At 44.5% G+C, this 137,554-nt stretch overlaps 12 protein-coding genes, 1 long non-coding RNA gene, 1 pseudogene and 3 gene segments (V, D, J or C); 9 read left to right on the plus strand and 8 right to left on the minus strand.

Moving 5' to 3' along the window:
• Window positions 1-10,797: 10,797 nt before the first annotated feature.
• On the minus strand, window positions 10,798-12,631 carry LOC120827015 (Ig kappa-b4 chain C region-like). The segment is given in 3 exon segments: window positions 10,798-11,286; window positions 12,092-12,167; window positions 12,578-12,631. Coding segments are annotated over 3 exon segments (435 nt in total).
• Window positions 12,632-17,261: 4,630 nt separating this feature from the next.
• Window positions 17,262-19,029, minus strand: LOC120827046 (Ig kappa-b4 chain C region-like). The segment is given in 3 exon segments: window positions 17,262-17,748; window positions 18,558-18,633; window positions 18,982-19,029. Coding segments are annotated over 3 exon segments (429 nt in total).
• A 5,556-nt stretch (window positions 19,030-24,585) lies between these two features.
• On the minus strand, window positions 24,586-26,466 carry LOC120826795 (Ig kappa-b4 chain C region-like). The segment is given in 3 exon segments: window positions 24,586-25,074; window positions 25,893-25,968; window positions 26,282-26,466. Coding segments are annotated over 3 exon segments (405 nt in total).
• A 4,683-nt stretch (window positions 26,467-31,149) lies between these two features.
• Window positions 31,150-46,260, plus strand: LOC120826982 (chitin synthase chs-2). The gene is made up of 22 exons (XM_040189633.2): window positions 31,150-31,295; window positions 32,294-32,429; window positions 32,596-32,784; window positions 32,942-33,821; window positions 33,924-34,107; window positions 34,793-34,888; window positions 36,002-36,163; window positions 36,241-36,415; window positions 36,512-36,613; window positions 36,713-36,854; window positions 37,166-37,366; window positions 37,476-37,591; window positions 38,095-38,263; window positions 38,487-38,666; window positions 38,757-39,023; window positions 42,713-42,887; window positions 43,540-43,571; window positions 43,664-43,728; window positions 44,134-44,244; window positions 44,328-44,542; window positions 44,629-44,713; window positions 45,163-46,260. The coding sequence occupies exons 1-22, from the start codon at window positions 31,270-31,272 to the stop codon at window positions 45,247-45,249; spliced, it is 3,795 nt and encodes a 1,264-aa protein (XP_040045567.2). The 5' UTR covers window positions 31,150-31,269; the 3' UTR covers window positions 45,250-46,260.
• An 8,546-nt stretch (window positions 46,261-54,806) lies between these two features.
• On the plus strand, window positions 54,807-66,325 carry LOC120826797 (chitin synthase chs-2). Its single transcript, XM_040189344.2, has 22 exons — window positions 54,807-54,926; window positions 56,507-56,642; window positions 56,809-56,997; window positions 57,155-58,052; window positions 58,143-58,326; window positions 59,014-59,109; window positions 59,627-59,788; window positions 59,868-60,042; window positions 60,139-60,240; window positions 60,340-60,481; window positions 61,558-61,758; window positions 61,880-61,995; window positions 62,540-62,708; window positions 62,930-63,109; window positions 63,198-63,464; window positions 63,642-63,813; window positions 63,979-64,010; window positions 64,103-64,167; window positions 64,574-64,684; window positions 64,768-64,982; window positions 65,069-65,153; window positions 65,619-66,325. Exons 1-22 carry the CDS (start codon window positions 54,901-54,903, stop codon window positions 65,703-65,705), a joined length of 3,810 nt encoding a protein of 1,269 aa, XP_040045278.2. The 5' UTR covers window positions 54,807-54,900; the 3' UTR covers window positions 65,706-66,325.
• A 366-nt stretch (window positions 66,326-66,691) lies between these two features.
• Window positions 66,692-70,708, minus strand: LOC120826997 (formyl peptide receptor 2). Its single transcript, XM_040189657.2, has 3 exons — window positions 70,437-70,708; window positions 68,785-68,946; window positions 66,692-68,659 (listed from the first exon to the last, which is right to left on the minus strand). The coding sequence occupies exons 1-3, from the start codon at window positions 70,455-70,457 to the stop codon at window positions 67,784-67,786; spliced, it is 1,059 nt and encodes a 352-aa protein (XP_040045591.2). The 5' UTR covers window positions 70,458-70,708; the 3' UTR covers window positions 66,692-67,783.
• Window positions 70,709-71,071: 363 nt separating this feature from the next.
• Window positions 71,072-76,582, plus strand: LOC120827000 (Schwann cell myelin protein). 11 transcript variants are annotated; one of them, XM_078081332.1, is made up of 12 exons: window positions 71,072-71,799; window positions 72,056-72,110; window positions 72,246-72,454; window positions 72,837-72,990; window positions 73,529-73,736; window positions 74,158-74,312; window positions 74,835-74,971; window positions 75,086-75,224; window positions 75,334-75,436; window positions 75,532-75,550; window positions 75,915-75,977; window positions 76,246-76,582. In XM_078081332.1, the coding sequence occupies exons 2-6, from the start codon at window positions 72,068-72,070 to the stop codon at window positions 74,171-74,173; spliced, it is 630 nt and encodes a 209-aa protein (XP_077937458.1). In that variant the 5' UTR covers window positions 71,072-71,799; window positions 72,056-72,067; the 3' UTR covers window positions 74,174-74,312; window positions 74,835-74,971; window positions 75,086-75,224; window positions 75,334-75,436; window positions 75,532-75,550; window positions 75,915-75,977; window positions 76,246-76,582. The 11 variants fall into 11 exon arrangements, with proteins under 11 accessions (XP_077937458.1, XP_077937449.1, XP_077937457.1 ...); XM_078081323.1 differs by having other exon boundaries at window positions 73,529-73,687; XM_078081333.1 differs by having other exon boundaries at window positions 71,682-71,799; window positions 72,056-72,141; window positions 73,529-73,687.
• Window positions 76,583-78,377: 1,795 nt separating this feature from the next.
• LOC120827005 (uncharacterized) lies at window positions 78,378-85,745 on the plus strand. Of its 5 annotated transcripts, XM_078081335.1 has the most exons (6): window positions 79,380-80,984; window positions 81,088-81,142; window positions 83,430-83,596; window positions 83,934-84,029; window positions 84,107-84,274; window positions 84,661-85,745. In XM_078081335.1, the coding sequence occupies exons 3-6, from the start codon at window positions 83,432-83,434 to the stop codon at window positions 84,829-84,831; spliced, it is 600 nt and encodes a 199-aa protein (XP_077937461.1). In that variant the 5' UTR covers window positions 79,380-80,984; window positions 81,088-81,142; window positions 83,430-83,431; the 3' UTR covers window positions 84,832-85,745. The 5 variants fall into 5 exon arrangements, with proteins under 5 accessions (XP_077937463.1, XP_077937460.1, XP_077937461.1 ...); XM_078081337.1 differs by lacking the exons at window positions 79,380-80,984; window positions 81,088-81,142 and adding an exon at window positions 78,378-78,512; XM_078081334.1 differs by lacking the exons at window positions 79,380-80,984; window positions 81,088-81,142 and adding an exon at window positions 79,102-79,192.
• On the minus strand, window positions 83,165-84,773 carry LOC120827055 (uncharacterized). Its single transcript, XR_005713328.2, has 2 exons — window positions 84,642-84,773; window positions 83,165-84,292 (listed from the first exon to the last, which is right to left on the minus strand). It is a non-coding gene; the product is annotated as an uncharacterized LOC120827055 (long non-coding RNA).
• Window positions 85,746-87,563: 1,818 nt separating the features above from the next.
• Window positions 87,564-91,498, plus strand: LOC120827049 (serine/threonine-protein kinase SBK2). Of its 6 annotated transcripts, none has more exons than XM_078081316.1 (6): window positions 87,564-87,698; window positions 87,792-87,947; window positions 89,266-89,410; window positions 89,487-89,689; window positions 89,772-89,933; window positions 90,242-91,498. In XM_078081316.1, exons 2-6 carry the CDS (start codon window positions 87,942-87,944, stop codon window positions 90,845-90,847), a joined length of 1,122 nt encoding a protein of 373 aa, XP_077937442.1. In that variant the 5' UTR covers window positions 87,564-87,698; window positions 87,792-87,941; the 3' UTR covers window positions 90,848-91,498. The 6 variants fall into 6 exon arrangements, with proteins under 6 accessions (XP_077937442.1, XP_077937443.1, XP_077937445.1 ...); XM_078081317.1 differs by having other exon boundaries at window positions 87,823-87,947; XM_078081319.1 differs by lacking the exon at window positions 89,772-89,933.
• Window positions 91,499-94,327: 2,829 nt separating this feature from the next.
• LOC120827050 (adaptin ear-binding coat-associated protein 1-like) lies at window positions 94,328-97,925 on the minus strand (annotated as a pseudogene). Its single transcript, XR_013450978.1, has 8 exons — window positions 97,757-97,925; window positions 97,217-97,327; window positions 96,472-96,579; window positions 96,316-96,398; window positions 96,034-96,142; window positions 95,664-95,811; window positions 95,415-95,508; window positions 94,328-95,098 (listed from the first exon to the last, which is right to left on the minus strand). The product of XR_013450978.1 is annotated as an adaptin ear-binding coat-associated protein 1-like (transcript).
• LOC120827004 (uncharacterized) lies at window positions 97,859-108,549 on the plus strand. Of its 10 annotated transcripts, none has more exons than XM_078081311.1 (11): window positions 97,859-98,154; window positions 98,711-98,834; window positions 98,962-99,035; window positions 99,592-99,747; window positions 100,193-100,321; window positions 100,515-100,635; window positions 100,720-100,895; window positions 101,430-102,657; window positions 102,998-103,144; window positions 103,549-103,707; window positions 108,416-108,549. In XM_078081311.1, exons 3-11 carry the CDS (start codon window positions 98,967-98,969, stop codon window positions 108,439-108,441), a joined length of 2,211 nt encoding a protein of 736 aa, XP_077937437.1. In that variant the 5' UTR covers window positions 97,859-98,154; window positions 98,711-98,834; window positions 98,962-98,966; the 3' UTR covers window positions 108,442-108,549. The 10 variants fall into 10 exon arrangements, with proteins under 10 accessions (XP_077937437.1, XP_077937434.1, XP_077937433.1 ...); XM_078081308.1 differs by lacking the exon at window positions 108,416-108,549 and adding an exon at window positions 104,188-105,721 and having other exon boundaries at window positions 97,859-98,438; XM_078081307.1 differs by lacking the exon at window positions 108,416-108,549 and adding an exon at window positions 104,188-105,721.
• Window positions 108,550-108,590: 41 nt separating this feature from the next.
• Window positions 108,591-113,565, plus strand: LOC120826798 (germ cell-specific gene 1-like protein). The gene is made up of 6 exons (XM_078081314.1): window positions 108,591-109,292; window positions 110,168-110,362; window positions 110,762-110,821; window positions 111,192-111,350; window positions 111,484-111,595; window positions 111,772-113,565. Exons 1-6 carry the CDS (start codon window positions 109,097-109,099, stop codon window positions 112,442-112,444), a joined length of 1,395 nt encoding a protein of 464 aa, XP_077937440.1. The 5' UTR covers window positions 108,591-109,096; the 3' UTR covers window positions 112,445-113,565.
• A 709-nt stretch (window positions 113,566-114,274) lies between these two features.
• On the minus strand, window positions 114,275-118,599 carry LOC120827003 (visinin). The gene is made up of 3 exons (XM_040189671.2): window positions 118,074-118,599; window positions 116,080-116,191; window positions 114,275-114,931 (listed from the first exon to the last, which is right to left on the minus strand). Exons 1-3 carry the CDS (start codon window positions 118,452-118,454, stop codon window positions 114,846-114,848), a joined length of 579 nt encoding a protein of 192 aa, XP_040045605.1. The 5' UTR covers window positions 118,455-118,599; the 3' UTR covers window positions 114,275-114,845.
• A 4,648-nt stretch (window positions 118,600-123,247) lies between these two features.
• On the minus strand, window positions 123,248-124,747 carry tmem238a (transmembrane protein 238a). Of its 2 annotated transcripts, none has more exons than XM_040189689.2 (3): window positions 124,614-124,747; window positions 123,872-124,029; window positions 123,248-123,601 (listed from the first exon to the last, which is right to left on the minus strand). In XM_040189689.2, the coding sequence occupies exons 1-3, from the start codon at window positions 124,745-124,747 to the stop codon at window positions 123,438-123,440; spliced, it is 456 nt and encodes a 151-aa protein (XP_040045623.2). In that variant the 3' UTR covers window positions 123,248-123,437. The 2 variants fall into 2 exon arrangements, with proteins under 2 accessions (XP_040045623.2, XP_077937465.1); XM_078081339.1 differs by lacking the exon at window positions 124,614-124,747 and adding an exon at window positions 124,301-124,568.
• Window positions 124,748-124,836: 89 nt separating this feature from the next.
• LOC120826995 (coiled-coil domain-containing protein 106) lies at window positions 124,837-128,740 on the plus strand. Of its 2 annotated transcripts, none has more exons than XM_040189655.2 (7): window positions 124,837-125,083; window positions 125,613-125,780; window positions 125,999-126,190; window positions 127,060-127,206; window positions 127,318-127,524; window positions 127,712-127,872; window positions 127,991-128,740. In XM_040189655.2, the coding sequence occupies exons 1-7, from the start codon at window positions 125,044-125,046 to the stop codon at window positions 128,144-128,146; spliced, it is 1,071 nt and encodes a 356-aa protein (XP_040045589.2). In that variant the 5' UTR covers window positions 124,837-125,043; the 3' UTR covers window positions 128,147-128,740. The 2 variants fall into 2 exon arrangements, with proteins under 2 accessions (XP_040045589.2, XP_040045588.2); XM_040189654.2 differs by having other exon boundaries at window positions 124,894-125,493.
• A 1,855-nt stretch (window positions 128,741-130,595) lies between these two features.
• LOC120826800 (CCR4-NOT transcription complex subunit 3-like) overlaps window positions 130,596-137,554 on the plus strand; it is a 14,895-nt gene continuing 7,936 nt past the window's right edge. The window contains 8 exon segments of the mRNA XM_078081340.1: window positions 130,596-130,770; window positions 132,514-132,576; window positions 135,214-135,281; window positions 136,078-136,152; window positions 136,500-136,589; window positions 137,040-137,121; window positions 137,124-137,167; window positions 137,452-137,547. Coding sequence (XP_077937466.1) covers window positions 132,552-132,576; window positions 135,214-135,281; window positions 136,078-136,152; window positions 136,500-136,589; window positions 137,040-137,121; window positions 137,124-137,167; window positions 137,452-137,547 — 480 coding nt within the window. The 5' untranslated portion in view covers window positions 130,596-130,770; window positions 132,514-132,551.

Genomic DNA, 137,554 nt, shown 5'->3' on the forward strand with positions numbered 1-137,554 from the left:
CTGCTGGTCTCCCAGGGGCAGCGCCTGAACGCCTACTCTACATCCCCAGAGAAAGGAAGTGCCCCATGTTTAGGGGGAATGTGGGTATAGGAGTGGTAGAATGGGTCGAAGAGGTCCGTGCTAGCATGCGGGCCAGGCATTTAACTCTCATAGATCAGGCCTATTTCATTTACGATCATTTGGAGGGGTCTGCCAAAGATGAGATCAAGTATAGGCCCCAGCAAGATCGTGAGGATCCAGAGAAGGTTTTGACTATACTACAGGAAGTGTATGGATGTTCACTGTCTTATGTTGCTTTACAGAAGGATTTCTTCTCCAGAAAACAGCTAGAGGGTGAGTCGTTGCAGGACTACTCTCATGCGTTATTTGAGCTTATGGAAAAAATCATGAGGAATGCTCCTCAGGCTATACCTAACTCTGCCATTCTATTGAGAGATCAGTTTGTGGAACATGTTAATGATTCAGATCTCCGCAGAGCTTTAAAACAAGTTGTACGTGCTAAGCCATTAGTTACCCTCTTGGATGTACGAGGGGAGGCAGTCAGATGGGAGAGGGAAGGTAGACAGCTGGAAAGTAGGCCCCGCAGTTTTTCCGTCCCCTCCATCTGTGCTACCCACCTTTCAAGGGTGTCTGAGCAGACGAGTACCTCATCTCAAAGTGAAATGGCGGAGATAAAAGAGATGCTTAAAGCACAACAAGAACAAATTAACCAGCTTTCCACCCACCTCTTGCAATTACAGAACCCCTCCAAATGGTCTCGGCCTTCGAATACAGGCCCTGTTCTCTGTAGACGCTGCCAGCAGCCAGGGCATTTTGCTCGTAATTGCGATAATGCAAGGGTCCCTTTTCAGCAACAGCGCCCCCAGGCGCATCCTATGCAAAGGGCAACTGCTCAAAATCAGCAGTCGGAAAACTAATGCCCTCTGTTTTGCAGAACCACGATTCAGAAGGGGCCATTACAGGTTCATGTTATCCAGTGGATGAACAGTGTCTCTCTCAACTTGTTAGTCCTTGTCCACATGTTGCAGTGGTCATTGGTGGGGTTGAGGTAGACTGTCTACTGGATACGGGGTCAATGGTCTCCACCATTAAGGAGTCCTTTTTCCACCAGCATTTTGACAACTCTCCCCAGGCATGCCAGTGGCTACAACTTACAGCAGCTAATGGACTTAGCATTCCATATGTGGGGTATGTAGAGCTCGATGTTTCTGTAATGGGTACAGTTATTCCCAAAAGGGGGATCCTAGTGGTTAAGGATCCTCCTGGTTCTTTGCCCGAATCTGACGTTCCTGGTGTCTTAGGCATGAATGTATTACGTGAATGTTATGCAGAGTTGTTCGGGCAACAGGCCTCACCCCTTTTTGATGTCTCACTTGTGAAAGAGGCCCCTGAGGCATGGAAGAAAGCTTTCCAAAAGTGTCACGAGAGCCGGGCCAGACCTGCAACAGGTGCCAGTGGAGTTGCTAGGGTGAGGGGGAAACATCCAGTCTACATACCCGGGGGGACAGTTAAATTGGTGGCCGCGACCTGTCCGCAGAGGTGTCTTCCACCTTTCCAGGCTTTGTTTGAACCTTTTGCCAACCAAGAAGCTCTTCCTGGTGGTTTGTTAGTATCTCTTGCGATGGTCACAGTGCACCATGGTACTGCTTACATCCCAGTTGTGAATGTTGGTGACACTGATGTTAAACTTTACCCCCGCTGTGCCCTAGGGATGCTAAACCAGGCCCAGATAGTGAGTTTACCTACAGGCATCAACGAGGTTCCCAGGAAGCCAGCAGGAATGGGTACCCTGGCGACCATGAGTTCTCAGACGGGGCAGGTGAAAAACATCTCTGATACACTAGCTTCTCTTGATCTTAGCAATGTTCCAGAGACAGAGCAGGCTGGGATACGGTCCATGTTTGAGAAACATCATGCTGTTTTTTCGGCATTTGAAGGGGATCTGGGATGTACTAACCTTATAGAGCATGAAATCCCATTGCTAGATGATGTGCCTGTGCGACAGAGGTTTAGGAGAATCCCCCCCTCAGATTACGATTCTGTTAAAAATCATATCAACCAGCTCTTAGAGACCCAGATAATCCGAGAAAGTTGCAGTCCATACGCGTCCCCAATAGTCCTCGTCAAAAAGAAGGATGGAAGCCTACGGATGTGTGTGGATTATCGTCAACTCAACAGCAAGACACGCAGGGATGCCTTTCCTTTACCTCGGATAGAGGAGTCCCTCGATGCCCTGGCAGGAGCACGTTGGTTCTCAACTATGGATTTGGCAAGCGGCTATAACCAGGTACCGGTCGCAAAGAAAGATAGGGCAAAAACAGCCTTTTGTACACCTTTCGGCTTGTTTGAGTTTAACCGCATGCCCTTCGGCCTCTGTAATGCGCCTGGTACATTTCAAAGGTTAATGGAACGGATCTTTGGTGCACAGCATTTTCAGACACTGTTACTATACCTGGATGACGTGATTGTCTTCTCTTCCACAGTAGATGAGCACTTAAAGCGCCTCGATGCCGTGCTGTCTCGCTTGCAACAGGAGAAACTGAAAGTAAAGTTCGAGAAATGCTGCTTCTTTCGCACGGAGGTAAACTATCTTGGTCATGTGATTACCGAAGATGGCGTGGCCACAGACCCAGGAAAATTATCAGCTGTGGCAAATTGGCCGAGACCAACAAATGCAACGGAGTTAAGGTCATTTTTAGGTTTTTGTAGCTACTATCGACGTTTTGTGGAGGGTTTTGCAAAAATCGCAGCCCCCCTACATCGCCTTGTAGCCAACATGATAGACGCTCGCACAAAAAAAGCATCTCGGAAGATAATTGGGGAGCTTTGGACTGAACAATGTGAGAAGAGCTTCCAGGACCTTAAATCCAGATTAATTAGTGCCCCTGTGTTGGCGTATGCTGATTTTTCTCTGCCTTTCATTCTAGAGGTGGACGCTAGCCTCAGTGGATTAGGGGCAGTGCTTTCTCAGGAGCAGGATGGAAAAGTGAGGCCGGTAGCATATGCCAGCAGAACCCTGACGCCAGCAGAGCGAAACATGCCCAATTACAGCTCCATGAGGCTTGAGTTTTTGGGCCTAAAATGGGCAATGGCTGAAAAATTTCGGGACTATTTGTTGGGTCAAAAATGTGTTGTATGGACTGATAACAACCCACTTAGCCATTTGAGCACTGCAAAGCTGGGGGCAACAGAACAGCGGTGGGCGGCTCAACTAGCAGCTTTTGACTTCTCCATTAGGTATCGCTCGGGTCGCTCTAATGTTAATGCTGACTCCCTTTCCAGGCAGCCTCACCATGGCAATACACCGCCAGATCTGGGGACATTCCTTCCAGGAACCGCCCTCCCAGAATTCCTGATGAACAAGGTTGACCCTTCAGTACAGGTAACCCAGATGTCAGTGTTTGCCCTTCCGTCTCACACCCCAGATTACCTTGCCACCCTCCAGCATGCAGATCCAGTGTTGAGAAGCTTCCTTCAGTTTTGGCGCTGCAAACACCCCCCAGACAAGAAGGAACGCCAGGCTCTTTCGAAACCAGTAAAGGAACTGGTGCGACAGTGGAATAGGATGGTGGAGAGAGATGGGCTCCTATATCGTCGCATTCACCGTCCGGATGGTGGAGAAGAAATTCATCAGCTGCTGCTGCCAGCCTCCCTGCGGGAGGAGGTGCTTCAACAACTGCATCAGGGTCATGGACATCAAGGAGTGGAGAGAACTACTAATCTGGTAAGGCAGCGGTGCTACTGGCCAGGTCTGTATAAGGATGTCAAGGACTGGTGTCAAAAATGTGAACGATGCACCCTGGCCAAACCCGTATACCCTGCTGTGAGAACACCCATGGGCCATCTGGTAGCTTCCCGACCGAATCAAATTTTAGCCATTGACTTTTCTCTGCTGGAACGTGCTCGCGATGGAAGAGAACAAGTTCTCATTATGACCGATGTCTTCTCCAAATTCACTCAAGCTGTCCCGACCCGTGATCAAAGGGCCTCCACTGTGGCAGGGGTACTGGTCCGGGAATGGTTTTATAGGTTTGGGGTGCCAGCCCGAATACATTCGGATCAAGGCCGGAACTTTGAGAGCTTGTTAATCCAGCAGCTGTGCAGTTTCTATGGCATAAAAAAAACACGCACCACGCCATACCACCCCCAGGGGAATGGCCAATGTGAGAGGTTTAATAGGACCTTACATGGCCTATTACAGGCCCTTCCACCTGTCAAGAAGCCAGATTGGCCCAGCTACCTCCCACATGTTACCTTCTCCTACAACACAACCACCCATCAAACCACTGGTGAGTCACCATACCTTCTAATGTTTGGCCAAGAACCCCAACTTCCTGTTGATTTTCTCCTTGGCAAGATTCAGGAACCAATTGGAGGTACTATCGGTGATTGGTTGCAAGAACACCAAATGCGCCTCCAGACTGCCTTTGATGGGGCCAAGGAAAGGATCCAAGCAGCAGCTCGCCTCAGGAAGGAACGACATGACCAGCATGTGGCTGGTGGCAACCTGACAGAGGGTGAAATGGTCTACTTGAAAGACAACAGTGCTCGAGGCAGAGTGAAGATCCAGGACATTTGGGGTCCCCGGAGGTACAAAGTTGTCAAGACCCCTTCTGATGGTGGAGCAGTGTATTCTATCGCACCCCTGGACGACGCAGGAAAAATCAAGCATGTCCATAGAACTCTCCTGCGACCAATCCCACTAACCACCCCTATAAGTGAGCCAGACTCTGGGGAGCAAGGGAGATCACCTACCAATGAAGGAGATTGCGAACCGAATGGTGAATGGTGGATTGTCCCCCAACCAGTGACAGCTACGCTAGAGCCCTTGGTTTCCTGCCCTCAACCACCTGCACCAGCCGAATCTATTGCTGGCACCATATCCCCAGTGGATGTGGGTAATGATGACCCTATGGAAGGACCCAGTACAGTGCCTCTTCGTCGAAGCCAGCGTGAGACAGCAGGGAGACACCCAAACCCCCATAATCTCCCTGTGCCCGCATGGAGAAGCGGGAGAGAGGCTGCAACTTCTCGGGTAACTGGGTCGGGTAATATGCTCTCTGCCACTCCTAGGCTGTGGAAGTAGTTTTCCTTAAAACCGTGTTTTATATTTTTGTTTGCTTGTTGCTTGTTTTTTATTATCGGCGGGTCGCCGACAGAAAATGGGGGGTAGATTGTGATGGGTAGAGCTCTCCCCTCCCCCCCCCCCTGCCTGTTTGGCTACACCACCTTAATTGGTGATGCCTAACAGGTGTGACCAGGTGCTCTTTAAATGGGAGCTTTTGCCCCACTAGAGCTAGAGGGGGGCTTGCTGTAGGTCTCCCACGGCATAGGCACAGCACTCGCCACGTGCGGATGGGTTTGAGCGGAATCTAGAGGTATGTCAGGGGTTTTCTGTTTCATGTTTTAATATGCTTTTTAGCAGTGAAATGTTTATTGGCGTTATTTACCTTTTCTTTCTTTTATACAGGAAATGATCAGGTGGTGCAACACTGAGCCTGGTCACTGCTGTTTTTGCCTTTGATTTAAAATAGATTATGGTTACCCGGTTTATATAGTATCTTTGATTATGAATTGCGAATTTGTTTTCTTTCTGGGTTAGTGTCTTTGTTTTGTCCTACATGAACAACCATTACTGCGCCCTATACTGGGGGTCCCTTTAATGCCAGTGCAGGTGGGCATATAGTAGGCCTACAGGGGGTGGCTCACGAGGTGGAAGGCCCTTTCGGTTTATTTTGTTTGTTTGCTGTGTTTTAATTCCTTTTGATTTGCTGTGTTTTCTTCCCTTTGACCTGGTGGTGGCCCCCTTGTCCCCTTTCACTCCCCCGCCCCGGTGGGCCTCAAGTAGTCACCTTATACTGGTAGGGTACCCCAGTATAGTAATCTTTTTTTAAAGCATAGATTATATCTTGCCATAAAACCGACCAATGTTTCTGGATTGATTATTCCTTTTCTTTTAAATATTAAACCTACTTGTAAATAAAAAAAACATTGTTACAAACTGGAACTTCACCTCTCTGCTCCCCTTTCTTTTTCATTACAACTGATATACTTTGGGTGAGAGCCCCAAAGTGACGTTGTCACCCTTGTGACCAGGCGAACGGCCGCCCCGGTTACATTTGCATCAGCAGCACATGCTCCAGTGCTCTGGGAGACCTTATAGTCCTGAGAGTTGGACCCTGGAGGACAGCTGTCCTTCATCACAGCAGAAGACACAGAGATCCTCCTCATCACAAACATGACTCTGATCTGCGTCCTCGTCTGGACTCTCCTCTGCTTCACAGGTAAAGTCCAGAGGACCAAAGTCCTCTACTCTGTGGACGTGCGTCCCTCTGAAATGAAGGAGACACGACCATGACGCTGCTTTATGTCTTTGTCTCCGTGTCCTCAGAGTCCAGAGGCCAGGTCACAGTGACTCAGCCTGGAGCAGTGAGCTCTGCTGCTGGAGGCTCCGTCTCCATCTCATGTACAACCAGTCAGAGTGTTTATGGCTCTGATCGTTTAGCCTGGTACCAACAGAGAGACGGAGGAGCTCCTAAGCTGCTGATTTATCTTGCTACCAGTCGAGCATCAGGGACTCCAGGTCGTTTTACAGGCAGTGGATCAGGATCTTCCTTCACTCTGAGCATCAGTGGAGTCACAGCTGAAGATGCAGCACATTACTACTGTCAGAGTTATCATTACATCAACAGTCAGCATGTGTTCACACAGTGAAAAAGAGTCGTACAAAAACCTCCTTCAGTCAGAAGGAACAGAAACTGAACTGACTGACGCACTTCACTGGAGACACACACACACACACACACACACACACACACACAATGTACACGTTCATCAAGAGCTTTCAGTGTTTCACTATTATTACTGTAACCACTAATGAACATTTATTACAAAGAGTTCAAGGACAAAAATGATCTTGATGGAATTAAAATGATTCTTTCCCCCATATGTTCCAACTCAGTCTCACAGCAAAATGTGTAATAGGGACGTTGGTCCACAAGAGAAAACGTAGTATTCGAGATAGTAGATAGATTTTGAGAAAAGTAAAGATGAAATCAGTAATATTGACATGATATTCGTCTTTTCTCAATCTTTGAACTGTCTGTAAACCAGATCCAAAAATGGTATCACTCTGCTTTCACTTGATCCTACTGCGTGTTGACCTCCTCTATGCTCATGTAAAATAGTGTGTTTATCACAGATAACAGACCGTCAGTCCGCCATTTTCTTTCTTTAGCTGAGGGTAACTTGATAGTCACGTGACCCAATTGCAAGGAAATGTAAATGAATAGGCCGAATAACACAGTATTGTCACCATTTTGGGGGCAAATGGCAACAATACTACGTTTTCCCTTGTGGACCAACGTAGCTTCTACACATTTTGCTGTGCGACAGCTATGAATGAAGAAGTAGGTGAGACATATTTAAACCACATTACCTGAAACAGAGAGAGAATTATCATGAACGTTCAACGAGGCAAACAGACTTTTATCATCCAGTTGAATGAATAATCTCATTTGATCTGGTCTCTCAGATTAGTGAAGCTGCAGATAAGAGACGATCTGGAGGAATAAGTGTGACCAGGTTGCATTAGTGCGTCTGTCTTTGGGTTCATAGAGAATGAGATGTTAGCGTCATGCTACGTGTTGTGAGCTATGAAAGGACTCGTCAGCGTTCATGCGTCTCTGCAGGCGGCGGCTGTTCTTCTTTCTGTCTCATACTCAGATCACGACTGAAAGAACTTGTGTGAAGGAAACGCAGATGTTTCTCATTCTGGTTCATTACTAGAACGTCTACTTATTGAAATAGATGTTCTCTGTTACTGTGTTTTATCAATGAAACCGGCACCAACACACAAAAGACTGAGTGCGCAGAGAAGTTGAAGCACGAGGTGATTACCTGAAGGCAGCGTTCAATAGGTACGTAGACTGGAAAGCACATGTAGGGAGGGAAGAGCGTTATGGCCGATACTCTAAAAGAGACAGAACAAACCGGCCCAGAGAGAAGAGGACACGAAGAAACACACAATGAAAGGAGGGACACAACCACCAAGAAGCACACGATCACAAAGTGGGGAAACACAAGAGCCGAGTCCACCGAAATAAAACAGGAACTATTAACTGAAACCTGGAGACAAGAAGAAGATCACCTCAGAGGAGAGTTGTGTGTGACACGTGAACCATGAAGAAATGTTGTTCTACAGAATAAAACCAAGCTGAAGATGCTGGTGGAAACTTCTCTTGATTAATGTTTCACTGTTTAATTCACACGAGTAATGATTGTGTTTGTGGAAACTTTAATAAAGCTCAAACTGTTCTTTGGAGGGTTGAAGAAGAGTCTTCAGTTCATGGTCATGTTAACGTGTTTCTTAAGAAGTTACATCACAGGTGATTTAAATAGTGAAACCCGGTCATGTGACGAGGACTCACTGGCTCCGTGTGTTTGCATACGTGTCCTTCCTCTCTGCTCACACGCCTTAAGAGAGCTGATCAGTGGCGGTCCAGGCCTCACGCACACTGGCACGCCGGCAACAAAATGATGATGTCACTGAGTCTACTGCTGACCAGCCTGGGGCTCCTTGTTCACGGTGAGACCCTCTTCTGGAGGCTTTGCTTCTCCACAGGGACGTTCTGCTGTGATGGAGAACCAGTGGAACAAGCAGCGTGGACCTTCTTCACCTGTTCTCCGTGTTGAAGAAATGAGACTCTTCTTTCTGGATGTTGATCATCTTTCTCCAAACTGGATTTGTCTCAATAACCCTTCTGCTCTTCTTCATGTTTTCCAGGTTCATCAGGAGAAATCCAGCTGACTCAGTCTCCTGGATCTCAGTCTGTTCTTCCAGGACAGACTGTCTCCATCAGGTGTAAAGCCAGTTCTGGCATTAGTAACAACCTTCACTGGTACCTACAGAAACCAGAAGAATCTCCCAAACTTTTGATTTATTACGCTACAAGTCGTCAGTCAGGGATCTCAGATCGTTTCAGTGGAAGTGGATCTGGAAGTGACTTCACTCTGACCATCAGAGGAGTTCTGACTGAAGATGCAGGAGATTATTATTGTCAGCAGAGTAACAGCTTCCCGTTCACACAGTGAAACAACGTCATACAAAAACCTCCTCAGCTGGAGAGGAACTGATCCACTCAACAGCTGCACAGGAACACAGACACTTTACATTTGAGTGACACTTCATCGTTTTTAAAGATTCTTGTCAGGAAATATTGTTACAAATGGAATGATGGATAATCTAGTTGAATATGGGAAAAGATCCGTTAATACAATTTACATGATCACTATATATTAATCTCTGAAATACAATATTCACCTCTATATGTTTTCAAGGATCATTTTTGTGATTCGGATTTATTTGTAAAAATGATAGATATAAAAGTTTAATAATAACTATATAATAATATGGTTAGTTATATAGTTATAGGTAGTTATAGTTTATTTTCCAACCAACCTAAATGGATGGTTTGTGTTTTAATGATCTTGTAATCATAGTAGAACACTACAGTTGTGTTTTATTTGGATCCCACTGCTTTTATTACAGTCTTAGTAGTACTGAAACTCAGTGCGGCGTTCAACAAGGTCAAAGGTGACACATTACGAGACGGACTGAGAGTCTGGGTGAGACTCTCTGGCTCAACACGACGCTGGTTTGAATCCTACTTGAAGAACCGCGAGCACTTTGTGTCTGTAGATAATTACACATCACAGCGGATTAAAACACATGAGGTGTTCCCCAAGGTTCCTTCCTGGGGCCTCTCCTGTTCAAAATCTACATGCTTCCACCTGCTCACATTATGCAAAGAAACAAAGTGTGTATTCGTTATTATGCAGACGACACACACATCTACTATGATCCCTACTGTCACCTGAAGATTATATCAAGGTTTAGAGGCTTCAACAGGATTTTAATAACTTGTCACTGAGCGGTTCAGGGCCAAAACACACGCGTGACCTGCTGCCACGTTACGAACCATCCGACCCCCCAGGTCCTCTGGCTCTGCTCTCTGTTCCCAGAGTCACAACCAAACATGGAGAAGCAGCTTCACATCTTCTGCTACACATCTGGAACAAACTGCCACAAAGCTGAAGGTCTGCTGAGACTCTCAGCGGCTTCAAATTAAGACTGCAGCTTTTAATTGAACCAGACAGGGATGTTGATCCATTTACTGCATCTCTGCATATTATTACTGTACCTTACTATTTAGAGTCTAAAACTACACTACACGCTTTAATGTGAAGCCCTTTGAAATGCCTTGTTGTTGAAATGTGCTAACTCAAAAGAACTTTATTAATACTATGATAAAAAATAATGAAGATATCCTACTTTAAAATCCCAATTTACTTAACACATCTCGAACTGTTGTTAAATTAAGATTATTTTGACTATAAACAATGACTGACGGACCCTGTGGTGTAGATTCTGTTAAAGGGATTTTCCTTAATACATTTAAATATCAGCCTTGTTAAAAAAGTATTTTTTTTCCCTTAATGGTGAAACGAAGTATGACAATACTTTGCTCATATCTGGTTCACATTCAGTTAAGCTCATTACACATTTCCAATAAATATGAAATCTCAAGACTCAGTTGAGTTAACTGTTTTTAGATGTATTGCAACCAGAGAAAGACAAACATATGTTTACTTTACAATAAGAAGCCTAATATTTTAGTATTTCTTGCCATTTCCAATAATTATAAAAATTCAAGTTGAGAACTTTTTCTGCATTTATTGGAACTGGAGAAAGAGAAACATCCGTCCACTTTACAATAACATACTGATGACAATGAATTTGATGAAATGTTATTTATTGTGTTGAACAAAATAAAAGAACAGAACTTATTGAATGAAACAGGAACTTAGACAGTGATTAAAACAAGAAATGAACAGAAAATATAGAGTTACAGGCAGACTGAACCAGTATGAGAGTGAAGCAGTATCAGAGCCCCAGTCGCTCAGCTCACTGGGAACACTGGTCTCTCCTCAGCGTCTCTGAGAGCGCAGTCTGGGAGCCCTGGGTGGCCTCACAGGTCACGGAGCCCACCTTGGCCCACTGGTCTGCAGGGAGCCTCAGGGTGCTGCTCCAGCTGTAGAGGGCGCCCCCCCCCAGCACCCCGGGGCTCCTGCTCTCCTCCCAGCTGCTGCTGCTGCCGTCCACCTTCCAGGCCAGACTCCAGTCGGAGGGGAAGCCCTTGTCGGCCAGGCACACCAGCGTGGCCGTCCCCTGCTGCAGCTCCTCCCTGGAGGGGGGCAGCACCGTCAGGGTGGGCCGGACATCACCTAGGAGACACGATCAGCTGTCAATCAAGCACCAGACATGGGACCCCTTCACTGTGAGAGGGCCGATTCAGTCCTTTGAGGAGTTTCTGCCAGATGTTTCTTCTGCTCCAGCAGTCACTCACTCACACCATGTTTCACTTCCCTTCAAGAAGCCTCTCATGCACATCAGCACAGAGACAATCCTCAGACAGGAGGACATGAAACCACAGAAGAAACGTCCACATGAGGATAAATGTTCAAACTGTCCAAAAACGTTGGTCTAAAATAATGACTTCAAGCGTGAATTAATAGAGAAAATAAACCAACAGCAATCAAACTTTCTTCATGTGTACTTCAGGCAAAATTTAAAAATATTCTTTTAAAGTTCAAGACGTTTGAGAGAATGAAGTCGATCGTTAACTCGTCCGTAAACATTTATTCAAATAATCGGATCATTTTTCATTATGAAGAAACAAAAACCAACATTCTGATATTTTTCTCGAGGTTCATGTTTTTTACACGTTATAAGTTGAAAGGAGTTTGTAACAAAATGTTTAGTAGAGCTTCTCTAATATGAATGTGTAAAGGAGGAGAAACTAAGGCATGAAATCAGAAAGAGATTTAAATTAAGAAACAGATATTTTTACTTTGACTTTTCATACAAATAACGTTTTAAAGTTCACTGATGGAAAGTTTCTCTCTGATTGCAAAATATCTGAGAAACATACATAAATATATAAAAGAATCTATTTTCTGTTTTGCCTGTTGAATATAAATATAACACATTATAGTCAGAAACAATGAGATTATTAAAGGTTTGACTTACTTCCAACGCTCAGTCTGGTTCCTCCACCAAACGTGTACCACAGTGACACGAAGGCATCGAACCGCCGTACAAAAACCTGTGAGAGTAGAGACACACGACTCTGTGACAGACACACAAACACACTACACACATTCAGTGTGTACAAGACCTCGACCCATCAAACTGATCAACACAAAGTAAATGTGTATTCAACCGGTTATTTGATGAACGTTTGACATCTGTGAGTGATATTTAATTAATAAAAAACAAATAAATGATTACTAAAGAACATTTTACAAAAATGTATATTAATATTTTAGTGTTTCTTTACACATTTCCAATATCCAAAAAAGTCAAAATGACCATAAATATATATTTATTGTGCGCTGAATGAAAAAATATCCATTTTGATGAATTTTGTTCATCAAAAATCATAAATTTTATTAAACATTCCAGAAGAAAAGTTTTCCATCAAACGGCATCAAACACTCGTTAACGAGCACTGACACATTCCTGATCAATGGAGCGATCAGCTGATTGATCCATTGATCACCAGCGTCATCAGAGGAGTCAGGCACAGCATTTCCATAGAGACACTTTGCATCAGCAGCACATGCTCCAGTGCTCTGGGAGACCTTATAGTCCTGAGAGTTGGACCCTGGAGGACAGCTGTCCTTCATCACAGCAGAAGACACAGAGATCCTCCTCATCACAAACATGACTCTGATCTGCGTCCTCGTCTGGACTCTCCTCTGCTTCACAGGTAAAGTCCAGAAGACCAAAGTCCTCTCCTCTGTGGACGTGCGTCCCTCTGAAATGAAGGAGACACGACCATGACGCTGCTTTATGTCTTTGTCTCCGTGTCCTCAGAGTCCAGAGGCCAGGTCACAGTGACTCAGCTTGGAGCAATGAGCTCTGCTGCTGGAGGCTCCGTCTCCATCTCATGTACAACCAGTCAGAGTGTTTATGGCTCTAATCGTTTAGCCTGGTACCAACAGAGAGACGGAGGAGCTCCTAAGCTGCTGATTCATTCTGCTACCACTCGAGCATCAGAGACTCCAGGTCGTTTTACAGGCAGTGGATCAGGATCTTCCTTCACTCTGAGCATCAGTGGAGTCACAGCTGAAGATGCAGCACATTACTACTGTCAGAGTTATCATTACATCAACAGTCAGTGGGTGTTCACACAGTGAAAAAGAGTCGTACAAAAACCTCCTTCAGTAGGAAGGAACAGAAACCGAATTGACAGCTGAGTCACTTCACTGGAGACACACACACACACACACACACACACACACACAATGTACACGTTCATCAAGAGCTTTTAGTGTTTCACTATTATTACTGTAACCACTAATGACCATTTATTACAAAGGGTTCAAGGACAAAAATGATCTTGATGGAATTCAAATGAGTCTTTCCACCATATGTTCACATCCCTTTACAGCCTTTTGTTCTGATCTGATCTACCAAAGAATGATGAAACAAGACTATTTCCTTCTTATAGCTGCATGTTCATAAAGCGCATACAAAAACACATTTCTCCCTCATACACCTAAAAATGTAGAACCATTCATTGACATTAATAATTCCTTCTTCACTTAAACCAGTGAAACAAAGTGTTGAATGAAACACTTGATTCCAGCAGAAAGGACACGTCTCAGGGACAAACAGTCAACTTTCAGGATCAGCGCTGAGACAGAGAGCTAACGCTACGTTAGCATGACATCAAAGTGAACAACATGGAGTCGACATCGTTGTAAAGTTTGCTTGGGTACACGACTAACACGCTATCCGTCACACCACGGCAACAACTATTACCACAAGATCTTCACAAAGAAACGCCGGCTGTGGGCCTGAGACGACGAGCGAGCTGGTGGAGGATGTGAGGGATCCTCAAGGAGGGCATCAGGGCTCAGAGGGGCAGCGCTACTCACTCCTTCCAGTTTGAGTGTTCAGGTCTCCAGCCGGTGTTCCATCCAGGTCACTAAGAACACACATTCATGAGTATCACCTGAGATGTTAGCGTCATGCTACGTGTTGTGAGCTATGAAAGGACTCGTCAGCGTTCATGCGTCTCTGCAGGCGGCGGCTGTTCTTCTTTCTGTCTCATACTCAGATCACGACTGAAAGAACTTGTGTGAAGGAAACGCAGATGTTTCTCATTCTGGTTCATTACTGGAACGTCTAATTATTGAAATAGATGTTCTCTGTTACTGTGTTTTATCAATGAAACCGGCACCAACACACAAAAGACTGAGTGCGCAGAGAAGTTGAAGCACGAGGTGATTACCTGAAGGCAGCGTTCAATAGGTACGTAGACTGGAAAGCACATGTAGGGAGGGAAGAGCGTTATGGCCGATACTCTAAAAGAGACAGAACAAACCGGCCCAGAGAGAAGAGGACACGAAGAAACACACAATGAAAGGAGGGACACAACCACCAAGAAGCACACGATCACAAAGTGGGGAAACACAAGAGCCGAGTCCACCGAAATAAAACAGGAAATATTAACTGAAACCTGGAGACAAGAAGAAAATCACCTCAGAGGAGAGTTGTGTGTGACACGTGAACCATGAAGAAATGTTGTTCTACAGAATAAAACCAAGCTGAAGATGCTGGTGGAAACTTCTCTTGATTAATGTTTCACTGTTTAATTCACACGAGTGATGATTGTGTTTGTGGAAACTTTAATAAAGCTCAAACTGTTCTTTGGAGGGTTGAAGAAGAGTCTTCAGTTCATGGTCATGTTAACGTGTTTCTTAAGAAGTTACATCACAGGTGATTTAAATAGTGAAACCCGGTCATGTGACGAGGACTCACTGGCTCCGTGTGTTTGCATACGTGTCCTTCCTCTCTGCTCACACGCCTTAAGAGAGCGGATCAGTGGCGGTCCAGGCCTCACGCACACTGGCACGCCGGCAGCACAATGATGATGTCACTGAGTCTACTGCTGACCAGCCTGGGGCTCCTTGTTCACGGTGAGACCCTCTTCTGGAGGCTATGCTTCTCCACAGTGACATTCTGATGTGATGGAGAACCAGTGGAACAAGCAGCGTGGACCTTCTTCACCTCTTCTCCGTGTTGAAGAAATGAGACGCTTCTGTTTGGATCCAAACTGGATTTGTCTCAATAACCCTTCTGCTCTTCTTCATGTTTCCCAGGTTCATCAGGAGAAATCCAGCTGACTCAGTCTCCTGGATCTCAGTCTGTTGTTCCAGGACAGACTGTCTCCATCAGGTGTAAAGCCAGTTCTGGCATTAGTACCTACCTTCACTGGTACCTACAGAAACCAGAAGAATCTCCCAAACTTTTGATTTATCGCGCTACAAGTCGTCAGTCAGGGATCTCAGATCGTTTCAGTGGAAGTGGATCTGGAAGTGACTTCGCTCTGACCATCAGAGGAGTTCTGACTGAAGATGCAGGAGATTATTATTGTTCACAGAGTGGCTACAGCTTCCCGTTCACACAGTGAAACAACGTCGTACAAAAACCTCCTCAGCTGGAGAGGAACTGATCCACTCAACAGCTGCACAGGAACACAGACACTTTATGTTTGAGTGACACTTCATCCTTTTTAAAGATGTTAGGAAATATTGTTACGAATAGAATGAATGATAACCTAGTTGAATATGGGTTGCGTTAATACAATTTACATGATCACTATATATTAATCTCTGAAATACAATATTCACCTCTATATGTTTTCAAGAATCATTTTTGTGATTCAGATTTATTTGTAAATTTGATAGATATAAAAGTTTAATAATAACTATATAATAATATGGTTAGTTATATAGTTATAGTTTATTTTCCAACCAACCTAAATGGATGGTTTGTGTTTTAATGATCTTGTAATCATAGTAGAACACTACAGTTGTGTTTTAGTTGGATCGTACTGCTTTTATTAGAGTCTTAGTATTACTGGAACTCAGTGCGGCGTTCAACGAGGTCAAAGGTGACACATTACGAGACGGACTGAGAGTCTGGGTGAGACTCTCTGGCTCAACACAACGCTGGTTTGAATCCTACTTGAAGAACCGCGAGCACTTTGTGTCTGTAGATAATTACACATCACAGCGGATTAAAACACATGAGGTGTTCCCCATGGTTCCTTCCTGGGGCCTCTCCGGTTCAATATCTACATGCTTCCACCTGCTCACATTATGCAAAGAAACAAAGTGTGTATTCGTTATTATGCAGACGACACACACATCTACCATGATCCCTAATATCACCTGAAGAATATATCAAGGATTAGAGGCTTCAACAGGATTTTAATAACTTGTCACTGAGCGGTTCAGGGCCAAAACACACGCCTGACCTGCTGCCACGTTACGAACCATCCCGACCCCCCAGGTCCTCTGGCTCTGCTCTCTGTTCCCAGAGGCACAACCAACGATGGAGAAACAGCTTCACTTCTTCTGCTCCACATCTGGAACAAACCCCCAGAAAGCTGCAGGTCTGCTGAGACTCTCAGCGGCTTCAAATTAAGACTGAAGACGTTTCTGTTGGCTGCAGCTTTTAATTGAACCAGACAGGGATGTTGATCCATTTACTGCATCTCTGCATATTCTTACTATATTTCACTATTTAGAGTCTCAAACTACACTGTAATGTTTATTCAGATTAAAGCTTGTTTATTGTTTTAGTAATAAATGTTCAAATCAATGTTCTTCACTCATGATGCTTTTAATGCTTTAATGTGAAGCTCTTTGAATAACCTTGTTGTTGAAATGTGCTGTAAGAATAAACTTATATTTATTAATACTATGGTGATATAAAATGCTGAAGATATCCTACTTCACTATTCCAATTTGATTAAAACTTCTCAGACTTTGTAGTTCAATTAAGATTCATTTGAATAGATACTACAACCGACAGACCTTATTAGTGATGTAGATACTGTTAATGGGATTTTCCTATAAACACAGCATTATTAAAATATTTTTTTTTCAGTTAATGATGTCACAAAAGCATCATGAAAACTACTCTGATCATATCTGGGTCAAATTCAGTTACATTGATTCTTATCAGAGAGTTTGTTCATCAAACGCCAAGAATGTCTAATGATATTTAAGATTTCTTTATACTTATTAAATAATTTTAAAATCTCAAGACTAGATTTATTGGAACTAGAGAGAGAGAAACATCTGTTTACTCTACAATGAATATACTGAATGACAAAGAATTTAATGAAAAGTTTTTATTGTGTTGAAATAATAAAAGTGAACAGAACTTAATAAATGAAACAGGAACTTGGACAGTGATTGAAGAAAAGATATGAACAGGAATGTGTTACAAGTCATACTGAACCAGTATGAGAGTGAACCAGTATCAGAGCCCCAGTGGCTCAGCTCACTGGGAACACTGGTCTCTCCTCAGCGTCTCTGAGAGCGCAGTCTGGGAGCCCTGGGTGGCCTCACAGGTCACGGAGCCCACCTTGGCCCACTGGTTTGCAGGGAGCCTCAGGGTGCTGCTCCAGCTGTAGAGGGCGCCCCCCCCCAGCACCCCGGGGCTCCTGCTCTCCTCCCAGCTGCTGCTGCTGCCGTCCACCTTCCAGGCCAGACTCCAGTCGGAGGGGAAGCCCTTGTCGGCCAGGCACACCAGCGTGGCCGTCCCCTGCTGCAGCTCCTCCCTGGAGGGGGGCAGCACCGTCAGGGTGGGCCGGACATCACCTAGGAGACACGATCAGCTGTCAATCAAGCACCAGACATGGGACCCCTTCACTGTGAGAGGGCCGATTCAGTCCTTTGAGGAGTTTCTGCCAGATGTTTCTTCTGCTCCAGCAGTCACTCACTCACACCATGTTTCACTTCCCTTCAAGAAGCCTCTCATGCACATCAGCACAGAGACAGTCCTCAGACAGGAGGACATGAAACCACAGAAGAAACGTCCACATGAGGACAAATGTTCAAACTGTCCAAAAACGTTGGTCTAAAATAATGACTTCAAGCGTGAATTAATAGAGAAAATAAACCAACAGCAATCAAACTTTCTTCATGTGGATTTCAGGCAAATTTTAAAAATATGGTTTTAAAGTTCAAGACGTTTGAGAGAATGAAGTCGATCGTTAACTCGTCCGTAAACATTTATTCCAATAATCGGATCATTTTTCATTATGAAAAAACAAAAACCAACATTCTGATATTTTTCTTGAGGTTCATGTTTTTTACACGTTATAAGTTGAAAGGAGTTTGTAACAAAATGTTTAGTAGAGCTTCTCTAATATAAATGTATAAAGGAGGAGAAACTAAGGCATGAAATCAGAAAGAGCTTTAAATAAAGAAACAGATATTTTTACTTTGACTTTTCATACAAATGACGTTTTAAAGTTCACTGATGGAAAGTTTCTCTCTGATTGCAAAATATTTGAGAAACATACATAAATATATAAAAGCATCTATTTTCTGTTTTGCCTGTTGAATATAAATATAAATATAACATTATAGTCACAAACAATGAGATTATTAAAGGTTTGACTTACTTCCAACGCTCAGTCTGGTTCCTCCACCAAACGTCCACCACAGTGACACGAAGGCATCGAACCGCCGTACAAAAACCTGTGAGAGTAGAGACACACGACTCTGTGACAGACACACAAACACACTACACACATTCAGTGTGTACAAGACCTCGACCCATCAAACTGATCAACACAAAGTAGATGTGTATTCAACCGGTTATTTGATGAATGTTTAACATCTGTTAGTGATATTTAATTAATAAAAACAAATAAATGATTACTAAAGAACATTTTACAAAAATGTCTATTAATATTTTAGTGTTTCTTTACACATTTCCAATATCCAAAAAAGTGAAAATGATCATAAATGTATATTTATTGTGCGCTATAAGAATGAAAAAATATCCATTTTGATGAATTTTGTCTCATTGTGATGTTAATTTACATTGTAGTAAATTTTGGAGATCTTATAAAACATTCGGGAAGAAAAGTTTTCCATCAAACTGCATCAAACACTCGTTAACGAGCACTGACACGTTCCTGATCAATGGAGCGATCAGCTGATTGATCCATTGATCACCAGCGTCATCAGAGGAGTCAGGCACAGCATTTCCATAGAGACACTTTGCATCAGCAGCACATGCTCCAGTGCTCTGGGAGACCTTATAGTCCTGAGAGTTGGACCCTGGAGGACAGCTGTCCTTCATCACAGCAGAAGACACAGAGATCCTCCTCATCACAAACATGACTCTGATCTGCGTCCTCGTCTGGACTCTCCTCTGCTTCACAGGTAAAGTCCAGAGGACCAAAGTCCTCTCCTCTGTGGACGTGCGTCCCTCTGAAATGAAGGAGACACGACCATGACGCTGCTTTATGTCTTTGTCTCCGTGTCCTCAGAGTCCAGAGGCCAGGTCACAGTGACTCAGCCTGGAGCAGTGAGCTCTGCTGCTGGAGGCTCCGTCTCCATCTCATGTACAACCAGTCAGAGTGTTTATAACTCTAATCGTTTAGCCTGGTACCAACAGAGAGACGGAGGAGCTCCTAAGCGGCTGATTTATCTTGCTACCAGTCGAGCATCAGGGACTCCAGGTCGTTTTACAGGCAGTGGATCAGGATCTTCCTTCACTCTGAGCATCAGTGGAGTCACAGCTGAAGATGCAGCACATTACTACTGTCAGAGTCTTCACTCCATCAACAGTCAGTGGGTGTTCACACAGTGAAAAAGAGTCGTACAAAAACCTCCTTCAGTCAGAAGGAACAGAAACTGAACTGACTGCTGACGCACTTCACTGGAGACACACACACACACACACACACACACACACACACACACACACCAGTAGCTCACCTTATCTGTGGATCAGTGTTGATGACTAATACAAATATAGTAATAAAGATTTGTTTTGAAGGGACTACTTGTTTCTTCAGCACTCTCAGTATTTAGCATTAGTAGGAGTCCTTCAGTGTCTCAGGTATCTGGCGTAGAAGAGGACACTAGCTTCGATCCCGTGATAAAAATGTGAAGAAGGGTTCTGCTGATGTCAAAGGACCTTAGTTTCCTCAAGAAGAAGAGTTTGGACTGAGCCTTTTTGAATACGGCATCAGGGTTGAACTTAGTACCCAGGTAGATCCCGACATATTTCTGTGACTGGACAATGCCTGCTGACCCTCGATTGTCATTGGGAGACCTGCTCCACCACCCTCCTGAAATCAGTGATCAGCTCTCTGGTCTTTCCGACATTTAGTTTTAGGATGTTTTCATCACAGCAGCAGACAAAAGATTCAACCTCCTGTTTAGATCCAGCTCTTTGGCTTGGGTAGGAGACCGTTTGTCTTTAGTCAGGAGGATGGAATGAGAAGAAGAAGGGAGAGGAACGCGTTCTCTGGGGTGCTCCTTCTCTTGTGGAGATCTCGGACATGTCTTCGTCAAACCGGACAAACTGCGCTTCGACACAAATAAAATTCTATGATACGAGTAATAGTTGTAATGTACGGTTTAAAGTTAAATATATTTTTTTAGGATATTCGGTACCAAATAAATATAGAATACCACTAAATATCTATTATATGTGAAAAAATATCCTGTGTATTATGATTTAAAATCATACTGGAACTCAAATTTCCGTTCAAACTGATTGATGGAGTCTGGATCCTAAGAGGCTTCCTCTCCCTTGTGAGATGATTTAAATAGTGAAACCCGGTCATGTGACGAGGACTCACTGGCTCCGTGTGTTTGCATACGTGTCCTTCCTCTCTGCTCACACGCCTTAAGAGAGCTGATCAGTGGCGGTCCAGGCCTCACGCACACTGGCACGCCGGCAGCACAATGATGATGTCACTGAGTCTACTGCTGAACGTGTACATACACAATGTACACGTTCATCAAGAGCTTTTAGTGTTTCACTATTATTACTGTAACCACTAATGAACATTTATTACAAAGAGTTCAAGGACAAAAATGATCTTGATGGAATTCAAATGATTCTTTCCCCCATATGTTCCAACTCAGTCTCACAGCAAAATGTGTAACAGGGACGTTGGTCCACAAAGAAAAACGTAGTATTCGAGATAGTAGATAGTTTTTGAGAAAAGTAAAGATGAAATCAGTAATATTGACATGATATTCGTCTTTTCTCAATCTTTAAACTGTCTGTAAACCAGATCCCAAAATGGTATCACTCTGCTTTTACTTGATCCTACTGCGTGTTGACCTCCTCTATGCTCATGTAAAATAGTGTGTTTATCACAGATAACAGACCGACAGTCCGCCATTTTCTTTTTTTAGCTGAGGGTAACTTGATAGTCACGTGACCCAATTGCAAGGAAATGTAAATGAATAGGCCGAAAAAAACAGAGTATTGTCACAATTTTGGGGGCAAATGGCGACAATACTACGTTGTCCCTTGTGGACCAACGTAGCTTTTACACATTTTGCTGTGAGACAGCTATGAATGAAGAAGTAGGTGAGACTTATTTAAACCACATTACCTGAAACAGAGAGAGAATTATCATGAACGTTCAACGAGGCAAACAGACTTTTATCATCCAGTTGAATGAATGATCTCATTTGATCTGGTCTCTCAGATCAGTGAAGCTGCAGATAAGAGACGATCTGGAGGAATAAGTGCGACCAGGTTGCATTAGTGCGTCTGTCTTTGGGTTCATACAGAATGAGATGTTAGCGTCATGCTACGTGTTGTGAGCTATGAAAGGACTCGTCAGCGTTCATGCGTCTCTGCAGGCGGCGGCTGTTCTTCTTTCTGTCTCATACTCAGATCACGACTGAAAGAACTTGTGTGAAGGAAACGCAGATGTTTCTCATTCTGGTTCATTACTGGAACGTCTACTTATTGAAATAGATGTTCTCTGTTACTGTGTTTTATCAATGAAACCGGCACCAACATACAAAAGACTGAATGCGCAGAGAAGTTGAAGCACGAGGTGATTACCTGAAGGCAGCGTTCAATAGGTACGTAGACTGGAAAGCACATGTAGGGAGGGAAGAGCGTTATGGCCGATACTCTAAAAGAGACAGAAGAAACCGGCCCAGAGAGAAGAGGACACGAAGAAACACACAATGAAAGGAGGGACACAACCACCAAGAAGCACACGATCACAAAGTGGGGAAACACAAGAGCCGAGTCCACCGAAATAAAACAGGAACTATTAACTGAAAACTGGAGACAAGAAGAAAATCACCTCAGAGGAGAGTTGTGTGTGACACGTGAACCATGAAGAAATGTTGTTCTACAGAATAAAACCAAGCTGAAGATCCTGGTGGAAACTTCTCTTGATTACTGTTTCACTGTTTAATTCACACGAGTGATGATTGTGTTTGTGGAAACTTTAATAAAGCTCAAACTGTTCTTTGGAGGGTTGAAGAAGAGTCTTCAGTTCATGGTCATGTTAACGTGTTTCTTAAGAAGTTACATCACAGGCGATTTAAATAGTGAAACCCGGTCATGTGTGTTTGCATACGTGTCCTTCCTCTCTGCTCACACGCCTTAAGAGAGCTGATCAGTGGCGGTCCAGGCCTCACGCACACTGGCACGCCGGCAGCACAATGATGATGTCACTGAGTCTACTGCTGACCAGCCTGGGGCTCCTTGTTCACGGTGAGACCCTCTTCTGGAGGCTTTGTGTTCTGCTGTGAGGGAGAACGGTGGAACAAGCAGTGTGGACCTTCTACACCTGTTCTCCGTGTTGAAGAAATGAGACTCTTCTGTTTGGATCTTGATCATCTTTCTCCAAACTGGATTTGTCTCAATAACCCTTCTTCATGTTTTCCAGGTTCATCAGGAGAAATCCAGGTGACTCAGTCTCCTGGATCTCAGTCTGTTGTTCCAGGACAGACTGTCTCCATCAGGTGTAAAGCCAGTTCTGGCATTGGTACCTACCTTCACTGGTACCTACAGAAACCAGAAGAATCTCCCAAACTTTTGATTTATTACGCTACAAGTCGTCAGTCTGGGATCTCAGATCGTTTCAGTGGAAGTGGATCTGGAAGTGACTTCACTCTGACCATCAGAGGAGTTCTGACTGAAGATGCAGGAGATTATTATTGTCAGCAAGGTTCAAGCCCCCCGTTCACACAGTGAAACAACGTCGTACAAAAACCTCCTCAGCTGGAGAGGAACTGATCCACTCAACAGCTGCACAGGAACACTTTACGTTTGAGTGACACTTCATCGTTTTGTCAGGAAATATTGTTTTAATATGCAGGAGGCTGCGTAGATTTTGAGAAAAATCTAGAAAAATGCGTCGACGCACGCAAGGACGTGTGAAAAGACACGCAAGGGACACGCAAGTGGCTCTTGCGTCTGCGTGTCCTTGCGTCTCTCTGAAAACACAGAAGCATAAACTAGGCTTAAGAGTCACACGAAACTGGTTTGAATCCTACTTGAAGAACCGTGAGCCCTTTGTGTCTGTAGCTAATTACACATCACAGCGGATTAAAACACATGAGGTGTTCCCCAAGGTTCCTTCCTGGGGCCTCTCCTGTTCAACATCTACATGCTTCCACCTGCTCACATTATGCAAAGAAACAAAGTGTGTATTCGTTATTATGCAGACGACACACACATCTACTATGATCCCTACTGTCACTTGAAGAATATATCAAGGATTAGAGGCTTCAACAGGATTTTAATAACTTGTCACTGAACGGTTCAGGGCCAAAACACACACGTGACCTGCTGCCACGTTACGAACCATCCCGACCCCCCAGGTCCTCTGGCTCTGCTCTCTGTTCCCAGAGTCACAACCAAACATGGAGAAGCAGCTTCACATCTTCTGCTACACATCTGGAACAAACTGCCAGAAAGCTGAAGGTCTGCTGAGACTCTCAGCGGCTTCAAATTAAGACTGAAGACGTTTCTGTTGGCTGCAGCTTTTAATTGAACCAGACGGGGATGTTGATCGATTTACTGCATCTCTGCATATTATTACTGTATTTTACTATTTAGAGTCTAAAACTACACTACACGCTTTAATGTAAAGCCCTTTGAATTACATTGTTGTTGAAATGTGCTAACTCAAAAGAACTTTATTAATACTATGATAAAAAATAATGAAGATATCCTACTTTACAATCCCAATTTACTTAACACATCTCGAACTGTTGTTAAATTAAGATTATTTTGACTATAAACAATGACTGACGGACCCTGTGGTGTAGATTCTGTTAAAGGGGTTTTCCTTAATACATTTAAAAATCAGACTTGTTAAAAAAGTATTTTTTTTTCCCTTAATGGTGAAACAAAGTATGACAATACGTTGGTCATATCTGGCTCACATTCAGTTAAGCTCATTACACATTTCCAATAAATATGAAATCTCAAGACTCAGTTGAGTTAACTGTTTCTAGATGTATTGCAACCAAAGAAAGACAAACCTATGTTTACTTTACAATAACAATCCTAATATTTTAGTATTTCTTGCCATTTCCAATAATTATAAAAATTCAAGTTGAGAACTTTTTCTGCATTTATTGGAACTAGAGAAAGAGAAACATCCGTCTACTTTAAAATAACATACTGATAACAATGAATTTGATGAAATGTTATTTATTATGTTGAACAAAATAAAAGAACAGAACTTATTGAATGAAACAGCAACTTAGACAATGATTAAAACAAGAAATGAACAGAAAATGTTGAGTTACAGGCAGACTGAACCAGTATGAGAGTGAACCAATATCAGAGCCCCAGTGGCTCAGCTCACTGGGAACACTGGTCTCTCCTCAGCGTCTCTGAGAGCGCAGTCTGGGAGCCCTGGGTGGCCTCACAGGTCACGGAGCCCACCTTGGCCCACTGGTCTGCAGAGAGCCTCAGGGTGCTGCTCCAGCTGTAGAGGGCGCCCCCCCCCAGCACCCCGGGGCTCCTGCTCTCCTCCCAGCTGCTGCTGCTGCCGTCCACCTTCCAGGCCAGACTCCAGTCGGAGGGGAAGCCCTTGTCGGCCAGGCACACCAGCGTGGCCGTCCCCTTCTGCAGCTCCTCCCTGGAGGGGGGCAGCACCGTCAGGGTGGGCCGGACATCACCTAGGAGACACGATCAGCTGTCAATCAAGCACCAGACATGGGACCCCTTCACTGTGAGAGGGCCGATTCAGTCCTTTGAGGAGTTTCTGCCAGATGTTTCTTCTGCTCCAGCAGTCACTCACTCACACCATGTTTCACTTCCCTTCAAGAAGCCTCTCATGCACATCAGCACAGAGACAATCCTCAGACAGGAGGACATGAAACCACAGAAGAAACGTCCACATGAGGACAAATGTTCAAACTGTCCAAAAACGTTGGTCTAAAATAATGACTTCAAGCGTGAATTAATAGAGAAAATAAACCAACAGCAATCAAACTTTCTTCATGTGGATTTCAGGCAAAGTTTAAAAAATATGGTTTTAAAGTTCAAGACGTTTGAGAGAATGAAGTCGATCGTTAACTCGTCCGTAAACATTTATTCAAATAATCGGATCATTTTTCATTATGAAGAAAACAAAAACCAACATTCTGATATTTTTCTTGAGGTTCATGTTTTTTACACGTTATAAGTAGAAAGGAGTTTGTAACAAAATGTTTAGTAGAGCTTCTCTAATATAAATGTATAAAGGAGGAGAAACTAAGGCATGAAATCAGAAAGAGCTTTAAATAAAGAAACAGATATTTTTACTTTGACTTTTCATAAAAATAATGTTTTAAAGTTCACTGATGGAAAGTTTTTCTCGGATTGCAAAAAATCAGCCCTGAATTACATGCATAAATATATAAAAGCATCTATTTTCTGTTTTGCCTGTTGAATACAAATATAAATATAACACATTATAGTCAGAAACAATGAGATTATTAAAGGTTTGACTTACTTCCAACGCTCAGTCTGGTTCCTCCACCAAACGTGATCCACAGTGACACGAAGGCATCGAACCGCCGTACAAAAACCTGTGAGAGTAGAGACACACGACTCTGTGACAGACACACAAACACACTACACACATTCAGTGTGTACAAGACCTCGACCCATCAAACTGATCAACACAAAGTAAATGTGTATTCAACCGGTTATTTGATGAATGTTTGACATCTGTGAGTGATATTTAATTAATAAAAAACAAATAAATGATTACTAAAGAACATTTTACAAAAATGTATATTAATATTTTAGTGTTTCTTTACACATTTCCAATATCCAAAAAAGTCAAAATGATCATAAATGTATATTTATTGTAACACACACACACACACACACACACACACGAAACATGCATCGTCATGGCTACAACACACGCTGTTGTCGTCGCCTGTTGGTGAGCAGAGCAGCGTGTTGGTCCATCGGTGCCCTCTGGTGGTGCGTCCGGGATTGAACACAAGTGACGGATGAAGACAATGACCCTTAATGTTAAATTTGACTTTCCGATAATTTTAAAATATGCCGACCCACCGCAGAGAGAGAGATTCTTATAGATTCAGCAGAGGTGGCTTCAAGTTTCACTTTCCTCTCTGAATCCTGTAACCACGGCAACAGACAGGCATCACCGCCCAACCGTGACAGCAGACAGGTTTCAGTACTGAAATAAATCTGTCGTCTCATCCAAGCTTTCTGAGTTTCATGGATCAGGCATCTTACAGTAAAGGATGCAGATTGAGAGGCTTTTACTGTGTTAACTGGCTTTAAGTTTTTCATGTTTGAAGCCAAAACCTCAAACAAGATGATCTGCGCTTGTTCTCGTCATGTGAACAAGAATCATCGCTGAATGGTTCAACTTAAGTAATGACATGTTCAAATAAGTATGGGTAAAAATAACTCTCTTGAATAGCAACTAATTCATTACTATTATACGTTTTGATCACCAGCGTCATCAGAGGAGTCAGGCACAGCATTTCCATAGAGACACTTTGCATCAGCAGCACATGCTCCAGTGCTCTGGGAGACCTTATAGTCCTGAGAGTTGGACCCTGGAGGACAGCTGTCCTTCATCACAGCAGAAGACACAGAGATCCTCCTCATCACAAACATGACTCTGATCTGCGTCCTCGTCTGGACTCTCCTCTGCTTCACAGGTAAAGTCCAGAGGACCAAAGTCCTCTCCTCTGTGGACGTGCGTCCCTCTGAAATGAAGGAGACACGACCATGACGCTGCTTTATGTCTTTGTCTCCGTGTCCTCAGAGTCCAGAGGCCAGGTCACAGTGACTCAGCCTGGAGCAGTGAGCTCTGCTGCTGGAGGCTCCGTCGCCATCTCATGTACAACCAGTCAGGATGTTCATGGCTCTAATCGTTTAGCCTGGTACCAACAGAGAGACGGAGGAGCTCCTAAGCTGCTGATTTATCTTGCTACCAGTCGAGCATCAGGAACTTCAGGTCGTTTTACAGGCAGTGGATCAGGATCTTCCTTCACTCTGAGCATCAGTGGAGTCACAGCTGAAGATGCAGCACATTACTACTGTCAGAGTGCTCATGTAATCAACAGTCAGTGGGTGTTCACACAGTGAAAAAGAGTCGTACAAAAACCTCCTTCAGTCAGAAGGAACAGAAACCGAACTGACTGACGCACTTCACTGGAGACACACACACACACACACATTCATGATTACATTACAACCGTCCGCCACACTCCCGTCGGAGGGGAAGCCCTTGTTTGCCAGGCACACAAGCGTGGCCTTCCCCTGCTGCAGCTCCTCGCTGGAGGGGGGCAGCACGGTCAGGGTGGGGGCGACCCGCCCCACTGCAGCGAGAGACAGCCATGAAGTGTGTGTGAGGCTGCAGCAGAGGAGGACACTAGTTCTGTTTTAGGCATTCTTCAGATCGGAGGAAACTGATCTTAAACTGATGTTAAACTAATGTAAGACGTTCCCTCTTTGAGCTCCGTGACCACGGCAACACCCAGGCATCAGCGCTGAACCATGACGGCAGGCAGGTTTCACTACTAAAGATAAAACATATATTTACCACTGAAACATCTGTGAGTTTCATAGTTAAAACAATGATTCACCTTTTGAGACTTTTAATAGATTAACTTTCTTCAGTTTTATCCCGAAACCTTATTTTATCGTTACCGCCAAATATTTAAAAAAAGTCCCAGCCATCTTCTCCTGAAAGAGGTGAATCATTTCACACTTGAAGATTGTCCACTACTGAAATATTTTCTCAATGAATAGCTATAAAATCATGTCTAGAAGAAATACCTCATAATAATTCAATTTAAACATTGAACAAAAGAAAATTAATTAATAAAAGTCTTTATCCAAAATATTATTGTATGTTTTAGTAAGTTAAAAATACTGACGCATTCAAGAATTGTTACAGATATGTTCAATTTTAAATATCAGATCAATTACAATATTAACCTCTCTATCTATATATTGAAATCGAATACAAAGTCAATGACATTAATGTCTAAAAACAATTTTGGTCGAAAAATCTCATGGAGAAAAAAAAGGAAGACATTTTAGAAATGCCAAAAATTTTAGATTGAAAAATGTTTTAGGTGGATTAATATAATTGGGTCATAAATATGTTGGGTCGATAAATGTCATGTAAAAAGAGTGAAAAAATATAAGGTTGAATTATGTTATGTTTTTTAAGTCAAAATATGTTAGACAGAAAATAATTAAGGAAAAATACTTTAAAAAGATAAATGCATCAAAAATGTTTTGAAAAAAAGTCCAAATATCAAAAATGTCAATGTTGGTTGAAAACATTTAAAAAACAAGTTAAAAATGTAAGGTCGAAAATTTTGGGATGCAATATGTTGTATTTTGTTGCGGCAGTACTTTTTTTATTAAAATTAAGATGTTATCATTGTTGTCTTAATAGCATAATGGCAGGAGAGGCTACATCAGTGTTCTTAAAGTGAGTTTCTTGGTTTTATTCAGAATTGATCATTTCTGATGATACAGCTTCAATATCACGTTGTTAAAAAATATTCGCGAATATTCCAGTTTTCTTTTCGTTGTGTAAGCTTTTCACGGGGCGGAGTTGTCCGCTAGTCTTTGTTTGAAAGTGTTGTAGTTTTTCACTTTTAATTTAAAGATGTCAATGGCTGTTGTATGTTTCTGACCCTTAGTGGCAAATAATCAGTATCCTGTGACACATTCAGCCCTCACTCACAGTTCCCACAGCAAATATATATACAATTTCACTATTTTCCATTTATATATATATATATATATATATATATATATATATAAAAATATGTATATATATATATAAATATGTATATATATATATATATGTATCTGATGGTGGTTCTGTCTGATGGTGGTTCTATCTGATGACGGTTCTATGTTAAGGTGGTTCTATGTGATGGTGGTTCTTTGTGATGGTGGTTCTGTCTGATGGTGGTTCTATCTGATGATGGTTCTATGTGATGGTGGTTCTATGTGATGGTGGTTCTGTCTGATGGTGGTTCTATGTGATGGTGGTTCTATGTGATGGTGGTTCTTTGTGATGGTGGTTCTGTCTGATGGTGGTTCTATCTGATGATGGTTCTATGTGATGGTGGTTCTATGTGATGGTGGTTCTGTCTGATGGTGGTTCTATCTGATGATGGTTCTATGTGATGGTGGTTCTTTGTGATGGTGGTTCTGTCTGATGGTGGTTCTATCTGATGATGGTTCTATGTGATGGTGGTTCTTTGTGATGGTGGTCCTGTCTGATGGTGGTTCTATGTGATGGTGGTCCTGTCTGATGGTGGTTCTGTCTGATGGTGGTTCTATGTGATGGTGGTTCTATGTTATGGTGGTTCTATGTGATGGTGGTTCTCCCTGCAGTGGTCCTGTTGTACACCTCCTTATACTCGCTGTTATTTGAATCATTTCTGTCATCAATTGAATGTATTGTTCATATTTTACATTGTTCATTGTGTGCTCATGACATCATTGTAGTCTGTCCATCAGGAGACGGATCCTCCTCTGACGTTCTCACTGAAGTTTCTTCCCTTTTTGGGGAGTTTTTCCTGTGCCGTGAGGGTTTTGGGACAGAGGATGTCGCATGTATACAGACTGTTCAAAAGTTTAGCAAAAAGTTCCTTCACATAAAACAATGTTACCTTGCACGGGCATCCTGACAAACCTGCTAAACCACTGATACAGTCACGTATAAAGGCCGTGCCCCGTTTATATCTGCGGTGCACAATGTGAACGATGATTAATGCATTTCAGTTATTTGTCGTTGACGTTAACAAACCTTACACAACAAACCTACACTGCTTCATAAAAATATGAGAACGATTTGTGACGAATGCAAATTGTATGAAGCAACCTTGATTTATTCTTAAGCATATATTTATATATACCTAAACTAGTAATGTAAACTAGTAAGTAATGTGTGTAATTAGGGGTTTTATTTTGTCTTAGTTTGATAATATATATATTTTTTTGTTTTTAAATGTTTTAAAGTACGTAAAACCCTAAAATATACTGCGTATTACTCCGTTCCTTTTTAGGCGTATCACGTTCAGTACCTCTATAAATATTAGTGGGATCATCTACAGAGGGTTTGGTGTCCTACGTCGTGAGTCTCTGAGGTGATCTCAGGAGATTCCTACACAATACAAGTAGGTCGACCTGAAGCTGCGCTTTAAACTGGTGGTTGACGCTGGAACCAAAATACCCAATTCCCAGGTTAGCTTACACAACTTATTCAGGTTGCAAAGGATCATATTTGGGGGGAAGTAAGTCTATTTGTTCCGTGTGTAGGTAATGTACATTACATAAGCTAGTTTACGCACGAATGGGACACGAACAGCAGCTTTCTGGGTGAAAGTCCTCCGTTTGTTATTTGGCAAGATCCCACATACAAAGTTCTGCAGCCTGAAAAAAACCCACTTTAAAAGGTGGATTCACTCAACAAAAGCTACATCAAAAGAGACAAGAATACAAATGATAACAACAGGAGAAGAAGGAAGGGAGGTCAGGGGACGTTTTCAACCTTGATATTGAATTTGGCAGATCTTCTGTAACTATTTAAAGTCACATCTGCTTGGGGCCTTTCCTTTGCTTACCCTCCCTGTATAAAACATGTAATTATATTGTGACTCAGCCATGGAGCTTAATCCTTCCACGTTAAACAAAGCCTGAAGTTCAGGACTGTCTGTTATTCATCACGTTCTGAATGCGAGATAACCGGAAGCTCTGCCTCCAGCTGTGATGTCATGGTTTACCGGTGTGGTGATTGAACACCGTGTTTTTCAAAGGTTGTCATAAAACAACTCTCAAGCGGAGGCTTCACATTCGTCAGAAGCATGGAGGACAAAAGGACTTCATCCAAGTGAGTAAAGACTCTTTAATGAAAACTTTTGAATTCATTTGATTGGTAATATTTTATTTGCTTACTTGTTTGAAATATGAAAAGTCAACTAGATAATTTGAGAACAATTCTGAACTGACTGCATGAAAATTTGGGGGAAACGCTTTATTTATTGGATTTTCTTAATATCATTTTCTTCTATAATTCAAAAGGAGATTGTGAAATTTGTATTCATACAAAACATATTCACGATTCAAACTGTTATTTTAGAGGCTTTTTTTGTTTTTGTACTTTGTGGTACTAATACCGCAGGGAATAATCGTCCCAACCAATATTTAATTCTCAAATGATCAAAACTTTATTTTTCACTTCTCAGAGGACACTGATATGTGGGAAATGTTTTGACCATGATTTGAAATCCATCTGAAACACATTGTTTACAGGATTAGGTTCCTTATGCGTATCTAAAATAGTTAAGGACCCAAAAGAGGGAAGAGTGCATCACTACTCCGTGACCCAACAGGTGTGACATTGTATAAAAGAAGTTGATCTACAGCGGAATAAATACCTGAAGGCAATACAGAAAACACAGGAGCACTACTGGCGCTTCAGTTTATCCAGAATGGAGGAAAGTTTAAAGGTATTTTAAAAGAATTTGGAATCAACACCTCCAGACCCCTTTGTTTTATACTTGTGGTAAAACCAAACAGCGATTGTGAGTAAATTAGGTAACGTCAAAGCTCCATTTCATGGTTTTTGGGGGTTTGATGCAGTCGATTGATCATTTTATTCTGTTACATTTGTGCTTCTAAAATGTATCACTTTGAACTTAATGCAACAACGTAGTTTTTGTCATCCAGGTTTGAACATTAAATTTAAAAAAAAACGATGTGTAATTAATTTAATTAAAATGTACTACATTTTTACCTGGAGATAGAAAAAAAACGATCTCCCGCAAACACGCAGAACCAAGCGTTTAGTTCAACGTTCAAAGTTTCCCTCCGGCTTTGTTTGTTCAGGAGGTCGTGGGACGCCTGCCGAGAGGTCCCCCCCCTGGAGGATGAGCGGACGCCATGGAAGATGCTCAAGCTGCTGAAGGTCCTCTCCCTCTGTGTGGTGGCCGTGTTGGTGTTCGGACTGGCTCTGTGTAGCAAGGTTCGTTCCACACAACTTGTTACAAGAATGAATCTGCTGAGCTCGAGGAATCGGAGCGGAATTGTAATGTGAATGCGTTTAAACTGCAAAAATTGTTCCCTTTGTAAAAAGAGCTCACTTATAACTTCTCATCTTTGAGCTTTGACTTTCGATCTCTCTGTTCCAGACGTCGTTCCTCCTCCTCGTCACTTTGTCTAACGAGGGCACCAAGACTCTCCCCGATGGACAGAAACCCGTCGCCCTGCTCTGCATCGGCTGCGTTCTCATCGCCTCCAGCTTGCTTCTCCTGCTGAAGAGCGTCTGGAAGGCGTGTCACAAATCCTCAAAGATGCCGGACAAAAGAACTGTGGCTTTGGTGAGAAGCATGCACATTCTGCACGTGTCAGGGACAATTCAATACAAGATGTTTCGGCCGTGTCAAAGCTAAACGGATGCTAATAATGTCGGATTTATAGCCGAAACCCTCCTTTAAAAAAGAAAATGTGCAACAATTAATTGTTCTGCTTCTTCAGGTTCTGTTCTTTGAGTTCCTGGTGGCTATGGGTGCAGCGATTCTCACCATTGTGGCAATGCCCCACCTGGACATAGTGACCAACGTGACGATACTGAACGGCGTAGCCGTGCTCTCCACGCTCCTGCAGGTGATCACGCAGTGCACCGCCAAGCAAAGGAACCGCTTCCTGGTGCCGTCCATCACCGCCTTCCTCCTCATTTTGCTCGGCTACGTGCTGTTCCTCCTCTTGTACATCACAAAGGATCCCACTGACACCCGGAGGAACATCTGGGCGGGTCTGGCAGTTGGAGCGTCCTTCTTAGTGTCCTTCAACTGGTGGGAGAACTACTTCAAGCTGATCAGCGAGAACAGCCGCTCCGACTTCCTCACAGCGTTGAGCAGAGACGTGAAAGAGTGCCAGAACGTTCTGCACATCCTCTCCAGCTTGGTCAGGATCGCGGTGACCGCCGGCGTGCTCGGAGCCTACGTCCCTCTGGACAAAATGGACTGGGCCATCGTCACCTCCATCCCGAGCCGTGAGACAAGGATTATAGGCATCATCATCGGAGTCCAGCTGATCTCCTCCGCACTCTGCCACTGGTTTTCCTTGGTGGCCTGCAAGATGCACGCCATGCGACGATGCTTCATCCTGCCTTTGTACCTGGCGTCTCTGGCCGCCATGGTCCTCTTCGTCGTCCCCGTTATCGTTTTCCATCAAAACTACAGAAACAGTTTGAACGGGACTCAAAGTTCCAACTTCAGAGGCTACTGCAACGACGTTGTGGATGCAAGAAACCAAAGTCTGAGCGGCAACGTGTTCCCAGATCTGGTTTGGGACGTCACTCACACTCTGTGCTTCCTGGACTTGTCCAGGATATATGACATCGGCCTGCTGACAGGTAATAATCTAGAGATGCACCATCTGTTCAGGCAGCATTTTTATGTATATATTGTTTGACAAGTTGTACCGATTCCACTTCAATTCTTTTCCCGCTCCTCAGGCTCGGCGGCGTGCTGGTGCATCGGCCTGGTTTTGGCCACTCTGCACCTCTGGTTCCTCAGTCTGTTTCGCATCCAGAGGACTCAGGACCTGTTCGTCAGGAGGCTCTACGAGGGAGCATTCATAGAGCAGTCCCTGCTTCTGAACACTCGATTTGACATCCAGACGACGGAAAAGCAAAAGCAGTAAGTGTGTGTGTTTGTGATGTCAGGGGGCCTGGGGGCCTTTAAGGGTTTAGAAGGTGTGATAAGGGTTCTTGTGGCTAGTTTGAGACAGGAATTGTTGTGGATGATCTACTCCTCCCGTTTCCTTTAATAAACGTTCGGTTCTTTAAGTCCAAACATTCCTTTCTGCTGCGCAACACATTATCCTAAAATAAAATAGCGTGAAAAACAAAAGGTTAGTCAGTTGTTTTGTCTTTCTCCTCTAGGTCCTCATCTTTTATTTGAAATCTATAATCACATATTTGAGGGCCAATTATTTCATAGGAGTGGCCCGGGCCTTCACACAAAGGCTAAAGCAAAAGAAGCTGCGTAATTACTGTTTATCCCACAATCAACCAATGAGCATGACAATCCTAAGAATGAATTAGTAGACAATTAAAAGGTGACAAACAACGTGTCAAAACTGGATTCACATTGTCTAACAAGGACAACTTCTGCACATCAACATGTTGTTTCAAACAAGACGAGGATGTTACACAATAGAATCATTTCCATTTCATTTCTGAACAAAGAAGATCTCTGGAAACATTCACAATGCAAACGAATCCAGTTGACCGCATCTTCTTCTATAAAACAGAAACCCAGAGACGTGTGAAGGACGAAAGGGACAGAATTAATGCCAGTAATGCAAATCTTGTCCTTTCAGATTCAAATCACTAGACCCGGTAAAAGTCTTCCTCTGCGCGACCATGTGGCACGAAACGCCCGACGAGATGATGAATATCCTCATTTCCATATTTCGGTAAGTTTTACATGGGTTAAACACGCTGGTGTTTAAGCGTTCACCTCCTTATGTTCAGTTTTCCATCTTAAACCGCTCAATACTTGGCACTAGAATAATTATCTGAATCTGAGCAAAGTCGTTTCTTTGAAATTTGCATGTTTTTCATCACCTGTATGTTTCACTTTTGAAGCATAAGGGAACCCACGGATGGTTGTTGTGTTTGAAGAAGCAAGAGAATGTCCTATCTTCTATCAAACCACTTTTTAAAATTGTCAGGGAGTTGCGTGGGGACAAAGGCAGGACTCAAACGCAACTTTTTTCAAGCAACAAAAAGGGACTTTAATAGTCAAAAAAGGTTTTCAAAATCAAAAGGCGAAAAAGTAGGCATGAGGCAAAAACAGGACTTCCAAACAGTTAAGAATGGCACAAAAAGTGAAACACGGCTTAAATACACTAGGGAGGTGCAGGAGATTGGACACAGGTGGAAACTATGAGACAATCACAGGGGATGACAGGAAGTGAAGTTACCCAGGGATACGAGTGGCAGAAAACTACAAAATAAGACAGGACGTGAACCCAAACCGTGACAGAACCCCCCCTCAAGGGCCAAATTCCAGATGGCCCTAAACCGGCAGAAAGCAGACATGGGGCGGGAGGTGGGGAAACCAGAGGCGAGGGATGGTCCGCCTGGGAAACTCTGGCAGGCAGCCCGGTGGGCGGCCAGACGGCCGGGGAAACTATGCGCTGCGGCCCAGCGGCGTTGGGAAGTCGCTGCGGCCCAGCGCGGGATTTGGTGCATTCAGCAAGATGTCTCTACAACGTCATAATAAAAACACTGACAAATTATAGCACTTGAATTTGACTTATAATGGCTCTTATCTATAACAAGTTGTAAATTGGCATATTTAATGAAATTGCAAATTTCTTGTTCCTTTGAATTTGTCTTATGGTTGAAATTCACTTATTGTAAGTCGCTTTGGATAAAAGCTTCAGCTCAATGACATGTGATGTAATGTGATGTCATGTAATGACATGTCATTCCAAATGGATCAAGTCAGCGTTCCTGCTGATTCTTTTACCTCAACAACAACATGGTACCGGGAGCTTAACGTGGTTCCTGTTCCTCCACAGACTGGACAAGTACAGGCCAAAGAAGGAAGGAGAAGCTGGCGATGTCACCTTTGAAGGCCACATCTTCTTCGACGACGCCTTCACAGATGTTGCCGGTAGCCGGGGGGCCCACGTCAACCAGTACGCTGAGATGCTTGTGAACATTATCGCAGAAGTTTACAGGTAAAAGTTTGATTTAAAGAAAAAGAAAGAGATTCTGACGAGAAGTGAAGATGAACCATGTTTTCTTCTGTCGTCAGCATCTTCTTGAACATCAATAACGACCTCTTCACAAAGAAGCAGCAGATCCCGGATCAGACGATTGTGACAACGCCGTATGGAGGACGTCTGGTAGTCACCATGCCACATGGGAACACCTTAACAGTTCACTACAAGAACAAGAAGCTCATCCGCCACAAGAAGAGATGGTCCCAGGTGATCAAATCCCTCCCGTCATGTAGTAGTTCATTATTCGGTGACAGGGTTGCTCTGTCAGAGTGAGTTTACTGAACTGCATGTGGTATTCTCCAGGTCATGTACTTGTACTATCTCCTGGGATGGAAAGTTTCAACCAAGTATTTCAAAAGGTGGGGGAAAGGGGAGGAGGAAGTTGAGGTGGAAAATGAGTTTGAGGTAAGACGAGAGAAAACAAACGGCCATAAAACAATGAATATATTTCCAAATCTGTGTATATGAAATGTGTGACGGAGCAAACTGCGTCTGTTCCTCCAGAGGGAGAAGAAGAACACCTACATCCTGGCTCTGGATGGGGACACAGACTTCACGCCGGCCGCCGTGATGCTGCTCATCGATCGCCTGAAACTGTACCCGCAGGTCGGGGCGGCCTGCGGCCGGATTCACCCCACCGGCTCAGGTGGGTCGTAAGGGATTAGAGGACAGCTGGACACAACGAGACCGATGACTGATCATCAATGAAGTCAATGCAAACTCATGTCAGACCAGTCAGAAAAACAGACAAGAATAAAATGTATATTTAGTTCAAAAGAAGCTAAACTAACAAGCCAGAATCTGGATGGATTTAATGGTTGATGATGGATGGCAAAACATATAAAGGGAAACAAAACCAGAATAATAGATCAAATGAAAAGTTAACACCACTATATACGTACTGTATATGTGAGTACCCTGTACCACGTAGTAACCAGCTGTGTATTCCTCTGGCAGGGCCCGTCGTTTGGTACCAGAAGTTTGAATACGCCGTCGGACACTGGCTTCACAAGACGGCCGAGCACGTGTTCGGCTGCGTGCTCTGCAGCCCCGGCTGCTTCAGCCTGTTCAGAGCCGAGGCGCTGATGGACGACAACGTGATGAAGAAATACACCGTCATGTCGTCGAAGGCGCAACACTACATCCAGTACGACCAAGGTACGTCTCCGGAGCGCCCGGCTGGCTTCCTTATTTCGCACCAACTACGGATGGAAGTCACAAAACCCAGCGGATGTGGTGGAAGATTTGACTCTGACGGTCTCTGCAGGAGAGGACCGCTGGCTGTGCACTCTGCTGCTGAAGCAGGGTTGGAGGGTGGAGTACAACGCGGCCTCGGACGCCCACACCAACGCCCCGGAGGACTTCAAAGAGTTTTACAACCAGGTGATTCCAGGGGACTCAAAACCCGACGCAGCACAATTTAGATTGGCTCTCAGCGTGCGGCGGCAGCTCCTCGGCCCGCAGGGCGAGCGGGCCCTCCGGCACAAGAGTAAGGGCGGGAATGGAAGGCAATTGGTCAAACAAGCACAGGACTCTCCATCAGGAGGCTGTTAAACAATGATCAGTCCCAGTTGCCGACATGTGAAGGCAAATTCAAGGACCCTTCAAGGAGAGAATTGCTGACGTTTTTGTTGCACAAGAAAAAAACTATATGAAATCCTTCCTGTTGCACCATGTTATTGTTATTAAATGTTAAATATGTATTTAAATGTTTCTGGCAACACTCTTGGCAAGGACCAGATCCAGCTTGAGTTTAATTATAATTATCCATGACACATCTTAACCTAATTGTTTATACACTCAGCTACAACAAGCTGCATGAATAATGGTCACCATTTCTAACAGTGATAATTGGTGCTAATGTTTGGTTTTTCTGCCGTTGTCAGCGTCGCCGCTGGGGGCCGTCGACCATGGCCAACATGGTGGACCTGCTGGGCTGTGCCACTGTGATCTCCAAGAAGAACACGTCTATTTCAAAGGTCTACATGCTGTACCAGCTCATCAGCCTGGCGGCGTCCATTCTGGCACCTTCCACCGTCATCCTTATGATCGCAGGTCTGGCTGTTTTTTTCTTATTTTTCAGCCAGTAAAAAAAAGCTTAGCTGGACCAAAATAAGTTTTTTTGTAATTTTTTTTATTGTTTTCATGTGTATTTTCATCTGAAGTGCGTAGAATCTGAATAGATACTTTTGAGTTTGAGTTTAGGAGAGAAGATCACGCGCTCATCTATCATCTGTCCGTTAAACCAGCTCTTCTTTGCTTCCTGACGGCCTTCCAGGTAGTTTGACTGTGCTGCTCGATGTTCACCCGAGCGTTTCTCTGGTCCTGGCTGTGATACCTCCAGCTATCTTCCTCGGCGCCAGCTTCAGAATCAAGGCGGACACTCAGATCCTCGTCGCTGCGATCCTGAGCATCCTGTACGCGTTCCTCATGATGGTATCGGCAATCACCATAATAGGTACACACTCAACACCAAACCGGTGCTGTTCACATGGTTCATGGTTTGCGGCAACTTCATGTCCTCCTCCATCTCCTCCTCCTCCGTCAGGGAACATAGTGAAGGACCAAACCATCCTGACTCCCAGCAGTCTCTTCCTCATCTTCCTCGCCCTCTTCTACGTCATCACTGCATTGCTCCACCCTCAGGAGATTGGCCTGGTGTTCTACGGCTTTATTTACATCATCTGCATCCCCAGCGCCTACCTGCTGCTCTCCATCTACTCCATGGTCAACATGAACAACGTGTCCTGGGGCACCAGGGAGACGGCGCCTGCCGCCAGAGACGAGGCCGCCTCGCCAACCAAAGCCGAGAAAGGTACGGCGCGCTGCAGGTTACTGCCGTGGAGCAATGCGCACTCTTTGGGGGTGATTAAGTATTACAGGCACTCATATTCCAAACATGAAACTATTGCATATTAAATAGTAAATAGTAGTAAATAACAGGTGTGACTCGAGTCATGTGACTTGGACTCGCATCAGACTCGAGTCATGAATTTGATGACTTCTGACTCGACAAAATGTACAAAGACTTGCAACTCGACTTGGACTTTAACATCAATGACTCGTGACTTCACTTGGACTTGCGCCTTTTGACTCGAGAAGACTTGCTACTTCCATGAAAATCATTTTCACACGGCGCGCCGCTCTCAGTTTATCTGCATCTGTGAAACAATGTGCACCTTCTATATGCGTGCAGAGAGCGCGCACGCTGCCTGCCAAATGATACCGAGGGTTGTCTCGTCTGCCTATAAAAATTACGAGGTGGTGAACAAAAAACGTGTTGCAATTTGCAAAATTTGCGGGAAGAAGATAACAGACTGAGCTGCCACAACATCCAACTTTGTTTGACACCTCAAGTTACACAAAGAGGTAAGTTTTGAACGAATGCTAAGCACCTTACTGGGTGTACCGGAACTTACTAGCTAGCTGCTGCATATTTACTGTATCAAAGAGACAGCTTGTTCACGGTTACAAAAATAGGGATTTTTAAACCCGGATTATACGAGGTACATGACTGTAGCACACTCAGATGGAAAACCTCGCCAACATCATGTCAACGTCCGTTTTAAAGTACCATAACAGTCACAGTAGATGCACCATTAGCCTTCCCTTTTCATATCATGCCCAAACAGAAAGCAGCGCATGGACACATGGAGTGCTACGTAGTCTAGGTCTGTGAGGCAGCGCACTACTGGGATATATACAGTATATAATAAAATAATAACGATTATAGTAGTAATGTTCAGAGATGCAATAGATTATTATAGTGCAGTTCCTAACTAATGGGAATATTTAGCTTATTTTTGGTTTCGTTTGGTTTACTTTAGTGAAAAAGTAGTTTCAAATACGACATGTGTGGCTATAAGGGATTTTCGGACATTTGTTTCATATTATTCTCTGTTACAGGTATGAAGAATATCAGATGAACAAAAGCATCGTAGATGAATCACAACAGCCAATCTCACAATTCCTGGACACTCATGTAGGGGGTTACAGCATGAGCCACCCACAGCAGAAGGCCATCTCCAATTCGATACTGTCTGACTTGACTATTGATTGCAATTTTCCTCTGTCTATTGTGGAAAATAAGAGCTTTCGTCACTTTCTGGCTGTGCTGGACAGCAAGTATACCCCAGTCTGTCGCCGAACGCCGACCACAAAAACAGAGCCTTGCTGAGGAGAGACGTTCAAAGTTAAAGACTCAATTGAGCAACACTGACCATGTTTCAGTCACTGTGGACATTTGGTCTGATCGAAAGATGAGGGGATTCCTTGGTGTCACTGTGCACTGGATGGAGAGAGATGCAGAGAGGATACAGCTAAAGACTAATCTCTTGGCCGCTTCAAAGGCTCACACAGCAGAGCGCATCTGTGACCAATTTGAGGCAATATGTGATGAATACAACATCAAAGCTAAATTGGACTATATCATTAGTGACAATGCTGCTAACATGCGCAAGGCATTTACGGTCTGCTTCCCCAGCGAACGATGATGCTGGAGATAATCTGGATGATCCTGAGCTATGGCATGACTTAACCCTAGAAGAGCAGCAAACCGTCAATGCTGCTATGGCAAAGAAACAGCGCCTGCAGTGTTTTGCACACACACATTGCAGCTGGTTGTGGGAGACTGTTTGAAAGAAACAAAAGCGGCATGTCCTTCTCTCTCTCTCTCCAAGTTATCAAGACTTAGCTCCCTGCTCCACACAAGCACAACGTTTAAAGACATCTTCGATGGTGAATTTGGGGAGCACAGAGGCATCCCTGCAGCAGGTGAAAGCAGTCCTTCGTTGTGATCAGCAACAATAATCAATTTTCAGTCTTTCATAGTATCAACATCCGTAATGGTAATAAGGGCCCTTTTGTTTCTGCTGTTGTGACACGTTTTTTTTAGAATTGATCCTGCAAGATGCTGCAGAGACAGAGCAACCTGTCAGGAATCAGGAAACATTTATTGCCAAAATATGTCAAACATACAAGGAATTTGTCTTGGCGGTTGGTTCATGACAGACAGTGTAACAATAGACAACAGGACAGCAGTGCACAAGTAATAAAATAAAGTAAAATGAAATGCTAATGCAATGGGTTAGTAAAAAAAAAAAGAAAAAGGAATAAGGCTATGGGTTAGTATAAAACAAGGGAATAAAGTTACAAATTTAAAATATTAAGAAAGTTTAAATATTAAGCATAAAGTGCACTAGCGAACAAGTAACAAAGTGACGAGTGACGACAAAGTGATGAATTACAGTTAAAGTGGCATGTGCAGTGTGAAGGGGAGTGACCGGTGGAGTGTTATAGTCAGTCAGTGGGGGACCGGCTCTGTTGATGAGCCCGACTGTCGACGGGAAGAAACTGTTGGTGTGGCGGGAGGTCTTAGTCCTGATGGACCTCAGCCTCCTGCCAGATGGAAGAGACACAAACAGGTTTTGTCCGGGGTGAGAGGGGTCGGCCACAATCTTTTTAGCTCGCTTCAGAGACCTGGAAGCGAACAAGTCCTGCAGGGACGGCAGATTGCAGCCGATCACCCTCTCTGCAGAGCGGATGACGCGCTGCAGCCTGCCCTTGTCCTTGGCTGTGGCTGCAGCGTACCAGACGGGGATGGAAGAGCAGAGGATGGACTCGATGATGGCCGTGGAGAAGTGGACCATCATTGTCTTTGGCAGGTTGAATTTCTTCAGCTGCCTGTGCCTGCTGAAGAACTAGAGGACATGGAAGGAGAAGGGCTGTTTGCTGCATACCATAAGAGGCAGAAAAGGGATGTTGGGACCCCACCAGCAGTACAGCTAAGTCACTACATTGACATGGCAGAAGGACTGAATGCCCTTGTGTTCTGGGCACTGAACAGTAAGACGCTTCCTTCACTCTTTCAAGTAGCCATCCGGATCTTCTAGTGCTCCAGTGGAGAGAGTTATCAGCCACGGTGGAATCATTCTGCGTCCCCATCGTGCACAAATGACTGACAGACTTTTGGCCAATTTTATCTTTTGCAAATGCAATGCAGTATAGGGGCCTCCCTCCACCGGTCTCTCTGCTCATCACCTGTCCACACAGCTCTCACTCACTCACTCATACCAGATTGAAATTATACTATCAGGTTGGTCCAGTTTTTCAGAAGTTATCATGTTGAGGAGTGATGATTCTATTGATGACATGTTTAAGAAAGTTTAGGCTAAAAAGGACCCATGTTGATTTGAAAGTTAAACTGTTTGTGATAATTACATGTTCTCTTCACTGTATTTGGTCAATGTCTGTTTAAATAAATACAAATCTCACAGACAAACATGATTTGTATGAATTTTATTTCGGTGGTAAGAGGACTTGAAATGACTCAAAACTAAAATGGTAAGACTCTACTTGAGACTTGTCTGACTTTTGACTCGACACTTGCCTCATCTTTGACTCGACTCTCGAGGGCAAAGACTTGAGACTTCCATAACAATGACTGTCCCACCTCTGGTAAATAATCAGTTGGACAATGAAAGTTATGCTTTCCTTCTCGTTCAGGAGCAGTCAGGAGCACCATCGCGCGGTTCTCGCGGTCCAGGTGCTGCAGGAGACTTTGTCTGACGGACGCAACAGACGAGCGAATCCTCAGCCGGGACGTCCCGAGCGAGGAGCCGGAGCCTCGACCCCAGAACAGCATCGTGGAGGAGGCGGGGCAGCCTGGGGAGCAGCCAAGGTAACAAAACGATTGACTGTATCAATGGATAAGTGTGTAAGGGTTACAGGTATTGGAACCCAAAAGCACAACTCCGAGGCAGAATCCAATCAAAAGTTCTTTACTTATACAGGCAGGGTCAAACCGGGATAGAAGTCCAATGGTTAAACAAATCCATAAACGGGGAGAGGCAGGGTTCAGAAACAGGATGGCAATCCAACAGGCAAACAAATCCAAAAAGGGGCAGGCGAAGAGTTCATAGTAATGAGAAGGCAGGCTAGGTCAGGATATCGGTAATCGGAAAAACGCTGGAAACCTTGGCATGCACACAAGACAATCTGACAGAGGACAAGTGGAAGTGTGGGTACCTATATAGTGAGGGGCTAATGAGGGAATGGGTTGCAGGTAGGAAGGGCATGAGGACCAGGTGAAGAGAATGAGGTGATTTCTTGTTGATGACAGGATCTGGAATGACAATGAGTATAGTTAATTGACAAGAACGCAGGCAGGAAAAAACTAATAAGATGGAGAATTCATGACAACGTGTGTGTTTCAGTATTTTATCCATTCACACGGCCAATTGATGATTTGCACCATAACGTGTGTATTTTATTAACTTCACACAACGACCACAACACACTGTTTTTAATTGTTGTCTGTGATTTTGTTTCAGGCGAAGCACCACTTTAGCCCCCCCTCACCAAAGTAGGTACACAAATGGTAAAAGGTAGAAAGAATGTGCTTATTTCAACACACTCACGTTGTGTAATTTTCTGTTATCTTGCTCTTTTCTTCAGACTGGGTCGCACAGCTGCAGAGTTTATCCAATGACATGAATCTTAGCGAGGACAAACTGGACGAGGTGCACAATCTTTATTTTTGTGTGTCCCTATTGTCGTCTAAAGATTACGCGTGAAGGCGAATGTTGTTAATCCAATCGTGTGGAATTCATCACAGCATACAGGCCAATTGTGTTTTCTTCTGTAATAGTTTTAGGAAATGAAAAATATAAAATTCTAAAAGGTCTATTTCTTTAACCAAAAAAGGAAGTCAAGAGTTCTGGTATGTATATTTTTCCATGTACCCTTAAATGTGCTTTGTGCTCAAAGGAATTGTTATATTTATAGGAGTATTTCAGCCTCACGCCTTTAATCACGTGTTTATTTTAAAAAAACAGTTGGTTTCCATGTGCGACGGGTGTGCGACATGTGACTTTTCCAGCGCGATAAACCAATGAAGTAAATCGTTTATTGAAATGTGTCTGCAGGAGGAGGGGAAGTTCTTCAGAGAGCTCACCAGCAAATACCTGCAGCCCGTTCCCGAGGACAAAGGGAAACAGGAAATAATGATTAATAAACTCAGGGAGTTGAGAAACAAGGTAACATGTCTCTGACTGGTGAACTTAATCACATGACGATGAACACAAACTGATCCTTTTTCTTTCCGTCCTCATTTGAACAGATGACCTTCGTTTACTTCATAATCAACGCCTTCTGGCTCGTGGTGACCTTCACTCTCCAGTTATTAGACTCGAGCGTCTTCATCAGGGTGCCAAAAATCAACTTTGACCTTGAGTTTACCGGAGAGTACATCGACATCGACCCCGTGGGCTTCATGTTCATCCTGTCCTTCGCCCTACTGGTGGTGATCCAGTTCTTCGGCATGTTGTACCACAGGTAACCGATCCCTTGTGAGTTATATTCATGTATATATGTATCATGCTGTTACATGCAAGTTAATTCTTCTGTGGTTTTCTTTCCAGAATGAGCACCCTGATCCATTATGTGGCCTTCCTGAGTACAGAGCCCATGTCTACCAAGCAAAACCATCATCAGCCAATTAAAAAGGTAGATATATTATTACTACTTCGGTAATATTTCTACCACTACCACATCTGCTAATACAGCTACGGCTGTCTTAATTGTTGCTGGTACTACAAATTTTCCATGATGAAATACACTTAACTCAAGTATAATTATAATCGTACAAAGACATTCAGTGACTAACAGTCACACAAGTGTTACGCTGTACCAATCCTACAGAATGTACAGTATTTGTGTGGCCTTCTTTTTTACGAGCACAATTGGGGAGAGCACCGCTTTTCACAAAGGGGCAATTAAAGTGTCAAAAGTAGAACAGAAGTGTCAATCACGCTCCAGGTGGTGCGTGGCGGTCCACACCTCGCCCGTCCTCCGCCAACTCAGAACAAAGAAAGCGTCCCCAAGCCTGTTGTCCTGACGTTGCGTTCGGGGTGCGGTGTAATTGCTGGCTGTCTCAGTACCTGCATTTCTTACAGATCGTTGACGGAGAAAGCGAGGACTTCGATGACCTCAGCTTTCAAGGTGACTTTCGCCGGCGCTTCAACACTGGAACTTTGGTGTGACCGATGAGCCCAAACAACCGAGCAGAAAAGAGCACTTTAGGGGTCTTATTCCAATTTGTGATTAGTTATCTTCTTATTTTATAACGACAAAAGAAACAGACAAATTAACAGCTGACTGTCTGACTGCTGAAGAGCTCGCTTTGTTGATTGAAAGTGGTTTGACGAAAACCTTTTGGACACGTTGTGTCAAAAACTGAAACTGAAATTAATGAGGCTTTCTGGCGTCTAAGTTTGCGGCCGTGGCTTTCGTTGTGATGCTTCTGCAGTGGCCGTTCAACTCGATGTGGATTTTAATCATGAAGGTGAAGATGAAGGCTGTGAAGAGCAAAAACTGGCAGCGTCTTTTATCTTGGTGTGTAGTTTATGTCGTTTATGTTGTTAATCGTTGTCATCCGCATCCACTTTGTAATCAATGCCTTTGAGAGTATGTAACACTGGTGTCTGAAAAACATTAAAAATGTTTTATATCCGTGCAATATAATTACTAATTGAAGAAAAGTGAGTGCATGAATCACGGGTTCTTGTATTGTGTGTGTGCTCTTGGGCATTACAATGCTGAAGGCCACTCCTGCTAGGAACCCAAGAACAAAAAGAGGATTAGCCGCACCTACAATACACTATTTATACCAATAAATCCACTATACTTCATATTCTCTGACTCTCTTTCAATGTTTCCTCCTGATTTGACCACACCCGTAGTTATCTCCATTGTTTTAATTGGAGCATTTAAAATGCCAGTATACTGTGAACTATTTGAACTACTTTAAACGTCAGAAATATTTAGGATCATAAAATCATTAGAGTAGGTTTGTCTAGAAAGCTTTTAATAGATTCATAATACATGTGTTTCTAAAGCAGAAGGTCAGTGAACATGAACCATGTTGTTTTATCTCAAATGTTCACCGCTTCTGATCAGGTAGGGCTAAAAAAAAATTAAAAAAACGCTGTGAGAGCTTTTCATTGCAGCTTTTTGGCACCTTGTTTTGCACAAAATAAAACATTCCCACAACATTGAAAAGTTTTTATTTTCATTGCATTTCCGCTATAATCATATTCACAAAATTTACAAAAATCCACAACAACAGCACAGGTAGAAGCAACAAATGAAAGCGTAACATTGCAAGTTTCACAACATCCACCGGGTCTCTGCTGCTGCTGCAAGAATAGAATCTAATTCAATTCAATTAATTTTATTTTGTATAGCCCAAAATCGCAAGTTACAAATTTGCCTCAGAGGGCTTTACAGTCTGTACACATACGACATCCTCTGTACCGAAACCCACACATCAGCACAGGAAAAACTCCCCAAAAAACGAAAAAAAAATCCTTCCAAGAGGGAAAAAAAGGGAAGAAATCTTAGGGAGAACGTCAGAGGAGGAATCCCACTCCCGGGATGGACAGACTACAATGGATGCCATGTGTACAGAATGAACAATGTATTATACATTCAATTCCGATGACAGAAATGATTCAAGTAATTGTGAGTAGTAAGCCAGGCGCACAGCAGGACCACTGCAGGGACCACCACCATCACATAGAACCACCATCACATAGAACCACCATCAGATAGAACCACCATCACATAGAACCACCATGCACAGAAGCCTGTGGGGAGGGAGAGCACAGAGACTTTAGGAGAGAGTAATGTTGGTTTAATATTACAGTATTATGATTAATATTTCAAATAATACCTTTTTTTTTAAGGATAAATACCTTAAAATCTATTCTTGATTTAACAGGGAGCCAGTGCAGAGAAGTTAACACAGGAGTAATATGATCCCTTTTCTTAGTTCTTGTTAATACATGTGCTGCAGCATTCTGAATCAACTTAATAGCAGCCTGATAACAAAGAATTACAGTATTCCAGTCTGGAAGTGACAAATGCATGAATACATTTTTCTCCATCACTTTTTGATTTTTGATATGTTACGTAGATGAAAGAAGGCAGTCCTTGAAGTCTTCTTTATATGCGAGTTGAAGGTCATATCCTGGTCGAAGAGAACTCTAAGATTCCTGACGGTGCTGCTGGGTACCAGAGCAATTCCATCCATAAAAACTGTATCACGTGACAGCTGGCTTCGAAGGCGCTCTGGGCCAGGATCAGGATAACTTCTGTTTTTTCTGAGTTTAGCATCAGGAAGTTGCCAGTCATCCAAGTTTTGATGTCTCCAAGACTTGAAGTCTAACTAGCTGGTCCGTCTCTTCTGGTTTGATCGACAGATACAGTTGAATATTGTCTGCATAACAATGGAAGTTTATGCAGTGTTTCCTGATAAGATCGCCCAGAGGAAGCAAATAGAGGGTAAATAAAATCGGTCCAAGTACAGAACCTTGTGGGACTCCGTGACCAACATTGGTGGTCTTCGAGGATTCACCGTTTACAAGCACAAACTGGGATCGATCCGATAAGTAGGATTTAAACCAGCTGAGTGCAGTTCCTTTGATACCAATCAAATGTTCTAGTCTCTGCATCAGTGTTAATTTTGGCAGCTATTTTTGATTTAGTCTTAGTCTTAGTCTGGGGGCCCTGTACACTATTACAAATGAGGAGACTTTAGGACAAACAGGCCGTAGCTACGCAGGTGTTTCCCGGCAACGAGTGAGTTAGTACAGCTCGGTTTAAGAGCCCGTTGCTAAGGACCGATTTCCACTGGGATGGTCTAACAGCCTCCATGCTTTGTTTTATTGTCATTTATATGCACGTCTGTCCTGTAAAAGGCATAAACGCACTTCAGTCCTGAGCTCATTGGGACATCCTACAAGTTCTTTTACTCATCTCTGGCCGTAGAAAATAAAAATATGTATTTAAAAACAAAAGCAGCAAAACCCCCAACCAGAAGACAGCCCCTAAGTTATTACTGGCTTTTAATAGTCTCGCTTTTGTAGCAGTTTGGGGAGGAAATAATAATTTAAGTTATCTAAACAACAACCACATGTTTCATGTTGAGTGTCTCCTTACTCAGTAGTTAGTCATGTGACTCGTTAGTACCGTTACTGTCTTTCCCAAATAGTTTGTTAATAGCTTTTATTTAAGGGAAATTAGGGTTGAAATAGGTTTTTAAGATGAAATAGGTACAACGTTCCAGTAGGTCTGAAAAGTAAAGTCAAAGCCCTACGTCTTAAAGTTGCATTCTCTCTATTAACCACCAGTGGGCGGCTCTTCTCGTCCCATAGAATTCTATGACAAAACTTAAGTAGGATGTAGTTGAGGCCTTTTGTATTACAGTTTTTTACAGTCGCTAGGACACATTTCTCAATACTTAGGTCACCTTTGCAAAACTCTTCACACAGTTCTCCTAACCAACTTTCAGCTCGCCACAGCAGTTCATTTCACATTCAAAATGCACTAAACTACTTTGGTAAAACTACCAAAACACTTCATTCATGTCTCAAATCAACTCATTCTTCCAGAACACTAGCAAAGGTTGACAGCCAACAAACACACTTTGTCACCCACAAAACAACCACCTAAAAAACACTAACAACATGTAGCATTATACAATGTTTTCTTGTGTAAAACAAGGACACATCTCTGTTTATAATTCACTGTAATATATGTTACTGGAATTAATCAGACATGATGCAGAATGCTTCAATATATTTCATGTCCTTTATTCATTTTTAATTTTTTTGCACTGACTACTTCCAAAATACAAGAATTTGTATACACACCATCCACTGATACATATAATATTGCTAATCTACTCGGTCTTCTCTATTTGGCCACAGGTTCTCATTCACATGACATCTCATGTCATCTAGAGCAATACACCTAGGAAAGAACCTTCTGGCATGCCTGCTCCATGCCTGGCAATCTCCTGCTGATATGTCCAGGCATCCAGCATTCATTGCGTCCAGAAGAGACATTTGATGATGTGGATGGTGGTGATGAACCTTCCACCTCCATGAGGAAAAGAATTCCTCTTTGGGGTTGAGGAATGGAGAGTAAGGTGGGAGGGAAAGTGACACCATTCTGGGCTGCAAACCACTCTGTGACTGCACGGGATGGTGAAATGCCACATTGTCACACATGATCCACTAGAGAGCAGCAACGTCACGCAACGTCACACAAGTCTCCCGTTTGGCTTCCTCACGGTGTCTGGAAGTCCTTTGAAGGCTACAGAGTGGAGCTCACACCGACTTTTGGTCCTTTGTTTCCTTCGATACGACAATATGTTTTTTATTGAAACCTTTCCCTATTTCTAAAGTTCCCACTGGTTTCCAACGTGCATTTTCTGTGGATTACATCCTTCTAATGTCTCGTTTCCCTAGATAACATATTTCTAATGGGAGGTACTATGTCACTGTCTTCTGTGCAAAACCTGTGAGGTCATCTGAGATGAGTCCGTTTACACTTATCATTGAGGATTAGAATAAAAATGTTAGAGAAGCTTTTCATTTTTCCTCTCTGAAACGGTCTAACGTCTGCTTTGTATATCACAGCTATATATTTTGATTAGATTTCATCCCTTGTTTGCATTTCATGGACTTGTTTTGTACTTTAATGTTTTAAATTGATGTGACGCGTCTCTTGAAACAAAATCCAATCTTACTGCATTAAAGTACAACAAAGAAACAACCTCTTCAGAGTCGTTGAGAACCACTCACATTAATCTGTCATATCTGTTGGATAGAAAATCTCTGAAAGGTTCTAATCAATTAAAACATTTGCAATTTCTGTAATAAAAATATAATTTCTGTTAAACCAACCAGATTATTTGGGTTTAATATATAATACTTTAAAGTAAACCTTTAATTGTCAGATGTTTTGTTAGATCTTATCTTAAAGAGCTTGTAACACCGTGTTGCCCTACAAGGCAGCTGCGCTCCATAGATGCTGCTTACTTGTTGTTCATAGGGTTTTAAAAAGAAGGATGGGAGCCAGAGCCTTCAGGTATCAAGCTCCTCTTTTGTGAAACCAGGTTCCACTTTCAGTCCGGGGGAAGATTCGGTCGGCTCTTTTAAGATAAAGCTTAAAACTTTCCTCTTTGATTCTGCCTGTAGTTAGGGCTGGCTCAGGTTAGCCCAGACCAGCCCTTAGTTAAGCTGCTATAGGCTTAGACTGCCGGGGGACGTCATAGAACACACAGAGCTCCTCTCTCACTCTCTCATTCTACAATAATCCACGTTTTATTAATGCACATCACTAATTCAGCTTCTTCTCTGGAGTTTTTTGAGCGTTCTCCCCCCAGAAGGTCTCCGTAGATCGTAGTTCCTTCTGGACCCTGGCCCTAACACCTGCTGCTGCCATCATCATCATCATTATTATTTTAAATATTAATCCTATTATTGTCATCATAAACTAACATTACCCTCTCCTAAAGTCTTTGCACTTTCCCTCCCCACAGGCTTCTGTGGATGGTGGTTCTATCTGATGGTGGTTCTCTGTGATGGTGGTTCTATCTGATGGTGGTTCTATTTCATGGTGGTTTTCTGTGATGGTGGTTCTGTCTGATAGTGGTTCTATATGATGGTGGTTCTATCTGATGGTGGTTCTATTTGACGGTGATGGTGGTTCTATCTGATGGTGGTTCTATCTGATGGTGGTTGTCCCTGCAGTGGTCCTGCCGTACATCTGGTTTACTACTCACAATTATCTTGAGAATCATCTCTGTCATATGAATTGAATGTATTGTACATCTTTTACATTGTTCATTTTGTGCACATTGTAGTCCGTCCATCAGGAGACGGATCCTCCTCTGACGTTCTCACTAAGGTTTCTTCCCTTTTTGGACGGGTTTTTCATTGTTTGGGGAGTGTTTCCTGTGCCCACGTGCAACCCAGTCTCACAGCAAAACGTTGTGGAACGTGGTATTGTCACGCTTTTGGGGAGAAAGCGTGACAATACAACGTTTTCGTTGCAACGATCGATCTATTATCTGTGAAAAACACAATATTTTAAGAAAGCATAAGCATTTATATGCATTTCGATAGCATTTCTAGCGAGAAGTATGCGTTACATTTTCATAATCTTCTATCAGAGAATGTAGAAGACCTTCCGTTTATTAGTTTCTAGGGACATAGTTGCAAGGCGACATAAATGAATGGGCTGAAATAAAACGTAATATTGTCACGATTTTGGGGATAAAGTGTGAGAATACCACGTTCCACAACGTAGCTATTACATGTTTTGCTGTGAGACTGGGTTTCCACGTGAGGGTTTCGGGACAGAGGATGCCACATGTGTACAGACTGGAAAGCCTTCTGAGGCAAATTTTTCAAAGGTTTAGCAAAACGTTCCTTCAAATAACACAATTGCTACCTTGCACGGCATTCCGCCAAACCTGCGAAACCTCTGACACATTCACTTATAATTACCCTAAAAGTCTGTAAAGGCTGTGCCCCGCCAGCATAACCTCTGTGTATACCTGCGGTGCACAATGTTCACAATGTGAACGATGATGATTGCATGTCAGCTATTTGTCGTTGACGTTAACACAAACCTTACATAACAAACCTAAATACTTCATAAAAATAAGAAAAAGATTTACCAGACGAATGGGAATCGTATGAAGCAACCTTCATTTATTCTTAAGTACTGTATATATTAAAACTAAACTAGTAATGTAAACTAGTAAGTAATGTGTGTAATTTGGGGATTATTTTTGTCATAGTTGGATAAAAAAATGTTTTCCTTGTTTTTAATGTTTTAAAGTACATACCCTAAAATATACTGTGTATTACTCCTTTCCTTTCTAGGCGTATCACGTAGCCTCCGTCATCTTTTTAGATACACATTCACATTTTTCAAGGATGCCACAACAAGATGCAACTGAATTATCTCAGAAACCTGCTTAATCTTCATGATGCCACTAATAAAAAAGTCATTTTGCCGTGACAACGTGGAATGTGAGGCTGCGCTTTAAACTGGTGGTTGACGCTGGAACCAAGATACCCGATTCCCAGGTTAGCTTACACAACTTATTCAGGTTGCAAAGGATCATATTTGGGGGGAAGTAAGTCTATTTGTTCCGTGTGTAGGTAAAGTACATTACATTACATCACATGTCATTTAGCGGACGCTTTTATCCAAAGCGACGTACAATAAGTGCATTCAACCACAGGGTACAAACTCAGGAGAACAAGAAACAAGAAAGTGCAATTTCCTCAAATAAGCCAATTTACAATTTGCTATAGATGAGTGACGTTACAAGTATAATTTAAGTGCTACAATTTGTTAGTCTTTAGTCGAGGTAGAGTCTGAAGAGGTGTGTCTTTAGTACATTACATAAGCTAGTTTACGCACAAATGGGACACGAACAGCAGTTTTCTCGGTGAAAGTCCTACTTTGTTTTTTTGCTCAATCCCACATACAAAGTTCAGCAGCCTGAAAAAAAAAACTTTAAAGGTGGATTCTCTCAACAAAAGCCACATATACGATGATATATATATATATATATATATATATATATATATATACTGATTAATTCCAGTAACATATATTACAGTGAATTATAAACAGAGATGTGTCCTTGTTTTACACAAGAAAACATTGTATAATGCTACATGTTGTTAGTGTTTTTTAGGTAGTTGTTTTGTGGGTGACAAAGTGTGTTTGTTGGCTGTCAACCTTTGCTAGTGTTCTTTGAGACATGAATGAAGTGTTTTGGTAGTTTTAGTGCATTTTGAATGTGAAATGAACTGCTGTGGCGAGCTGAAACTTGGTTCGGAGAACTGTGTGAAGAGTTTTGAAAAAGTGACCTAAGTATTGAGAAATGTGTCCTAGCGACTGTAAAAAAAACTGTAGTCAGTCATGATGCAGAAAGCTTCAATATATTTCATGTCCTTTATTCATTTTTTATGAATGCACTGAGTGAATAGTTCAGCTATTGGCAAGTAAATGGCAAGTCATTATTATGAAAACATAGATTGCAAGATAAACTGCATCATATAACTGGAAACAAAAATATATTATGTTTTATAGCCATTACTGCTGCTCTCTTTATAAATGAAGGTATTTTGTGTGGAAATCAGACTTTTTAATGTAACCACCAAATATCCTTTATAATGACCACATGTCTGATATTTGTAACAAATATTAAGCTACCACAGGGACATTTTAATCCTCTACCAACTACTCCTCAGACTCCTCTTCCTCTCCAAGCTCCTCAAGCTCAGAGAATGGAAAGAAGAAGAAGAAGATGAAGAGGTCAAAGAAGAACATAAAGAAGAAGAAGAAGGAAACAGGAAGCAAAAAGATCAGACGGAGCCGTGTTTCAAGGGTTAATTTATGTAAATGAAAACTAAGATTTAGAAGATAGTTACTGGCTGTTTATTTTTAGGTGTGTGACTTGATGTCGTCAGTTTCAATGAAGAGGAGTGAACTTGCAGGTAAAAGGTGAAAGTAACACTTGTGTAGTCCACCTTTGTGCAAGAAAGCCACTGTTGTGTTGTAGACTATGCCTACTGAATGATGTTAGTGTTGCATAGTTAGTAAACTTCAGGAATGGTTTAAGGTTATTGAATGGAAGATCTCTTTCTTCTTCACCATCAGCACGTGGTCCGGATGAGGTAATTACACGTTACTGGAAAGTGTTTAAAGAGTTTAAAGATCAGCATACAACAAAGCACAAGCTCTCTAGGGTTTTGCTGATTTGTGACTGTCCAGATATTGGTGACACAGTTCGGGCACTGAAGAAATCAGGGAAACTATTGCCTGTTGGAAAAGGGCAATTTTGAATTGATGTTGTGCTGATGGACCATGTTTTAAAAAAAAGTTAAACCGTTAAATGTTCAGAGGGATAAAAAAAAAATAATAATAATAATCTACCTTAGTTTTATCATGCGCTTTAAGGTAATTTCAATGTTTGTGATAATATGCCTTGATTTTTACAGATCCTGACATTTGTAGTCCACATCAATAAATAAAGCATATTTGGCCTTCACAGTTGAAACACTTGTATTATGCTTTTTTCCCTTCCCATTATATCAGCCTTGACCACATTTTAGATGTGGAGGTTGTGAAAATCATTAACCAGTAATTAACACGTAATAAAATATTTATTAGCCTTAATAAGGATTGTTCTCGCTTTAGATCCGGTAGCTGAAAAAAGCATAGTTAACTGTTAACAAGTGCATATAACAGGATTAATAAAGTCATAATAATGCGTAATAAATGATTTATTAGCCTCAATAAGGCTTGTTCTCGCTTTAGATCCGGTAGCTGCTAAAAGCATAGTTAACTGTTAACAAGTGCATAGTTAACGCATAATAGATATTTAGTATTACAATAGTAGTAGTAGTAGTAGTACAATAAAGTATATTTTAATATCAATAAGCAAACCAAAAAATATTAATAATGTCTTAGCAAAGATGCTTATAAATGTGTTGTAGCCTGCTAATAATTGTATTATAATGCCATTATTAACACTTATATAGGCATCTTGTAAGGACTTACAAGGGCCTTATTACCTTACCTTATTAATTAATTGTTATTACAAGGACCTTAATATAAAGCGTCACCTAAAAAACTGTGAACACAGCCTGAAGTTCAGGACTGTCTGCAATCCATCACGTTCTGAAAGCGAGATAAGCGGAAGCTCTGCCTCCAGCTGTGATGTCATGATTTACCGGTGTGGTGATTGAACACCGTGTTTTTCAAAAGTTGTTATAAAACAACTCTCAAGCGGAGGCTTCACATTCGTCAGAAGCATGGAGGACGAAAGGAACTTAACCAAGTGAGTGGAGACTCTTTAATGAAAACTTTTGAATTAATTTGATTCATTTTATTTGATTACTTGCTTGAAATATGAAAAGTCAACCAGTTAATTCTGAACTGACTGCATGAACATTTTGGCGGAAACGCTTTATTTATTAGATTTTCTTAATATAATTTTCTTCTATATTGAAAAGGAGATTGTGAAATAAAAATTGTAACTATTTTTGTAAAGAATTTTAATCTTTTCCATATTCACGATTCAAACAGTTATTTTTTAGGCTTTTTTTGTTTTTGTACTTTGTGGTACTACCGCAGGGAATAATCGTCCCTACAAATATTTATTATCTAAAACAGCGATTCCCAAAGTGTGGGCGGCGGCCCCCTGGTGGGCCGCGAAGGTACTGCAGGTGGGCCGCGAGAGGTCATTTACAATAAATAAATAAAATGTTTTTAATTTTCAATTTTTAAAAGTTTGAAATTAATATCAAAATATTTATGATGCGGCACATTAGTTATGTGAAACATTAGTTGATGAAGCACAAACAATTTAAACGGACAGATTAATAAAACAATAAGGCTCTCGCTCGAAACGGCTGCTCTTGTCCGCCTGTCGTTGTTCAACAAACGCGGCGCCCTCTTGTAGTATTAAAGTAAATATACCGCATTTTCCGCACTCCAAGGCGCACTTGAGCGGCGCTCAAGCGCGTGAGATGTGGAGCTGCTTTCAGGGCGCGTCGGAAAAACGAAGCTGTCGTTCTCGCCAAGCACTTCATGAGATTAAAGAGCGAGAGACGGCGTCCTTTTCTCTACAGTAGCTGAACCATCTTAACGGGGAAAATAAGTAGTTCTAAAAGGGGCCCTTGGCGTTGGCTGGAGAGCAGCCGAAGGAGACGAGAATCTGCACCGTGCGGCCATGTCGCGGCCCGACGGCCCCCGCCAAGGTGAGGCGGGCCGAGCTGGAGCCGAAGCGGAGACTGTAGTATCTTATGGGCATTATAATCCGATGCGCGCTATATATGAAAAATGTTCTTAAATAGGTCATTCATTGAAGGTGCGCCTTATTGTGCGGAAAACAGTGCATCACTACTCCGTGACCCAACAGGTGTGACATTGTATAAAAGAAGTTGATCTACAGCGGAATAAATATCTGAAGGCAATACAGAAAACACGGGAGCACTACTGGCGCTTCAGTTTATCCAGAATGAAGCAAAGTTTAAAGGTATTTTAAAAGAATTTGGAATCAACACCTCCAGACCCCTTTGTTTTATACTTGTGGTAAAACCAAACAGCGATTGTGAGTAAATTAGGTAACGTCAAAGCTCCATTTCATGGATTTTTGGGGTTTGATGCAGTCGATTGATCGTTTTATTCTGTTACATTTGTGCTTCTAAAATGTATCACTTTGAACTTAATGCAACAACGTAGTTTTTGTCATCCAGGTTTGAACATTAAATAAAATAAAAAAAAGATGTGTAATTAATTTAATTAAAATGTACTACATTTTTACCTGGAGATAGAAAAAAAACGATCTCCCGCAAACACGCAGAACCAAGCGTTTAGTTCAACGTTCAAAGTTTCCCTCCGGCTGTGTTTGTTCAGGAGGTCGTGGGACGCCTGCCGAGAGGTCCCCCCCCTGGAGGATGAGCGGACGCCATGGAAGATGCTCAAGCTGCTGAAGGTCCTCTCCCTCTGTGTGGTGGCCGTGTTGGTGTTCGGACTGGCTCTGTGTAGCAAGGTTCGTTCCACACAACTTGTTACAAGAATGAATCTGCTGAGCTCGAGGAATCGGAGCGGAATTGTAATGTGAATGCGTTTAAACTGCAAAAATTGTTCCCTTTGTAAAAAGAGCTCACTTATAACTTCTCATCTTTGAGCTTTGACTTTCGATCTCTCTGTTCCAGACGTCGTTCCTCCTCCTCGTCACTTTGTCTAACGAGGGCACCAAGACTCTCCCCGATGGACAGAAACCCGTCGCCCTGCTCTGCATCGGCTGCGTTCTCATCGCCTCCAGCTTGCTTCTCCTGCTGAAGAGCGTCTGGAAGGCGTGTCACAAATCCTCAAAGATGCCGGACAAAAGAACTGTGGCTTTGGTGAGAAGCATGCACATTCTGCACGTGTCAGCGACAATTCAATACAAGATGTTTCGGCCGTGTCAAAGCTAAACGGATGCTAATAATGTCGGATTTATAGCCGAAACCCTCCTTTAAAAAAGAAAATGTGCAACAATTAATTGTTCTGCTTCTTCAGGTTCTGTTCTTTGAGTTCCTGGTGGCTATGGGTGCAGCGATTCTCACCATCGTGGCAATGCCCCACCTGGACATAGTGACCAACGTGACGATACTGAACGGCGTAGCCGTGCTCTCCACGCTCCTGCAGGTGATCACGCAGTGCACCGCCAAGCAAAGGAACCGCTTCCTGGTGCCGTCCATCACCGCCTTCCTCCTCATTTTGCTCGGCTACGTGCTGTTCCTCCTCTTGTACATCACAAAGGATCCCACTGACACCCGGAGGATCATCTGGGCGGGTCTGGCAGTCGGAGGGTCCTTCTTGATGTCTTTTAACTGGTGGGAGAACTACTTCAAGCTGATCAGCGAGAACCGGCAGACCAGCGAGAAAAGCAACCCTGGCTTCCTTGAAGTCTTGTGTATAGACGTGAAAGAGTGCCAGAACGTTCTGCACATCCTCTCCAGCTTGCTCAGGATCGCGGTGACCGCCGGCGTGCTCGGAGCCTACGTCCCTCTGGACAAAATGGACTGGGCCATCGTCACCTCCATCCCGAGCCGTGAGACAAGGATTATAGGCATCATCATCGGAGTCCAGCTGATCTCCTCCGCACTCTGCCACTGGTTTTCCTTGGTGGCCTGCAAGATGCACGCCATGCGGCAATGCTTCATCCTGCCTTTGTACCTGGCGTCTCTGGCCGTCATGGTCCTCTTCGTCGTCCCAGTTATTGTTTTCCATCAAAACTACAGAAACAGTTTGAACGGGACTCAAAGTTCCAACTTCAGAGGCTACTGCAACGACGTTGTGGATGCAAGAAACCAAAGTCTGAGCGGCAACGTGTTCCCAGATCTGGTTCGGGACGTCACTCACACTCTGTGCTTCCTGGACTTGTCCAGGATATATGACATCGGCCTGCTGACAGGTAATAATCTAGAGATGCACCATATATTCAGACAGGCATTTTTAAGTTGTACCGTTTCCACTTCAATTCGTTTCTTTTCCCGCTCCTCAGGCTCGGCGGCGTGCTGGTGCATCGGCCTGGTTTTGGCCACTCTGCACCTCTGGTTCCTCAGTCTGTTTCGCATCCAGAGGACTCAGGACCTGTTCGTCAGGAGGCTGTACGAGGGAGCATTCATAGAGCAGTCCCTGCTTCTGAACACTCGATTTGACATCCAGACGACGGAAAAGCAAAAGCAGTAAGTGTGTGTGTTTGTGATGTCAGGGGGCCTGGGGGCCTTTAAGGGTTTAGAAGGTGTGATAAGGGTTCTTGTGGCTAGTTTGAGACAGGAATTGTTGTGGATGATCTACTCCTCCCCTTTCCTTTAATAAACGTTGTTCAAGTCCAAACATTCCTTTCTGCTGCGCAACACATTATCCTAAAATAAAATAGCGTGAAAAACAAAAGGTTAGTCAGTTGTTTTGTTTTTCTCTTCTAGGTCCTCATCTTTTATTTGAAATCTATTATCACATATTTGAGGGCCAATTATTTCATAGGAGTGGCCCGGGCCTTCACACAAAGGCTAAAGCAAAAGAAGCTGCGTAATTACTGTTTATCCCACAATCAACCAATGAGCATGACAATCATAAGAATGAATTTGTAGACATTTAAAAGGTGACAAACAACGTGTCAAAACTGGATTCACATTGTCTAACAAGGACAACTTTTGCACATCAACATGTTGTTTCAAACAAAATGAGGATGTTACACAATAGAATCATTTCCATTTCATTTCTGAACAAAGAAGAAGAAGAATCTCTGGAAACATTCACAATGAAAACGAATCCAGTTGACCGCATCTTCTTTTATAAAACAGAAACCCAGAGACGTGTGAAGGACGAAAGAGACAGAATTAATGCCAGTAATGCAAATCTTGTCCTTTCAGATTCAAATCACTAGACCCGGTGAAAGTCTTCCTCTGCGCGACCATGTGGCACGAAACGCCCGACGAGATGATGAATATCCTCATTTCCATATTTCGGTAAGTTTTACATGGGTTAAACACGCTGGTGTTTAAGCGTTCACCTCCTTATGTTCAGTTTTCCATCTTAAACCGCTCAATACTTGGCACTAGAATAATTATCTGAATCTACACTGAGCCAGGTCGTTTCTTTACAATGTGCATGTTTTTCATCACCTGTATGTTTCACTTTTGAAGCATAAGGGAACCCACGGACTTTAAAATGCATTCAGCAAGATGTCTCTACAACGTTATAATAAAAACACTGACAAATTATAGCACTTCAATTTTACTTATAATGGCTTTCATCTATAACAAGTTGTAAATTGGCCTATGTGATGAAATTGCACTTGTTTGTTGCTCTTCTGGGTTTGTATCCTTATGGTTGAAATGCACTTATTGTAAGTTGCTTTGGACAAAAGCGTCAGCTCAATGACATGTGATGTAATGTTATGTGATGTTATGTAATGTTGAAATAACTTCAACTTCAACAACAACATGGTACCGGGAGCTTAACGTGGTTCCTGTTCCTCCACAGACTGGACAAGTACAGGCCAAAGAAGGAAGGAGAAGCTGGCGATGTCACGTTTGAAGGCCACATCTTCTTCGACGACGCCTTCACAGATGTTGCCGGTAGCCGGGGGGCCCACGTCAACCAGTACGCTGAGATGCTTGTGAACATTATCGCAGAAGTTTACAGGTAAATGTTTGATTTAAAGAAAAAGAAAGAGATTCTGACGAGAAGTGAAGATGAACCATGTTTTCTTCTCCGTCGTCAGCATCTTCTTGAACATCAATAACGACCTCTTCACAAAGAAGCAGCAGATCCCGGATCAGACGATCGTGACCACGCCGTACGGAGGACGTCTGGTGGTCACCATGCCACATGGGAACACCTTAACGGTTCACTACAAGAACAAGAAGCTCATCCGCCACAAGAAGAGATGGTCCCAGGTGATCAGATCCCTCCCGTCATGTAGTAGTTCATTATTCGGTGACAGGGTTGCTCTGTCAGAGTGAGTTTACTGAACTGCATGTGGTATTCTCCAGGTCATGTACTTGTACTATCTCCTGGGATGGAAAGTTTCAACCAAGTATTTCAAAAGGTGGGGGAAAGGGGAGGAGGATGTTGAGGTGAAAAATGAGTTTGAGGTAAGACGAGAGAAAACAAACGGCCATAAAACAATGAATATATTTCCAAATCTGTGTATATGAAATGTGTGACGGAGCAAACTGCGTCTGTTCCTCCAGAGGGAGAAGAAGAACACCTACATCCTGGCTCTGGATGGGGACACAGACTTCACGCCGGCCGCCGTGATGCTGCTCATCGATCGCCTGAAACTGTACCCGCAGGTCGGGGCGGCCTGCGGCCGGATTCACCCCACCGGCTCAGGTGGGTCGTAAGGGATTAGAGGACAGCTGGACACAACGAGACCGATGACTGATCATCAATGAAGTCAATGCAAACTCATGTCAGACCAGTCAGAAAAACAGACAAGAATAAAATGTATATTTAGTTCAGAAGAAGCTAAACTAACGAGCCAGAATCTGGATGGATTTAATGGTTGATGATGGATGGCAAAACATATAAAAGGAAACAAAACCAGAACAATAGATACAATAAAAAGTAAACTATATATATCAGGAATCAGGAACATTTATTACCAAAATATGCCAAACATACAAGGAATTTGTCTTGGCGGTTGGTGCGCGACAATAGACAGACAAGACAGCAGTGCACAAGTAATAATATAAAGTAAAATGAAATTCTAATGCAATGGGTAAGTAGAATAAGGCTATGGGTTAGTATAAAACAAGGGAATAAAGTTAAAAATTTTAAATTCTAAATAAGTACTAACCCTAACCCTATTAAAAAAAATATTAAGCATAAAGTGCACTAACGAACAAGTAACAAAGTGACGAGTGACGACAAAGTGATGAATAACAGTTAAAGTGACGTGTGCAGTGTGAAGGGGAGTGACCGGTGGAGCGTTATAGTCAGGCAGTGGGAGACCGGCTCTGTTGATGAGCCCGACTGTCGACGGGAAGAAACTGTTGGTGTGGCGGGAGGTCTTAGTCCTGATGGACCTCAGCCTCCTGCCAGATGGAAGAGACACAAACAGGTTTTGTCGGGGTGAGAGGGGTCGGCCGCGATCTTTTTAGCTCGCTTCAGAGTCCTGGAAGCGAACAAGTCCTGCAGGGACGGCAGATTGCAGCCAATCACCCTCTCTGCAGAGCGGATGACGCGCTGCAGCCTGCCCTTGTCCTTGGCTGTGGCTGCAGCGTACCAGACGGTGATAGAGGAGCAGAGGATGGACTCCATGATGGCCGTGTAGAACATATGCACTGTGTATGTTCTGTTATTTTGTGTTAAAAGGATGAATGTTGCTCAGGAATGTTTTTAACACCCGTCTGAGCCGGGCGCTTAGTGTGTACCATGTAGTAACCAGCTGTGTATTCCTCTGGCAGGGCCCGTCGTTTGGTACCAGAAGTTTGAATACGCCGTTGGACACTGGCTTCACAAGACGGCCGAGCACGTGTTCGGCTGCGTGTTCTGCAGCCCCGGCTGCTTCAGCCTGTTCAGAGCCGAGGCGCTGATGGACGACAACGTGATGAAGAAATACACCGCCGTGTCCTCTCAGGCGCAACACTACATCCAGTACGACCAAGGTACGTCTCCGGAGCGCCCGGCTGGCCTCCGCATTTCGCACCAATTACGGATGGAAGTCACAAAACCCAGCGGATGTGGTGGGAAGCGGTGGAAGATTTGACTCTGTGACGGTCTCTGCAGGAGAGGACCGCTGGCTGTGCACTCTGCTGCTGAAGCAGGGTTGGAGGGTGGAGTACAACGCGGCCTCGGACGCCCACACCAACGCCCCGGAGGACTTCAAAGAGTTTTACAACCAGGTGATTCCATGGGACTCAAAACCCGACGTGGCACAATTTAGATTGGCTCTCAGCCAATCTAAATTGGGCAGGGCGAGCGGGCCCTCCGGCAAACTGAGGTTCACAGCCCTAAAGTGTCGTTGAGGCATGTCGGGGATGTTAAACAATGATCAGTCCCAGTTGCCGACATGTGAATGCAAATTCTAATTCCAGTCGAGAGAATGAAGAAGTTTTTGTTGCGCAAGAAAAAAAAAATTGAAATCCTTCCTGTTGCACCTTGTTGAATGCACTTATTGTACGTCGCTTTGGATAAAAGCGTCCGCTAAATGACATGTAATGTAATGTAATGTAATGTTATTGTTATTAAATGCTAAATACGGTATTTAAATGTTTCTGGCAACACTCTTGGCAAGGACCAGATCCATCTTGAGTTTAATTATAATTATCCATGACACATCTTAACCTAATTGTTTATACACTCAGCTACAACAAGCTGCATGAATAATGGTCACCATTTCTAACAGTGATAATTGGTGCTAATGTTTGGTTTTTCTGCCGTTGTCAGCGTCGCCGCTGGGGGCCGTCGACCATGGCCAACATGGTGGACCTGCTGGGCTGTGCCACTGTGATCTCCAAGAAGAACACGTCCATTTCAAAGGTCTACATGCTGTACCAGCTCATCAGCCTGGTGGCGTCCATTCTGGCACCTTCCACCGTCATCCTTATGATCGCAGGTCAGGCTGTTTTTTTCTTATTTTTCAGCCATTAAAAAAAAGCTTAGCTGGACCAAAATAAGTTTTTTTAACTTTTTTAATTGTTTTCATGTATATTTTCATTTGAAGTGCGTAGAATCTGAATAGATACTTTTGAGTTTTAGTTTAGGAGAGAAGATCACGCGCTCATCTATCATCTGTCCGTTAAACCAGCTCTTCTTTGCTTCCTGACGGCCTTCCAGGTAGTTTGACTGTGCTGCTCGATGTTCACCAGAACGTTTCTCTGGTCCTGGCTGTGATACCTCCAGCTATCTTCCTCGGCGCCAGCTTCAGAATCAAGGCAGACACTCAGATCCTCGTCGCTGCGATCCTGAGCATCCTGTACGCGTTCCTCATGATGGTATCGGCAATCACCATAATAGGTACACACTCAAAACCAAACCGGTGCTGTTCACTCAGAAAGGTTTGCGGCAACTTCATGTCCTCCTCCATCTCCTCCTCCTCCGTCAGGGACCATGGTGAAGGACCAAACCATCCTGACTCCCAGCAGTCTCTTCCTCATCTTCCTCGCCCTCTTCTACGTCATCACTGCATTGCTGCACCCTCAGGAGATTGGCCTGGTGTTCTACGGCTTTATTTACATCATCTGCATCCCCAGCGCCTACCTGCTGCTCTCCATCTACTCCATGGTCAACATGAACAACGTGTCCTGGGGCACCAGGGAGACGGCGCCTGCCGCCAGAGACCAGGCCGCCTCGCAAACCAAAGCCGAGAAAGGTACGGCGCGCTGCAGGTTACTGCCGTGGAGCAATGCGCACTCTTTGGGGGCGATGAAGTATTACAGGAACTCTTTCACACATATTCCAAACATGAAACTACTGCGTATTAAATGGTAAATAATCAGTTAGACAATGAGAGTTATAATAATACTACTACTTTCCTTCTCGTTCGCAGTCCGGAGCACCATCGCGCGGTTCTTCTCGCGGTCCAAGTGCTGCAGGAGACTGTGTCTGACGGACGCAGCAGACGAGCGAATCCTCAGCCGGGACGTCCCGAGCGAGGAGCCCGAGCCTCGACCCCAGAACACCATCGTGGAGGAGGCGGGGCGGCCTGAGGAGCAGCCGAGGTAACCAAACGATTGACTGTCTCGTCAATGGATACGTGTGTGTTTCAGTATTTTATCCATTCACACGGCCAATTGATGATTTGCACCATAACGTGTGTATTTTATTAACTTCACACAACGACCACAACACACTGTTTTTAATTGTTGTCTGTGATTTTGTTTCAGGCGAAGCACCACTTTAGCCCCCGCTCACCAAAGTAGGTACACAAATGGTAAAAGGTACAAAGAAAGCGCTTATTTCAACACACTCACGTTGTGTAATTTTCTGTTATCTTGCTCTTTTCTTCAGACTGGGTCGCACAGCTGCAGAGTTTATCCAATGACATGAATCTTAACGAGGACAAACTGGACGAGGTGCACAATCTTTATTTTTGTGTGTCTCTATTGTCGTCTAAAGATTACACGTGAAGGCGAATGTTGTTAATCCAATCGTGTGGAATTCATCACAGCAAACAGGCCAATTGTGTTTTCTTCTGTATTAGTTTAGTAGAAATGAAAAATATCAAATTCTAAAAGGTCTATTTCTTTAACCAAAAAAGGAAGTCAAGAGTTCTGGTATGTATATTTTTCCATGTACCCTTAAATGTGCTTTGTGCTCAAAGGAATTGTTATATTTATAGGAGTATTTCAGCCTCACGCCTTTAATCACGTGTTTATTTAAAAAAAACAGTTGGTTTCCATGTGCGACGGGTGTGCGACATGTGACTTTTCCAGCGCGATAAACCAATGAAGTAAATCGTTTATTGAAATGTGTCTGCAGGAGGAGGGGAAGTTCTTCAGAGAGCTCACCAGCAAATACCTGCAGCCCGTTCCCGAGGACAAAGGGAAACAGGAAATAATGATTAATAAACTCAGGGAGTTGAGAAACAAGGTAACATGTCTCTGACTGGTGAACTTAATCACATGACGATGAACACAAACTGATCCTTTTTCTTTCCGTCCTCATTTGAACAGATGACCTTCGTTTACTTCATAATCAACGCCTTCTGGCTCGTGGTGACCTTCACTCTCCAGTTATTAGACTCGAGCGTCTTCATCAGGGTGCCAAAAATCAACTTTGACCTTGAGTATACGGGAGAGTACATCTTCATCGACCCCGTGGGCTTCATGTTCATCCTGTCCTTCGCCCTACTGGTGGTGATCCAGTTCTTCGGCATGTTGTACCACAGGTAACCGATCCCTTGTGAGTTATATTCATGTATATATGTATCATGCTGTTACATGCAAGTTAATTCTTCTGTGGTTTTCTTTCCAGAATGAGCACCCTGATCCATTATGTGGCCTTCCTGAGTACAGAGCCCATGTCTACCAGGCAAAAACATCATCAGCCAATTAAAAAGGTACATATACAACTGATATATTATTACTACTTCGGTAATATTTCTACCACTACCACATCTGCTAATACAGCTACGGCTGTCTTAATTGTTACTGGTACTACAAATTTTCTATGATGAAAATGAAATGAAACTCATAAAGTATAATTATAATCGTACAAAGACATTCAGTGACTAACAGTCACACAAGTGTTACGCTGTACCAATCCTACAGAATGTACAGTATTTGTGTGGCCTTCTTTTTTACGAGCACAATTGGGGAGAGCACCGCTTTTCACAAAGGGGCAATTAAAGTGTCAAAAGTAGAACAGAAGTGTCGATCACGCTCCAGGTGGTGCGTGGCGGTCCACACCTCGCCCGTCCTCCGCCAACTCAGAACAAAGAAAGCGTCCCCAAGCCTGTTGTCCTGACGTTGCGTTCGGGGTGCGGTGTAATTGCTGGCTGTCTCAGTACCTGCATTTCTTACAGATCGTTGACGGAGAAAGCGAGGACTTCGATGACCTCAGCTCTCAAGGTGACTTTCGCCGGCGCTTCAACACTGGAACTTTGGTGTGACCGATGAGCCCAAACAACCGAGCAGAAAAGAGCACTTTAGGGGTCTTATTCCAATTTGTGATTAGTTATCTTCTTATTTTATAACGACAAAAGAAACAGACAAATTAACAGCAGAACCTCAACGTGTGTGTGTGTGTGTTTGTGTGTCAACGGCTACTGTAACGGCATAGCAGCGAATCCAATGCCTTGTCTGTCTGACTGCTGAAGAGCTCGCTTTGTTGATTGAGGTTTTGAATGTTAAAAGCAGCTCAAAGAGAAAGTGGTTTGACGAAAACCTTTTGGACACGTTGTGTCAAAAACTGAAACTGAAATTAATGAGGCTTTCTGGCGTCTAAGTTTGCGGCCGTGGCTTTCGTTGTGATGCTTCTGCAGTGGCCGTTCAACTCGATGTGGATTTTAATCATGAAGGTGAAGATGAAGGCTGTGAAGAGCAAAAACTGGCAGCGTCTTTTATCTTGGTGTGTAGTTTATGTCGTCAATCGTTGTCATCCGGACTTTCTAATCAATGCCTTTGAGAGTATGTAACACTGGTGTCTGAAAAACAATAAAATTGTTTCATATCTGTGCAATATAATTACTAATTGAAGAAATGTGATCGCCAATAAATCCACTGTACTTCATATTCTCTGGCTCTCTTTCAATGTTTCCTCCTGATTTGACCACACCCGTACTTATCTCCATTGTTTTAATTGGAGCATTTAAAATGCCAGACTGTCAGTTTCATTGGAATACTGTGAACTACTTTAAACGTCAGAAATATTTAGGATCATAAAATCATTAGCGTAGGTTTCTCTAGAAAGCTCTTAATAGATTCATAATACATGTGTTTCTAAAGCAGAAGGTCAGTGAACTTGAACCATGTTGTTTTATCTCAAATGTTCACCGCTTCTGATCAGGTAGGGCTAAAAAAAAATTAAAAAAACGCTGTGAGAGCTTTTCATTGCAGCTTTTTGGCACCTTGTTTTGCACAAAATAAAACATTCCCACAACATTGAAAAGTTTTTATTTTCATTGCATTTCCGCTATAATCATATTAACAAAAATCCACAACAACAGCACAGGTAGAAGCAACAAATGAAAGCGTAACATTGCGAGTTTCACAACATCCACCGGGTCTCTGCTGCTGCTGCAAGAATAGAAGCTAATGAGGAGACTTTAGGACAAACAGGCCGAAGGCACGCAGGTGTTTCCCGGCAACGAGTGAGTTAGTACAGCTCGGTTTAAGAGCCCGTTGCTAAGGACCGACTTCCACTGGGATGGTCTCACAGCCTCCATGCTTTGTTTTATTGTCATTTATATGCACGTCTGTCCTGTAAAATTAACCATTAACGCACTTCAGTCCTGAGCTCACTGGGACATTCTACAAGTTATTTTACTCATCTCTGGCCGTAGAAAATAAAACTATGCATTTAAAAACAAAAGCAGCGAAACCCCCAACCAGAAGACAGCCCCTAAGTTATTACTGGCTTTCCTTTTAATAGTCTCGCTTTTGCAGCAGTTTGGGGAGGAAATAATATTTTAAGTTATGTATCTAAACAACAACCACATGTTTCACTTGCAGTGATGCCGCTGATGAGCAGAAGCTGTTTCTCTATAAGCAACTAGAACTAAAAGTAAACATTTTTATTTGACTTATTTGTCAATTATACGTCAATCATTACGTTTTGTCACATTTTTCTTGAGTGTCTCCTCTATCAGTTAGTTCGTCAGTCGTTAGTACCGTTACTGTCTTTCCCAAATAGTTTGTTAATAGCTTTTAATTAAGGAAAATTTGGGTTAAAATAGGTTTTTAACATGAAATAGGTACAACGTTCCAGCAGGTCTGAAAAGTAAAGTCAAAGCTTCACGTCTTAAAGCTGCATTCTCTCTATTGACCACCAGGGGCCGGCTCTTCTCGTCCCATAGAAGTCTATGAGAAAACTATTTGAGGTTTATTGTATTAATTTAGCATTTGTAACGTCTCCTTAATCCACGGAAACCTCTAAATCATCCAATTATATGTGAGTGATTTCATTTCAATTGCAGGCCGCTAAAGACGATCTCACTGCACCTAAAGGTCTCCCGTGTGTTCCACCAACTCAAACTTTAGCCACGTCCACCATCGTCTGACTCCGGCCTGGCGCGACCAAAGACGTGTGTTTGGACACGCCGCTGTCATCCAGCTCGTTGGACTGGGTCGCCTGCCCCTCCACGCCGTCCACCAGGGCCCTCTTGTACACCCCCGCCAGGCTCTGCCTGAAGCGCCCCCTCACGTCCAGCCCCATGCAGAAGTACAACAGCGGGTTCACGCAGCTTTTGAAGTAGGCCACGCCCTTTGCCACAGGGTGCCAGATCTTCACCACCGCGTTCTTGCTGTCCACCATCTTCACCAGCTGGAGGCAGTGGTACGGCGCCCAGCACAGGAAGAAGGCCGCGACCAACAGGGCCAGGATGCGCAGGGGGCGGGACTTCCCGACCAGCCGGGTGCGCTGGATGCCGACTCCGGCCAGGGTGTAACAGACCACGATGACCACGAAGGGCAGCATGAAGCCGCACAGGAAGCGGATGGAGTAGAGCACCAGTTTGGCGGCGCTGTCGGTCTCCTTCACCTCCAGCGAGCACTTGGTCAGGTTGTTCTTCTGGTAGACCTGGCGGTAGAAGAAGTACGGCGCGCTGAAGACGGTGGCGGCGCTCCACACGCAGACGGCGACCACTCTGGCGGCCAACAGGGAGCGGTGCCGCTTGGTGAAGACGGGCCGCCAGACGCAGAGCACCCGGTCCAGGCTGATCACCGCCAACAGGAAGACGGAGCAGAACATGTTGGCGTATTTGAAGAAGCCGTTGAACTTGCAGACGAAGACGCCAAAGGGCCATTCGTCAAAGAAGAGCTTCTTGGCGAGGGAGAAGGCTCGCGTCACGCAGAAGATGAGGTCCGCCACCGCCAAATTCACCAACCACACGTTGGTGACCTTTGGCTGCGGTGGAGGAAGAGAAGAAGAAAGAAGGGAAGGGGAATCTAAACACATTTTAAACAAAACGCCAACAGGACAAAGAGCTTCCCGGGTTATTTTTCCTCTTTCTAACCGGCCCGTAAACCCACCTTGAGCTTGAATCCAGCCACCCAGATGACCAGGGAGTTCCCCGAGACGCCCAGCGTGACGATCAGACTGTAGAGGACGATGGAGAAGTTGTCCATGATGGCGTCCACGTCCACCGCTGAAGGCTTGAGCAGCGGGAGGGAGGCGTTGAGAGGCATCGTCGGCTGAAAGGCAGGAAATTAAGAACGTAACGTGGTCGTGTGACCGTACGCTGTGGGTGAGAGTGACCTAAATCCATGCTTCAGAATATATTTGCGTAATTGTGAGTCTGGAATTGAACTTTGTGTATAAAGATGGGTTTGGTGGGAGGAAATGTGGAGGTTTATTTGCAACCACATGTGACAGATGAGGCCAAAAAAGGGATCTGATGTCGACAACGGGTAGCCGGGCTTAATTTGGGGGAAATGTTTTATCATCCAAATTTATTTTAAATGAAGACATGAAAAACTGCGATATATTTCTGTCTATGTAAATGTCACATGTCATCAAAAAAGAGTTTGAAGAGGCCGCTTCAGTTACGTTGGAATTCAAATTGATGATTTGTCCAGCTTTGAAACAATATTTAAGTAAATAAAATAGATTAGACAGTTTTTTTTTCAACCAGCTACTGAGTAAAGATGTATTCATTATAAACCACACAATGTGGTTTGTGGAAGAATCTGTTTTGTCGTTGAAGTGTTCTGCAGCGTTTAAGCCACAAAGCTTCCTGGAGTGAGTCACCAGGTTGGACACTTCATTAGAAAACCTCTTCTACGCAGGTCCAACTTATACAAAGCAGTATATATATAAATAAATATGTCTGAGTAGGAAAAAAAGATGTGACACAGTGACACACGGAGAACTCTGATTCACCGCTCATGTACCCAAGAAAAGTCCCTGTGTCATCAAACTTAAAGCAATGTTAATTACAAGCCACTCCATGACCTAGTTTTGGCGTGCGCGTGTGCTTATCTGCAGGAAGATCAAAGAATGTCGCAATGAACTTCTAACAAAGGTCATTTGCATATCAGTGGAAGAAGAAGGTGCAGCTCAGAACAATAAACCGTTGTGTGACAGCTGGCTGCTTCAGTTTAATTCCTTTTGGGTGTGTCACTCGTGTTCAGCCTCAAAAGGCCGCGGCGGTGATTCCTTCTCCCCGATTAAGGTCAAAGCTCGACATCGTTAATGAAGCGAGAACATTCGTGAAATCATTCAGGTCGCGATCCGTCTAATCGTGAAAGGGAAACAACAACAAAGAAGGAAGTTCTTTTGTTTTGGTGGAAAGAAGAAATGACCTCGACTCAACGGAGAGTTTCATGTTCGGAGCCTTTTGGCTTTTTTAACAGCGACCACAATGGCAATTAAACAAAGTCACCCTTAAACTACACACACACACACACACACACACAGAAGATACAAAGATTAGGCGATAAACAAAAGCAAATAAATAATCTTTAGATTAAATGCACAAAAAAGTGATCCAGTATTTTCCTGCCTCGCCGTGACATCATCATCCGTTTGCACATTGCCCCTTTTAAGTGATCGCACACTATCATCGCAAACACACATTTCTCTCCAAGCGTCTGTCTTCACTGCGGAGCTAAATCGCCACGATCGGTCCAGAGTCGACGACAACCTCACAATGTCAAATTCAGAAAATGTCCTCATTTCTTACCCGCAGATGTTCAACGGACATGCAGATGTGACAGCAACGAGGTCTCAGTGGTCAGAGACCAAAGTGGGGACGTATTTTGAGCTGTGTGTGTCTGTGTGTGTGTGTGTGTGTGCGTGTGTGCGTGCGTGTGTATGTGTGTTTGTGCAGTGAAGTTCCTCTGTATCTCTGTTACTTTATTGCCAAAACACACACACACACACAGACACACACACACACACACACAGACCCTTCCTCTTTCTCTCTCTCTCTCTCGTTCTATGTCATATGTGTCTGCCTGCATCTTCCTGCCTGAAAGCTTCTTGTTTCCTTCTCAAAGTCGCTGTAATGAACACGCACACACAGACGCACACGCACACACACACACAGACGGAGAGGACGACCGCCGTGTGTCCGTCGGATGGACAAACAGCCAATCAGGTTCCTCGGAGCCGGGCCGACGACCTTCTGTGCAAACGATAATCTTCACAACTCCTCAAGGAAAACTAAAACATCCACTATACAAACATTGATTTTCCAAGTTTATTCCAACTGTTTTTACAAGAGATTTGATGATTTCATTAAAAAAAAAAAAGAAAGAGGAACTTTATTTTCCCACACATCACAAACAAATGATTGCTGACAGTAAACAGTCTCATGTAATCGGCTGTAATAGAAAGAAGAAGCAAGAAACCATGAAAGTGCAGTGCGGCTTCTGAAGAAATGGTAATAAAAGAGGAACTGCTGTTTGTTGTCAATTAACGTCAATTCCGATAAATTCCTGATGTGGATCATTAAGTAATTCATTCATTCAATTTAATTGACTAATTAAATTGAATGAATCATTCATCATGAATCATTGAATGAGTCATTCGACTAATTTAATTGCAAAAAGGTTGCAGCAGAGACGTCGATGGGACACAAAGAAGATGTTCTTCAACCAACAACTGCATCTCAGAGGTCCTTTAGACACACAGTTCAGACACGTCAGCTGAACATCGTTCATACGTGTAGATAAGACATGTGATTCTACATGTTGGTCAGCGAGGTACGTGGTAAACGTGTTAGCGGTTAGCTCAAAGCACCACTCGGAGTCTTTAGAAAATTGACAAACTTAAATTAAAAACGTGTGTACAGTGTTTCACGCGTCTGTTGAACTAAACCAAGAACAAAGTGATTCTTGGTTTCGTTTAACAAAAGGGTGAAACACTGGACATCTGGTACAAACCCAGATTAAGTCCCGTGTTGCTCAAACAAACTGAACGTGACACCATTTCCACACCGACAAAGTCCTGTTCCTTCCTCTCGCTTTTGCATTCATTTCTCTTTCAGTGACACGAGCGCATGGAGCTCTGATTAGGAAGAACTGCTCATCATCCCTCGACAGGTAAACGTATCCGAATGTCACAGAAATGTTTCATTGTGAACTAAACTAAATGAATGTCTGTTGATTCAGTCCGAACGTTGATTTACAGATGAGTTCATTCTCTTTTTTGGGGTTTTGCATTTGATTTTTTTCATTTTAAATAACCCTAAATAAAAGCATCTAAAAATGATCACAGGTTTTTATTTGCCCGTAAGAATGTTCTTATTGTTTTTTCTTTGTTCTCGTGATTTTATTATTTGGTTGATTTGTAATTTAGGTTGAAGCCGAGATGGACGTTGCTCTGCCGGTCGTTACTTTGCTCATGACGCAAGGTCAGAAGTTCCCTGTTCACCCGTGCAACAGGTGTTTCCTGTTACGTTATTTCCTATTTCCAGTCCATTCAAAGGCTCGCCACCTTAAATCTGCATATCACCCCCCCCCCCCCCCCACCCCACCCCCACCCCCAGGTGTCCTTTGTCAGACCTGGAAGGCCACCCTGCCCGAGAAGATGGAGGGCATCGCTGACTCTTGCCTCGAGGTCCCGTGTCGTTTCAATATCCCCATAAAGGAGGAAGCGAACATCGTGAACTGCTCGGGGGGGGTCGTCTGGCAGAAAGGACGGCTCGGCGGCCCCGCGGTCTTCAATGCACAACATCCCCACGCCAACGCCATACAGGTGGGTCCTCTCAGACCGACACACCTTTGGTGACACCTGGTGGACGACGGACTAAAGTCTCACCGTGTTAAAGATACGAGGGAACGCTTTTCAGGTACTTAGAGGCGCTAGCTGTTTCCCCCCCTACTTCCAGTCTTTATGCTAAGCTAAGCTAACCAAGATCTGTCCCTTCGCCTAGAAGACATGACATTGGTTTGTAGAAGAGTATGAGATGTCCTCGTGGACATTGTGTGAGATTGAAGAAGCGGTTCTGCTCAGCCGTCTGTGGCCCGTTGACGGTTGGACCAAAGACAGGAGCTGCGGCTCTCTCAAATCACACCTGACATCTCTGTGAACCTGCGATCCTCACAAGGGGTCTAAGGCTCATGTGTCGTGCTGTTAGGGGGAACTGGTCGGGGACCCGACGAAGAAGAACTGCAGCACCACATTCCACAACTTCCCCAAGAACCAGAGCGGCATCTTCTTCTTCAGACTCAACTGTTTGAACCACGTCAAGTACAATTTCCATGAAGGCGTCGTCATTGACATCCAAGCAGGTGTGCAGTTATTGATCAGTACATGTTTTACTCACTGTGGTGGTTTGAGGGTGGTTCAATATGTATTTGGCTGTTTAGATCTGCAGTACTCTTTGGAGCAAGAGGAGGGAGATGTTTGTGTTTGTATTTTTCTAATAATTGCAGACGACTTAGAACATTGAATCCAGTATGAAAGGCTGACGTGGAAAGGCTTTTATAAATACTCACTAGTCTAGAACCCAGTTTCTGTGGATTCATTCCAAATGTGGGAGTAAAACACTTTCATTTGCACACAAATTCACCCTTCATTTTAATAGATAAAGACCCTTTAATGATTAAAAATAAATACAAAATTGGGACTTAAAGAATAAAGTTGTATTATTATGATTCTTTTGAGCACTTCAGTGTCCATCCAAGGAACCAAATCATCTCTTATGAATGATAAAGAAAATAAAGAACAACTTTGAGCGGTCTGTGGAGATGAACCAGAGCTAAAGGCAGAATTAAAGAGATGAATCCCATCCACTGCTGACGTAGCCCCGTTAATCCTCCTGCACAGAGCCGCCCCCCCCCCCAGCTGACCTCTGTGGGTCAGGTGTCGGAGGGAGACCAGGTGAAGCTGCGGTGTCTGGCCCCGGTGCCCTGCTCCACCCTGCCCCCCTCCATCACCTGGCTGCCCCGAGACCCCTCCAGGCAGGAGCAGACACAGACGCAGCAGGTGATTCACTCGTTCACACGTCACACGACAGGTGGATGTGCTCAGTAAGGTAACGTCCATGTCACGGTGTGGGTTTATTTCCTGTCTTATTTTGTATATATATATATATATATATATATATATATATATATATATATATATAAATATTCTGATAATTCGCATTGATTTTGTGCAACAACTGAACACTGAAGGATCAAATCTTGTTTCAGTTTTTAAACATATCAGATCAGCATTTGCTGTATATTCCATTATTTTTACTGCCTAATTAACTTAAACGAACTTTCGCTACAACTTGTGAATATTTAATTAAACTTACACTGTTACATTATTAAGCGTTTTTACGTTGATTGAAATGTATTTTGAGTTTTCTTTTCCTGCAGTACAGATTTTAATTATAATTCAAAGAGGAAATGGGGCCGTCTATGTGTTTCTGATCAATCAGGTGGTTTTCTTTCCTCTCCACAAAGCAGAGTCTGGACGGCCTGAGGACGATGACCTCCACGTTGACCTTTGCCGCCTCAGCCGAGCATCACAACCAGAGCGTCTCGTGCTCCGTGTCCTACCCGCTGATCAGAGGGGGGAGCAGCCGCCCCCCCCCCGGCCACCCACACCCTCACCGTCCTGTGTGAGTGATAGCGGGAGGGGGGGGCGATGGTACATAACCGTAGGATAGAAACAGAACATAAGTAAAAACATTTATTATGCACAATGGAATAAAATATTGGATCATATCCAGTAAATCCACTATATATAAATACATCCATTTTACACCACATTTAAGTATATTTTATTTTCAATTGATATTTGTTTATATAATGTCATTAGGAGTGTAAAATTATTATACATTTAGCAATTTAACAACACAACAAATGCTTAGATTATAATTATTGGTGCATGGTTTTATTAAACGTTATTTGTTGAATAAAGGTGGTGGTTTAAATCTGGTCATTTCTCATCTTATCTCAGCTACACCTTTATGTCATAATCTATTTGTTGCTTCTACTTTGCAATGTTGTTGTGTTGTTAATCAAAACCAACTTAGTAAGTAAAATAACATTGAATTGACTAAAAAGTAAAATATTTTGTTCGACTGGACTTCACGCCAATCATAACTCGAACACCAAATCTCACTTTCTGCTTCTCCAAGACGGTCCCAGAGTAACCGTGGCAACGCTCAGCACGTCGGTTCCCGTCCCCGAGGGCAGCAACGTGACCTTCACCTGTCGGAGCGACGCCAACCCGCCTGTGAGCCTCTACACCTGGTACAGAGTGGACGGCGGCGAGGTAACCGCCTTTATTGTGTTTGGTTTCACCGATTTAGACTGCGATGCACATCCTATGAGATAAACCCAAATCCCCCCCAAAAAAGGCCTCACCGCGAGCTTTCCCCCCCGACAGTTGACGAGGACGGGGGAGGGACAGACGCTGGTCCTGAAGGTCACTCAGAAGGACAGCGGGGCTCATCTGTGCGAAGCTCGAACCCAGAAGCTCTCCCAGCGGTCCGGACCTGTGACCCTGGAGGTCAGCGCCGCCACAGGTGAACATCTGACCCCCTTTTTGATCCTCCGAGCGGCCGCCCACGTTTGATCGGTGGCGTGTGACGTGGTGACGGTCCAGCGGGTGAAGCTGAGGGTGGTGTTTTTCAGGCAGCAGGTTGGCGGCGGCGGCGGCGGCTCCCTACGCCCTGTGTGGAGTGTTGCTGGTCGTCTACATGGTGACTGTGGTGGTGGATGTGTATAAGTACCAGAGGTAAGCCCCCCCCCCCTCCTCCACCCTCCACCCTCCACCCCACTTTAACACCAACGGCTCATTTTCTTCCTCTGTTTTGCTTTTCTCATCCACAGTATTTCCGGGAGGTTGAAGGTAAGTGGGAACTTCTCACCCCGAGCGGAGAGAGTGAGTGACAGCCAGACGGTGCCCGCCCCCGCATTGCACTCATAGAGACCTGATAAAGACGCTTTGCCGTCCTGCTCGTCACCGTCTCGTCTCGCTGACATCCTCGTTCCCGCTGACTCATCTCACGTGATCTGTCACGTCGTCCATTTGAGTCTCTCAACACGTCCGCACTCACAAAACAAAGAAACCAAGTATTTTTAAAAAAGAGATAAAGAGACAAACGTCATGCGTCCAAAGTTCCTCACGGTTTACATCTAGAGCGAAGATCAAAATGTAACTATCGCTGGGAGACCTGTTGGGAGGTTTGACCCTTTCTGAATGTTCATTTCAGCGGATCGAGCTGCAGGTCGAGCCGAGGCCCCGGAGCGCCGCCTCCGACTACGAGCAGCTCCAGGTATCTGCAGACCTATATCGCCAAACCGCTGGGCGCGCCGCCTCCTGCTTGATCGTTTTTGGCGGTTTTTGTTTGACACATCTGGATCATTTTCAGATTCAGTGCTGGCGTCGCGCGTAACGTTGCTCTGTTGACGCGTGCTGATGAAGGCGGCTCGTTGTTCCGGGTGTTTCCAGAGATCAGAGCTGAGCGTTGATTTCGATCATTTAAAGTTGAACCTGATTTCTCTCATGAGTTCTCGCCTGTGTTTCTTTTCAATCCCAACCAGCCACGTGGGCCGATGACTTCTGAAGAAGCGCACAACTACGAGAACCCCATCGCCCTGCGAGCCACGTACAAGAACCTCCCCCGCCGCACAGGACCTGAGGCTGAAAGGGTCTAAATGTTTTTACAGAAGCGTCATTTTGTGTCTTGGAAAGGCTTCACGTATCTCTTCCACTCAAATCCTGCTTATTTCTTATTGTTTTTTACTTTACTATCGCATGAAACAAATATTGTTACTGCAGACTTTTTCCACGCACGTCCATTTGTTTATTAGTAAGTGCTTAGAAACTGGAATGTTATAAGACATTTGTGTTAGAATAAACTTTGAAGATGTTAAGTAATGAAATGTCTGTAACATACAGGTCGAAATACCACAAAGGGTCATTTAAAACAGCCCCCGTTTTACCCCGTCTGAGAGAGAGAAGTAGTGGCGATGTGTCATCCTCATTCAAAATGTGATTTTGTGTGTGTGTGTGTGTGTGTGTGTGTGTGTGTGTGTGCCGCGCTTGTGCGTGACGTTTACGGTTTTGACGTGTAGCCTAAACAACATATCAGGTAATCTTCCATAACTCAGCGCCTCTTACTGACATCACCACAGTCACCCAAATGATCGTGTAGAAGCACTAAAACAGTTTTAAAATGTTCATAATAATCATTTTCTGAATTTTAAATAATGATAACTCATTTATTTCGTCATTTTAAAGTTGTGTTTGCCACATCGTCCAGACGGACAGGGAGCCGTGTTCCTCCTGTGCTTCTCCGAACTACTTGAATTTGACGCTTGAGTTTGACGCTTTGACGCTGAATTTGAGTCTTGGAGGCATCATCTGCTTGAGGCCATTGCGCCCAGCGGGAAACTGACTGCGCGCAGCGGGCTGACTGTGACCGACGCCGGGTCTGGATTTTGGTCTCACAGCTTTTCCCACCGCGTCGTTTTATTCACTGCTTTCACTTTTGGTTCAGAATAAAAAACAGATGGCGAACTCTTAACTTAAGATTTGACACATCGCAGGTTTTGGTTTGGCTTGCCTGTCGCCACGGAAACCAAACCCGCAGCATCCGTCGCCGGCACCGTGTTGGCCCCCGGGGTCGGGGTCGGGGTCGGGCCGGTCGGTTCCCCTGTGAGCGAACGGGAGCAGCGGTGACGGGACCAGTGAGAACACACAAAACGGCTGCCCTGCTTGGGGGAAAAAGAAAGCGCACGATGACCTCAACCTCCTGGAACGTGACCCCGCGGTGACGTCACAGAGCCGCCGGGGCGCTACGCCGACGCGCTTCACTTCACGTCCACGCTGGAGGTCCGGATTCCTGCATAATGAGGCCTAAAAATAGCCCCTTCATTGTGCCTTTACCGACACTCGTCTTCCCCTGCTGATGTAATATATGCAACACTCGTTTATTTATTGATTCTAACGAGCAAACAAGAAAAAAAGAAGTCGTTATCATGCCGCCCCCCCCCCCCCCCCCCTCTCATGGACCCACTCTCTGCTGCATTCTTAACATTCCTGCGTTCAACAGAGATCCAAAAAAAAAAAAAAGTAGAAGATATCCGGAACGTGGGTGTTTGGGGAAACGATTAATGGGCTTGTGAAAAACACCGTTGAGGTCACGCACACACACACACACACACACACACGCACACACAGCATCCCCATAATGTCGTTGTCTTTGATGAGAAGAAGCGTGCGCGCGTCGGCCCGGCGTGACGTATGTTTCCGCGCATCACAAAGGTCGGCGGCTGGAATCCCTCCCGTGAGCTGCTGTTATCCACGTTCAGGCGCGGAGGGTCGGGTCATTTCAGGATGCCGCTCCGGGTCAAGTATTGCGTATCGGTTTGATATCACAAGCAAATCAGAAGCTTCATGGAAACGTTCATGAGCGTCATTCCTCCAGACTTCAGTCTGCTGACGAGGCTTCAACTAAACCACGATCACTCAATGAAGTGAGTAACTAAACGCTTCTACAACTTTTGCTTTTCGGCAGATATTTCCCCACTCGGTGACATAAAAAGTCTGACTAACTTGTGACTTATTAGTTGGACCTGTTCCCAAACATTCCCGTTCTTTGTTTGTGTCTATGCAACGGGAAAAGTACCACCTGCATCATGGTTTTTATCAACGGCTGGATACAGGAGAGGTTTCATCCACTGAATCCACTGCGTCGGACATAAAAACGTGCGTCACAGCGGGGCGGGGAAGGCGGCCGAGGCCCGGCTTTGACTGACAGGTGGTTCAAGCCCATTGAGCCTTGTCAACTGAGCTGCAGATCCAGGTGACAATTGTTCACTTTGCTGCAGATGTAAATGTAGGCATTTTGATTTCAGCCACTTTAATCAGGTGTCAAAGTAGAGCGAGCGAACGATACCGAGCTGAGGCCATAACTCAGAGCTGGGTTTACGGCAGGTTCCCCGAGAAGGTTCCTCCTCACAGCTTTGTTTGCTTCATCGTCTGTCCTGAATGGGTCATTGATGGACTCTCTTGCCTTTCAGCTGCGAGCTTGTCTCTTTGAGTTAGCAGACGGAGGCCTGTGTAAGAAGACGTTTGGACACCGGACGAGATGTTTTAGTGCCACAAACGCTCATCGATGTGATAAGTAGATCTTTGTCACTCTGTGGCTCGGTTTTCCTTTTTAATAATCTACCGCATCCTGATGCTGCTTTCATTTTTATTCATGATTAACTTCACAATCGCCTCAGCAAAGAATGTCATTTGAGGCTTTTAGAGGAGGAGGGGGGGTAGGAGGGGGGGTAGGAGGGGGGGCATGAGGGGGTGTGTGTGGGGGGGGTTGATGCTTGCATGGCGGCGATGCCTGATGACTCAGGTGATGTGTCATGCAGCGATGCTTTAAAAGGGAACTTTCACACATGTCCACACACACAGTAACACACACACAAAGTACAGTACTGGACTGAAGAGGCTTGTTTACCACAGCGGCAGCCGGAAAGATGAAACGTAAGTTTGTTTCTCGTACTTCTGGATGTCGGAGTGTGAGTGTGCTTCACTGCACGTGGTCCTTCAGTCAGCGCGATGGGAGACAGTTTGTGAATGAATGTGTGTGTGTGTGTGTGTTTGACCTGGTTTATTTTTTGAATCCGACACTTTTTGGTGTCAGTGGGGCAGTGGTTGTGTGGTTGTGTGAATGTGTGTGTGTGTGTGTGTGTGTTTCGGGGGTCCCTGAGCTGTTTCTGTATAATTGTGTCCATCAGTATTAAACTTAAAGGACTAAAACAGAGACGCGTGAATGCTCGTAGTGTTGCTTTCTAAGGCAGACGGTCACTGTTGACCTCACTGATGAACGTCTGCAACCTTCATCTGAATGTGCTGACGTTCCTGGGAAAAGAAATGGTGTGTTCTTTATTTCAAACGCACAGAACAAAATAGAACTAAGCACAAGATTCTGAAAATGTGAAGCTCAATTATTAACAAAAAAACACTTTCACTTCACTTTCTATTAATTATAAACTCCAAAATCTGGAAGACTGCCGCTTTGATGATGACGTTAATGTTACACAACGTGTGTGTTTGTAGGCAGGTTTGTGGTACTAAGATCAGGAGCTCGTAGAGTAAAAGCCCGCCGTAACAGACCGCCTTCCGCCTGAAGGATTGTGTGTTTTCGTTAATGAAAAGTTGTAACCGGCGGGCAGCGGAGGTCTTCTCCCACAGCGCGACACAAAGCCGATCATTCGCTGATCACTGCAACCTGATGACTCGCAACAACAACGTGTCAGATGACACGCGGGGGGGGGTCAGGCAGCCAGACGATGATGTCATCCTCTCATGTTGTAATGTGATTTGCACTCTCACTGTATTCGGCCTCCGACACCGATTGTGTAGCTGCGGAAATGCGTCATTCTTCCTCAGCCAGTCGCTAACTCTCTGCCACGTCGCACCGCCTCGTTCCTGCTCGGAGCGAGAGAAAGTCTTCTACGTCGCCTCCACGACACCAGCAGGGGGGGGGGGGGGTCCCTGCGGCAAAAACGATGGTTTTTAACGCGTTAACGCGTTTTCATCGAATCCTCCAAACTGTCAAAGACGCCAAAAACTCTGATGGGAGCTGCGGTTTACACTGTTCAGAAAGCCGGAGGGGCATTAGGAACCAGTGCGACCAGCGCGGCGACGTTCCACAGTCAGCCAAACGTCTCGCCGCGGCTTCCACAGTTCCTAGAAGGTCTGCGGGTTTCTTCGGGTTTCATCGGTTGGCTTTGGGGGAAGTCGGCGCTTCCTGCCAGCCGCTGTTCACGTTCCTGACATAAAGAGGAGGCGTGTCGGACAGAGGTTCCAGCGCGCGGAGCGGGAGTGCGTCGGCGTGTGTTTGGCGTGCGCAGAGTAGATGGAGGACAATCCTTCCCCGAGCAGTTTGCTCTGCCAGAGACGTGACTGCACGCAGCAGCGCCCGGTACCACACCGGCTTTGTGCTGATGTTTTCTTTAGGAAAATCCCCACCAGCCTTATGATGGAATTCCAGAGTTTCCTTCCCCGCTGCAGTAACTTGTATTTAATGTGGTGTTTTGGCAGGAAGCCGCCATCTGTTTTCTTGTCATTTAGGCCATTAATGGGATTATATGTATTCACACAGTACTTCATTCATCTTCATTCATCTCGTGTGTGCAGTCGTTCAGAAAGAGTCAAGCTTCCACCTGTAGATGTTCTAACTCAACTCAGCCGTCTGTGGTGGAAAACGCTGCCACACTGACGAGACGGCCATTGGGGGCTTGAGGTCAAGGCCCAACTCAAAGTGATTCAGGTATTTGATGTTGTCTGTCGATCAGAGGCAGCACATTCCCACGTTCCAGATCTTGGAATAAGATCCAGACGTACTTGTTAATTCAATAAAGATTGTTTTGCAGCCGTTCTGGTTTTCCGCCTGCAGCGGAAAAACGAGCCTGAACAGGAATAAAGAAGGTAAAAAAAACGTGATTGGGATGAAATCTGGTCAGAGTCAGGGGTCAGGGGTCAGGGGTCAGGCTTTACTGTTCTGTGTAAACTGAAATTTGATCATTTTTACATTTATAGAAGTAGTGTCCTTTGTTAATCATGGGACTAACTGTAACTACACCGTGGTGTAAAGTGTTCTGCTTGATTGTCGCTGCAAAAAAACACATGAAACCGTCAAAAGACAAAACGTCTATTATTTTAAGGAAAAGCAATGAAGGGTTTTTATGAACAAAATTGAAACGAAGTCTGAACATTATTTTGCTGAATAGACAAAAATGCATAAAAAGCCCCTAAGTTGATCTCTTGCACTCCAAACAAAAACCGGACCACCCTCTCTGTGACCTTTGACCTTAAAGTAGCTGCTGCCTGAATGACAGTAAGAGTGTTTAAAGTGCTCCGTGTCAGACAAAGCGAGGAGTGCAGCCGGACGGCGTCGTCACGGTGACGTGACACGCGGGGAATGATGTGAGTCACGGTGCAGCACCAGCTCCCTTCTCCTTTACACCAGGAGGCCCACAGCGGGGCGGCGGGGGGGGGGGGGGGGGGGGCAAAGCGTTCCTCACATTCCTTCACCCTGATCCTACACCTACAGACCGTTCACTCCTTTGTTGATTTACAGACGTGCAGCGTCTTGGTTGAGGTCCTGCTTCGTTGCGCGGAGATCGTCGGCGATTTTAGAAAGCAGCAGAAGGGACCGAGACAAAGCAAACCTCAGAGGACTTATTCACTCTCCGGTTGACTGAAGGAGATGACAGCCGGACGTTTCATTTCCGTGTGTTTGTCAGAACGCAGGATGAGGCGTTCAAAGACAGGAGGCCCGTTGATTCCTGAGAGATTACTCAGACTCTAAACATTGAGTCTTGTGTTTCCTTCTCTCACTGAAACGCAACGTCTTCATATCTAGTACTATTATTATTATTATTATAACACTTTTAAATGTACTCATCCTTTCATTTATCCATTATTTTACTTAGGACATGAAGGCGTTGGTACATTTTGATTAAGTGCAAAGGGTGAATTGTTGAGATATTCCAGCCGCGGTTTATTTATCAGGCTTTTAATACATAAAAACACAACATTGCACCTGAACATATCTGTTGGGTACATGTGTGTGTCCATCATTGTGTTGGTGTGTTTGTCTATGTGCATCCATGCAGATCTTTACGAATGAAGGATGTATGTCACGTATCTGTTCCTTTAGCTCATGTTCATGTGCACATGTGTGTGGAGGGGCGGGGGGGGGGGGGGGCAGTTGTTATATCAAAGCAGGAGGTCAAAGCCCTGAGAGTCATGGTGCTGTTTGTGCCTCCTGTTCCTGAACGAAAAGTGCATTTCTTATTAAATATATATAAAATAAAATAACTCCAAACTGCTGATTCAAACTTCTGAAACCAGAAAACGTTGACCAATGGTTCAAATGGCTGTAATGTGAAAGGTGTCGTCTTTTAGATTGAATGAGATTACAGGTTTAATGATTGTTAGTGATTTTAGTGGAGGTAGAGTCTGAAGAGGTGTGTCTTTGCGGCGGAAGATGAGGCTCTCTGCGGCCCTGATGTCACCAGAGAGCTCGTTCCATTCCAGATAAACCCACGAACAATTATCGCTGAGGCTTCAGAGGCGTCATCCAGGCGTCCAGGGCTTCCGCTCCGTTGGCCTCTTTCCAGCAGCCGGAAACGGTTTTCGGTGACGAAGCTCTGAAGTCAAACTGACAGCAGGCGAGAGATTACAGCTGAACTCAATTGAGCCTCTGGGTTTTGCGGGAGGACGAGACCAAGAACGGAACTGAGAGTAGACTTTTACTCATCAGGGGACGAGAAACACGACCAGTCTGACCTATTTTGGTCTCTAAACTTTTGATCACACTCAATCTCTAGTTGGAGCTCATGCGCTGAAGATTGGTCTAAACCGACTATATGACCGAGTCACAGAAGAATTAACTGACAGCGACGCTGAAACGTCATTATTTTCTTTAGATTTGCGACTGCAGTGTTCTTTTGTCCGATATTAGGCCTGTTTATTTATTTGTGCACAGTCATTTACATTTCAGAGGTTGTTGCTGTTATTCAGACACAGAAACATAAGAAAACAGAGTCCTGTTCCACAAATACTGAAATTATCGTCATAAAAATGAAAGAAAAAAGTTTCTCCGCTGAGACGACAAAACACAACCGTTGCAGAAAAAAAAACGACAACCAGAAAACAAAGAAACGTGACAGCAACAGTCTTTTAAAACAATCTCTTCTTGTCTTTTCAGTAATGCATGGCTCCGCCCCTCGTCTCCTCCACCTGCTGCTATTGGCTGAGCTGTTTGTCCGTTCGTCGCCGCGGCCCGCCCACTGCTCGCCGCTCTGTGGGATGTTCAGGCCGATGGTCCTACAGCTCAACAGCTTGAACAACATGTCCAAAAAACTCCACCACTTGGTGAGACCAGCTATAATTATGGACATTTAAATATTTGTATGTGTTTATACAAGAATTTTATTACTTTAACTATGACATTAAAAAAAAATCCTTTTCAGCAGTTGATGTGCGATGTAGTAATGTACAAAATAAATATTTTCCATTCCAACACAATGCAGTCCAGATCCACACAACACTGACAAAAAGGAAAATATGTTTGTTCTTATGGCAGTTTTTTCAGTCATCTATATGACGACGCGTTTTTTTTTTCTCCCCCGCTGTTTAAAATCACAGCTGTTCTGTTTTCCAATGTAATGTGTTTTTAAGCAACATTCCTGCGCCATTATGTTCCCACCAGACGGACCATGAACTCGTGATCTTTGAGGGTGTGGAACACCGACTGGACGACCTTCCTCACATCCAACACACCGCGGCGCATTTCAGCTCACTGAAGGTAACGATTCTTACAACCGGGAAACGCGACTTGTGCTGAGCGGGATCTTAAATGGTTGATTTTAAATGTCTCCACAGGTGAACGAGTCACTCTCCCAGCTGTTGCGTTACACCCGGTCCTTCAGGCTGCACGTTGATTGGTTGAAAACAGCCAAAGAAAACGTCAGTTTGTCCTCTCGGTCCACAGGGGGCGCCGGAGCGCACCTCCTCCGGCTGTCCGACCTCCTCACCGCGTCTCTTCTCCAGGTGAGGCGACCAGCGCGTCTTATTCGCCGCATGGGGGGAAAAAAATGGTTTAAAAATAAAGGAATAAAAGTTACAACTATTTATAAATTCAAAATAAACCTGAATTTATAAAGAAATTAAATATAAAGCCTGAAAGTTGCAGACGGAAAGGGAAAACACAGAAAACGACCCGTGAATGACTGAAAGAGAATTGCTTGACAAAAAGAAAGAAAGAAATTGAAATGCTGGAAAATTATTCCATAACATTACAATTCATTCAGCATCATCATATTACAGTTCAAATTGTCTCATTAACACCAGCGCATCTAATTCACACATACATGAACTCACAGTGCTAATTATTAACAATGATTTAGGGATTTCACACCTGACCTCTCCGTCCTCAGATGGGAGAGGAGGTTCCTCCTTCGCTGTCCCCCCCCCTGGCTCCCATCTCCACGGCCTTCGACGTCCTCCGCTTCTCCGTCGAGATGTCCGAGCGGCTGATGGTCTTCTGTAACTGGTCGAAAAGAGTCCTGCTGCGTCTCCAGAGACTCTGCGACTGCCCGAGACGTTAAAGCTCTGGCCCCAGCCAGCAGGCGCCGCCCCCCCCTCCCTATTTATATGCTATGTGTTTACTTAACATCAGGGATTGTTGGGTCCCCCCAGCTCTTGTCCCGCCCGAAGCACGTTGACAACCATCGGGTTGTCATCAGGACGGGTGCGGCATAAAAAGTGGTGCGACCATTCGAGGTCCCCAGAAGAACCCTCCTGACTTTGGCGATTCCCGTACTTTGCCTCGACCCCCACCGGCAGGTTGATACGTGTTGATCTTTTTATAATTGTTGGCTGGATTTGTTGCAGACACTCATGTCCATCAGGTCAAACTTTAAATGAGTCTGATACTTTGGTTCATGACCAAATGCCTGCGGAGCTAATGACATTCCCGTCTGTGTTTATTTTTATATTTTGTACGATTCAGCAAACGTTGTCATGCTGACATGCTGAACCAGGGTGCACAGGCGTCGTCATCACCGGCATATAATTTGTCGCAGGAGTGACCAGATGTTTGGTTTTAGGTGCTTTGATTCAGCAGTTAAAGCAGAATAAGTTGGTAACGTGTTCTTAAGAAATGTGTCATATCTCTTTTTTTAAAATGTGCCGTAGTGATGCAGTGTGCAGAGGAACCCCAACCGGTGACCTTTACTCCCTACGAGGCTGTTTACATTCACAGTGCCTGTTCCGGTCCAGGAACGACCAGAAAACTACTCCTGTTGTTTTATACTTATTTAGGATGCTATTTATAAGCTTTTATATATTATTGCGTGAGATGCAGGCATCTCGTTTGTTTTCCATGAGTTATCTATTATGTCATATTTAATATTAATAATAAAGTATTGTCATAGTAATGACTTTTCACAGTATTATTTATATATTTTGCTTTTGTATCTTTGACATGAAGAACTGAATAAAGTTTTACACTTGAAAGAAAGATCTCCGTGGTTGAAGTCCTCCTTGCTATGCACCACCCAGTGGAAGCACTCTTGGTGTTGAAAGTAAACACCACGTATCTGTGTAAAGTAATAAAGCTCGACGGCACATCTCACAGCCTCCTCCTCCGTTTTAAAGTACCCTCACGCAGCGAAAATTGAATTTCCTTTGAATTTCATGTTCAATTTCTGCAAGTAACAAATAATCTTTTTTTAAATTCACTTCAATCTGTAAATGAAACAAGTCAGTAAAGTTCTTCTGAGGACAATTGTTCTGGCACTAGAAGAGAGCACTGTCGCTTTAAGAGAGATCACTGTGGCTTTAAGAGAAAGCACTGTGGCTTTAAGAGAGAGCACTGTGGCTTTAAGAGAGATCACTGTGGCTTTAAGAGAAAGCACTGTGGCTTTAAGAGAGAGCACTGTGGCTTTAAGAGAGAGCACTGTGGCTTTAAGAGAGATCACTGTGGCTTTAAGAGAGAGCACTGTGGCTTTAAGAGAGAGCACTGTGGCTTTAAGAGAGATCACTGTGGCTTTAAGAGAGATCACTGTGGCTTTAAGAGAGATCACTGTGGCTTTAAGAGAGATCACTGTGGCTTTAAGAGAGATCACTGTGGCTTTAAGAGAGATCACTGTGGCTTTAAGAGAGATCACTGTGGCTTTAAGAGAGATCACTGTGGCTTTAAGAGAGAGCACTGTGGCTTTAAGAGAGAGCACTGTGGCTTTAAGAGAGATCACTGTGGCTTTAAGAGAGAGCACTGTGGCTTTAAGAGAGAGCACTGTGGCTTTAAGAGAGATCACTGTGGCTTTAAGAGAGATCACTGTGGCTTTAAGAGAGAGCACTGTGGCTTTAAGAGAGAGCACTGTGGCTTTAAGAGAGAGCACTGTGGCTTTAAGAGAGAGCACTGTGGCTTTAAGAGAGAGCACTGTGGCTTTAAGAGAGAGCACTGTGGCTTTAAGAGAGAGCACTGTGGCTTTAAGAGAGAGCACTGTGGCTTTAAGGGAAAAAAATGTGCTTATACAGAAGGTTAATAAAAGTTACTCAATGAAATGGACGGGGGGGGGGGGGGGGGTGGATTACCGGGTGATAGAGGGACATAATCCTGGACTAGGAATAGAAAAGAGAGGCCAAAATAAAGACGTGTTTTGTACCCAGAGAGACAGAGAGCAACATGTGATTGTTGTTGGCATGTTGGCAGACAGATAGACAGCTTGTGTCATCTGGATGCCACAGGACAGGGGAGAAACAACACACACACACACACACACACCTGTTTTATGCTGTTCTTCCTTCAGCTGCCAGAGGACACAGTCTGCAGATCACGGTCAATACGCAGCTGGATTCATATTCCTCCGACACAAGAAGGAAAAGACACAACTTGACAAAGAACTATTTGACTAGAGCTCCTCTGACTTTTATCCAGACGTCTGTGTTATTGGTGCTTTTTCCACATTGACTTGTGCCACAATCTACGTCGGTTCTATGCAATCAGACCACTAAACCCAATTATTCTCAAGTTTGATATTTTTCTTATCCATATTTCTGCAAACATGGACTTGAATGTTACACTCTTCTATTATAGTGGTGTGTCTCTTGATTGTGCTGCACTCTCAATAACGCAGGTTCAAGCGACACCACTTGGTCGGGTTCAGTAAAAGACCATATTTTGGTTGAAGTGGTTATTTGTCTCCGTTTGTACAAGTCCTTGTGTTTGACCCGCCCGTGAGGGTCAGTGAGAGTTGAATAGCCTTTAGAACCTCAAAACCGTCACAGTTCATGCAAACCCAATGCTGTACATGCTGTGTACAAACAGCGCGGCCACACTCACGCATGGAATCGTGCATACGAACACACTCGGTCCCGGGCGTCCTTGCTTGCACACACGGCTAAGCGGGAAGGAAGGGAGGAAGGAACACACACACAAGGACCCTCTGTAGCGTCCAGGGGAGGAGCGGAGGTGAGGACAGACATGAGATGTGACATTCAGACGTTCAGTGTGGAGAGCTTCTCCTCCAACTGAGAAGCCAACACACATCTCTCTCTCTCTCAGACTGAGGCGCGCTGTTTTTTTTGTGCTGAAGGAGGAAACAAGTGCAACAGAAGTGAAGGATTTCCTGACAGGTGCACCTGGTAAATGAAGGGAATTTATGCTGCACAGATTAGTGACTGAAGGTCAACGGCGCCGAACCGCGGCTGCAGAATGACGGTAAGACAAAGAATGATGAAGATACAACTAGATGCAAAAAAAAAAGCTTCACTATTGTTACGATTGATTCTTTTTTAAAACTGTTGTTGGCTTTTAAAGTCATTTGTTACTTATTGTGAATAAAACAATATTCATGAAGTTATTTTGTTAAATTGAGGCTCTGGTGTCTCAATACCACACTGATGATGAACATATTTATACTGGTGTTTCTAATCATAATTCTCACACACAAATAACTTGTTTGGTTTTATTAGATGCTGGACCTTGTTGAAATGGTTAGTGCAACATGTATATATATATATATATATATATATATATATATATATATATATATATATATGTTAGTGAAAGGCAGAGGAGGGGAAGGAGAAGCAGAAGCTCAAGCATTTGTTGTTGGCATGTAGGTGTCGTTTTACAGGCTTTAGCTCCAACTCTACGCTGATGATCCCGTCCTTCATCACGATGTGTTCCTGCTCCCCAGAGATCAACTTCCATGGAGGACACACACACTCAGTCATTCCAACCTCTGTGCGTGTATGCGTGTGTGTGTGCGTGTGTGCGTGTGTGCGTGTGTGCATGTGTGTGTGTGTGTGTAGGTCTGTGGGGGATCAGACAGGCAGAGGAACCTCAATGCAAAAGAGAAGTGTATGAGAATTGGACTTTACTTTATGTCCACTTTGATTTACTTCACTAATACTAAACATTTAAACTTTAGAAACATTTTAGAACATTTTAGCGCTTTTTAGAAACATTTAAACTATAAATGTGTTCACATGTGGATCAGACTCTCTGCTGCACTGTCCTGGCAACGCAGAATGTTTCTTTATAACTTTTATTCAATTGATTTCTAGCAAAAATGATGTACGAATGTTGCGTCTGGGGGGGTCGGGGGTCACGGCCTCTAATGAGCGGGAATGAGCCGCCCCCGCCGGGGCCCCGGGGTGCGTTCCAGACAAAACAAAGATGGGTGTGGGTGAGAGAAATAGGGGTGGGGGGGTGGGAGGGTAGTAGGGGTTCTATTAACAGACTTTCTCATCCCCGGGGATCGCTGTTGCTGCCGTCGCCATGACGAAAGTCAACACTGGCGACGGGCGAGGCGCATTTCAAAGGGTCGTGGGGGATTTCACTCCCCGCACAGGCATTTTGATACTCACCCATCGGTGTTAAATATAGACTTCTGGTTTTGTTTACTGATTCATGTACTCCGTAAACATCACAGGGCTTCTTGTTTCACGGGAGGACGCCGACATCGAGGTGTGAAAAACGCCAGTGATGATGACAAACGTGTGTGTGTGTGTGTGTGTGTGTGTGCGCTCAGGCTGCCGCGAAGCTCCTGGATGAGATGTGCCACCTGGCGGCTCAGTCTCTGACGGCGATGGACACGTCGGAGCACTTCCGGGTGGTGAAGCTGCTCGGCGAAGGCTCGTACGGGAAAGTCATGCTGGCCGTGCACCGGCAGAGAGGTGAGGGAGACTAACGCACCGGCAACACAAAGATGAAAAGGCCGAAGATCAGCATCCGTCCCGTGTGTCCTCCAAGGTACCCCGATGGCTCTGAAGTTCTTCCCCCGCGAGTCCACGTCCCTCTTCTCCTTCCTGAGGGAGTACAACCTCTCGCTGTCCTTCTGCACCCACCCGTCCCTCACCAGGGCGCTGGGGATCGCCTACTCCACGCCGTCCCACTACGTCTTCGCCCAGCAGGCCAGCCTCTTCGGAGACCTCTACGACGTCATCCTGCCCGAGGTGCGTGTCCTTGTTTCACGTCGCGTGAGGTGTGAGTTTCGGTACAGGCCTACGACTCACAACCCACCCCCCCTCCCCCCAGGTTGGCATGGCGGAGGACTCCTGTCAGCGGGTGGTGTCCCAGCTCTGCGGCGCTCTGTCCCACCTGCACTCCCTTGGTTTCGTCCACAGAGACCTCAAACCGGAGAACGTGTTCCTGTGCGACTCCGCCTGCCGCTGGGTCAAACTGGGAGACTTCGGCATGGTGGGCACAAAACAAAACGTTAATGATCTAAATGTGCTCGCGATACGTGTTTGAGGCACAGTTGAATTATTAACTTCTTCTCCAGCAGTCCCACGAAAATATTTGGCCTCACCTCTGACCCATAAGGCAAACTGGCCCGAAACTGCTACGGATTCATAATGGCGTTCGGTTGCTTAATAACGAGGTAAATTGGCCAAAGCCAAAGAAAGAGAGGATGTGAAGCAGGTGAAACTAAAACAGTCCGGGATTCAAAGAATAGCAAACCCTCCTTTTTGTTTTACTTTAATTCATTTGTTCTTCTCCCCCAGGTGAAGGCCGCGGGCACCAAGGTCCCGGAGGTCTGGTACAGCTCCCCTTACTGCACCCCTGAGTCCGAGGTCGCCCGCGGCAACGAGGACAGCTGGAGCGCCGGGAGCGCCGCCGAGAGCGCCGCCAAGCCGGGCGGGGAGAGGAAAAAGACGGCCAGAGTTTGGGTGTCGGTGGAGCCCAGCACGGACACCTGGGCCCTGGGGGTCCTCACCTACGCCATGCTCACCGGCGCTCACCCGTGGGCCGAGACCGCCGGCGACTGCCAGTCGTACCTGAGGTACCGGGAGTGGTCCGACGGAGCAAAAGGCCCCGACGACGAGCTGGACGTGTGGGCGGAGCCTCAAGGGAAGGGTGGTTTGGTGGAGGAGGGGCCTCCCGTGGCGCCCCAGTTTGCGTGTTTCACCCCGCTGGCATGCCGCTTCTTCAGGACGCTCCTGGACCCGAGGCCCCGCCTCCGCGGGCGACCCGAGGTGGCGCTGAACTACCTCGGAGGGGTGTGGGTGATGGAGAAGGAGCGGGCGAGGCTGGAGGAGGAGAGGAAGAAGAGCGGAGGGAAAGTGGCCATCAGGAGCATGAAGGAGAAGGAGGGGAGAGGAGAGAGATGAGGAGTCAAAACCATCACTTTATGGTTTAGCAACTATTTGCATTGTGCCTTTAAAAGCTATTCATCAGATCCTCTGGCTCAGATTGTAGGTCAAATCTTTCTGGAATCCCCACTCAGTTGTTAAATTTTAATGGGCCAATGTTTCATACAATTACTAATAATAAACATACACATTATAGTTCAGTTATAGTATTTGTAAATATAATATATTAAATAGTTCTAATATTTCAATGTTCAGGATATTTAGGTGTGACAGAGAAACTTCAATCTCCTGGGATGGCATTGGTTGATTCATTATTTTAACAATATATTTGCAATATACAGAATATATATAGATATGTATGTATATTTACATATTAACATTGGAAAAATACTGTAACCGCTGCACTTCTGGGGATGATTAGTGTTTATTAGTGCTGTAAAAATAATATGCTATCATGTCCTTGTAAAGGGCTCCACATCTATATTTGGGTTTCGGCCTTAGAGCGTATTCATCATAGCAGGTTATGAACTGCATTTAGACTGCCCAGTTTTTATAGCCATCAACGGGGGCAGGGGGGGGGGGCAGACCTGGTTTCAAGTAATACAATAGTATTTCAAAGGGTACGAATATTATATTTATTATATAATAAATGTATATATAATGTCAAAATAGTAATAGTTATAATGATATTCACAGGCTACAGACTCACTTTATATGTACATGTATTACTTTTAATGTATCAAACTCCTTATGACTAGTTTAGGGTTTTAGATAAGTCACATTTTTGTAAAAGGCTCTCACACACAAAGATATCCCACACACACACACACACACACACACACACACACACACACGGGCACGACCATCTGGAGACCTTCCCAGATGTTTTCAAAAACAGATGCGCTGTTGTAAATGTGACACTACGACCTTTCAGCGGTTGCTTTGTCGACGGGGAGGAGAGGATTTTCCCCCCCGAGGCCGCGGAGAAAATGTTTAGTCTTTGACTTGTGAGAGACGCTGAGGTCAAAGGGCAACCGCGTTGACCTGCTGACGAGTCACACCGTATAAGCTGAGCCGGAAACCAAAAAACACATACAAACGGAATGTGCTTCTACCTCCAGATCACTTAAACAAAAGAGCACATAATTATAGAAGAACCTTCATTTAAAGCTTTTAAGAGCTCACATTGTATTTGATGATTTTAATGATCATGGAATAACTAAAGAAGTGCTGTGATCTCAGGTATCAGTTTAACTACAGTAAATCTGAGTAAAGTTGATGCCTTGTTTACGTAAACCTTCTGAAGAACAAAATGACAACCGTATCGTATATCATCAGCATATCATGTTACACAACCTCGGGACTCATTTTGTTGTCTCGATATCAGCTTGTGAAACGTGCACGCTCACAAAGCCAAACAAACAGGCTGGTGTTTGTTTTTATTGGACAGCTGACATGAGGGGGACGCAAAGTTTCCGCCCACAGGCAGTAAATAAAAACTACACGGACACCTGATCCGCTCCTGACGTTTCACCTGAGACGAGAGAATCCGACGAACGGACCGTGAACGCATCAATTAAAAGAATGCAGACGTCGCTGAACGCAACACGTCGTGTTATTTTTGCCCGCAGGGGGAATTGACGCGCGCCTGCTGACTGAAGTCTGCGTGGTGCTGTCACGCGCCTTATTATCGTGCTGCCTTCAGGGGCCGCGGGAAACATTTCCGTCCGTCAGCGCTCAAAGCTGATGACGTCACCTCCTGTCTGGGCGTCACACATGCTCAGTAAAGAGAAAAGATCTTAAAATGAGTTATAAAGAGCGTATATATATCACACGTTTACTCATTAGTCGGTGTATGAATTATTATGTTTGGCTTTCTCTCTTCTAAGCTGTTTGAAAAAGGAACGATGCTGCAGGATTCCAGCCAAAGAAGAGAACAGCATCCACAAAATGATTAATAACAAGACATCTCACGTCCTTCGAAAGGATTTATTGCCTCTTTCTCATTACATCGGTCATCAAAAGGGTCAGTTGAGGGATTTTTCAGCCAAAGTGGAATGAGTGAGAAATAGGAGACATTTATTTTATACATTTGAGCAACGTAAAAAACAACACGCGTTAATCATCGCAGCAGCAGTTCACACAGCGGCTGTGAGACGTGTGCACAGACATCCGTTAAAAAAAGGAAAGTGTTACATTTCGACTTTCTGTCTGTTCTGCACAACAACTAACGAATAATCTGCTGCCATTGAGACATCCAGCATCCGAAGAAAAGATGCTCATTTGGTGGTTCATCCTGAAAGCGTTTTTTTTCTTTTAAAGTCACTGAAATAAACCACATCGGCTGTGGTAAACTCCAAAGTGTGGAGACGTGTTAAATGAACAGTTACACATTCAAGGAGGAAAAAGGGGTTAAATGGTGCGACTTTGTTTTCTTCCTTTAGGACAGAGCCCGGCTAACCGTTTGCCCCCATTCACAGTCTCAAAGGCACTTTGCCTTGAAGTGTGTTCTTTTTAAAGAGCAGCTGTTACAGAATTCAAAGTGTCAATCTGGTGGACAAAATGCACATCCAATGCAAAAAGCAGGGCTGTGATGATGCAATGCTCCAAGTTGCATCTCCCAGGCTGAACATGACTTCATGATGACTAACTGGATTTCTTTTCAAATCAAAATATTCATCAGAGGGGAATCCTATTGGTCGGGCTGAGGAAGACCTGGTAGTTTGTATTAACGGCCCGCTAAACTTGCTATAATAATAACAATAATAATAATAATAATAAGCTCAGTTTGTAGCTCATTATTTTTTGTAAAAATGCAATTAATTCACAGAAATGATAAACTCGTGTTTGGATCTTGCAACTGCTCCACCCAGTAGTAAACACAAACATGACATTGTAAACATAAAATGTGTAGATTTAACACGGCAGACGTTAATGTCATTAGGCCCTGCATACATATTTATATAAACACATCTTATAACAACGATGTGCAAAGGGTGGAGGACAGAAGGCCTGATGGAGGTGATTTAAACGGAAGGATGCGTCTGCATTCATTGGAAAAACTGCAATAATGTTCCAGCTTAGAACGACTGAGTCGGTGCTCCTTCACACGGCGTTCTGGGTCCTCTGATGCTCAAGATATTTGTTTATAATCTGGGGGGTCGTCGTGGCGCCGCCGGGGGTAGAGAAGGTGTGCTGGGGAACCACAAGGTTGGTGGTTCGAGTCCCGGCTGCCCCGTGTCCCATGTCAAAGTGTCCCTGACACGCAAGACACCTGACCCCTAATTGCTCCCCGGGCGGAATGTAAGAAACACGGGTTAAAAATGTAATGGAAGTCGCTTTGGATAAAAGCGTCAGCTAAATGACCTGTAATGTAATGTTGTGGTGCCGGAGACCGTCGGCTTGGCGCCCGACTCGTATGTATGCGTCATCTCGGCCTCCTCGTCGCAAACATTAGATGTCCTGTTTTTGATGATTTTACACCGGTGTCGAGGTACATTTTTCCAACAGCATTTATTTCAAGTCAACAGCTAATCTGCATCTTTAAATCCACCTTTTGAGACATTAACATTGTAGAACAGGCCAAACCACCATTCAGTCATCTGATCCCCTCTTCAGGCTAGAAATACTACTGTATAAGTGCTAAATCCTGTAAATGTTAAAAGTTATTCACACCATTCTTTTTTGTATGATTATATATATATATATATATATATATATATATATATATATATATATATATATATATACACACATACATACATACATACATATACACACACACATACATTAGACAGCTTGCTGCTGTCATTTCCAAATGATTCAGGGAAGTTATGAATCATTGGAAATAATACAAAGGCCAATACACAAAAAGAAGATTTAAATGCCGCCTTTAGAGCAATAAAGAAACTCTTATAGTTAAAAGTAGTTCAGCAGCTCTGAACACATCATTCAGTCACAGAGAGAGAGAGCGCGCTTCCATTCTCCGGCTGCAGAACTCAGATCTCCTGCAGGGGGAGCCGTCGCAGTTGGAAAAGACGAAAAGCTCTGAACAGAGCGCCATCTACTGGCCGGGCCATGCAGTCGCATTAGAGGAGAGGAAACATAAAGAAAAGCAAATGCGTGTGCGTGTGCGTGTGTGCTTGTTCCTCGGTGGGATGCAGGGGAAGCCTGGGACACAGATGCAGGTGTGATGGAGATCACATCCAACAAGACTGCGGCGACTCAAAACTGGATCCATTCTGCGTCCGTGACGGAGGGGAAACGGAGCTGGAGACGGATATTTGAATCGCTTATTAGACAGGACGATACCAGTGTTTTGCTCGTTCAACAACAAGCCGTTTTAAAGATCTGTATGATGTGGAAATTCCCAAAATACACATTTTATTTTGACATTCATTCTACGAATACTACAATTGCTTCATTTGTTCGTTTAGTTATTAACCAATTGTATTTGAATAGCTTTGCTGTACTGTTGTAGATAAATATCAGGAGTCCTGACATCCCCCCAAAATCACCCCCAAAACAGGTCCCCATTAAAATAAGAAAGATGGCCACGTACTTCTGGTACCGCATGAGGAGTTACCTTGCAGGAGCGGAGGAGTCTCCCCACAGGTCGGAACTGGCGTTGGTCTGAAACACTGTGTTTGAGTTACTGCTGTCCAGCTCCAACAGGCAGTCTGACCGGGAGACACACATGTTACATACATGTTAAACTCATCAAAGAAGCAGCTCAAACCCACACGTCGCGTTTCTCCGCAGCGCTAAAGAGCACGACTCATTTAGATGATTAAGATAATAGGTCCTGTAAAGCTGCACAGAGATGCTAACATACCGGTTACCATGTCCCCGGTCTGAGGGACAATGTTGTGATTGGGTGAGCCTGACAGAGGAGGCGGGGCTATCCTCCCTCCAGGTGGTGGTGGGGGGAGTACAAACCCACCTGCGCCCTGTGGGCGGGGTTTATCCCTCTTTTTACCTTGCTAGAGGCAGGGGGGGGAATGAATGGTTACAGTTCTAACATCCAGTTTATTAGCACGACTTCTTATTTCTGTGCTTGGAAGGATTTGTGATTTACAAATGTCCCTCTAACATCTACAGCGACACCAAAGCTTCAGTTTCTGTTTCATAGGCAGCAGGGTGTGTCATTTCTGACAAAATAATTTGAAACTGCAGCACAAGCTGGACATTTAAAAAGGTCCCACCCCTACGTTGAGTGTGATGATCTGTCCATCTTTGAAGCCCAAGTCCAGTGTTGGTCCCGAATCCCCGAGCTGGGCACTTTTACTGAATTCACGCTCCTGTTTCACCCACCTGCAGAGACGCATCCCCAACCAACAGCACGGAGACACAAATAAACAAAGCGTCTCAGCGGTTTCCGAGAGAAACCACAGCAAGGGAAGTGCTGTACGCCTCATAAATGCAGCAGAGCAAACTCAGCGTTTAACGAGTGTGAACGCAATCACGCGACCCGGGTCTCCGCTTACTTGAAATGGTCCTGCGGAGAGACGTTGAAATCAAAAAGAGTCCCCTCGGTCCCCGAAGCCGACCCCGATGAAAGCGCTGCGACCTGCGGATGACAGAAGACGTTTTAGTGACCGGCACGGACGGCGTCCTTGAGAACGCGCCGTCTTCGTCCTCACCGTTGTCGTCTTGTATCCGCAGAACGAAGCATCGGCTGGAGCCGCTGACGGTCTCCGCTGCCACGCCGGGGTGCTCCTCGATCGGTGCCTGGGCGAACAGCCCCCCCGCAGGACAAGAGGAGGGCAGGGGGCCGTGGGTCGGGACCACATCATGGCGACGTCACTCATTGGTTTGCGGACTGATGCTACACGAAGCCTTGAGTTGGAGATTTTGCCGTCGCCCTGTTGGGTTCATTAACTGTTGAGAAGAAGTCTCAATAACAGTAAGCCCCCCCCCCCCAAACCTGGCCTGCTTTATGGTCTGTTTCACTCTGAATGGACCGTAATTCACTAAATGAACATCATGCTGTATTTAATAACACTTGAAACTAGAGACTGAGACCATGAATTCATGTTTACAATGTTTACTGAGGGAATAAATCAAGAGAGAAGTGGAGTCATTTCCTCATAGACGTCTATGGGAGCAGAGGAGTCGCCCCCTGCTGGTCACTACAGAGAAGTAGAGTCATTTCCTCATAGACGTCTATGGGAGCAGAGGAGTCGCCCCCTGCTGGTCACTACAGAGAAGTAGAGTCATTTCCTCATAGACGTCTATGGGAGCAGAGGAGTCGCCCCCTGCTGGTCACTACAGAGAAGTAGAGTCATTTCCTCATAGACGTCTATGGGAGCAGAGGAGTCGCCCCCTGCTGGTCACTGCACAGAACGCAGTAGAACTGGACGTTGTGTCACAGCGACGTCCCACCTGAGACTTTGTCTTCCAGCTTGACGAACGGCACCGGGCCCCTGGCTGTGATCCTCATACAACCAGACCAGTCCGGAGTGTCCAGCTTCCAGTCAGCTGCCCTGTAGACAAGCGCTTGGTGTGATGTATCGACACTGAATAGATTGGTATTAGTATTGTATATATTGATTTTAATAACAATGCTAGTTGAGCCCACTCAAGATTTTGAAATAAAGCATCATAAAAAACATATGCTACACAATATGCTGAATGTGATATTGTTCAAATACTGTAGAGAGAGGTACTTTACTTCTTTTAGGGAACTTTACAAATATGCGTCACAAGGAAACTTGATATTTCTTAACTCCTCTCATCACCTCAATCTCCCTTCAGATTCGTTTTGGACGAAAGCGCCTAAAGGACCCTGGTCTCCACCTCTCCTCGGAGACACATAGAGGCCCCCTCGACCCAACCATTGGTAAGCATAGCGGGCAGTGAGGGCGGACTGTCCGCACCCAGCGACCCCGAAGCACCGCAAATCCCCATTTAACGAGCGGCGGTTACTCCGGTCCCTGTACGCGCGGTTGGAGGCTCTCGGCGGGCCGCGATACACGCTGACATCGGGCTTCACGCACAGGAGCGACTCGTACTCGCCCTCGGCCGCCATCTTGATTCCGCCGTCATTGAAGTCATAACCACCAACCAAAATGCATTGGAAATGTTACTTAAGATACGATATTGTAATTTTTTAGGAAAGCCAGATAATTTCCTTTGATTTATGTTTCTCGGTTCCACGCTACAGAAATGTAGATTTAACGTTGATTGAGGATAGTAAATACTCTGAGGGGGCGTGACCAGCAGGTGGTGCCGAACTCAGGGGAAGCGGAAGTCGTCGTCGTCTCGTCTCCTCGAAGAATCCTGCATATCTCCCCGGTGGTGTAACTCTTCTCCTTCTTCCTCGGGTACTCTCCTTCGCCCGCGACTGGGCCGCCGTCCCTCTAACCGACAGCCGCGACCGTCCCGATTCGATCGCTAACGTCGGGTGTCCGCGCTCAGCCCCGCTGGCTCCGTTACGTTACGTTCGCCCGTTAGCCGCGTCAACGGCTTCCGGGCCGCCCGCGGTCGCTCTCCGAGGTCCTGAAATAACGTCCTCACGCACACGTCGACTCGCAGCTGATGCGGATCGGGCCGGTCGTCCCACCTGCGCTGTGAACGAAGGGTTTCTCCCGCAACGAGCTAACTAACGGTAGCTTGTAGCTTGTAGCTCGTAGCCTGTAGCTTTTAGCTCGTAGCTTGTAGCGTTTAGCTCGTAGCTGGTAGCCTCGTAGCTGACCAAACGTTAGGTGAAGATGTTGTGTTTCGTCGCGGTGATTATGACAAACTGACACGAGCTGTCGCACATCTTTTCCGCTGCTCTCTTCAACCGCGTGTTCGTTATTGTTCGCTTTCCGACCCAATGCCTCCGCTCTTTTCATTGAATGTTGACTGGTCTCCCCCCCCCCCCCTCCCCCCTTTCAGGTGAAGGATCTGGTTTCTGAACATCCCGAGTCAATGCAGTCAGGGGGAGATAAAGCTTCATGGATGTACTCTCACTGAAGCAACCTGAAAGAAAATACTTTTCACGCCACAGACTCCACTGAAGGTATGGTACTATGGTACTTTGTGTGTGGTTTCATTCTTAATAATGTGTATATGTGTGTGGATCCTTCTACTCTGTGCTGACTCTATAAACATTTGTTTATTCACATCAACGATTCTTCCCCCTTCAGGCACCATGACGTCCTCTATGCTCCGCCGCCAGCTGAAGAACCTGGTCCAGAACTACTCTGAGGCTGAGGTCAAGGTAAAAGAAACTAACCGAGAACCAGGTGGACCCTGATATCCCCATTGTGTCGATTTAATGTTCCCTCCTCCCACAAACACCAGTACAAGATGACATTCAAACACACTTTGAACAGATACGTACAAATTAAATACACTTCTGTGTATGGCACACTTGTACAGCATGAGTTTGAGAAAAAGTGGGCCCACCAAAGGTTTGACCTAATAGGTGCAAGAACAGTAAAACAAGTCATACATTTAAAGTTTCTACTGCAGCAAACAATGACAGTTTTCTTAAATCACAGTGAGACAATCACTTGTATTCTAATCTTCAGGTTTTAGGAATCAAGGAAATCTGGGCTGTCCTTCCAGCCATTATGCTCATCTGATTATATATGATGTTTAATAGACGGCCAGAACCAATTATCATGTTTGTTAGCATAAAAAATTCAATTGGTGCCACTAGTGACTTGCCTCATTGTAATTACGCTTCATACGGGAGTGAGTGTCACAAGCACTCTGACCTTCGGACTGCCAGCAGTATTTCCTGACCTTTCTTGCTTGGCTTCTTTTTGCAGGTGAGAGAGGCGACGTCCAATGACCCGTGGGGCCCGTCCAGCTCTCAGATGGCTGACCTCTCTGATCTGACCTACAACGTGGTGGCCTGCAATGAGATCATGACAATGCTGTGGAAGCGCCTGAAAGACGACAAGAACTGGAGACACATCCACAAGGTATCAGCCTCCAGGTTTTCAAAATACCAATACAACCATTATTTGAAAAGGCTACGTGGACCTGTAGCACCAGAACCCACTGCAGTGTGATAACAAGGATTTTAAGGCCACCCAAAGATTCAGCATTTCTCTGGTCTCCAGCAGTAATGGCTTTCAGTTTAAATGTATTCACAATACCATTAAAATACAGTATTTCATATCATAAGCCATGATTGAAATGAGTTAAAAGGGACACTGATAAGCCATCTGAAGATTGACAATATGGGTTCAAACCAAAAGCGGATAGTGGCTTGACCATTTGTTTTTCTAAAAAAAGTCAAACTTTACAGTTTCTTTTATTTCTTTTTTGAAGTTGTTTTTAATTTAACCAGGTAAAATCCATTGATCATGTACACTTTTGTTTTGCATAAAAATGTGTTCATTGTGATTTTCTTTTTCATACCAGTCCCTGACACTGCTGGAGTACCTGTTGAAGACCGGTGACGACCGTGTGCTTCTGCAAATGAAAGACAACATCTACATCGTCAAAGCCCTCACAGAGTATCGCTTCGTAGAAAAGGATGGAAAGGATCAGGTGAATCTTTTAGTATCCATTAAAGGTTGAACGCTGTGGATTAAGATTGTCCATTAATGACACTATAATATCCATATCATCATACTCCTCTAGGCAAAGTTCAAAATGTGGCGTATTGCACATTTGTAAGAATCCCTCAAGAAGACCATGGTCATAGTTAGATAAGAGTCTAATCTAAGCCTTTCTGTCCCAGGGTGGAAATGTGCGAGAGAAGGCCAAAGTTGTCCTTGTTCTCATGGAGGATGATGATAAACTAAAGGAGGAGAGAGACTTTGCAGTCAAAACCAGGGAGAAGACTTCAAAAAATGCTGCTGGTTAGCTATTCTCTCCTAAACTGTAACATGCCAATTGTTTGGACAGTTTCTCATTGAAGTCTATTTTTCATTCCTCCTAACAAGCCTCATCTACTGATGCCATCAAGGATCCCAACTACAAGCCATGCTACGTCGTCGGGTCCGCAGGGCTTCCATCCTTAGACAACATACCGTCAGTTGCCGACTTGACCGCTTCCTTCGCCGCCCGCAAGGAGGAACGTCTAAAGCAGGAGGCTGAGATGAAAGACAAGGAGCGGAGGGTGAGTGGAAATCAAGTACAGAGCTCACAGCAGTGGACATAAATGGACAAACAAGGGTCGTCGTGGCGCAGGGGGTAGAGCGGGTGCACTGGGAACCGCAAGGTTGGTGGTTCGATTCCCTGAGCAAGACACCTAACCCCTAATTGCTCCCCAGGCAAAAATGTATAAAGCCACGGGTTTAAAGTGTAATGTAACTCGCTTTAGATAAAAGCGTCAGCTAAATGACCTGTAATGTAAATACTACACCACTGTAATGCAGTGCCAACCGTGTCCTCAAAAATAACTGGTTGTATCAACATCTTTTTAAAGTCTGAAAAAACCCAATGCTCCATAATATAGTCTATGAATGCAAAAAGATCAGTCAAAAGAGGCTTCATTTGTAATTAGGTCACAGAATGCTATAGATTATTCTGCAATCGATTATTCTGCTTAAACAACCTTCAATCTCCAGTGTTAGCAGGATTTGTTACGTAACACCACTAACGAACCCATTTGTTAGGGTTTGAATTTAACTCTCTAACTGTAATATCCTAGGCCAAGATGAGTGAAGAAGAGTTGAAATGGGAGGATGCCGGCAAAGGCAATGATGAAAAAGGAGGTGCTTGGGGAGGGGCGAAAGCAGAGGAGAAGGAGAAGGAGGAAGAGAAGGTAAAAACAGATGCTTGGGGAGCCGCGACAGAACCTAAGGAAGCTGCAGATCCATGGGTCACAAACCCAAAGCCTGACACATCTGATACACCCACCAGCGGTGATCCTTGGGGGGCTCCAACCAAAACTAATGAAGATTCATTTTCAGCTCAAAAAGATGCCTTTGCTGCTCCAAAGAAGGAAGGAGATCATTTTGCTGCACCAAAAGATTCAGACCCCTTCAAAGCCCCAAAGGACGATCCCTTCAAAGCCCCAAAGGACGATCCCTTCAAAGCCCCAAAGGACGATCCCTTCAAAGCCCCAAAGGACGATCCCTTCAACGCCCCAAAGGACGATCCCTTCAACGCCCCAAAGGACGATCCCTTCAACGCCCCCAAGGACGATCCCTTCAACGCCCCCAAGGACGATCCCTTCAACGCCCCCAAGGACGATCCCTTCAACGCCCCCAAGGACGATCCCTTCAACGCCCCAAAGGACGATCCCTTCAACGCCCCCAAGGACGATCCCTTCAACGCCCCCAAGGACGATCCCTTCAACGCCCCCAAGGACGATCCCTTCAACGCCCCCAAGGACGATCCCTTCAACGCCCCCAAGGACGATCCCTTCAACGCCCCCAAGGACGATCCCTTCAACGCCCCCAAGGACGATCCCTTCAACGCCCCCAAGGATGACACCCCCAAGGCCCCCAAAGATGATCCCTTTACCACACTGGCATCATCTAAAGATGTCCCCTTTACTGCTGCATCAACATTCCCCAAAGAGGATCCTTTCTCCACATCATCAAACCCTACAAAAGAGGACCCTTTTGTTGCACCAACAACACTCCCAAAAGAGGATCCATTCAAAGGGCCATCCAGTCCACCTAAAGATGATGCGTCCGATCCCTTCAATGCGCCTCCACTGAGCTCGCCTCAAGATGCTGCAGATGCATGGGGTGCCCCTGCTTGCTCTCCACCCAGTGACGGGTCACATACATGGGGGGTGCCGTCTGCTCAAGAGGAAACAAAGGGTGGAGACCCCTGGGGGGATGGGACAAGCACCTTCTCACCTGTTGATAATGCTGATGCATTTGGAGATGCATCCAAACTGGACAACGACCCATGGGGGGCTCCAGGTAAGAAACTGTCATATACATTCTGCTAAACATCTTTTATCTTTGCCAGATCTTTCATCAATATTCCATGGCATTCCTTAACACATGGGATTCTCTCAGGTGTCATCAAAACTTTGAACCTTTGAAAGCAAGCAAGTGGATCTTTGTTACCTGGTTGTGCCGCTGAAATAGAAATAGTAAGGACTCTGAGCAAGATTAGAAAAGCACCTTAAGCTGACATACACAACTATATGAACAACAGAAGTCCCGAAGTCCCAACAATCACACTGAAATGTTTTTCTCATCGGGATGATATCGTTTTGTCCTTTTTGAACCATAACGCTGTATTTCACCTGTCAAGCTGCAGCTCCGGTCAGCACAGATGATGCATGGGGTTCACCTGCTCCCCCCGTGGCCTCCTCCCCGTCAAGTGGTCCGTTTGGCGATGGAGCGTCTAAAAAAGGTGATCCTTGGGGTGCGCCAAGTAGCGCACCTAGCAACGGGGCAGGTAGGTCACACGTGGCTGTTTTCTCAAATCCATTAATCCATTATTCACGGTATTAAAACATCAGTGTCTGCTCGGTACTCAGCAATTAAAATGTTCCGCTCTGATTAAAATCAACTAAACTTTTCCTCTGAATAGTTTTAATATGGCTGTTTTTAGCCCATAACACATTACCAGCTGGCTTAGTGCTTGGCTGGAACGGGTCACCCTAACAACGTAACAGTTTTTGTGCCTGATTCTTACTGTTTACTTCCGTTTCCTCCATTTCACCCCCATCTTCGATCAGCAGCTGGCTAACAATCTGTAACCCACTAAACCTCTCTTCCACTTTGCTCTCTTTTCCTCCCTGACCTGTCCCCAAAAGAAAATACCTTTTAGAGTAGAATTGGACCTGTATTGTATTGCAGAAGAGCGACCGGCGCAGAAGGAGGAGGCGTATAGAAAGACTGCTTCGTTTCTGGGCTCTGCGGCGGCGCTTGTTGACTTGGACAATCTATTTTCTTTGAATCCCGAACCCATGCGGCGACCAGTCGCCAGCACGCTCCTCGCCCAGACACAAGCCGTCGGTAAGGAAGGAGAAACCGCTTCGCTCTGGGTGACAATAACCGTTCTTTGACAATGGCTTGGTGTGGGATCATATGTGGCACGCTTGATTTAAATGGATGCATGACCAACTTTAAAGACTGGATAATCCCTGAGACACACAAATAATTGCTGGGATGATGATTCACATGCATTCCACTACTGTTTAGCTCAAGTCCAGAGAGGAGGTGGGTGAGACTGAATCACAAGTAAATATTGAGCAATAGGTGTGAGTGGAAAAGATTACTGTAATCCTGTGTGATGCCCCACCCCCCCTTTTCTCGCTGCATACTGTATAGATGTTGTGACCTGAAGTTTAGTGTAGAACCCAGTGTAGATTAACTGGACAAAATATAACTTTTCTCACCCCTCTCTCCCTCTGCTCTGGTGAATTTTCTCTTTACTGTAATACTTTAACCCCCCCACCCCCCTCATCCTGCTGTTGCTCCCTCCTAATTTCCCAGGCGCTCTCAAAGCCAGAGACATGACATATGGCCCTGTGCCCGTTGCACGTATTTCCCTTCATGAAACCTCAAGCCCGCCCCGCGGCCCATTTGGTTCCACCCTTGCTCCCTTTTTCGATGCACCTTCTGACAATTTTGGAGCTGCTAATCCTTCCAGTGAAACTCCCTTATTTCAGCTACCGTCCCATACCACAGGAGTTTCACACTCGCTCTTAAACACGCTGCAGGGGGCTCCCCCACGTTCTGCAACTGGAATGGTACAATCCGTGTCTATGGGAAGGAAGCCACAAACGGGACTCAACGTGGACCCCTCCTCTGGAGGACTGTTCATGGTGCAGTCGGGCTCTCTAGTGGGGAATCCCTTCACAGACCCCCTCTTAATGGGAACAGAACTGGGTCAGTCCAGTTTCTTTGGCGGGAATTGCCAAGCAGGGGTCTCTCACTTAGGAGAATCCACTGAACGGGCCGGGGGGAGAGGCCCCCTCGACCCACAGTTGCTCTCAGGCAACGGGTCGGCTGACACAGTGAAGAAAAACAACAATCCCTTCCTTTTCTGACAGCTGGAAGTGGAACATTCCCTACTAGATAAATACGATATATCGAATGACCGCACTTGGTGGTTTTACATGTTTCTCTAACCTAAATGTATGTTTCGCTACCATTTTTCCAATTACAGACCACAGATATTGTCTTAATATTGTTTACGCCTTAAAAATATAACAAAATGGATTTTCACTTTCCCTTTTTTTTTTTGAAGAAGAAGAAGAAGCAACATTTGACTAAAACATGCAAAACCACTTGTATGATCCCTCAATTAACCCCATCTGGTCCTCTGCTAAACCCTCCTCCGCTTGTAGTCTGCACACGTTAACATACCATGTGGCATACCTTTAACGGAATACACAAAACGTGTGTGAAATGGTGTTTGAATCCGATCTATTAGTTCGGCCATCCTCCTTTTACCCGTGGCACAAGTCTGGGAAGCGGGGAGCATCTTAACTGTGAGTCTCCGTGGAAATACTGAAGAGTTTCTGTAGATGTGAGTGTGGACCTGTGAGACATGGACAGGACTGGAGGTTTGTGTGAGTGTGTGTGGGTGTGTGTTCAGTATAAATTGTGCTGATGTAAATAGTGGAAGTAATCACAGATGAACCTTGAAATATACTGTATATTAGTGTTAAATTCCTCAGTAACTATTTATTGATAATTTATCGATACATCAACGGCTTCCAACAAAGACAAGTTCAGGTCAACTTTTGTCCCCGTGTCGTCAAACAGACGGCTCGACCGGACGGTATTGATCAATGTGTGGTTTTGTGATTGGCTCCAACCTGATCACGGCGTTATCAATCAACTCAGTAACCAACGGTGGCTTTTTTTTTCTTCCTGGTTTGATTCATAGTCGTTGTTGATTTATTGTGTAACTGAACGCGTCCCCGTTGTGTCTCCCCAAACGGAAAGAAGAAACTGAACTGTGTCGTTGTGTGATGTTTTTGCTGCAGCTTTGGCTGAATAAAGTCTGAATTTGAACATAGCAACGTCTTTAGTGTGTCTGTGCGTGCGTGAGTGCACGCCCTTCATCTCTAGTGTGGTTAATGTCACATGTCCACGCTCCTGCATGTCTTCATGGTGTCCCTCGGGGCTGGAAATGCACGTGAAAACATCACAGTTCAGTCTATCAAAATCCATTATGAATAATCTATGAAATACATTCGTTTAGTGTTTTTCCTATGAACACTACGTTTATTCAGCACTGTAGCTTTTCCGTATGATATTCTCTCCTTTACGTTTTCTCCGATCAGATTTGGTTTCCTTAGCATCTCATTTATTGGAGATTCCTTTGAGCATAAATCATACAACTCATGAAACCGACCGGCTGTCACCACAAGAGGGCCATAAATGCACACGTTAGAAGTCTCTTATCAGAATATCTTTGAACTATTAAACATTTCAATATATTATGCTGAAGGGAAATACATTTTACCAAAGTACTTTATAAAAAGTAAATTACTTGAGTAACTGATTTTGTATACATTGAACCTCTATACACGCCTCAAAGTAAGAGACTTATTCTCCCAATAAACAACTATCAAATATGTGAGCTTGTGGTTGTTGAGCTTCTTAGTGATGAATGGTTTTAGTTCTGTGTGTCCGCTGACCAAATACCACAAAATGAGACGTGTAAAATAACTGAAGACTCATAAATCCCCTTTAAAGAGAGAAAAGCAAAAGGCGGTCTGGCTTTTTGCTTCTCTGTTGTTGGGGGGGGGGGGGGGGGGGGGTCCATTGTCTCGTATAACTGGTTATGATTCTTGCATTTAATAAAACATGCCTGGAGAAGATCTGTCACTGTGTCCGTGTGAGGCCACGGAGTCAGTTAAGGTTGACGCACAGCTGGATGAAGAGAGGAGGGAGCGTGGGATCTGCTCTGAGCCTCTAAACATGGGGGGGGGGTTCTGATAGTGAGCATGTGTCACATTACGACACAGCAGCCCGGTGACTCCCAATGAGTCTGGACTTTTAGCCCTTTTTACAGATGGAAGTCAGATTACATGATGCACAAACTGTTCAAAGAATAAACATACTGTTCTGCTGGATTAACGTATAATTAAACATCACATCTTGAAGAACAAAATGTTTAAATAATATATATATATATATATATATTATATATATATATATATTGTATAATATACATATACATACAAACACTGTATGTACAGTGTGCCTCTGTTTTCTCACAAAGCCAAAGAAATTCAACGGAGGAAAGAACCTAGAAAGTTGGGACAGACTGTTCCAAACATGCCGTCGCCGTTTTACCAATCAGAGATTCAAACCGCCGACTCTCGGGCGTGATTGCCCAAAGCCAGCGGCCGTGCACGCCGCACAGCTGGACCCGTTTGCATTAAGAAGGGTTGGAGTTTACACTCATCTCAAAGCAAAGCTGCTGGATACCACTCGGTCAGATTAATCCGTGTTGGAGCAGAGGTCACCAGGGTCACCATGTATACGAGCTGGCGAGATGAGGAAAACTAGAGAGAGAGCGCGAGAGGGGGATGAATCGACACAATATGGAGAGCAAAGGGAAGGGAAAGTAACAGATGGATTTGTGAGGATTAGAGAAATCTGGGGTGGGTTTCCGATGGAAACTCGCCCAAGACAGAGGAATATGTGATGAGGGAGCGCAGAAGAAAGGTGAAGGGAAACCGAGAGCCCCGTCCGAGGCGCCGGCAGGGGAACGCGGTGAGTCGTTTTCTCACTTTCTGCTTGGCTGCTCCAGAGGGAGCTGATCAGATTATTCAAAGCCTCAAAACTGTATTTCAAATGGCAGAGGACATCCTAGCGTAAGATTTTATTAGGGGTCGTATTTGTGGAACAGTATTGTATTATTAGAACATTTACACATTTATTACATATTATAGGAATATTTTGAATATGTCACTCATCCTAAACATCGTGTAGGTTAGTTGGAAAATACATTTTTTACGTTACTGACAGAAACGCTGAAACTGCTGAAAAGCATTGACTGTAATTAAAAAGTGGATCTATTCGCTGCGACGTCACCGTTGGTTTGTGCAGCAGAGGTTTGAAGCCTTGAGTTGGACATCATCAACATTGCCTGCTTGCTTTTTGAAAACACAATGTCAAAGTTGTAAAGTTGTAGGACGAAAACACATATAAGCGATGGTGGGGTAGCAACATGTCAGTCACACGGTAGCCCCGCCCACTATCATACCCCCGCTTTATGGTCTATTTGACTAAATTTACCATAATTCACTAAATGAACATCATGCTGTATTGAAGACGACTTGAAACTAGAGACTGAGACCATAAACTCATGTTTACAATGTTTACTGAGGGAATAAATCCAGAGAGAAGTAGTCATAGACGTCTATGGGAGCACAGGAGTCACTACAGAGAAGGCAGTATTAAAGCATTTAAGAATTGGCTTCACTTCTCAGACCTGGAGGTTGACGCCTGCTGAAGGGAGAAACCGATGACATCAACTGCATTATGATATGATGCTGCAGATTGACCTCTGACACCCGCAAGCCAAACTGTTGGTTGAAGGCCCCTCGTCCTCTTAGCAGAATGCTGCTTGGAAATCTAAACCCTTCCAAACACAGCACACCGTGTTCAAAGATCTGGAGAAGCAACAAGCAATAACAATAAAACAATGTTCAGTGACTCAGCTCTTCTTTTCTTAATCTTCCTTCTTTACTTTCAGGGGTCGTCCAGACAAAGACAGCATGAGATTCACTTGACATTAATCCTGCAAGATTACCAAAGATTACCAAGGCCAGAGGTAGGCCTGAAATACAATCCCTCCTAGAGAGGTGGAGGAACAGGTGGAAGAAGGGGATGTGCCCTCGGAGCGCGACTGATCCGCAGGATAAGATTAAGGCATCCATCCTCGTCCAAGAAAAGCAAACGTCATGAACCAAAAACCAGAAGAAAGATGGTAGAAAAATGGGGTAGTGCTGCGGGTCGGCGACTAGAAATGGCCTCGTGCCGTAACGTCTAAGAGACAAGGAGGTCTCGAATTCAAAGGCCATGAACTACTTTCCTGGATTTCTTTGACTGCAGCTGGAGCGGGAGGAGAGCCAGAGTTCCTCCTCTGGCCTGCACATCTGTCTGTGTCTTACTGGCAGTGATTAAATCCCCCGCTTTTCATCTTTCTGTGTTCCACTCTCCGCTCTCAGCCTCCCGTCTGTCGACCGCTCGCCTTTCCTCAACTCGCCCAGCCCTCCCTCCATCCCCGATCCCTCCGCCGCCCTCTTTGAATCACTTCTGCGCTCCACGACAAACAAATCCCGATTAGTCAGCAGAAAACCTCAGAGGGCCGAGACCTCCGAGGCACTCGAACAAGTTTCTCCCGGGCCTGTCGACCTCACGGCGAGAAGCGACGATGCTGGAGAACATGTCCAGACGTAACCGCTCCCTGCTGTCGCTCTCCCTGACCTCCATGGCCCTCACGCTGTCCGTCTGGGCCTTCTGCACCTCCTATTGGTGCGAGGGGACGCACAAGGTGGTGAAGCCCCTCTGCCTCTCGCCCGTCAAGTTGAAGAACTGCGGGCAGAACGACAGCCAGCCGTACACCACAGGTGAGGCCGGGAGGCAAAGCCTTCAGGCGCCACCGACGCGCAGGTGCTCAGAAACCCCAAAAGGTTTGACCTCAGATTCGTAGATCTCTTGTAACTCTGCTGCAGGCTCATAAGGTGCTGGTGATGCAGAACCCGACCCAGCTAGAACCCCCCCGAGGTAGACCGATGTTAGCGCCGTTAGCTGCAAACTACCAGCTCAGCCATGTTGAGAGCCATTTAGAGGCAATCCCCCACTGCTTCAGCAACTTTATCTTATGAATTGAATCAATTGAGTTTCGTTTAGCACGTTTTCCATTTTATATTCTGAACTCTCAATTAGATTTGGTAGAAAGTTTGGACGTAATTAAGAATGATGTAGACCCTGTAAATGTGTAAAAGAGGGACTATTGCACTGACTTGACTGGCAACAGTCTGGCAAATGTTTCATACTAAATAATGCAGGTGGAATTTTACGTACAGTATATGAATAATGTAATAATGTAATTGTAATGTAACCAAGTACTTGCAGAGATTTAAAATGAGACTTTGTGGTATCCACAGCATTTCTGTTGCAACTCATATTCAAGTTTTCAACTGATTTGACTGGAGGAGATTTGCATAATCCCGACTAATCTCAGAATTGTGTATTTGCATCTGCATGTTATCTGGAATCACTCACCCGCTGTCTTATCGCTCAGCACTGAGCCTATGACAGATTACCTGACGGGGGGTGTTTCAGGTCCGGATTGTGTTTCACTCCGTGAACTACAGAGACCCTCCCGGGATTAAGAGGTTAAAAAGGCTCCCGAACTACCACGACAAGAAACAACGCTCTGTTTCTGCACCTCTTCCTATTTCTTTACTTCCTTACTCCTTCATTTCTTCGCTCCACCCAGAGGCCCCCACCCCGGACCCCAGGCAGCAGGCCTCCAACGTGACGCTGTCTCCGCTGCAGAAGGAGGAGCTGGCCTCCACCAGGAGGAAGCAGATGGCCAACGCCGTCCAATACATATGGGAGACGGGCGAGGACAAGTACATGCTGCGCTACTTCCACACGGGCTTCTGGCTCTCCTGCGAGAAGCACAATGAAGGTGTGTGTGTGTGTGTGTGTGTGTGTGGAGCGCACAGCTCACTACACACCTGGGTTTGTACTCTAAGGTTCAACCTTAAGGATCCTTGAAGGAAAGGAATCACTAGCACGCATTGTTCACCTGAAAGACACTGTGACTGGTTGACATTTAATACTTTCTCCCAAAGGCATTTAAACTGTCGTGCTCAACAGACGCAGTAGAGATTAGAGATTCTAGTTCATCTCGCCCCTAAAACTACGCAGCCCTAATCCCTGAGCTGTTGTTGTGAGCACAGGCATACGTTGTAATGATGGTTCAGTAATATTCAGAGACAGAGATGTAATATTTTAACATAATAACAACATGAATCAGTGACCTCGTGTTCAGCGCCGTCACTCTTCTGTGCGATTGTTCCTCCAGGTGAAGATCAGGAAGAAAAGTGTCGCAGCTTCATTGAGCTGACCCCCGGAGAGACACAAGGTCAGTAACAGTGTCTCCACCACCAAAAACCAAGTATCTAATGTCGTCACTTCCTGTACTAATACCAAACTGTGCCTGCTTTCAAAACCTCACGTGAGTCAAAGCACATATCCGTAAAATGTACTTTAAGCATGAAATCAAAGTGTTCATTGTCCCCTGGATGAAGAGTCTGGTTGATCTTCCCCTGTTTTCTGCTTTGTGAAGATTCATTTACCTGCAAATCAAGAGGTTTCTCTGAAATAGGCATAAACGAACTGTTATAAACGGGCAGGTGGGCCATAAACAACACAATCAGCCAAAGTAAGAAGAACAAACAGAAGCCTTGAGTGAATCATTCAAATCTACAGTGAGACGTTTTGTCCGCCCGCAGGTGTCCTCTGGCTGGCGGTCGTCAGTGAGTTCTCCTACATCGGCCTGCTGGCCATGGGCTTCCTGCTGATGTGCGTGGAGGTGATCTGCATGTGCGCCAAAAGGGAGATGAACGCCCTCAAGTTCAACGCCTTCGCCGCCATGTGCACCGTCCTCTCAGGTGGGGAGTCGGGGGGGGGGGATCTTCTCTCTGAATCCTCCTGTGGCTGAAACCAGCAGGAAAATGTTTTTGCTCTATTTTTCCCTCCTCCCTCCCTCATTCTCTCACATACGTATTTGTGTTGCCCCACCAGGTTTGATGGGCATGGTGGCACACATGATGTACACCACGGTGTTTCAGATGACCGTGAGCATCGGGCCCAAAGACTGGAGGCCACAGACCTGGGACTACGGATGGTCTTTTGCGTCAGTTTCTTCCAATTTCGACCCCCCAAAAATATATTCATATCAGCTTAAACTGGGAGATGTTGCTGCAGAAAAGAATATGTGATCTCTAATTTGGAGAATTGTGTTTGTGGTGTTAATACCCGAATGGCTTTGGCCTGCAGTTGTGATCTCCCGGCTCGTTTCTCCCTCCCCAGCATGGCGTGGCTGTCCTTCAGCTGCTGCATGGGGGCCGCCGTGGCCACGCTCAACTCCTACACCAAGACCCTCATAGAGATGAAGCGCCGGGCCCGGGTGAGGCTGGACGAGGCTCGCGCCGCCGCCTGCGCCCCCTCCTACGAGGAGGTCCTTCGGGCTGGAGGGAGCGTCTACTCCGTCAGTCAGCTGATCCAGCTCGGCCAGCAGGGGGCGCTCATGGGCTCCCTGTGGCCCAGAGGATCGGGACCAGCCATGGGCCCCCTGGCGTATGGGGCCGGGGGGGCGCTGCTTGTCGGCGGAGGGGGGATCGGAGTTAGAGGGGTGGACGCCATGGGCTTCGGGGTGGGCGTGGGAGGAGCTGGAGGAGCTGGGGGAGCGGGAGTTGCCCTCTTCGGGGGGAGCGGGGTTGGGATGGAAGGAATGGGGGCAGCGGGAGGAGCTGGGGGAGTGGGAGTTGCCCTCTTCGGAGGGAGCGGGGTTGGGATGGAAGGAATGGGAGCAGCGGGAGGAGCTGGGGAAGCGGGGGGATGCGGAATGGGGGGGCGGAGGCTGGTGGACCCTCATGGCGTGGTGGTGGAGGGATGCTGCGCTGAAGGATGTGAAGACTGCGAGCGGGAGATGGACGAGATAGAATACGCTGTGCAGGAGGAGAGAGAGGACTCGCTCTGCTGAGACTTCCATAATATCCATCGTTCTTCCTAAGTATCCGGCTTCCCATCATAGTTCTGGACTGTGTTCTAAACCAACTCACAGCTCCAACGCTCACACCTTTGCTTTAATGAGGGAGGTTGGACGCCACCATGGAGTCCGTGTGCAGCAGGAGAAGCACAAACATCAGGAGTAAAAGGTGCAAAAGGGAGTTAATTGTACACATTTCTGCTAATAACTTTGTTATTTCGTGACAAACCCTCGTCTTTCCAAAGAGTCAGTTTAGGGATATCGTCTTTAAATATGGTAGAAATAATTAGTCCAGAGAAGATGATGATGAGATGTTCCACTGGATGAACAGAAAGCACTTTTTTGATACTATGCGATGATTAGAAATCTCTCACCAAATCACATTTTCCTACAAACAGGTGATTGTAACTTTGTAAATTCAGCCTTATACACCGTGACCTTTTAGTCTTTATGTGCTGATATATCGCATAGATCATAGATCATTTCTACACTCACAGATAAGTATAATCATCAGGACCTAAAAAATCTAAATATATTTAGTTGGCTTCGTGTCAAGAGAGCAAATAAGAAATGATTTGTTTATATTTGCCACATAAATAACTGGTTCGCAGTGTTTTTCTCTGTTGTTTCCCAGCGTACAGAAACACGATTAAAAGAAGATAAAGAAGATTACAGCTGTTAGAAGGATGCGGACATTAAGACAGATGTTTGAAATGCTGGAGATTACGTCAATGAGAGAGAGATGATAAAGGCTGTGAGGCAGCAATAAACTGGATCCATGTGTCAATACAAAGTAAAGATGAAATGGAGTTTTACAATTTAGCCTTTCAGTGCACTGCAGTGAAAGTGATCCCAGTATGAATCCGTCCAGTTTCTGTGTGTAACGCATGCATTTATGTAGTTTTATTTTTAAAAGCAAGGCTGCAGCCTCTATTTGCAGCTTCTTGTTGCACTTTGAGTTTAAGGAACGTTTCAATGACACATATTGAAGATGTATTTGCTCGAGAAGCTTCCCGAGACGTGTTTCAACTGTTGTTCTGGGTATTTTATTTTGGAAGGAACCCAATGTTTTATATTACCTGTTTGGCGAACTAATAAAATGTTCCAATAAATAGATTTGGTCTCACAATGAAGCACACCCGATTAAACCTTCTCATTATGAAGCAATAAGATTATCTTTTATATGTTAAATCTTTGTCACGGTTAAATCATCCCAACTGCACACATATTGAGACTGATTTTTAAGATTACTTTTGAGATATTTAGCAAACAATGATTTTAATTTATCATTAAAATTCGAATTTCTTCCCAGTCTAAGCAGCAACGTAGAAAAGGTGTGCTGGTTAATCACGTGGACAAGGAGAATCGTAAGGATTATCCTCCGGGTGACGGTTCATTTAATGGAATTCCTCTGCTTTTGGAGATTAACCCGCTGGTCTCAAAGGGGGTCGACTCGAGCGCGTGGGGATCAGCTACGCCACATTGTTCACCGTCATGACAATATTATATAAAAATATACTTACATTTATTATGTAAAAATACATTTAAAAAAGCAAAAACCTGTACGTGGAAAAATGCCCAAATCCAGTAATGGAAAGAAAGCCGCTGTACGTCATCACTTAGCCAGATCTGGAGGTCGGCCTCACAGAGCTGTGACGCCATTAAGCCCCGATTTATCTTCTTTTTGAAGCACCGCTGATCCGTTAACGAAGCTTAACACTTCTCAGCGCAATACTTTGTCCCACAATCCCAACTCTATCAGTGGTAAACGTATTACCTGAAAGCGAGACAAGAGCGGAAAGGAAGACTCTCGACAGCTTAAGGTGTATAACAATTTCTGATTTATTGAATACATTGTGGAGGGAGATCAAGGGCCAATACTTCATCCCACACTCGGTTTTACAAGGACGGAGGTCTGCTCTGCGATGGCCACCACTTCAGCTAGCTAGAACATCAAACGTGTGCGACTGTGCCACATGGAGGAGCTGGAAACCGTGAAAGACAACAAAACTCAACAATAACAAGCTTACAGTTCAACTTACAGGTTGGTTCACCCCCCAGTTAGATAGAGACTAGGCTGCCCAGAGGAGAGGAGGAACATGTTCATGGGTCAACTAACTCTAACCCGTACCGACCAGTTGCTACGACACACCTGCACAATTACACCATCGCCAGATATGTACTCTAAACACTTTTCAGCTTGAGAAAGACGGTTTTGCGCCTCAACTATCGCGACTCGAGGTCAATGCATCAACTCTTCTTTGTGGTTTTCAGATCGGCCGATTTCGTTTGAACCGCGTGATACAGAAAGCATTAATTGGGTAACGCGTGATTTAAAAAAAAAAAAAGAACTCCTGGAGGAGATTGTGATCCCGGCAACGGAGCGAAGGACGAGTTACTTCGCAGGCGAGTACTGAATCAAGCGAAGAGCGTCGTCGTTCTCCAACACGCCCTGGATGAACTCTCCCTCTGCCACTCGCTCTGCAGGGAGGAGAAGAGGAGAAGGAGGAGGAGGAGGTCACTTCAGGGTCATGGAAGTTTGATTAAAAGAAGCACACTCGTCTATTAATGCAAATGTTTCAGTCATTGTCGATTAATGGAAACTTTGTTTTTCTACTGGAGGTTCTCTGTACTCAATCATCTGATTCAGCTGCTGCTGAACGCTGTCGCACGGACGTTACGCCTCTGTCGTCGCTTTGTGTCTCTTTAAAGGCACTTTGCATTTAGTGTCGTTGTTTGGTATGTGTTTGTGGTCAGTTTGTGTCTCTTTGAGGTTGTTTTACGTCTCTTTGTGGTCAGTTTGTGTCTCTTTGAGGTTGTTTTATGTCTCTTTGTGGTCAGTCTGTGTCTCTTTGAGGTTGTTTTATGTCTCTTTGTGGTCAGTTTGTGTATCTTTGAGGTTGTTTTATGTCTCTTTGTGGTCAGTCTGTGTCTCTTTGAGGTTGTTTTATGTCTCTTTGTGGTCAGTTTGTGTATCTTTGAGGTTGTTTTATGTCTCTTTGTGGTCAGTTTGTGTATCTTTGAGGTTGTTTTATGTCTCTTTGTGGTCAGTCTGTGTCTCTTTGAGGTTGTTTTATGTCTCTTTGGGCTCCTTCAGTGTCTTTATGTATCTTTGTCGTCAGTTTGTGTCTCTTTGAGGTTGTTTTATGTCTCTTTGTGGTCAGTTTGTGTCTCTTTGAGGTTGTTTTATGTCTCTTTGTGGTCAGTTTGTGTCTCTTTGAGGTTGTTTTATGTCTCTTTGGGCTCCTTCAGTGTCTTTATGTATCTTTGTCGTCAGTTTGTGTCTCTTTGAGGTTGTTTTATGTCTCTTTGGGCTCCTTCAGTGTCTTTATGTATCTTTGTCGTCAGTTTGTGTCTCTTTGAGGTTTTATGTCTCTTTGTTGCCCAGTTTGGGTCTCGTTAAGGCTGTTCTGTCTCCCTGTGGTCATTATGTCTCTCTTTGTTGATGGATTATGTCTCTTTGTACTTTGTGTCTCTATTCGGACGTCTTTGTTTTGAGGGTCCTTGTGGATCTCTCTGCTCTTTGTGTGTCTGTGTGGTTTACAGTAGGCCAGTTACACCGCAGGACATCCACATGAGGTTGGAGTAAAGTTTGCAGTCATGTCTCCAGCCACCGCGCTGCATCTCACCGTTCTCCCCCTTATCAAAGAAGTTCCAGAGTTTATCTGCCCTCTTCTCAGCTGTGTTTTCATCATCAGCCAAAGTGGCTATCTCGTCTTTAGGAATCAGCTTGAAAATCGCCTGTTGGGGAAAAAAAAAAAAAAAAGACAAACTGGTTAAAAAATGAACAGCATTTGACTGTTTTATGGGTTATGAGAGGATGGAAACCAAAGTGAAAAAACATTAGTCTGTATTCTAATTTCGTGATTGCAAACAGAGAAAACCCCTCTCAATAATATCCTCCATTATCCAAGAGTCTCATCTATACGTTTTTCTTGGAACACCAACCAACTCTTTCCTCTTTGTTCCGTGATTATATGACCTGTCATCTTTAGAGTGTAAACTTAGTGGCTATGAATTGGCTCGCAGGTGAAATCAGGGTCCTAAATATACTGTATAATGTCTTTGACTGAACCCAGCTGTGTGTCCTTCACGCTGTCGGGTCGGTTCCAGTCTCTTTAACCCAAAATGTTGTGAATTATAAACCATTTCCTGATTGTTAAACAGATTGTATAAATATCTGAAGGATTTTATATTTCAACTTTTAATAATCTCATCAGCTATGAGAAAAAAACTACAAAAAGCTGTCAGCGGCACGAATACTAAAACCACTAACCGCTATTGCAGGCTGTAAAGAACAGAATTAAATCAGTGATTAATTATCTTATCCAGCCTGAATAAAAATTGGGATTTTTTTTTGTTCTCAAACTCTTTTCACATATAGTTTTCTATAGAGGGCAGAAGTTCATCTAAGTCAACTCCAACTTTATTTCATAAACAGGAGAGGCTCCGTAGCAGTAATCAAGGATAATAACATAGAAGATACAGACCACAATAATTCACCGTACCAAGCGAAGCTGCTCACCGGCAGAAAGTCGTGTGTCTGATCTGTTTCTGTTGCTACTTCCTCCTCTGCATTGAGTTTCGAACATCCATTTATGTTCTTTATTTGTATATTGTCTTTTCAAAATAAAAAAAGTATTTTTACTCAGCCTTTACTTTTACGGGGATTTCTGCAGCAAAACAATTGGAAAAGAGTCGTTGTTTGGTTTAAAATAAGCAAGTTTGTTAACTCATGCGATGCCTTTATGAGAAAGGAGCAGCAGCCTCACAGGTATGCAGAGACTAAACGAGTCCACTGATGAGGCGATGAAGGATTAATCAGCCAACATGATGATATTTTGATCACTTCGTGTCTGACTGGTTAAGAGCTTTAATGACGAAAACCTCCGATGCACCAAAAGAAGCAGAATGTCAGAGTCGCAAAGCGTCCTTTATGCAGATGATACGGTCAACTCTATTTCATTCTGCAGACAAGAGACGGTTTGAGTCTTAATGTTGGTTTCATTTTCAGCTTTGAGTGTCATTAATTACCATTTCATGTTTGTTCTTATCTGAAATAGTCTTTCTCTTTGTCCTATATTTACAGATCCTTCCCTCCTCAACCAGAAGCCCTCTGAAGGCTGAGCCCTTAAACTGTTTATCAATCAAGTCTAATCTCGCGTCTTGAGTTACCTAACGAGGGTAATACCGTAAGACGCCATACTCTCGGGGATGCAGGTCAGTTTGGTGAAGGAAGAAAAGCGTGTTTTTCCTTGAGTGGGTGCTGACGAGGATGGAAGCTGCTCTTAAAAACAGTTGCACATTCCAATAAAGTGACATCTTTCCATGAGATGATTCGCCCCAACACCACCTGCCGCTGGGATCTCCATGTGGCTTTAGATGCCGTACGTATCGCATCGCAGCTCAGCAAGTCATGATCTTTCTCCCGTTCCCCCCACAGTTAGGAGAGAGCGTCCTCTGCCCACCTAAACCACGTTCAATCACCCGGAAAACTCTGCAAAAGCCACAAACAGATTCACTCAAAGCACTGAAAACCTGGTGGATTAGCCTTAGCATCTGGTAGCTTAGCGAGATGAAAGATCTGGACCACGGCGCCACGTCCTGTTCCTCCACAACTCACCGTGCAGATTTCCTTGACTTCCGACTTGGTGATGTATCCGTTCTTGTCCACGTCGAACAGCGAGAAGGCCCACTCCAGTTTACTCGTGGTCTTGCCCGTTGACGTCATGTGGAGGGCGATGATGTACTCCTTGAAGTCCAGCGTGCCGTCGTCGTTGGTGTCGAAGGAGCGGAAGACGTGCTGGGCGTACGTTTGGGCGTCGCTCTCCGGGAAGAACTTGCTGTAGATGTTCTCGAACTCTTCTTTTGAGATGCGCCCCGTTGGACACTGCCTCTTGAAGTTCTCGTACCACTGGGCGATCTCCGTCTCCGTGAACTTGGTTGAGAGTTTCAGGTCTGCCAGAATCTCCTTGGAGACGGCGCCGCTCTTGGTGTTGCCCATCGTGGACGGTGTGTTGGCGGGATGTTTGCGTGTGCAAGCGAGGACCTGATCTTCTGGAGGATTCCACGGGCTGCTTCCACTCCTCGGCTGCACAGTCCTTCTTGATCCCGGTCGTGGCCGACGGCTCAGTCCACAGAAGCGTGTGCTGTGGAAGGAGCAGAAGCAGCCCGGTAAGCCCGTTAAGCCAATCAGCCGTCGGTAATACCAGCGAGAGGTGTGACAGACGAGGGTCATCGCAGGTCGATGTCTCCGGTGTGCTGCTCCAGACACGAGTGAGCTGCATTAAGCCAAGTGAAATCCCGTAAACCGCGTTATTATTCTGTGGTAACGGACTCGAGCACCGAAACCCAGGAAGTTAAGAAAAGGGTCTCATGGTGACACTCGTTATTATTATTATTATTATACTTATTATATTTAAATAATAATATTAATTTATGTGTCACGGTTCTTTTTTTATTAAGACACATTTTGATGTCTTCTATAATGAAGCAATTGATTTCTTTTTTTTTTTGCAATCAGAACAATGGTTGAGTTGTAGCTCACCAAAAGAATATTACGACACGATGAAATAATAATCGTGCGCACACAAGCAATAAATACTCTGTGATCAATTCTTTCCTCTCAGACCTTAAAAATGACTCCTGCTAAAGGTTTTATGAACTAATTGCTGTGGATGAATCAGTTAAACTGCTATGATCCCAAATCTCATTTATTTTGCAATCTTCCAATTGAGAAGTTACCTTAATTAACATAAAACGAGGTATAGATATGAATATCCATGTCAAAATTCAATGTGCATCTTTTTTAAGGATGGTGATGTTTCCTGTTTGTACCTGTGTGAGGAAGGTGATGTTTCCTGTTTGTACCTGTGTGAGGAAGATGATGTTTCCTGTTTCCTACCTGTGTGAGGAAGATGATGTTTCCTGTTTCCTACCTGTGTGAGGAAGGTGATGTTTCCTGTTTGTATGTGTGAGGAAGGTGATGTTTCCTGTTTCCTACCTGTGTGAGGAAGGTGATGTTTCCTGTTTCCTACCTGTGTGAGGAAGGTGATGTTTCCTGTTTCCTACCTGTGTGAGGAAGATGATGTTTCCTGTTTGTACCTGTGTGAGGAAGGTGATGTTTCCTGTTTGTACCTGTGTGAGGAAGGTGATGTTTCCTGTTTGTATGTGTGAGGAAGGTGATGTTTCCTGTTTGTATGTGTGAGGAAGGTGATGTTTCCTGTTTGTACCTGTGTGAGGAAGATGATGTTTCCTGTTTGTATGTGTGAGGAAGGTGATGTTTCCTGTTTGTATGTGTGAGGAAGGTGATGTTTCCTGTTTGTACCTGTGTGGGGAAGGTGATGTTTCCTGTTTGTATGTGTGAGGAAGGTGATGTTTCCTGTTTGTATGTGTGAGGAAGGTGACGTTTCCTGTTTCCTACCTGTGTGAGGAAGGTGATGTTTCCTGTTTCCTACCTGTGTGAGGAAGGTGATGTTTCCTGTTTCCTACCTGTGTGAGGAAGGTGATGTTTCCTGTTTCCTACCTGTGTGAGGAAGGTGATGTTTCCTGTTTGTATGTGTGAGGTAATCAGCCTCCACTCGCTGCGATAAGTCCATTAAGCGGGATCACCCTGACGCGGGGGCGGACACGTGAATCCCTGAGCTTCCGCTTTTCTTTTTTCATATGGTCAAGGCGCCTCTATCTACAAGGAGTTGTGTTGGTTGGTTAAGATCAGTCTTTATTGAACGCGGTGTATTTATTATGAGTTGACGATACGGCGAGAAGTTGGACATGTGGCGGGTTAAAGGTCAGACCGAGGAGCTGAAAACAAGTGTTTGAGTCAAACTACTCTAGAGGCAGACCTGATCCGGTGCTCAGGTTGATCAAATGCACCTCAGATGTGCTTCCGGGGGAATGTAACATGTTCTTGACCTCCACGGGGGGAACTTTAACGAAGAGGCTCAGGAAGCCTCCTGCAGGGCGGCCTGAGCTCTGACTCCTGTGAGATAACGCGCCCAAGCAGGGCGACTACAACCACAACAAGCTGGTTGTAGTCCCCTGATGGCGGTGGCCCAACGCAGACTTCCCTCACACCCACTGCTCCGTGTCAGCAGGTGCAGAGCGGCCTCCGGCCTGCGGTAAGCCGATCCTTCTCCTGCATTAAATAAACCCACCTGATTCCTCTGCTGACGTGCTGAGGCTGAACTCCGGCCTCCCTCTTGGCGCCGCCCGGCCGCTCCGCAGGTCACTTGGATTTTGCCATCTGGCCGCTCGAGGCTCCGTGGAGCGCCGCCAACCTGAGGGGCAAAAGCAACGTCGCCCCCTGGGGGTCGCTGGAGGGAATGCAGCTTTAAAACGCGTCGGGCTTCACAACCTGCAGGTTAGCGGTTTGTTCCACAACAAGCCGCTCGAGCGGTTTCAATCTGACCTTTAACCCCTTACCCTTGTTCGGATTCCGTTCCGGGAAAGGGAATCCTTTAATCGGAGGGAGAGGAGGATTAAGACGGAGGAGTAGAAGGAGATGGAGCGGGAACCAGTCAAGGTGGTGGTGTTAGGCGGCGTAAGGAGGATTTGGCAGCGATGGCACAGAGAGTCGAACGGAATGGAAAATTCATTGTGACCAGAACGGGCCAGATAAGTATTATCCACGACCTTTGACCCGACCTGATCGAATCTATTCCCAGAATAGGAATGTTTAATCTTCGCACCCAAATGGACCCCCTGGCTTCCAACGTGGGTGCTAGATCTTCCCCGTTGGTGAGGGCGGACAGAAGGACACTCCCATCTCCTCCAGACGGTGCGGAGGAAGATTCCCAAGTTGACAGCTGTGTTTATTCGCTCATTAAACTTGCATTCGTCACGTACTGATGACCAACGAACTGTGGAGGAACCCGTAACAAAGGGTCTTAAAAACAACCCGAGAGACGAAATCTGCCTCGCCAGCAAACCGAGTTTAGTAAAAGCCGCGAAGAAGAAACCGTCGGCGGTCGTCCGGTTCAATCCGTTTTTCGCGGCTTTTAACAAACGAGGGAAACTCGGGTTGAAGTCTGGTGAAACAATGCCGGACGGAATGTCGGATAAGATGTGATGACTTCAGCTGGAACGCCACACGGAAACAAGAGCGTTTCAAGCTTATTCTGAGATTGTGACCTTTTTTCTTTCTTAACACATTTTCTTTCATATTTAAATGTAATACTACACAAACATTTGCCTTAATGTAGTGACGAACTGGTGAAGTTTCATGTCGATATCTTTAATTCTTTGACCCTCCCACCTGCAGCGTCTTCAACATCTCGGGCATGTGACCAAACATCACCTCTTCACTCCTTTCTGGATTCTGGAGCTTTGTTCGTCATTCAGAGACTCATTCATGCTGCATTTATTTTTTTAAATTTGAAGAAAATTCATTTTTCTTTGGGCTCGCTGCACTATGTTCAGCTTTATGATGAGATTCAAAGAGATATTCAAAATTGTTTTTGTTTTTTTTATCCCAATAACATGAAGCATCTCTCCTCCACCAACAACGTTATATTACTCAATGACATTTTTTCTGAATAGGAAGTTATTATTTGTTTATTCTGCTAGATTTCAAACTAAGAAGATTAAAATAATGTAAAATAATAAATGCTCAAATGAATAACTCCTTACAAGAAATAATGATAGTGATAAAGTCCTCTTCCTTTGTTTTGATGAAAATGACGTTTTCTAGTTAAACATTTTCACATTATCGTCATAGTAACGGTGTTTTTATCAATCAAACGAAATGCTGCAACAATTCCCCATCTGTTCTGTCTGATCTGAAGTCTGTTCTTTTCTGGAGACTGTAACAGATCTAATGACTAGTTTTAGGGATTGACCTGTCTGTTACAGTTACTGCAGATGATCAGATTACAATAATCCCACGGGAGTCATCTATTACCGTGCAGCCCTGCATCTGTCCCGTGTTTACGGGTCAATTGGATTATCTGAGTCGTGTGAAGGAGAAACTTCCTTTTTGGTGGAGAGAAGATCTGCAGCCCGGTTAGTTCCTCTCAGACTGTAAACATCACGTGTTCCCTGTCGAGGAGCTCGTGTTGTTGTAGTTCTTGTTATTTACCAGCAGAGGTCAGTACACAGTATAATTCCACAAATTCTCTGATAAAATCACAACACCACGAGGAACCAAGAAGATAAAAATAGTAATAATCTATGCAGAGGAATCAGAATTAGGTAACGGTAATAACTACAATATGATGGTATAGTGTAAATAAAATATTTGGGGAACAAAATGCACTTTGGACACACAATAACTTTATTTGCCCGATCTAAATAATTATATTTATTTCCTTTATCGTTTTAAATAAATTGTTTTAAATTGCTCTAATGCCTTTTTTACACCTCACATTGTGCAAATCTTAATAAAATTAACAATAGATCAATAATAAGACTAAGATTTAAATAAAAAGAACTCCTGATTTTTCTGAGTGAAGTACAAAATATAATATGTAATATATTCATTCATGAACAGATGCCTATTATGAACAAAATATATATATATGCAATGAGAAAAAATAGAATTGAAACACTGCATACACTAATAACATTAAGGTATATATATATATATATATATATATATATATATATATATATATATATATATATATATAACACATTTAATAAAACATATATACTAGACATACATATACTTCACAGTATGCTTTTGCGCTCTATGGAGATCCTTCTATTTTTATTGGTATTATACGGTTTTTATTTTTTAAATCATTAAAATGCATAAATGTATCATGTGAATAAATAAATGTAACAAAAACAGACCTATAGTGTATAAAAATGCATTTATTGAAATCCAACCAGAGACCACGTATGAACACTAAGCAATACGAATAATGATAAAATAACAACATCACGTAACAGATGTGACTGAAATGCTTTCGCTGCAGCTCGCTTTAACGCCGCCGCCCGGGGCTTTTAAACTGAAATGGCGGACGGCGCTTCCTGTCCCCTCGGCTCAGAGGTGACCCTTGTAGGAGCGGATCTTGCGGCTGAGGTTGCGCGCCAGCCGGTCCACGGCGCTGCTGATGTGCCCGAGCTCCCTCTTGGAGGTCAGGCCCTCGATGTTTCCGCTGTACCACAGCACCCAGCCCGCCAGCGACATCACCACGAACAGGGCCCCTGCGGACGGGCCGGAGGTTAGACAGCCGCTCGGGCCCCTGAGAAGTGGCCCCATTCAGAAAAAAAAACATTTGAATGCTGAGAATAAAAACAATAAAACGTGTCGTTTTGCTTATTTCTTTCCGTTTCAGTTCATGTGAATGGCGTCAGCTGACAGGAAGTGGGCGCCGACCCGATCCGTTCACTGGTCTTTGGCGTAATGGCTTCCTTTGATTTGAACCTGATCCTCTTTCCCCTCCACCAGTCTGCAACTCATCCGATGTTTCATACCAGTATAGACCAGCAAGTCGCCAAAGTCCCGCCCTTGGATCTCCAGGGGGGCGAAGACTCCCACCAGCAGAGCGGTTCCTCCCAGTAAATCCATCAGCACGGCAAAGGCCAGGGCCAGTTTACAGTGGGAGAGGCCGTCACAGAACGCCATAATGCAGCTGGGGGAGAGAGGCAGTTATTACCCGTTTCATCAGGCAGACGTGAGATCAGGAAAACTTTCAAAGGGGCCATTTTTTTTTTATTAAATCTGGCTTTTAGAGCTGCATGCAAGTTTTGGCGCCCATCATATTTAAATATGTACATTGAACGATTCTACATAATAGTACAACGGTAATAATGATCTAATATCAAGATATAATAGTAAAACAGTCACGCGGCACATTCTTCAGATTTTTACTTGAATTGAGATTTTAAATGTTGTACAAGTACCTTTACTTAAGTAATTTATCTGAAAATGTCATCTTTTTGTAAATCAATAGCTCGTGTTACACGTTTGATTCCAGTGTAAGATGCTTTCCAGTTGTCCCGCTGTGACGTCATCGCTGAATTTTTCTACACAACGAAAGTTGATTAAACTAATCTAGAAAAACATGGATAGTGTAGAAGTTGTCCGTCATATTGCGTCATGGACTCGATCTCAGCAGGTAGCCTCCTCAGGTGAGTGAGTCCTTTGGCTTCTTATCGAACACAACACTGCAGACACACTTCATTGTGTTTATTTATATTCCCTTCTTTGACTCACGTGCTTTTTTTTTTCGTCCGTCCAGCTGCACAGAACCTCAATCTTCCGGCTTTCGCGGCTCTCCTGCTTTCGCTTCCGCGTCGCTCACCTTTTCCGCCTTCTCTGAAAGCTGGGCTCCGCCTCCTCAGGTACATCCGGTGCGAGCCCGCGGCTTTCCGACCCTCCAATCGCGGAAAGGCGGCTCGCGCACACTTCCGTCGGAGCGTTTTAAACCCGAAGCTTTAAGAGGCGCGCGAACGCCGTCGTTGTGCGCATGCGCGCCGCCCAGCCCCGTGCACCTGTTGGAGCCACTTATAATCAGGTAATTGCAGCTGCGCGTCGTTGCGGGCTGTATTACAGAAGTATAACTGCGCGCGGTGCTGCTGGAGGCGGATAATAACTACAGTTATTAACTAGTCCGACATCTCACCTGAACACGGAACCGTCCACCATGGAGCCTCCGACCGGCAGAGACGAAGCCCAGCGGACAGGTAACGGCGCGCGGGGAGCGGCGCGTCCGTCCGCCGACGCGACGGATCCCGTTTAACGGACTTTAAAATAAAACGTCCGTTCTGGGACTTTAATGTCATCTTCTCGACAGTTATAGATTCAAATGTTTTGTGTTGTATTTCTCTCAACTAAACGATCGCTGCCTCAGTAGATTATCATTATTATGTCGAGCTGATATAGTGATATATTGCACGTTTTAATGAGCTAATGGGTCTCATTGAGTTTTATACTCGTTAGACGCCTTTTTCGATGTTATGACCATTTTACTGGCGTTCTGTTTTATTTATTACCATATAAATGACAAAGTGTGTGTGCAACATTATGTTTTTTCTCCTTTTAAAAAACATTTTTCTTTATTTGTTTATTTGCACTCATTGTTTCCTTTTCCACGGTAATTGATATACAACACTTTATTTAAAGATCTTGGTTTATGGATTAACTATGGATTCATTCTTTTAAAAAATTAGTAATTTCCATTCTGAGAGCCACTTTTTCCCTCGTCGATGTCAGAGCACTACTTGCCCCAGCCGTCTTCCTCCTCGCCATCGGGTGGAGGAAGGGAAGAAGAAGGAGGTGGAGGAGGTCTGTACCTGGATGCCTATGAGGTGTCTTTCCCTCTGGAGGAAAGCATGGAGAGGCCTCCTGCGTATCACCTGAACCAGGGTCAGCAGATGGACGGTGCGCCATACGTCTTTCTCTTTATACATGTGACAAAATGATGACGGTGAAAGAAGTGCAAGCAATATATATATATATTTATATATATATTATTACCTAATGCAGTTGATGAGTTTCTTTAACTTTCGGCTCCTGTGCCTCATTTGGGGAAGTTGAGTGAAGGACCACCGTCTTGAGCTTTCGGGAGTAAACGTTCCCTTATGCTTCTCCCCCTGCAGACCCCGTGGTGCAGGAGCCCCCTCACTCTCCGTACAGCCCGTTCATCCTGGTCTCCAACCTGCGAGCTCACTTGTACGTCACTCTGGAGAAGAACGCCTGGCTGCAGAAGCGCATCGAGGAGCTGGAGGAGGAACGCAACTTCCTGCGCTGTCAGCTGGACCGGTTCATCGTCAGTTTGAGGGGTCCAGAGGGTGAGGAGCCGGCCGACCCCTCCCTCGCTTTTATTTTGTTTACCACATGAGAGTCACCGATGACTGAAGCCATGAAACATGCAGCACATAGTCCAGTTGGAAACAAGTCAGAACTGCATGTATTAGAGCTGCATTCTCTGCAGTGACCAGCAGGGGGCGACTCCTCTGCTCCCATAGACGTCTATGAGGAAATGACTCTACTTCTCTGTAGTGACCAGCAGGGGGCGACTCCTCTGCTCCCATAGACGTCTATGAGGAAATGACTCTACTTCTCTGTAGTGACCAGCAGGGGGCGACTCCTCTGCTCCCATAGACGTCTATGAGGAAATGACTCTACTTCTCTGTAGTGACCAGCAGGGGGCGACTCCTCTGCTCCCATAGGCGTCTATGAGGAAATGACTCTACTTCTCTGTAGTGACCAGCAGGGGGCGACTCCTCTGCTCCCATAGACGTCTATGAGGAAATGACTCTACTTCTCTGTAGTGACCAGCAGGGGGCGACTCCTCTGCTCCCATAGACGTCTATGAGGAAATGACTCTACTTCTCTGTAGTGACCAGCAGGGGGCGACTCCTCTGCTCCCATAGACGTCTATGAGGAAATGACTCTACTTCTCTCTGGATTTATTCCCTCAGTAAACCATCTAGTTTCAGGTCTTCTTCAATGCAGCCTGATGTTCATTTTGTGAATTATGGTCCATTTACAGTCAAACAGACCATGAGGCAGGGGAGGCTTGAGGGCGGGGCTTACTCTGATTGACAGGTTGCTACCTCGGCGTGTCTTCACTTGATGAAAGCTAAATGTATGCAGACGTTTCCCCATCACGTGGTCTTCTTTCTTTCTTCTTTTCCTTTTTTTCTCCCAATAACAGAGTGGTGTGGGGACGCCCAGCGCGGTGTGAAGGTCCAGCCCGCCAGCCCCCCCTCCCCTCCCTCCCCCATGACCACCAGGTCCGGGATGACCCTGAAGCGGCTGCAGGGTTCAGGCCCCCGGACCCGTCGCAGCACCGCCGTCCCCGGTGAGCAGATTGTCTCATCGTGTCAACAAAAAGAATGTCCACGTTTCAAGTATCACGCCGCAAACTGTTCCTGCGATGCGTCATCGCCGCCTCGTCATTTCACGTCCGCAGTGAAGCAGGAGTTTCACCTGGAGGAGGACAAGTACTACACCGAGGACGAGTACGTGGAGGAGGAAGAGGAGGACGACGAGGACGAGGACGAGGACTCCTCGGCGGAGAAGGGGTCGAAGAAGAAGGGCCGAGGGCGAGGCAACGCGGAACCGAGGATGAAGATGAGAAGGATCTTCAGGATCACCCACGGCAGGGAGAGACAGAGAGGTGGGAGCTTTACTCAATCACGCATACTATGTAGCACACAGTACTATATAACAGTACTACATCACTTCATTCCACTAAACTTCCAGACGGCTACGACACTGTCGCTTTAAGAAACAAAAACCAACAACATGGTTCTTATCTTACGCCTCCATTCAGTCTCCCCTTCTCCCCACCTCGTCCTCCACAGTTAAAGACCCCGAGGGGGTCATGATCCGCTACAAGAAGATCCTGGCCACCTACCAGCGGGTGAGGAGCATGTCCCGGGCCTTCCAGATCCACGGCGTGGACCGGAACACCATGGCCTCCACCTCCCCCATCGCGGAGCTGCTGCTGATGGCTCCCGAGAAGGTCTGACCTTGTCCTGTTGCCATGGCAGCGGCGCTGAGCCCCTTCAAAGTCCTGGCCCCGATGCAGAGCCTGAAAGGGTTCCGTATGGACGGTGTCTAACAACCACTCTGACCTGCAGGTGGCCGAGGTCGGGGAGTTTGAGGCATCGAAGGAGAAGCTGTTGGATTACGCCCGGCGGTGCTACAAGACCATGGACGACCAGACGCACGCCAAGGTCCAGACCATGAAGAAGACCCACAAGCTGCTGCCCATCTCTTACAGGTTCAGGAACTGACCGTCACGCGGCAGGTTCGTCTTTATTTCGAAACCGCTTCCACTTTCGTTTTGTATCGCCTTTAAAATAAGGAGAAGAAATGAGAAGATCAGATACCAAAAGTAACAGGAGTGATTTGCAAATAAGCTGCTTGATTTATATTTATTGTTTTTCCTTTTTATTTATGGTTTTGGCTTTTTTTTTATGTCTCTGCTGTAGTGAAGATATTTATTTGAGGGCACGGCTACTTTTTTTATTCTTTTCTCAGGAATAATCTGAAGTTATATTTCATCTCGAAGACACAGTATGTCGTTGGAAACAAGTTTAATTTCAAAGGCTTCTGAAATCAGAGCAGCAAACGTGTCAGTGTGAGCGAGTATTTACAGATTGTTTATGGAGACCTTCCCTTTTTTTGTTCTGTACCGAAAAGAGATATGCAAATGTATTTGCCTTTTATTCATTTTCGACACAGTATTTTTGCACTGAATTTGTTATTGTTTTGTCAAATATTTGCGTTTGTTTGTGCCTTCGTCAGATGTTGTGATCTTGTGAACCGTACGCCGTTAAAAGGTTTCAAGTCTCATCGTAAAAGAAAATAAATCACTTTAAATGTAAGATTGGTTGTTGTCGGGGTTTTGTTTTACAATTGGGACACGATTTATGAATGATGTATATGAAGGTTATGAATTCAGAGTCCATTCAGACCAGTTTATGAGTACTAATACCACCGCTATACTCTATTTTTTACTTTACTTTTACTTACCAACTGCTCAAAAAGTTTACTGCAGCAAATCATTTAATTCTACAGTAATTCACAAATTGATTCATTTTAAAGTATCGGAACACAGATTTCCCTTTTTGAACATCTATGAAATGAGACAAAGGCTGCGGCGCCCTCCAGCGGCCGGAAGGAGCAATGCAGATGTTATGATTTATTGCATTGTGGTGCCATGTACAAAAAAGTTATAAACAAAAGTAAAAGTGACCATTAAAAGCAGTTAAGCTGCAAAGAAAATAGTGCTCATGGAGCAGAAAACTCGATCGAAACATCTATCAAACAGTTTGACGTGAGTCATCTATTGTATCCTTTATCTGTTGCTCTAAAATTTAAATAGAAACACTTGTACACTTTATACAACTTAAAATATTATATCTGCCAGTAAGTCAAATATACAAAATACTTATATTACACGTGTAATATGAAAATGTAACTAACATCATAAATTATGAAATATTGTTGTTTTTTTTGTGCGTGGAAGTGCAAACTCATTTATTATGCCTTGTTTATTTTTTGGGGGACGGTAAAAGGACATAAAACTTAACGTTGGGTCTGTCTCTGAATTAACCTTTAAACAGATACTGAAAACGCAACATAAATTACACAATGACACAATAAAATAACCTGGAAATGTAAGTTGGTTGTTCATGACTGAAAGACTCTTCTTTGATAGCAATTTTAATTCCTTAATGGGTAAGGACTCGTACACTGAACAACTAAAGGAGTTATATTGCTTTTGCCCTGTCTGCCTGAGATCAACCAGGACACAAGAAATATATGGGAAATGAGTAATATAAGTAAATACAGACCCCTAGGACCCCAACTGTCACCATAATGTTTTACAAAATTAATCTGGATGAAAAGGAATATTCACAGTTGAAATAATGTAAATTGTAACATTTTGTTAGCATTGAGGAATACATACAGAAGACCATTACATTATGTTCATGTTTATACACACTTGACCTTTGCAATGCAATGTATTAAGTGATAATGGTTTTAAAGCCTCACTGCAGCGTGGAGGGCACGAAGCCCCCCAAAGTGTGATCAATAACTGGATGTTTCCATCAGTCGACATGCAGCCGTAGCTCGCAGGTCAACTACGATGTGAGTTTCATGAATCATAATGAGGGTCAGACAACAATGATTTGAAAACATAACTGGTGAAAAACAATGATATTAATACATTTGCTTTGCGTAGCGCTTTAAAAGATCTCCGGTTTTAACACGTGGCTTACTGCGTTAAAATGTTGTTTTTTTACGTGTAGGGGTGGTGCCAAATTGTAAACCGGCTTAATTCCTTTTGAACTTATTGTGGATTTCACTTTTGTTTTGAAAAGAAACATTAACATTAATGACAACAAGATAAACAAGCTTCATGGGATTTTACGGAATGAACTTGACATGTTCACACCTAACTAGAATACACAATTCCGTGGTAAAATACAAACATTTGTCATAGTCGGTTGGTTCGTTTGTTATTGTAAATAAAGTTGAGGGGAAAAAAATCCAGAAGGGGGCGCGGCACAATTGTGTTTAACCTTTCACCTTTACAAACAGTCCAATCAGAGCGGGAGTCATCCGGGAAGTAGTAAAATCTGCCTGTCATGACCGACAGCAGACCTTAACGAATGAGAGCCCAGGATTGGCCGCAGTAGGCCAATCACAGACACGCTGGGCGGGACTCGTGTCCAACAGGGCATCAGAGGAGGAGGTGTTCCTGGCAGCCATCTTGGATGTGCGGAGTGATTGTTTAGCGAGAAGAATTGACATTATATTTTTAGAAAAATAGCCTTTGTACTGAATCGTTGAAGCTTTGCCGCAGTGTGGCGACCGAGGGGAGACATCGCAGCTCGGAAAAATCCAGGTAAATACACCGCAGACTCAAAGGTGATGCATTTATGTGCCTCCCCCCCTCCCTCTCCCCATTCTGCCTCTCTCCCCTTTCCAAATTGTGTCTCCCACATCAGATAGCGTTGCCGGTGAGAAGCTGCAGCCCCCCACACTGACAACACATCAACGTGTGTTTTTCCGTTAAAAAACGGGGGGGAATGCTCAACTTCCTCCGCAGGTCCGCGGCATGCAAACTTGAGTTTGTTTTAAAGTGTGTGCCCGCGAATGTTGCCCCAATGACACTGATGATGCGCGCATTGTTTATAAACATCCCGGGCTAACAAATGTTTGCCCCGGCTAGTTCGTTAGCTTCAGCTAGCACCATTGCCGGCGTAGTTACTAGATTACGCAATAAAATGGCCAAACTGTGAAAGTATCTTTAGTTGAACAGTGTGAACGCGTGTTAGCGGAGGGGTAAGGTGTGTGTGTGTGTGTGTGTGTGTGGGGGGGGGGGGGGGGTCCAGATGTTTGCACCTGTTTGGGGGAGTAATGCTAAAGCTAATCCAGACATCAGTCTGTTAAAAGTCGTCCTGACGGGCTGCTGTTACAGAACCAGATCGTGCACACGAGCACTTTAAGTTACACAAATACGACTCAGTTTACGATGTGATTCTTTGTTTTTCAAAAGATCGTTATATAGTTAATCTGACGCAACATCACCAGGCCACACAGACACAACAATAACAACAACACGTATAGGTTTCATTCCGTTGTTGTATATTGCAATGTTATCGATCACGTCGGTGGGGGCATCACACTTTTCACACACAGGTGGGTTTTGTTCAAACAACGACTTCTATACAAAAGTACACATGTTGGGGCGTCGCATAGCTGTATTTGGAAAGCTGACAGACAAATGAAGTAGAACAGAGGTTATAATACACTTAGTAGCACCTTTTGACACAGTGAGTTCAGAGTGAAGGAACCAGAGAATAAATACAAACCTCTAAAGAACTGGAAATATATATATATACACAGACACACACATATATACATGTATATATATTATGTGGTATATATGTAAAGTGCAGTAGGAAACAATCTGTGCTCCATTTTTTTATTTTAGTATTATTTGAACTTAAGACATAAGAAAAAATACACCGTAAATGTTCTTTTATCGCGGTTATTTTCTCTTAGGCACATGCAGATTGGACACCAGACTTTCAAGGTTTATTTTGAAGATATATTACATCTTAGGTTTCAATTATGGAGGCGTCGATGCCTCCCGCTTGAAGTGCTTTCAAAGTATTTAGGCAAGCCACTTCTCCAAAAGTGATCTATCGAAGCTAACCGACCTGTCGTATACCTGTAGCGCTCCTCAGCTGGGGCTATTAAGAAGTAATCATTCATAAATAATGGTATGAAATCAGCGGTGGAATATGTAACGAGGTCGTGTGAGACTTAAACACCTCTGAAGTGACTCCTTGCATTTCATTGGACAAGAAAAAAGATATCCAAGGGAGGATGTTTCTTTTAGTTACAGCAAACTCTCGTGAGGTCGTTCTGGAGGTTAAAGGTCAAGCTCCCCTGCAGCGCTGCCGCTCCATCACGGTGATTCAGTGTTTTGCCCAAAGGCGCTTCGGCAGGGCAGCTATGGTCCCTTCATCTCTCCGTCTCTCCTCGTCAGCCCGTTTTCTTCGCTGCATGTCGTTCTTAAAAAACAATGAATTACTAATGAATGAAAACTCAAACACGCTTCTGTCTGTTTGTTCTGCAGTGAAAGAAGGCATGAAGACATCATCCTAGTCATCAGTCATGGCCGATAAAAGGAAACTTCAAGGTGAGATCTTTTTGTGTGTGCGTGTGTGTGTGTGTGTGTGCGCGTGCGCGTGTGTGTGTGTGTCGTCAACAGTGTCTCCCATCAAAACATCTGAAATAATGCAAAGCAGGAATTGTTGCGGTTGGACACGAGTGGCAGAAGTAATACAGGAATCAAGCAGGTTAAAACCGCAGATTAAACCCATCGCTGCGGCTTCAGGGCATCACGCTTTGTTTCCTCCTCCGCGGGGAACAAAAGAACCTCCCCGCCTGCCGCTGCCCGGTCCAAAGACAAGTCGTGCCTCTCGTCCTGCCCGCTGAAGCCCAAACACGAGGGATTCACAGAGATCTTTAGTCACTTCTTACCTTATCAAATGAAGACTGATGCAGCAGCTGTTGTTTCAAAGTATTTCTGCCTGATTTTATTTTATCAATAGAGGCATCAATGAAAACATTCAGCATTCTAAAAGTGAGTTATACCTTATGTTAGTTCTGAAACAACTATTTTATTTAGCCTTCTTTCAACAAAAAAAGGATAATTTAATCAGAAGGAGAAAGAAAAAGCTGCAGAATGGTTTTAAACAACGTATTGATTGAGGTGAACTTGTTTAGCACGACGTCCGTTATCATTTTGTTTCACTGTCTACCAGAACCAATCCTGGGTTGAAGGTGAAGCATAAATCAAATGTAATAAACGTTTCTCACTGCGACGACTTCAACGTTGTTTTGTTGCTCGTCCTTCTCCGACTGTTTAAAAAAACATTTGACTTGACTTCCGCCAACGATGGGGCCTCGGTTGGTTCTGCCACCACGCGCCTCCTCTCCAAACCGGCAGCTGCAGCAGCACATGCCAGCAACTGTCGTCCGGCTCGGACCGCAAATAAACCGCCGAGGAAACACGCAAACCACCAGCGGGAGCTTCAGCTTCGGACAGCCATCAGGGAAATAGCAGTGAATAACTTTTACAAACCGCCTTCCTGAGCAGAGGGATTCTCCCTCCACGTGACCTCCTGTGACCTCGCTCGCTCTCGTGTTTACAAACTAAGCAAGAAGAAGAGGTTCAGTCCGACTGCACCCAGCCGCCGCTTCAATCTGCTCGCGCGGCGTCTTCCTCCTTCTGACATTAATAATCCGAGCGTATTAATACGACGGCAGAATTAGGAGGCGACATTTGCCTCTTTGAATGAGTGAGAAAGCTTCCTTTGTTTCGTCCACTTCGGTTGAAGTCGTTAACATTAGAAGCCCCGGCCCGGTTGTTTCGGGGGGGGGGGGGGGGGGGGGGTCCTGAAGCAGCGCCGGGTTTGACGCCATCACACCGAGACAATGTGGGACTCCTAAAGACACCCAGATGAGTAAATAGACCCCAAACCTTTCGTTAGCGCCTCGGACTGGTCACATGTTTTCTCGACGTCTGGGACTGAATATGCTAATCAATAAAATAATAGTAAAATAATGCTGTTAGTTCATATTGAATGACATATCAAAAAGGTGAAATACATTGACGCACATTCTGAATGCCCAGATTGTGAAAATAGACGTGGCAGCTCCTCTTTCACTTCAAACCCAAAACCAAATGAACGGTATTCTATTACAGGAGCTTCCAAACGGATCAGATGTGTCCTGAAGCGCTGTCCCTCCTCCGTGTCTCCTTGTCTTCACACCTTCCTCCTCTGTCTCTCTTCTGCTGTTTGGGACCTAATTGATTAGTAATGACGACGTGAATAATCTCACGTACACGATTGTGTTGTGAAAGAATAAACAGCCACGATCAAGTATGTTAGCAATGATCAATGTACCGCTTGATGTTTAAAGTCGAGCTCAGAGAACATGTGATGTATTTAGGCGTCGACTTTGCTGCTGCTGTTGTTGTTGTTGTGTGTTGTTTTTTAATTTTTTTAAATTTTCGTCAAATCTGCACAAATTTATGACGACAGATTTTTTTTTTCCCCCCCAATTTTTTTTGTGTTTCCTGCTCAGACTGCAGACACGTGAGCGCGAGTCCGATTTGGATCAGATGCAAGAGACCATATCAATCCAGTTCAGGAATTAAAAGTGTTTTTTCCCTGTGTTACTCACAGTAGGAATCCCTCCACACGGCAGCGTACTGAAGAGAACCAATAGAACCAAGCGGGGGGAAAAGAATAGTCTTTTTTCTTCTTTTTTTTTTTTTGCCGGAGCTGATGATGATGATGATGATGACGGAAGTGTCTAAGTGCTGATCCGTCTGTTGAGAGTTGTACACGCACGGCACCCAAGGTGCACTCATGAAAAAAATGGCGAGAGGTAGCCTTGCAAAAGGCAAGTGGAAAAAAAAAAAAAAAGCATTAACGTTGAACCCTGAAGCACAATGTGTCTCTTTAAGATGTGCATATTTCATAAGGATGTCAAGCACCATTTGTAAACGCTCTGCTGTCCCGTGTGGAGTGCGTGTGCATGTGTGTGTGTTTGTGTGATACCAGGAGCCGGCTGTGTTACCGGCGTGCCGTGTTTTAACATCACAAAACTGACTTCTAATGAAATGAGTTTTTGTTTTCTTTGCTGCAGATAATCCGTTAAATCTGCTTCTCTGACCTCATGTGCGCCGCCGAGTGTTTGGACTTGTGAACGCCGCCGCTGTTGCTTCTCTGCTCGTTAATTCCGCGCCTCTCTTCTCCCGCAGGTGAAATAGATCGATGTCTGAAAAAAGTAGCGGAAGGAGTCGAACAGTTTGAAGACATTTGGCAAAAGGTGAGCAAGGTTCGCCGGAGGGATGGAACTGCAGCTCGCGTCCCAAAACGTGAAGACACATGAGATGAGATGCTTTAAAGCAGATGACGCCGGGGAAATGAAAGAACAACAGAATAATGAAAGCAGCAAAGAGAAGCTGAAACCAACAATCCAGCTCACTGAGTTTTATTGTTGCCAATCAACTAATTGCTCCTCTGATTGTGATTCTTTGTCTTATAATTGGGGAGTAAATGCTGACAGAATCCTGTCGCGTGGTTTATTCATTTGGATCCGGATTGAGAGGAAGGAGAAACATCTAACATTGGTAGTTTAGTTCATTTCCCCACCTCCGAGTCACTGTTGTAAGCCGAGCCGTTGTCAGAGCGGCCCGGCGGGCCGATCCGCTCCCGGCGGCTCCTTCCCCTTTGCTACGTCCATTCGGCTCCACGAGTTTGGTTTTCTCACCACCTTTTGTGTAACGGCTTCTTTTCGTGGATGTTTTTTGGATTGAGCAGCACAGAGCTGGAACAAATAAAGGAAAGAACAAATAATAATGTTCTAAGTCTACATAAAAATGTGTTGCACCAATAATAGCCTGTCATCGTAGCACGCCCATATAAAATGTGTATTTATTGGCATATAGTGTGTATCTTTAACTGGTATTAAATAAGAATCTAATGTAATCCCACATACTTATCACAGATATTAACATACATTCTGTTAACTCAGGGTTTCAGACCCCTGTGTTAACGTTTGACTGAATATATTTAATATATAAAATATGTCCTTTCTGTTGTGTTGCTTTTCTCCTGCTCAGCTCCACAATGCAGCCAACGCCAACCAGAAGGAGAAATATGAAGCAGACCTCAAGAAGGAGATTAAAAAGCTGCAGGTGAACAAACGCTCCTCTTCTGCTGTCCTTCGTTAACTCGTCTCTCCTCACAAATCCACTTTAGCTTTTACTGACATCAACTCTTCTGTTGAGGTTTTTCAAGTCTGTCATCTTATGACATCATCGCCCGTGCCTGCCCCCACCCACCCCCCCCTCAGGGGGGAGGTAGGGCTGATGCAACGGGTATTGAAGGGGTATTAAATATCCAAACCAAACTCCAAGCCGAGCCGGTTTGACTCAAGTTCACCGTCCGTGACCGAAGGACGAGTCTCTGCGAGCGTTCACTGATGCCCCCCCCCCCCCCCCCCCACCCTCTTTCCTCCCCTCTCCTCCTTCTGGTCCTCCAGCGTCTTCGAGACCAGATCAAGACGTGGGTTGCATCCAACGAGATCAAAGACAAAAGGCAGCTGGTGGAGAATCGCAAACTCATAGAGACGGTGAGTGGAACTCGAAATGATGGATAATGATGTCCTGTGGAGGTTGATTTCAAAGCTCTTTCAGGGAGTCGTCGGGTCAAAGGTCACAAGTTTACCGTCACTAATCTCAATACTTGACTTTCAATAACCAATCGGGGTTTTTTTTTAAACTGTTTTTTGTGTGGAAACACAATGCGGGTGAAAACCTTCCTGTCACATGCTGGTCCTTTCTCCGCTCATTGTCGCCTAGTTCTGCTATTTTATAGCTCCAGCCTAAAGATTACTGTGATTTCCTTTATTTTATTTCCCGGCTGCAAAATGTTCTCTCCACTGCACATTCATCTCTATCTGAGCAGCATCAAAACATCTGCGGGGGCTTTCCTGCCTGCAGAACATAGAAGATTACCGCGCATCGATATCGAGCACGGCCCTTTTCTAACCCGGGGTTTGTACTCCTTCGTCCGCCTGCAGCAAATGGAGCGCTTCAAAATAGTGGAGAGAGAGACGAAGACGAAGGCGTACTCTAAAGAGGGCTTGGGTCTGGCCCAGAAGGTGGACCGGCCCAGAAAGAGAAGGAGGAGGTCGGCAACTGGCTCACGGTGAGTAAATCACGTTCACCTTCACCTTCGCACTGCTGATCGTTCAGGTTATTTAAAACATAAAATGAATGTTTCATTATTTGGTCAACGTGTTGCTGGTGTTTTTCTGTTAGTCATCCGTCTGTTGACAGACGTACTACAGACTCACAATCACACATTTGGCCTAAAATAGAGCTAAATATGATCGAGAGGTCTCATATTTTTCCCACAGTAAATAACACAAAATGTACTCTTCATCGCGCTGTTAACTCTTTCTCCTCCTCTTCCCCCCCCCCCCCCCCCAGAACACCATCGACACGTTGAACATGCAGGTGGACCAGTTCGAGAGCGAAGTGGAATCTCTGTCGGTCCAGACCAGAAAAAAGAAAGGAGACAAAGAGGTCGGTC

The sequence above is a fragment of the Gasterosteus aculeatus genome, chromosome 10 (genome assembly GCF_964276395.1).
Source record: "Gasterosteus aculeatus chromosome 10, fGasAcu3.hap1.1, whole genome shotgun sequence".
In the NCBI taxonomy this organism is placed as follows: domain Eukaryota; kingdom Metazoa; phylum Chordata; class Actinopteri; order Perciformes; family Gasterosteidae; genus Gasterosteus; species Gasterosteus aculeatus.

Bases quoted from the DNA above. Each gene is read 5' to 3' on its own strand.
- LOC120827049 (XM_078081316.1), top strand. The intron at 89,690-89,771 runs GTGCGTGTCCTT...CCCTCCCCCCAG, and splicing joins ACGACGTCATCCTGCCCGAG to GTTGGCATGGCGGAGGACTC. The intron at 89,934-90,241 runs GTGGGCACAAAA...CTTCTCCCCCAG, and splicing joins AACTGGGAGACTTCGGCATG to GTGAAGGCCGCGGGCACCAA.
- LOC120826798 (XM_078081314.1), top strand. From the start codon at position 109,097: ATGCTGGAGAACATGTCCAGACGTAACCGCTCCCTGCTGTCGCTCTCC. The intron at 110,363-110,761 runs GTGTGTGTGTGT...TTGTTCCTCCAG, and splicing joins CTGCGAGAAGCACAATGAAG to GTGAAGATCAGGAAGAAAAG. The intron at 111,596-111,771 runs GTCAGTTTCTTC...CTCCCTCCCCAG, and splicing joins GACTACGGATGGTCTTTTGC to CATGGCGTGGCTGTCCTTCA.
- LOC120827003 (XM_040189671.2), bottom strand. From the start codon at position 118,454: ATGGGCAACACCAAGAGCGGCGCCGTCTCCAAGGAGATTCTGGCAGAC. The intron at 116,192-118,073 runs GTGAGTTGTGGA...TTTCCCCAACAG, and splicing joins AAGTCAAGGAAATCTGCACG to GCGATTTTCAAGCTGATTCC. The intron at 114,932-116,079 runs GTGAGATGCAGC...TCCTCCCTGCAG, and splicing joins CTTTGATAAGGGGGAGAACG to AGCGAGTGGCAGAGGGAGAG.
- LOC120826982 (XM_040189633.2), top strand. From the start codon at position 31,270: ATGGAGGACAAAAGGACTTCATCCAA. The intron at 37,592-38,094 runs GTGATTCCAGGG...TGCCGTTGTCAG, and splicing joins TCAAAGAGTTTTACAACCAG to CGTCGCCGCTGGGGGCCGTC. The intron at 42,888-43,539 runs GTAACAAAACGA...ATTTTGTTTCAG, and splicing joins CAGCCTGGGGAGCAGCCAAG to GCGAAGCACCACTTTAGCCC.
- tmem238a (XM_040189689.2), bottom strand. From the start codon at position 124,747: ATGTACCTGAGGAGGCGGAGCCCAGCTTTCAGAGAAGGCGGAAAAGGT. The intron at 124,030-124,613 runs GTGAGTCAAAGA...TCTCTCCCCCAG, and splicing joins CGGACGAAAAAAAAAAGCAC to CTGCATTATGGCGTTCTGTG. The intron at 123,602-123,871 runs GTATGAAACATC...GCCCGTCCGCAG, and splicing joins CGACTTGCTGGTCTATACTG to GGGCCCTGTTCGTGGTGATG.
- LOC120826995 (XM_040189654.2), top strand. From the start codon at position 125,400: ATGACAAAGTGTGTGTGCAACATTATGTTTTTTCTCCTTTTAAAAAAC. The intron at 125,494-125,612 runs GTAATTGATATA...CGTCGATGTCAG, and splicing joins TCATTGTTTCCTTTTCCACG to AGCACTACTTGCCCCAGCCG. The intron at 125,781-125,998 runs GTGCGCCATACG...CTCCCCCTGCAG, and splicing joins CCAGGGTCAGCAGATGGACG to ACCCCGTGGTGCAGGAGCCC.
- LOC120826997 (XM_040189657.2), bottom strand. From the start codon at position 70,457: ATGTCCGTTGAACATCTGCGG. The intron at 68,947-70,436 runs GTAAGAAATGAG...CCTGCCTTTCAG, and splicing joins TGTCCGTTGAACATCTGCGG to CCGACGATGCCTCTCAACGC. The intron at 68,660-68,784 runs GTGGGTTTACGG...CCTCCACCGCAG, and splicing joins TGGCTGGATTCAAGCTCAAG to CCAAAGGTCACCAACGTGTG.
- LOC120826797 (XM_040189344.2), top strand. From the start codon at position 54,901: ATGGAGGACGAAAGGAACTTAACCAA. The intron at 59,110-59,626 runs GTAAGTTTTACA...GTTCCTCCACAG, and splicing joins ATCCTCATTTCCATATTTCG to ACTGGACAAGTACAGGCCAA. The intron at 63,814-63,978 runs GTAACCAAACGA...ATTTTGTTTCAG, and splicing joins CGGCCTGAGGAGCAGCCGAG to GCGAAGCACCACTTTAGCCC.
- LOC120827000 (XM_078081322.1), top strand. From the start codon at position 72,068: ATGGACGTTGCTCTGCCGGTCGTTACTTTGCTCATGACGCAAG. The intron at 72,991-73,528 runs GTGTGCAGTTAT...CCTCCTGCACAG, and splicing joins CGTCATTGACATCCAAGCAG to AGCCGCCCCCCCCCCCAGCT. The intron at 73,688-74,157 runs GTGATTCACTCG...TCCACAAAGCAG, and splicing joins AGCAGACACAGACGCAGCAG to AGTCTGGACGGCCTGAGGAC.
- LOC120827005 (XM_040189675.2), top strand. From the start codon at position 83,303: ATGAAAGAAAAAAGTTTCTCCGCTGAGACGACAAAACACAACCGTTGC. The intron at 83,597-83,933 runs GTGAGACCAGCT...TGTTCCCACCAG, and splicing joins CCAAAAAACTCCACCACTTG to ACGGACCATGAACTCGTGAT. The intron at 84,275-84,660 runs GTGAGGCGACCA...CTCCGTCCTCAG, and splicing joins TCACCGCGTCTCTTCTCCAG to ATGGGAGAGGAGGTTCCTCC.
- LOC120827004 (XM_078081308.1), top strand. From the start codon at position 98,967: ATGACGTCCTCTATGCTCCGCCGCCAGCTGAAGAACCTGGTCCAGAAC. The intron at 102,658-102,997 runs GTAAGAAACTGT...TCACCTGTCAAG, and splicing joins CGACCCATGGGGGGCTCCAG to CTGCAGCTCCGGTCAGCACA. The intron at 103,708-104,187 runs GTAAGGAAGGAG...CTAATTTCCCAG, and splicing joins CGCCCAGACACAAGCCGTCG to GCGCTCTCAAAGCCAGAGAC.